Below are 132753 nucleotides of genomic sequence, written 5' to 3'. Positions count from 1 at the left end.
GGAAAAAATACTTTGGCAAGTCAATCATGTGTTCTGGTGAACAGCAGTGTCTTGATTTTTTTTTCCTGCAACAAAATCGAGCCTTGTCCCTGACACCGCTTTATCTTCAATTAATCAGAAAGATGAGAGAGATTAAAGCCCTATTTATAAATTCAAACGAGAGACGGACAGAAAGAGATGCAGGACACAGAGGAAGAACAGACAGAGAGGGAGTGTTTCTTGGAAAGAGCACAGAATCGTCTAAACCCTCTCATTTCTCATGAACACAGTATCCCGTGTCGCTTCTGCGGTACCTGCATACGAAACCCATTAGGGCCTCCTCTGCAGCCGCTGACCTCTCTCTCCCCCCCCCCCCAAACCCGTGAGAAGGAGCGGGCTAGAACCGGCTTGGTTTGGGTGCATGGTACACGACCAGAAGTCTATTTTCTAACCAGACCGTTGGTGGGAACAGAGGCTGCCGTCCAAAATCAGGGTTCCCACAGATCGACCGAGAAACGCAGGGGCCAGGGGGCTAAGAAACCGCGAGAGCTGTGATGCAACCGTTCTCACACTGATGACTAGTGCTGCCTCGCTGACGACAGGGAGCGGCATGTGGAGGGAGAGACGAAGAAAGAAAAGAGAAAGAGGGTTCTCCTCGTTCAGACGGGATCCCAGTGAAGGTATAGTTTCTCATCCACGCTGGGTCTACGGAGACCGCCCTGTGTTACGGCACAACAGGCGGCTCCAAGTTCCCACAGTGGAGCGCCTCTCCGTGGGGGCCATGGACTCCGTTCCCGCTCAGACCCAGAGGATCACTGAAGGCTTGCAAGAGGCACTTGCAGAAAGTCTCACTCACTGTCGGGTTCGATCCAGAGCGCTGCCTCCATAGATTTAAGGTCACCATCGTGTGCGAGACTGAGATTGTCAAGTTATATGAAAACGGCAAACACAGAATTACTCTACATTTAGGATGCAAGATTAAAAGAGCTGAAGCAATTGGTCAGTTAATTGATTTTTAGATTGACAGAAAATTAACTGTTATGATAAGATTATCGGAAAGAACATGAATAAAAAATAAAAATTATATATATATACACATATACACACAAGATGTTTACACTTATTTCCAATGTACTTTTACCTATTTCAATAAATGTCTTTCTGTTTGGCAAATCTGTCCGTTAGCATCAACCAATATCTATTTTGTCCATTTCATCCCACTACTTCTAAAAATTTGTTCAATGAAGACCATTTAGCTCGGACAAAGTTGTTTTTTATTAGAACTATGCGGCAGCGATTCAAAGAATCTTACAAGTGCCCCATTGACACGGTAGCAGTCCTACAGAGAAGGGCCCGAAGAGTGCGGAGGAGTTGAAGGCGACGCTAAACAATCTTCTGCTGAACGGAGTCATCCTTGCCCACTCATCTCGTCAGAGGAAACCAAGACATGTAAATGAGTCAAAACCAGAAGAAGGCCTTAATACATTTATACGCAGAAACCCAACAGACCACAGCATCGTGGACCTGTGGCCCAGTCCATGGTTAGAGGGTATTCTGGGTAAGACCACGGCAGCTAACTTTCATTTAGATGCCCTGACGGCTTGTTGTTGCATAACGACCACAGCTTGCTGTGTCTAACCAATCTGGCCTTAATTTAATGAGTAAGTTAGGGAAAGAAAGAACATTTGATATTTGAGGATAATAGCTTGTAGTGTTTAAGGAATCTTCTTGGCTGAAATAATGAAATTACACGCTTTTCAATGTCTGATTTAGTCATTGCATTTCCACTTTACCAGTGAACCAAAATATGTTTTTCACTAAGAGAGTCAGCCAGATTCCCAGAAACAATGCTAGTCCTTTCCCATACAGATTCATGAGAATTGACAGTCTTTTATTTATTTTTTTCCTGTCCTCTTTTTCTCACAGAGAAAATCAGAGTAACGATCTGTACATGCGAACACTGCTTCCTCTATAAAACAGGAAATTAACACACACACACACACACACACACACACACACAGAGCCATAAACACCACACACTGCAGCTCTCTGCCAGGTTCTCCCCCATCATGTTGGGGTCCTGAGTGGGGGGGGCAAGAAGGCGAGAAGGGGAAACAGAGATCCCTGTGGACCAGGTCTCTGTTCACTTCCTGCTCAAGCAGGGGAACACGCGAAATAGGCGGTTCACATACACACTTTCTATCTTTCTATCTCCCTTCCTTTTTTCCTCCATGTACGCAAGTGGTGAGCAAAATGAGGATGATTGCTCAAGTCTGTTTTGGATCACGTGGGAACGTGAGCGGTCACTAATAGCTGGCATCGTCCTTTCCTTTCTCGTTCCCACTATCTACTCTTGAAGGCAGCACAGTCTGATAAATGCACGGCTTCGATTGTTTGTCCCCAAGTTCTGCGTCTGTCCAACTGACCACCACCTAGACGACTAACAAGCTTGCACCAGTAATGGCTCGCGTGGCTGTAGAGAACCCAGTGAAAACCGCTGAAGCGCCGCAGACCTGCAACTTTGCAAAAAAAAAAAAAGAGACGTGTCTGTCATCATCTTTCTTAAATCACGAAGTCATTCTGTAACAGTCAGTTTCATTGCTGTTGCTATTTTGGCCCTTTGAGCGTACACATTGGCGTCACGGAGATCGAAGCAAAGTCTGAATAAATCAGGCTGCTGCTGACACCCAATGTAGTGTCAGCTATTGTTGTTGTCAGACACGTGAGGTGACTAAAAGCCATCGCTTTAGTGTTTCCATCTCCAGTCTGCACTGTGTGTGTGTGGCGGTATTACACACCCCCGTGTCTGCGGCCCCCCAGGCCTCTGCTAAGCAGTTCCCATGGTTCCACGGTTCCACTATAGCGACTGTGGAGTTCCTCGGGGGACACCACCCACTCACTGGTTTGTTTTCATCCTTAATGGGAGCTCATCTTACACTCTTTACGGTGTGTGTGTGTGTGTGTGTGTGTGTGTGTGTGAAGTAAACAGTTTGTGTGTGTGTGTGGGGGGGGGGGGGGGGTTCTTCTCTGTGCATGCACCTGCACGGACAAAGGTCTATCATCAGGTATGAGTGTGTGTATACGTGTGTGTAGGTGGGTTTACACACATCCATGCAGCGAAATGCCTCGTGTGTGTTGGTCTACAGACACCAGACACCTTGATTTGTCCTCCTTTTGTTTTTGCCCATGAGGCAGAGAGGAAGATGAAGGAAGAAAGGTATCTTTTGAGTGTCTGTAGACGTCTGTTGGGGAGCATTCATATGTAGGAATAATTGCTTTTAAGTGCTGAAATATAACAGCCAAATGGCCCGTGGAACAAAGAGGGCTTGTGGGGTGGATGGAAAATGAAACATTTACATCCAGGGCCTAGTAATGAGGGGGTTTTCCTGAGAGATGACAGCGAGGAGGAGGAAGATCAGAGAGAGAGGTAAAGCAGAGAGAATACATCAGATCAACTACAACGCTGATCCCAGACAAGCTTTTTTTGGGCTGTAAAGATGGCCCCCGGACTGCGACACACTCCGGCCAAAGGATCATGCGCATGCAATACAAAAACTTGATCCTCCCCCGGTTTGAAGCCTGCAGGTGTTTGGGCTTCATGAGAGGCCCAGTGCTGAACCCCAGCAGGGTCTGCAGCAGCAGAGCGAGCCAAGGAGGATTTGGGCTCCGGGACGTCTTGGCGTATTCAGCCACATCATGAAGTGCGGCCTTCTCTGGCAGGCCGCTCGCAGCAGGGCACGGCAGACCCGAACACAAACACAGTCGGTCCAGAAAAACCATCCATCAAACAGGTCCACCAGAGATGCAAAACCCATCAATCTCACTCACCGAGACGGACACAGAAACAGATTATTGAGGACGCCGAAAGGAATTATTCTTTGGTCGACGTTTAGTTGGTAATGTGTGCGACTGCCTCTACATGTGTTATCTAGATAAAGAAGATGTTCATTGCTTATTCACTAAATCAAACAGTCCATTTTTCCTTGTGTTTTCAGAGAAGTGCCATTTTCGCACCACGGTCACCCTATATTTTGCCAAAGAGCAGCCCTGCAGTTTTCTTTTTGTGGTTTTTAGAAATGCCCCCACTTTTCCGGCCCTGCTCCAATTTTCTTTAAATACAACCGTAATTGGTTTGATTTCCTACCTCCGGCCTGGCGGGTAAGGGAGGGGGGGGGGGGGGGGGGGGGGGGGGGGGGTCAGGGGATAACGAGCATTGGTGGGAGGACCAGGCGAAAAGGGGACCGAGCCCACAGCAGGCGATCAGCATGCTTGGGTGGTAATACAGTTTGGACTTCATTGCTAGTGCTGCTATTCCCCCCGTTTAAAGGCTGTTTATGGCCAGACCCTGGAAGCCCATCAGTGGAAAACCGACATAAATCAGCACAGACAAAGCTCACCAGCACACCCAGCCACCCAATATTCAGAAATCTAGCTTCTAATACCCGAATGTGTCTGTTTCATGAGCATAAACGCATCCTAACCCCCCCCCCCCCCCCCCCCAGAGCGCTTCTCCTTTTGTCTCACACGCATCCATCACATCCCTGCCAACAAATCTTGCGACATTATCACAAAGGCATTCCAGCCTCCAAATCAAAACCAGTCTCCGACAAAAAGCCTGTTCTTTGTGATGTCTCTCACGGACAGGCAGACAGAGAGGGGTTTTCTTAGTGCGCCGCTCATCAGGCAGGCGTGAGTAATCAAGAAGGAAACAAGACGTAGCGTCTGCGAGAGGCCGAGCGGGGCCCTACTGATCTGCAGCCAGCTCATTGTTTTGGCCCTTGGATTGTTTCCTGCTTGGTTGGCAGACCTGAGAGCAGCCAGCCAATGAGAAGGGCAGTGTAGATCTGTCCTGGTCCTGGAGCAGCTCTGAGATATTCCTCAGGTGGCACTAATGGGCTACCCTGTAAAATAACTGCCAACAAATGCACAGCTATAAGGATAGAATATATAGATTAAAAAGGTATTATTGCATAATATCAAATTGGATATAGTCTGCCAAGCAAGCAACTGAGATTGAAACCTGCAGATGTTTGGGGGGTGAAACTGGATCCACACATTGAAAAGTCTCAGTCTTGGGTAGAGGAGGTGTTGATTTTTACTGTAGCCGGCGGCAGCACAGAGCGGACCCGTTATGGTGAGTCCAGGGCCAAACACAGCTTGTTAATATAGGATGGGGAGACAGTAGAGGAGTTTGTCTTCTTTACGACGGCTGGAAATAAAAACAGACACACTTCCAACCAAAGCAAGATTCTGGGGTATGTGGGCAGCAGAATACGGACCCAGGAGGCTTCCGTAGCGCCGGTGCAGAGAAAACACAGGGACGCTTCCAAAAATGGCACAAGTGCACGCACATACACACAACGTGATGCCTTCCCGGCAAAGCGACAGTCATCGCGGCGGAAAAATATGGTAAGCGGTGCATTAAAGCCCCGGACTTTGAGGGATTGCAGGGACACAGTAAAGACAGGCAGACCAGAGGGAACACACCACACGATATCCAGAAAGCAGAGTACAAACACACACACACACGGGCCGGTGAAACAGAATCAAACTAATGTGATCATGTGTGAAATACTGTTGGAGAAGCGAGTGTATATGTGCATGTATTTGAGCACATCTGGGCGTATGTGTCAGCCCACGCTCCTATTAGATATGTGCAGCCTCTCTGCATATCAAAAAGCCAGCCATCAAAGCCAACCCGACCCAATAATTACAGGGAGTCGAAAAAACGGCGTAGGCCACAGCGCTGTTCTCCGCAAAAGAGAGGGACCTTGCTCCTAATAAACAACTTTTATAAAAACAAGATGGTTTTAGGGAGCAGAACATAAAACAGCTCAACAACAAACAAAAAGAACTCCCCAAAAGAAGCCAACAGACTCTGCCTTTCATGCCGGTTTAGGCCTGCGGTTCCCATACAACACCAAGCGACGCGCTTGTAACCCCATGGCTATTGAGCCCCCTTTCCCGATATCGAGCCATGTGTCTCTCCTCGTTAAGGGAACCGTACGAACGTTCACAACTCCTGGCACTCCCTCACACGTCTGTCAGTGTGAGACGGGATTTCTTTTTACTAGACACGGGTCCAGGGACGCCACGCGGGTTTACGGGGTGAGTGAGCCGCGGCTTTCACTGCTCAATCGAAAACAAAGTCCCAAAAGACTAAAAACTAATCGGACTCTGGGCTTACCAAAAACAGCGAGGCCAAAAGAAACGCTGGAAGTGACGCCAGTAAACCAGTCTTTCTGGCCTCGTGATCTTCGACTTGTGCGTTCCTGATGAGCTGACAGGCTGGAGTATCACCGAGGTAACACCGACTGTCTTATTAATGCTTAAAGCATTCTGACAGAGCCTTTTGTTACTTACTTAAACCACGCTGCCTGCAACGACCTAATGGAAGTCTAAAAAGCCATTAGGCTTGGGCTTAGCCAACACAAACCACGCACGCAGGCTATGAAGGAGCAGCTGAGGGCAATCAATACATCTCCTCCTCCTTTCCTCCTCAAGTGTTAAAGCGAAATGTCACAGCATCCTCTATGGCTGCTGGCAAGTAAAGGAAACACTTTGGTTCAGATCAGAGAGGAGTAACCAGAGGACGAAGGGCCAGCACCTGCAGCGTGGGCGCACGCGTTCATTAATGTCCATTAATTGCCTCTAGCCCGAGGCTTCGCTGCTCACTCGTTGAGTGTACTCTTAAGTCATGGTTGTGCACTTCAGCTGCTTCTGACAACTGTTTTAAGACATCACAACCAGGACGAAAAGCCAAAGGCGAAACAGAGAGGAGCGTTACTGTCAGCAGGGTCACGTGAGCGTATAGTCTGTTGTCATTTCGCCATGGCGACACGGCAGGGAGGAGCCAGGCGGGGCATTTCTCTTTAACGAGCCTGGCCTCTGCAACGGCTGGCATGAAAAGAAAGCCAGTGAGCTGGAGACGGATGGCAGAACCAAAAAAACTTCAAAAGACCTCCTCTCTTTCCCTCTAGATGTGCCATATAGCTCTGAAAGGGAACCTGCTAGTTCACTTTAGCACAAAGATGGTTCAGGCACACAGTCTCTTACACACACACACACACACACACACACACACACACACACACACACACACACACACACACACACACACACACACACACACACACACACACACACACACACACACACACACACACACACACACACACACACACACACACACACACACACACACACACACACACACACACCTGGGATTATCAGCACACCCAACAGACGTTTCCTGATTCCTTAAAAAAAAAAAGGAACAGCAGTATGGTTCACACATGCAGACACGTAGTGTTACGCGGATGTACAAGCGCACAGACACAGCAATAATCCACCACATACCAGACAGATATGTTCGCCGCGGGCTTTGACACACTAACATAACATAAACTGCGAGGTAAGTCTTCCTCTGTGTGCAGCTAAGGTGGGGGGGGGGGGGTGTGGCTGCTGACAGAGCAAAGTCTTTTATGTCTAATAGTTTTCCCCGTCGCAGACTAAATAAAACAGCCCACTATTGTAGTCTCATAAAGAGAGTAAACAACCTCGACAAAGGCCCCTGTAGGTATGAAATACCTGATGTCACAAGGTGTCTTTCAAGTACACAGCTGACAGGGACTCATAGTAACCCTTTTTGTCTTTAAAAACCCCACTTACTTTAATTTAAGAACCACATCTCTCCTTATCCCTCACGCACACACAAGCGAAACCTCCCTCATGCTTCCTGTGAAAAAGTGCTGAGCATGTATAAAGGAGATAAGAACAAACCCCCTGGAGAATAGTCACTGCCAGCTTTGAGTGTGCCCCCCCCCCCCTATTTTCAGCTCACTGTGGCCGAGCACCCTCTGGTGGCGTCTGTGGTGAACAGCGCTTCTCCTTCTTGATGTTTGTATCCTTGGACCCTCATTGTGCCTCTTTAACCAGCCGACAGGCAGCAGCTAACCGCAGCCCTGCCACAGAGTGTGACTGCAGGACCCAGATGGGGTGAGTGGCAAGCAAGGGGAAGGGGGTGAGACAGCCTTTTTGTGGGCCGCCCCAAGGGGGTACCACCACAGTCCCCTATCTCCCCACCACAGTAGCCACTGAGCTCCGGAGAGAGAGAGAGAGAGAGAGAGAGAGAGAGAGAGAGAGAGAGAGAGAGAGAGAGAGAGAGAGAGAGAGAGAGAGAGAGAGAGAGAAAGCCACCCAACCACATTTTAATGGGGGGTAAAATAAACAACGCGAGCACACAAAACCCACCCTGACTGGTTGACTGCAGGCGCTGGAGCGGGGCAGATAAGCTGGGCGGTTATTTGGTGGTCTGGGAGTTATTGGGGTGGCTGATGCCACAATGAACACCACTATGAACTCCACTCGCCTGGCAACATTGGACCCTTGCAAGGCTCAAATAAGGAGTGACAGTGTTTTGTTGCAGAGGGCACCCAATGGAAGACTGCCTCTTAAGGAGGATACACGCCAAAGGAACGGTCTGTGGAGCTTCCCTTCAATTGAAATGAACCGCCTTTGTAACCGCGGTCAACTTCAAATGAAGGGTCGGCTCCACCAAAACACACGTTTACACATTGTGCGACCTACCTGTGCGCTGCGTGCACCTAGCCATGCAGATCGTGTAGTTTTTGGTTCCCTTTGCCAAGGTTTGGAGATACCCATCTGCGTCTACCCTGACACAAAAGGAAGGGAGAGGAATTTTAAATGTGCTGCTCAAAGAAAAACACAAAAAAAATCTCACCAGCAGTGGAATGCAAGTGTGTTCACTCGAGCACTGAATTTTAGATACTTGTACTTTACTAGAGTACAATTTGATGCGCTGTTATACAGCAAGGTGCCCAAAAGTATATAAACAGTCAAAATTAGCTTTACTTGGATGAACAATAACATCTTAATGCATTATAGCATCAGTAAGAATAAACCAATAATAACAGTTTGACCCTCACAGGGGTCATTTCCTGCATTACGAGCACTTACTTTTAACATTTTTTGTACATTTTGCTGATAGAAATATGTACTTTTAACATTAGAAATGTAGGACTTTTACTTGTGATACAGCAGGCTAGCTGTATGGTGATTTTGCTCATACATTTAAGTAAAATATGACGACTTTCTCCACCACTGCTGTTTACAGCTCTGTGGGTTATCCAGAGTAACAATGGACCCCACAAACACGATTCTTGTCTCCTGCATTGCATCGATGTTAATTTGAGAAAATATAGTTTAAGGTAATTTGGGTGAACTCAACCTTTAAAACACACACGTGGACCATATATTCAAGCCTTCACACCGGAAAAAAATTGCCAAACTATTGAGCTTCACTGCCTTTGAACCCAGTTTGAAAAACATACCAAACACATAAGAATATTCTCGAGTTTCACGCTTTCCTCCAGTGTGCCACTCTGCATCACTTTCAGCATATTGACGTATTTTTTTTCCAGAGTTATCAAGATATATAGGCCCACGTATGCGTAACTTTATGCCTACCGGACAAAACCCCTTGTGTTGCTGCCAAAAAAGACTGAACGGGATGATGGGTTAATGACAGCTTGTGCTGCGACGTGAAGAAGTTTGGCAAGAGAAGCGCACCTTTTCGGAGCGTCGACACAGGCCTCGGCGCTCGCGCTAACAAGTCACAGACGACGGAGTGTTTTGAGAGTCGCGAGCGGACGCCAACATATTTGCTGAAGAAGGGCCAACGTTGCTGAAGACGCGAGGAGCAGATAAAGGGCACGGGAGTCATTGTGGGGGCGGTGAGGCTCGCGGCACTGTAGCAGACATGCTTGAAGTTAGCCAGCAAACACACGCAAAACGACACACCGAGTGGTCTCGTGTCAGACCGGGCAGCCGCTGTGTTTCACTGCCTGGCTCTGATTGGCTCATTAGCTAACGTGCCCACTAATTCACACACTAGTGTGGACACTAACACACACACACACACAGCAGCTATTTATTGAATATTAACGAGCTACTGTGGCGGGCAGCCACGAATGCAATTACAGTGTTGTCATATCAATTGTTTTTTAATCTTTTTGTAGCCCTTTCTCACCAGCAAACATTATGATGTGGAACTAATGACATTAATTACTGGCTGGTTCCATTTCAGTGTGCCAGTATCCTGCCTGCCACTGAGCAGAAAGTGTTGAGAACACCTGAGTGGAATGCAGCCATTATTAATGCAACACTTCATTTACAAGTCACACAAGTGCGCTGTCTTACACTGTGTTTTGACAGCTACAAACTCTTTCAAAGGGCTTCACGGTGGGCCATGAAGCACACGCTTTGGCTTCTGGCTGCTTGACACCACAAAGCTTTTGTTTGCTAATTAACATTTTAATTCGTTGAATGCTGTAGGCCTATAGCTGCAAAATTAACAATGCTTTTGTTGCCATATAATTATTACCACCATGATAGGCAACTCACCACATAATATCAGGGCTTAATGTCACCTTATGGGCATTTGGTTCCAAACCTGGGGGTCGGGGCCCCACAAGGTGTCACAGGATAAATCTGAGGGGTTACAAAAGAATCTTTTCATTTTTACAGCTATGTGTCCTTATCTTTGTGTCTTTCTCGTGAATCGACTAATAACATCATAAAGTCCAATATTTTCAAATAATACTCACTCTTTAAAAAGTACCCTTTGTTAGAGCTGGTCATAATCCGTAGACATATGTGACTGACATTGGGTTTGACTTTGCTTTGTTATAAGGTGTCGCAAAAAGGCTGGTAAGCACTGCCTTATAATTATCTTAGCCTTCAAGAGCTTCTTTTTTATGATGTAATTACCATAATAAAATGTAAGATTTATGTATGTGCACACCTACTGAAAGGTATTGTAGCAGAACCACTATAAAGTCCAGCCTCAGGGCTATTGAGGCTCACATACAGTATTAAACTGATAATATCAGGCCTTGCCCACAGTATAAACTTTGAAAACTGTCAGTGACAATAACATTCATCCTTTCCTTTAATTTAGCTGTAACGATGGAGGTTAGATAACGTGTATGAATGGAATATTATGTGCAAATTAAAAATTAAACGATAGTTCACATCATAAGATATTATTTTCAAACGGAGAGAATCCCGATATACTTGCAGCCATGAATTTTCTACATGTATCCTTGTGTGCCATCGGTCAACAGGGTAAACCTAAACACAACACCATGCAGCCACATCAAATGTTAGGTGCACAGAGTCCATATGCAAAGAAGGGTTTTCAAACATTGTAGCTCCAAAACCCAGATGGGATATCACTGTGTACCCTTGAGCGAGCTACTTTACCAGTGTCAATATTTAGCCAGCTGTATAAATGGGTGTTGTGTAAAACCGGCAAACTGAACTGGCACTGCAGCGAAAGAGTCAATGCCAAATTGAAAAAAAAAGGCTTCACTGAGCATATTGAGCAGCATGAAAATACACAACTGGTTGATGGCAATGAATGTATGTCAAGGGTAAAGAAATTGCGCTCCATGTTTTCTCATCCTAACAAAGAAAAACCCAGGGAAGCAACTGTGACTGTAACCTGCATATGAGTTTAGCTGACTTGTTGGCTCCCTCTCATGGTGTGTAATATAGCCCTGCTCTTTACACACACACACACACACACACACACACACACACACACAAAACATGTTTGAGAAACAATACTCAGCCCCTCCTGGCCTCACCCTCATTACCCAATTACACTAATACACTCACCCTGCTTGTAATGAGTGTGTGGTCTGAATGATAGCCAGCCTTGTTGTCTTCTCTTACCTCACACACAGACACACACACACACAGATCTGTCTGGTTTCTTATGGGTGAATTTTCTTCCCTGTGAATTTCAAGTGGAAACCGTGTCTGCGTGTTCACCAGTAAGGGAGTAGCGAATGTCTGTGGTTGAAATGTGACACTTTAATGATCTGGAGAGCATCCAAAAACTGTACGCCTCCATACTTTTTTTTTTTCTCCCTCTCTCTCTTAAAACTCTTGCAAAACTTGGCTGCAATCGGCCTCGCAGAACAGACTTGTTTGTGTATCAGAACAGTAGGGAACTGGCTGAAAAACACGATGGAGCTGACAGCCAGAGGGCGTCTTCACGGGGAAGGCGGAGCCCACAGCGGGTGGACACCCACGTGGGACATTCCTGGGAGAGGGAGAGAGCTGTAAACAAACATGTTTTGGCCTAGGAGTTCCCAAACCTTTCTGTATTGCTGCATCAGTGATTAGCAAGTAAAGCAAGAAACCTAATAAGGTTTTTTTTTTTTATTCGGATGATACATACCTACATTAATTGTTCAATTGATTTGACCTTTAAAGAGTAAAATAATAGACTTCCTTGTCTTCTGCGGAATACTTGGACCGTGTTTATGCTGAAGGTAAAAAAGGTCCGAATATGGATTGCCCCTGTAAAACTGACAGATCTGTTTAAACGAAATAAAAAAATACATTATAAATTCTGCTTTTTGCCATTTTCATAATTGGTCCTAAAGCTGGTAAAAACCTGATTTGTGACAATGAAATTCATGTAACTTCTATATCAATCAATGCTAAATGTTACATCAATTACACTTGGGTAGGTGCAATATGCCTTTTTTTTCCCCCCACTGAAGACATTTTGACCATGAATAATAAAACAATTGAGGCCTGAAGGGCTACGAGATATGGTTAAAAGTTTTGGAAACAAGGAAGTTGTCAAAGTGTTGTTTTCACGGTCAAGAAAGAACCTTCAAGCTTAACTGTAAAGAAGTTAAAGACTAATAAAAGGCTGCTTATGAGCCACTGGAGTGATAACATACATGATGACTCAGGTCAAAGTAGCCTCGTTTTCACCACTATACGCCTTAAGGTCTTGGCTGTTAGGTCTTTGTTATGGGATAAGAACACTAATCTAAAAACATGGAGGCTGTAAATACCATCGAGGACCAAAGGCAACCCAATCTCTTCAAGTAAAAGACAAGACCGCCAACACAACACAAAAGTCAGAGTGCCAATATGTTTATTTCAATTCAGTCAATATTGTTAAAAAAAGAGCCATGATATATAGCTTGGATATTTTCTTCGTACAACATCACAACTGTTGTAATGAACTGATCTCTGAAAAACCGTCCTGCAAAACATCTGCAGAGAGAAACAAGTAAGGCAAATAGGAGTAAGGTTTATCGAGATTTAAAATCAAAGCAGGCAAGAAAGTAGCCCGTATTCCTCAAGAGTCACATGAAATGTATAAAATTTACACATTGAATTCTGAGCAATCAAAACAAATATTTACAATTCCTTTTTTTTTTTTTTTTTTTAAATCAAATTTGTTTCATAACAAATGTCTGAAAAAAAAAAAATATATATATATATATGGCAAACGGGAGAAAACAGGTTTTGCTTAGTCCGCACTAAAGCACTTCTGGAGCTACAGTATCACAACATAGACTCACTACCACAGACACACTGAAGAGGAAGGTCTTCGTTCTTCACTCCTCTCCTACAGTCCTTTAGGCATAAATAGATTTCGTGTACCCTTTCCTGGTGCCTGACTGCACATGGTGTCCTTCATCCTGTATGCTAAGGAGTGGGGGAAACAGTGAGTGTGTGGTTTCTTTGTTTACATAGCCGGAGTCATCCTATCCACAGTGAGACCAGTATTTTTTTTGGGTCTGTCACGTGTGATCTAAACCACACAACCAAAAGACTTTCCTTCGTGCTTTCAGGAGAGAAGAAAAGAGTCGGCCAGTTTGGCTGTGGCGACGGGACAAAAGGCCACAGACATCTACACAACCTTCAAAATCTGTGCGCTACATACGGTGGGATAGTTCAGATTTGTCCTGAGTCGTTACTTCTGCAGAGGCTACCGGAAACTTCCCTTACAATTCTGCTGAGCTGAGCTACTGGAGACAATGAGGAAATCAGAGCCGGGATAACAGGTAGCTTTAACTGCCGTTACAATTGTTTAGATTTATCTTAAGCAGCTCGACATTGAAATAAAGCATCTCTCGCACGATACGTCGACCAAATCACGTTTGGATCAGCTCCGGCTGAAACCTGCCGAATACTTGAGCCAAAAAAAAACACTGAAGCTTCAACACTGTTTACAATGCCTCTTAATACGCCCAAAGCTCGGTTCTCCATTTAAAGCAATGCTAGAAACGAGCGATTCAACATTAAACAGACAACAGAAGAAAAAAGAAAAATCAACAGCAGCTTGTGACCTTGCCCCCCCTGTGCTTATCAGGGAGTGTGTTTGACGAGGCCCCCCCCGACACTGATACACACTTCTGGCTGCTTCTTCTCCGCCTCACAACATTCAGCGGCAAACAAAAAACAAAAGGAAATAAATGAGGAATAAAGGTGGAACAACGGGGACCTTTTTGCTGAATCAACAAAAAAAAAAAAAAAAGGGTTCATGCATTCTGGGGGTTCGCTCTAGATGAGGAGAGAAGGAAAAGAAGTCCAGAGTTTTTTTTTTCGTTCTCGTGAAAGAGCATATCAGTCTCGGTGGAGGGGAGTGTGGAGAGAGGTGGGGGGGGGGGGGGGGGGGTGACAGGGGTGAGGGATGGAGGGAGGAGCTTATTTGACCAGCCTCTTGGCTACGTCTCCGTAAGCTATCTCGATCTCTTTGTCACTGGGGCAGGTGTTGGTGAACTCCTCGCGCGTGTAGGCGATGTTCAGGTACTTCCAGATGGCCGTCATCTCTTTGGGGATGTCAAAGCCTCTGTACTTCTTGGCCACCACCTGGAGACAAAAGGTATCAGAAGTTAGAGACGCGTCACCGAGTGAGCAACGAGTTCTGTTAGAAACCTCAAGAGCACCAGAGACATAAGACCGGTCGGTCCTTGTGAAGCACCGGGATGCAAAAGAAAAGATGTCAAGAAATTACGCTTCTTTAATAGTTGGAGGAATTCAGAAGACAACCTTGTGAGCAATTAATCACTTAATTCCCCCACAATGATTAATAAAAAAGACAGTTATTTTGTCAAATTAAACTCATTCCCTGGAGCATGTGGGAGTGTAACGACTTGATCGACTGATATCTCACTGACCCTCCTTTGTTTTGCTGCACCTGTTATTTATTATTCTTATCATTTCAGGAAGTTTGGTGACCTCGTGCCCTTTGGAGACCCTGCATAACATGATAAGACGATTCAGCGATGCTTTAAAAACACTCCCTGGCTCACCTTGACTATATGCAGCTTGGGCAGCAGGTTACAGTCAGCCAGGGTCATCTCGTCACCGTCCAGGAACTTGCGGTCGGAGACCTTGACGTCCTCGATGCTGTTGTGGTCGATCTCGTCGGGCAGCGGTGAGCGGAGATACTCGTCCAGCTTCTGCAGCGTCTTCAGGAGGCCGCGCTCCAGAGCTGCAAGGAGACACGAGATATTACAAAAATGATTTTAATTATATACATATATACTGTATGAGTAAATCATCTTTAAGCAGTGTTAAATTATCCAGGCTTTTCCTGAGGCTTCCCACTGCATCATATGCTGTCTGACCACATGGGGGCAGCATTTCATCAAGAGACGAGCCATTGTGTGCATGTACACTGTACATTATAAATGCAGAAAGCACACAAGTCATAGGCACCTACAATGATGCGCTGCTGTAACACATTGTATTCAAAGCTTATTACACACACCACACATTTCAATGGATGGCATTTCATTGCACAGGTGTTACACTTTGTCCTCCTCACCCCATCTCCATCCATCTAGGGATCGTTCATTAAACAATTCATTCTATTGTTGTGAAATATGACATGAATGTGCCAGCAGGTCATGCACCAGCAGACCTGACCTGTTGTGTTGGAGAGCACTTATCATTGAACCATGAGATTCAGCATCAAACTACTGTTGACACAGCCTTGGTTTTCACATCCAGCTCACCGCGGTTCGATATTTTCCCAGGGTGGAGAGCAGACGGCTAAAAACATGATACAGAATCTTGGTATTTTGTGAATACCACTAATGCCACAGAATCTACGAGACAATAGACTGCATATTCCCGTTTGTGACATGAGCCCCTCCCTCTCTTACAGCGGGGTCCGGGATGAGATAGTGAGCGCTAGGCAGGTTAGCTGCTCTGCGGTTTTCCAGAGCGCTCCAGCAGGTGAGACGGGGAGCGCGAGGACAAGAGGAACAAAAGCTCTGTGTTCATGTGTGAGGCCGTAAACCACCAATCAGGGCAGGGCTACCAATGTCGCCTAGCAACCAGAGAGCTCTCCCAACACAACTGGAAGGTTTCTGGATCTATGCTCGTAACCAGTGTACCCAATCAACTGTGTGTGTGTGTGTGTGTGACATACATATACAGGTAACTTACCCTCATTTGCATCTGGTTTGGAGTTCTTAATGAAGGCTGAAAACCTGGCGAAGATGTCCATACCAGTTGTGTTTGACTCTGGGTGCCTTGCACCAAGCTTCATGTACCTGCACACAAGCAAGTAAATACACACACACACATATATATGTATGTATACAGTATATGTATTTATGTGGTGGTCAATGGATAATTCTAGTCCTTTTTCACAGATGAAAATAGCTCTCAGCACATGCAATTACTCCTATTTGAGTAATATTTTCTAAAAACTGCTGTTTTAGGCCAATTATCCAGCTTTTAAAAAAAACATGCAAGTATACATTTGTGACCCATTTTAAGTCAGAAAGATGGCGTGAGGAATCGATACATTTCATGGGATTGTGTGGCAATAACAAAATGATAGAACACAAGCCTTATGCCTTAAGTGAAACATTTAAATCCCATTAAATCCCTATAAGGCCTCTACCGCTCATTACATGCTGACAGAGCATTTAAAATAACAGCGTGCACATGACGGCAGTGTGTCAACGCGTTGCCACGGCGATGAGAAAGCGCTCACTTGGGTGGAGAGAGGACGTCCTCGAGGAACTCCTCGATCTTGTTGACGTCGGTTTTGACCTCGCCGTTGAAGGTGATGAAGGGGGGGTGTGTGCCCGGGGCCAGGTTCTGGAGGTCTGCTGGCTTCCTGGAAGAGAGACATCAAAGCCAACTTAACGCGTGTGGATCTAATAGTAAAAGCAGCGGTCATTCCCATGTATAAAACATACGCACTGTAAATAACACAAGATTCATAAGTGGTCGTGTGTGTGCTCGTGTATCTCGGTGAGTGGGTTCGTGAGTCTCTTTCTCTCTGCGGCCTTGAAACCAGCACATTTTGTACCAGATGTCTCTGGCACACACAAACAAAAACGAGCATGTGTTGAATGAGCAGCGTGAACACAACAGACGCTCAAATCCCTCCAGCACGAAGACAACATAACACACGGCCGTGTCCGTTAGAGACAAACAGATTTGGGGTTAGCCAGCGTGGCTCCTCTTAGATCTCATGCAACCAGCAACAACATGTAATCATAGAGACTTTTCAAAATGGGCCAGGTTTTTGGTTATGACGACGATCCCAACGGTGGCCGAGCTTTGGGAAAAGTCATCCGACGGAACCAAAAAACGGGAAATGACTTTGACTCTTTGGCATGCGGAGGGGAAGTGGGAACCTCACCCGTTGACATCACTCATTGGGCAACAAACTGCCTTGAGGTTCACAGGCTTTCATCGCAGAAACAAATATTAACACGATAGCCTTGAGAAGACGTCATTTCGCCTTATGGCAGCGACATGTGACATTCATGTCCTTCTACAGGAGTAACAACGTGCGCCGTTGTCCTATTTAAATACAACACTAAAAGAGCCATAAATATGGCAAACACACGCCTTCTTTTACACAGACGCTTTATGTTTACTCAAGGTTACGGACACGATACAGCAGGGACAAGACAAAGCCTGGATCACTTGTTCCTCTGGAGAGAAATAAAAAAATAAAGTAGACACGCCGGCTGAACAAAAAGGTTAGTTTGAGGAGTGAAGGGGAACAGACTCTGCTCAGTAGGAGGACATCCCACATTGCTCTTTACAGGATATCAGCCAGCTCTGTTTTATGTTACTCTCTGTTAGGGAAAATCTATATGCAAATACAGCCAAACCTATGCGCTCGTCTTGAACGTGCAGGCATGTATGAAGACCAAATGTCTAGTCAAATGGACACTGCTTTCCTTTTAGCTGTACAAAAGAGGCCCGGTATTTATCAAGTACATCTCCGTTGTGTTTTGCCAGCAACCAGTTGTCTCCGTGTCTCAGAGGAGGAGACGCCCGGCGAGGAACCGGCTGTCACACGGACGAGGCAGGCTTTGGAACAAGATGACAGAAATCTTGAATCTCTGAGTCAAAAAAAGGCACGTGACGAAGACGGACCATATAAAAGCAGACGGCCATCATGACCACGTCTGAAAAACAATCCGGCACTTGCCTGTCCTGCCTTAGCAAGTGGAAAACATTTAGATGAATCACACACACAGACACATAGCATAGGGTTTGGTAAAGAGCCTCCGGTACTGGCATTCGCATGTGGAAGCCAATCTCTAGCGGTCGGAATTACAGAGGATCCGCGTTTTCTGATGCCTGTAGGACGAAAAATAACCCACCAAAATCTAGACAGGAAGTGAGCGGAGAAAGAACCTTAAATAGCCTCTCCAGAGTCAGTATGTTTATTTTCCTCTGATTTGCCCCCGGCCTGAGAAAAGGGTCATGGGAAAACCAAATAAGCAGCGGGGATGAAGCGAGCGTGTCAGAGGTGGGGCTGGATCAAGGCGTTACGGAGCCGCTAAGGCCTTTGAGGAAACGCCCAGATAAAGACCTAGGACGCCATCAAGAAGGAGGAGCCTTTTTTAAAAAGGAAGATAAGGAAGATGAGGACTCACCTCTTGAGGTCCACCGTGGTGACATTGAAGACGACTCCTTTGAGCCACAGGATCATGAAGAGTCTCTGGGAGAAGGGGCAGTTCCCGATGCTCTCGCCATCACTTCCCGCCTTCGGTAAACACACAGACAGAAAGAGGGTTAGAACGGGAGTAGATTAACTATCAGCACTATATTGCAGGCACTGTTCCCGACGACTGGAAGGCACCAGTTTTTATCTGTAATTATTGCAAGCATAAAACACAAGATAGCACACAACGACCTTAAAAAACATCTGCAATAGGTTTCTACCACCGACAATCTTGATAGAAACCTCATCTCTGTTGCACAACCTTTACGGCCCGGGGCGTTTTACCCCGAAGAAGGCCCGTTTCAGACAATGACTCCTTCATACACATTACAGGCTGCCCTCGAAAAGACTCTAAGTAGGAGGTAAAGCATGGAGAGAGTAAACCCTCCTTGTTTTAAATACTTCAGCACACTCCCCCCCCCGCCCCTCCATTAATGTGCAAAACTGTCCCAAGAGTAAGAGGACACCTGTGGAGGGATCAAGACTGCGACCGCCTCTTGTTTCCTCTTTTCGCTAGACTGCACAAACACAAGGTTGAGCAGCTGGGAATGGCATCAATGGCGCGCATCCTCCAAAAACAAAAAAAAAAAAAAAAAGAAGTATTTTGAGGAAGAGATTTCAAACATTGGAAACACAACATGCAAGTTTTCTGATGAAAAAAAAAAAGCAAGAATAGCGGTGATTTCTGTCTCGCTATCGCACTCACAGCAGTTAACAGGGAGGCTACGGGAGGGTGCTGCAAACAGAGATCTCTCCGGTCATCCCAACAACCCTCCATCTCTTCGTAGCGCCCACTCCCGTCTCTCTCCAACTCCCCAAATCATCCCTCACTTTGCTCAACTCACAGCCATGTACGAGCAGCGTGTAGAGGGAGGGAAGAATACGCATTTCATTTATCTCACTAAGCTTTGCACGGTATCTTAATGACATCTGCCTGGCGCAACAATAACGTCCGCTCCAAGAACACCCATTTCATTTTTTAATGAAACCACATAATGGCAAAAAAAAATTGAGAAATCACTGAGACTGAAATCAGTCATTTGCCGCTTTTCATTAACAAATAATACACCTGACGTGCCACAACCTTCATGTTGGACTCGGCACAGAGCTACATGCCTGTCAAGGTGTGCCATTGTCCAGGCCAATGAAGAAGGCACCTTATTCATCTATTCACAAGGACAAGCGTGGAGGTTATTCAAGTATCGGTGCTCTGGTATGCAGCTCTCCATTCAGCGCGTTACCGTAGCAGAGCTTCTGCCAAACGGCTGAACATCATTTTGTTTTTCTGGTCAGTCACTCCTCATTCCCTTCTGCGTCTGTCCTGCAGAGGTGACATGCAAAGCGGGACTATACGAGTAATGCAAAGGAGGAACACAAATCAACTGTGTTTTCACACAGACTTGCAAAGAGCGCTGAATAAAATAAATAAATAAATAAAAGATTCAAATCAGTTTGAGCTGGAGCATTATCTGAACAGAATATATTTGTTTAATATCAGAGATGCAGATTCAATGGTGGACTTTGTGTTCAGTGAGTCCAGCGGCTCCTTGCTGGTGCGGACAGGCTGGCTGCTGTTGTCCTCCGTGTGACGCCCAGTGGGGCGGCTCTGTTTGATCTGCCTTCTGGCTCCCATTGTACCATCCTCTCCCTCTGCCCAACCCCTTCTGAATTCAATATGTGAAAAGCTTGGATTAGATCACTGCCTTTGTTCGGCAAATGAAAGTGCCCCCCCCCCCCCCCCCCCGCCTTTACCTTACATGATTCAATTCTAAAATAAAGCTTCGGCCATGAAGTGTCGGGGGTGTCATGGTTCATGGCCATCACAACACAAGACTGGCATTAGCTGATCCTTAGCAGATCAGATAGACACCAATGGGATGATTACTCCCATTTTTCCCTACAGCGCTGCACCTACAGAGAGCCATTCAGTGCTGGACCGAGGGTGGCGATGCAGCGCAGCGACTGTTCCCATGGCGATAGACAGACGTGTGTGTGTGTGGGGGGGGGATTACCAGCTCACAGGTGAGCTCCCCCTTTCTTTAGGGACAGAAAATTCAAACCACACGACGCCATGTCATTTGAAAATCAAAAGCCGTTCACTGTACTTCAACACAATTGACAGTTCTGCGTCTCAAGTGGCCGAGAAGAAAAGGCCGCAGCAGCAGCTGAGGAAGACATTTCAATCTTTGCTTTCTCTCTCTGCAGCGGTGCGGACTGCGGCTCTCTGCCAAAGACACCGGCGGCAGAGACAGAGAGGGAGGGACGAACAAGCTAGAGAGAGAGCTATTAGAGCAAATAGGAAGGAATCGAGGTATCACAGACGTGAAGGGGAGCAGGAGGTAATGGATGCTTTAAGTGGGAGGAAGCAAAAAGACAGCAAGCTAGTGGCTGCGTGCTTCTTTGGCACGCTGTTCGTTTCTTCCTCCTCCTCCTTCTCTCCCCCTTATCCTGGGCCTCTCGGTGGAGTCAGGGAGGGACGGTGGTGGGGGGACTATTCCAGAAATGTCCTGTTACTCCCACCGAAGAAGAGGGTGCGTTGTTTTAGTTTACGTGATGATGCTGTTGGAGCTGCGTTTCCGCTGCCTAATTAAAGACTCAAGTGAGGAGGCGGTCAGCAATAATTGTGCTGAATAACGTTTCAAAGAAGCACCTTAGACGATGAAAATCAAAACAACATGACATGAAGCCTATGGCCCACAAACGAGTATGAAGGACACTCCTCCAAGGATTGCTCTCCTCCACCCTACTCACACTTTCCAGAGGGCCACTATTACAGTGCGACATTCAACCTTCAGCAACAACACAAAGCCCTTACTGTTTGTACAGTTCTAGGTACGTCATCACCAGTTAGCAAGGGGGGGGAAAAAAACACCCCAATAAAAATAAACACTTAGAATTTCAAGCAGACCCTTATAAGGCAAAGCATGTCAGTTGAAAAAGTTCCCCTTACTCCCTGAGAAGTAAAGCAATAGTTTGATTACAAATACAAGCAGCATTGACGGGAAAACTTTTTTTCTTCTTTTTTTGGTCAAGAATGACTCTCATCTTGCAGACGGTTACACCATCTTTCACAGAGATTTATACAGTGATTTCCTCCAATGTGAAGCGGTTATAATAACGTCTGGGGCACAGAAGCAGCAGCTGACTACTGCCAACAGACTCTCAAGCTTTATTTAGGCTCAATGGAGGGACCGTGAGTCAACAGATGCTTGCTTATGTATTGCCACACACACACACACAGCTGCCCAGTGGAGGGTGTGAGTCATGCTCAAGTCGGATGTTATCTAGGAGGTTGTGTCCAGGACGGCGTGATCCCGCAACGGAACAATGAGACCTCAGTCAGCAAGTGGTGTCTTTAAAAACACTTTTTCTTTTCAAAACACACACACACTGTTTTCACTACCTCTTTATCATTTCCCCTATATCTATGCTCATATAGCCACTGATGCAATGACCAACTTCTCACATATCGGGCGTAAAAGAGACCGTAACTAACTAGCTTGAACATAATGTGACCGTGTACGCACGTGAAGGTATGTGCACTTTTAACAGGCACAAGAAGGCATCCTCTACACAGGTCAAGTCCTATTCAATTTTACGAGCCGGCATCTATAAAAAAGGCAAGAGCTGTTCAACTCAACCTCGACCTCATATTTCTACCGAGATATCTAGTCACAAGTTCCTCCTATATTTATGGAAGACAGAAGTTTCCCTATCTTAGACTGACGATGCGAGACCACGTTGGATCCAGTTCGGGCTGGGCACGGCCCTCCTCCCAGTCTCTGCTCACAGCCTAATTTTAGCAACATGGCTGCCCTGCCTTCCCCTCCCCAACACACTTCATGTTCTAAATTGGGTGGGCTGCTCAGCAAGTTCAAGCCACACTTTGACCGAAAAAGGAATTGGCGATATAACAAGTGCTGCAGCTTTCCTCCTCCTCCTCCTCCTTCTTCTCCTCCTCCTGCTGCTGCTGCTGCTGCTCTGACACGCAGCAGGAATGTCTGTTTGAGAGTGGGCAGCCATGGTAATGTCATGGCAACGCCTCTCCCTGTTTGCTGGACAAGTATACAGTGTGGGGCTGGAGTCAGGACTGTGAATTCCCCGAGCGGGCCGCTTCAGACAGGGTTTCTCTGCCCACGGTGGTCTGAAGACATTCTAAACCTTTTCTCATATGTCCCACTCCAAAAGGCAGGTCAGAGGTCAAGGCCCTACACCTGGAATGATTCGATACGTTGCTCAAGGGCATGTCAGCAGGGTAGAGACTAGAACCCTTACACTGTCTAAGCATACACTGCAGAGGTTTCCAAGGCCACAAACAATATTTTTTAGAGTCAATCTAATGTCTGAACAAACAAGACAAGTGTTCAGAATTTCAGGCTTCAGGAAAATGCAACCAGGCTAAAGATGATCTGTCTGAATAGGGCCGAGTATAGAGCCACATGGCAGATGAATTGGTGAAAAACTAAACTAACTATTCAATCAATTACTCGTTCTTCAAGAATAAATGCCATCCATTCTCTGGCTGCAGGGTTAGCCGTCCTACGTCAGCGACTATCCCAACCTGGAGCTCAAGAACAACCTCCAGTAGGTCACAGAATAAATCCGAGAGGTTCATGAGATCCTTACTGGAATAGAAAAAAGAAGAGAATATTCTGCTGAGGGCTCTTCTCTAATCTGCTTTGTTGTGAGATAATAGTTTTACCTTTTTGGCTCTCAGAAATGTACTGAAATAAGACAATCTGAGAAGTTTAGAGGTCAAAACATGTAATTAAAGGACGTCTGTTTTTCGATAGCTTACTTTGAGGAATACAACTGTGTGTTTCTACAAAAACCTTATTTCACAAAAAGAACCCAACTTCTCAAATATTGATTGTCTAAACACAAGCAGCCTTTCAAGAACATTTCTTAAACGAAATAAAGTCTAAAAACTGGAAAAAAATACTATTTAAGCCAGAAACCACATGATAAAACAATAAGCAAAGAAGAGTATGAATTCAACCAGGCATCTAATGCCACCTAAAATAATATCGGCTGATTTTGACAATCACCAAAAAGGTCTTGAGGTCCCATGACTGAACGACTAGGTCTGGGTCCTGGGGGAGATGAGTGTAGAGGAGTCAGATCCTGCTGGAATATGGAAACGCCATCACATCCTTGGTGTGGCTCTGACTCAGGCTGACATCATTCAGTGGAAACCGCGAGACTTCCCGTCAGACACAGGCCTACTGTGCTGGAGCACAGGAGTGCCGTCTAACAACCGCCGGGGTTCTGTGGAAAGTTGGAGCCTGAAGTCTAAAAAGAGGCTTACTGCTCAACCATGATGTTATAACCACTGATTAGAAGAGATAGGACAAACAGCCAGTTCAGGCTTCTGACGGGTGTTTGGTGAGGAGCGATTCAGAACCAGCATGACGGGAAAACAAACAGACGGCCATGTGGGAGATCAGCATGAACCAACAATCACCCTCGCTCTGACTGTTGTTTCAAGTGTCGAACACAAACAGTGCTGCAACTCGCCACCCACTTATGCACACCCGCTTACACAAAGAACCCCAAACATGTAACTTTACTCTCCTTGTTTTTCCTCACATTTACAAAGGAAATAACACGGAAAACTCGCCTCCACACGTCTATCGTAAAGCATCTAAAACTTCTCTGTACGGGCCCGAAGTAGTTCCATTTTTAACCAAAAGGAATCCTGTAGCAACTCTCGTCTTGACAGCTGTGAACCAGTCCTTTGGCACCGACACAATGCCAGCATGCTGCTACCGCACACGCCAGATATGCATGGCAGCAGAAGCCTGCACAGTGGCCTCACAAAGTGGCCTCATCGGTAATGAGCAGACAGTGCGTCTCTCTCCCTCTCTCTCTCTGGCCACTCGCCGCTTGCGTCCACTCTGACCTGCAATTGAGTTGCCTTTCTGTACCCGCCTGGGACGTACTGAAAGACAATGAGAGCCTGGATGGATATTTGGGAAACTCCACTGTGCACCTTGGAGGACTGATGATGAGTCCGGAAAAGATGGCCCTGTCATCCAATCCTCCACGTTCAGGTGCTCCGCTTTAGGTTTGTATATACTTCAGATGGATCGGCTATGAAGAACACAGCACGGGAAACACAAGCAGACGGGATCATGTTGAGTGTGATTGAGTTACATGTGTAGCGAGCAGGGCAGATTCTCCTCTTTTAAGGGGGTGTCTCACACACACACACACACACACACACACTGACAGTGAAGATGATGTAACAGAGAGGTAGAGTCGGTCAAGGCTCGTTTTTCCTCTGCATCTTGACCTTGTAGGTAATGTATGCAGTGGTAACCTGTGCAGCCCCATTAGTTATCAAGTAAAACACACCAACCCATGAACACACAAGACTCTCTGTTTGGATCAAATCTGCAAAGTCTCGGATCCATGTTGTTGGCCATGTAGGGTGGCCTCACTTCCTGTCCTTGAGCTCATGGGAGAAACGCCTCATTAGCCGCCGGCTTCCTGGTCGGGCAGCACAAACGAGCTCTTCCTCCTCATAACAGGGCGAACTAAGCTTTTCCTGAGGATATACCCGCACAACATGATTTCACACAGCACAGTCTTAATCCAGACACAGCCAAGAACGATCTATTCTACGAACAAGAAGACGAAATGAAACTTCTGAACGTGCCGTCTGAAAAGCTCCTCTTCAAACTGGTGTGATAATGACACGGTGCCGGATTGATCGGGCCTGCGTCCGGAGTCAGTTACAATGAAGGAGCAGTGACGGGCCAGGTGCTGCAGAAGCAAAATCCACAGCGCAGAAACAACAGCTCTACGACAGTAACAAGCCATTAATCTTTGTCCCCTAAACTCATGATGCTGACTGCAGCATTGCTGCATGCTCTGGGAAAAATAAATAAACTGCTCTATTGATTTCCTATTCCTGCAAAAGAAGCGGTTAATCAATTGCCAACAATACCACCGGAGCACAGCAACTGCTGAAAAGGGCGATTGTGTTTCCATAAAAACAGCTCATCACAAGGCAAGACCTCCAATTGTCACATCTGGCGACTGATGGCGCAATGTGACATGAGCAGCTCTTCCCGAGGCCTTTAGGAGAGAGACTTAACACTGTGCGTTGAGCATTCAGTCCTTCTACAGAGTGCAGCCTCTTACTCTGGCGTGGTGCAGGCTTCCGTCTCCCCGGTTCCCATGGAGTTACACAAAACACAGACGGTCTCTTGTGCCATCCAGACTTAAAAAGCACTCCTCCAGCATGTTTACTGGCTCTGCTGCTACCGCTGCCAAGAGCGTAGAAGTCTGGAGGCAGCAGAAGGTTTTTGTGAGAGGGCGGTGTGATCTTGGCACACGACTGTTTCCCTCGACTCATCTATATTCTGTTCGCCGTCAAACAGCCGGCTCATATGCTGGCGGAGAATAACTCGCTACGCAGCTTTGTAAAACTGTAAGGAAAACATAAACAAACTTGTGATGATTTAATGATGAGAATGATGCACATCAACGACCGCCAATCTCCTTCAACATATTGTAGAAGTAACACAAGACAACCAGCAGACCAGGTAGCGCTGTAATCAATAGAGACGGATGGACCTCGCTTTACAAGAGGAACATCTTCCACTATAACAAGAATTCTACATCACTATATGCAGCTGCACCTTTTCATCCGTTTCAGATGTCTTGTATCAGAGTAATGCATTCCCCCCCCAACTATCACAGCACATAAACACATCAGATTCAGGGTCTCATATTACAGCTTCTACCATGTGATGTGTGGAATTGTCGAGCGAAACAGACATGGGTGGATGCTCAGGAAGTCACCCTCTACAGCACACCGGCTACAAAACAATATCTAATCTGACGCACCGTGATGAGGTCAAGGGTTGATCCTCCCTCTTATAAAAAAGGCGTTATATCACGCTCATTTGCAACAGGGCGCAATATAAACTGACGATGGCAAACTCCACGTGCACGCCCTCAAAAGATGAGCACAGTGCAAAGTGTTCCCATAGCGACGACTGCAGCGGTAGACACTACAGGTGGAAAAGTTGCAAGATCATCAAAGTGTCTCTGAACTGGGACAGTCAGCTACTTTTTAATGGGTAAACACCGTGTACAGACACAGCAGGCAACTCGTGTCCTAGAAGCATGATTAGTCAGCATTGATATGTGGCGGTGCCCCAACAGATCTGACACTTGTGTGAGTCTGGAGCACACACACGGTTCGTTATCTGCTCCTCCCAGAGGCCCGGCTCGCAGCAGTGCGCCTATGGCAACCTGCGTGCCCCCGCCATTGTCTCCCATGATCGTGTTTAATGCAGCGCAGTAAGAACAACGGCCTCAATAATAGATGTGGACATGTCAGACGCCGGCACGTGACCATAACTCAAGATACACACAGATACACACACACACAGATACACACACACACACAGATACACACACACACACACACACACACACACACACACACACACACACACACACACACACACACACTAAATGGTGCTGCCGGCCAGTTCGTTTCCATTTGTTCTGCCGCTACACGGCAGGGCCTGCTGCTCAGCCTCATCAATGCCTCACAACAAAGGCTTCTCCTTTAACAACTCAAGTAGGACTGAGGGGATTTTCAGTATTTCTACTGAGAACTTTTAACAGGCCAGAGCTAACGGAGTACCAGCTCATCCATAGCATTTAATAAATGCTTTTTGCCCCAGGGCTACACGCTTCCACCGTCATCATTACTATTGAGTGCTCGCCCTTCTGGTCAGTGACCCCCCCCCCCCACTGCACCATCACCCCCACGCCCTCTCCCAGTCAGGACCCCATAACTCCCTCCCACTCCCCCCTGTCCCCAGCCTCCCCCTTTTTTCTTCCCTCTGCCATTTTCCCGCCCTGCAAAGCAGCAGGCTGAAGAAAGAAAAACAGCCATTCACAGCCCCTCCACCATCCCCACTGCTGAGGCCCAGACCGTTTGATACACACCTACAGTTTTAGGGAAGGCAGGTGTCGTAAAAAAATTATTATTATCTGAAGACAAGTCCATCAAGCTAATCTATCATGTCTAAATGTGGTGAATTGTGCTTCCCAGAAGGAGACACCCACAGTTATAAATATATGACGTTAAATAACAACCAGTGTCAATAACAGCACTGAGGACGCACAGCTGCGACATACAGTAACAATGGCCCACAATACTCTTTCACGCCCTCGCCACACAAGTGTGAAGGAAACTTGGAAAACTGTGCACAGCAACAGCATCACAAAACTAATCTGTCTCAAAAAAAAAAAAAATCTTTGTTGGCAGACTTTGAGTGATGACAAGGTGATCCAACTTAACGTTCAAATGGCTGGTTCGAGTCCACGGAGGGCTGGATGGAAACAATGTTTCTATCATTCTGAGAAGCGTTACATTGTATCAAGCATTAACATGTAGCCGCAGCAAGCGCGCACATGTTACAGTGGCGATTCTGCTCGTATGGTCCACTACTGCTCGGCTTTTGTTAACGAATTTAGCGGCCAGTGTTCAGCGTGGCAGGCTCCTCTCTCCACTCGATGGGAGAGGGAAGCTGCATCCGCCCTGCGCGTGACGCTGCAGGCTCCACATGGCCACAGTGGAAAAATAGATTTATGATTCTAAAACTTTAAATAATAATAACTTAAAGCGTCATAAGATCTTCTTGTAGCGTTTCCATCAAGTGTACAGCAAACCCCGTGAGTGAAACACCAACGTATAGCTAGCTAAAATGGTTTTAGCTCAACAAAAACCTAGTTTGTAAAGAATAGCGAATGGAAGGAATAAAGCATTCATCACCACAACACACTGAAGCTACTCAAAATTAAAATTAAAAAAAAACTTCTCCCGTGCGACTTGTGCCGCGGTCTTACCTTCACGAACAGCTCGATAACGGGCTCGTTATCCGCCTTTACTCCGTTCTGCGGTACCGACAGCGACATTGCGGCTGCTACTTTTTGAAGTTTTGCTAACAAAGATGAGTTTTTTTTCTTCTTGCTACCACGCCCGACTTAGCTCGGTCCTCTTCTCCACCTCTCTTCTTTTTTTCCTTCTCCCCGCACTGAAGCCTAGTCTGCGCTTTTTCTTTCTCCCCAAAGGAGGAACCCCGGTGCTGGAAGCACAACGGACTAATTAATGAAAGCGGACAAGGAGGCAGCGGTGTCTGCCAGAGGAGATTTGTTTCAACGTTGCTGTGTAACTTCAACCAAAGCTCAGCTACAAACACATCGTGTTGAACCGCGACGCTGTGTACGCTGGGTGAGTAGTGATGATAAGGACGGCCGGGAAGAAGCAACGGGATTATTTAAAGCAGTGATGTCATCTGAGGCGCGCACACACACACACAAAAATGTGGGAGGGTCTGAGGAGAGGAGTCGCCTTGGTGGGAGGGAGGAGGACGTGAGGATGGATCAGAGCCACTCAGCGGCTGCAGACACACAGCGCTCCTGCGCACCGTTATATTCTGCTTTTTGTCACGAAATAAAAACATGTTTTTCATTTAAATTATTTCATTATTTGGCAGTCTCAAAACCAGACTTGTTTCGTTATTCTGCTAAATTATTTTTTTGCGCTTCCATTTACTGTTTTTGCAAATAAACTCATGCAGCTCTCCCTCACTTAATTTGCATGCATTTCCCCAAAATATTCCATAGCTATTAATATACAATACATTGTGTTTCGTCCTGTTTTGCTACAATGTTATTTGCTATTTATCATTACAAACTTTCATTGAAGTGAAAGAATACATACATTTAGGTTGGCAACTGGTATGTTCATAATTGGCTATTGTGACAAAGGAAAAGTTTGATTTAGGTGCTATGACCACATTTCAGATCCACTTTTAAATATGCTGCAAGTGTAGCGGTAGGTTTTGAATTTGCGGGTCCGGTGGGTTGTTCATGTCTCATTAGCTAACATCCCCACCCAATAACTGTTTTTCTTCTTCATCTATTTTTCTTCATTTACCCACATTCTGTGTACATTTTTTACAGATCCCATCCCAAAGAGAAATGACAACATCTTAACATTGAGGAAAGCACACGTCCTATAAAAAGGTTTTAATTCTGAAAGGATGACAAGATGACAAGAGCCAGGGGTACTAAATACAAATCATAGAGCAGTCCCACGGAGATTAGCTTGGTGTAAGGGTGTCAACATAAAATTGCATATCAATCCATCTGGAAAATTAAAGCATTCTCTGTCTCACAGATTGTTTTAGTCTTAAAACAAGACAATTTCAAAGTCAGGAAAAACAGCAGGTTAAACGATGCTAAACACCTCTTTTAAGTTACAATATGGGACAACACATTCTGTTACGGCCTCTAACAATGCACACTGCTGTGCAACTGTTTCCACTAATAAAAGGCAATAGTAACAGTATGTTACTGTATGTTGGTTGTTCTCTACACTCCATAAGGTCAGTGGTTCATGCACATCAGAGACAATCACTGCACATGCAATCATTTCTGAATGGAATCTATTGTAGGCTGTGGAAAATATCTGAAACCTGCACAACTCAAACCTCTAAGCTTAAACCGTTTCCCTGCTCACAATTAAAAATGATGGACAACACAAGCTTCTTTACAGTTCAGATAATACACTAACCGATAAATCAAGCTCTTAATGAAACACACTCTTCAGAATGTACCAAACCAGTAAAAAGAAATAAACAAAAACAAAAAAAAAGACTCAAGATTTAACAATTTGTACATTCTAAAGCTGAACCAGGTTGATGACAAACATCAAGAGTGAGTGGAAAATTGAAAAGTGAGAAAGCCCCTTGTTTTCAGGACATCTGTGACGGAGATAACTGGGCCTTCCTCATGGAGCGCAGGGCCTTTTCTCTTAGGTGTTTCTCCAGATCATCCAAGCTGTCATCTACTTCACTGTCTGATTCCTAAATGAAAAACAGCATGAAATACACGCCTATCAACTGGCCAATGCATGGCGATCAACAAAATAACATCCGCTACTCATCCCTGTTGAGCACAAAGCACAAAGGCCTTGGTAGCTAAAAAACGCAGAAACTAGACATCACCTTTCTTGACTCTCCATCCTCCTCCCCCCCGTGGTTTTCATGCCCATCTCCAGTCACAGGGCCGCCACTCTTCTCTTTCTTGTGCTTCTTGTGCTTCTTGTGTTTCTTCTCCTTCTTATGCTTCTTTTCCTTCTTCTTCTTCTTTTTCTTTCCACTGCCGTCAACATCTGAATTCTGCAATGAAACAAAGAAAAAGTTGTTTTTATGGAGACAACATTAAAAATGCTGCTGAATAACTCCACAAACGTCAAAGGAATAAAGTTTCAAGTATTATTGACTAACTACTAACTTCCAAGACTTATTTCTAAGTAAAGTAAGTAGATATTCTCTTATTGTGGTTCAGAATACATTCAAGGACTCTCAGTATTCAAGGTCCTTAAAAGTGTTTAAGAGATGGGATGATGTTGCATATTTAATCTCCAGAGAAAAGTTTACAATGCTTTATGTTTTACAATTCTTGAGGTTATGTTTGATGGAGAATGATGACTAATGTAATCAGAAGAAGACAAGTCTGGCTTGCTGCATGCCTAGCTACATAAATGCAAAGTATCTGCATACTTTCCTTTGCAAATTCATTCAGCAAAGCCAGAATTGAAACTAAGCTAAAGTATCAAACCTTGTTTGGGGATTGACTGCCGGAACCACTGCTGGCTTTTTTGGCTGGTGGTGGAGACCCGCTGGCTGAGCGAGATGGAGAGGGGGAGGCAGATGCGGGGGCTGGACGTTTCAGAGCTGCTGGCTGGGGGGAAACGGATCTGGACCTGGAGGACGCTCTCCTCAAAGGCTGGGGACTTGGAGATGGTCTGCGGAGAGGACAAAAGGGACATTCAAAAGGGCGATGGCACATGTACAAAACAGGTTACACAACTCAAAGATAAAAGGTGCATTATCCTGACATAATCACTATGGAGATGAATGCCATCTGCCTCGCCTACCTCTGGTTGTTGCGTGGCTCCGGGGTGCGGGACACCCTGCGGATGGGTTTGCCACTGTGTGGAGGTGACTGCTGTCTCCGCTGGTTCGATGGAGAGGAAGTGGAGGTTTCAAAACGCCTCGGAGGACTGGTGGAACCCCTAACGGCGCGACCGCGGTTCGCAGGGGACGGGGAGAGGCGGCTGGCAACAGGGGATCGTGTCTCCCTGCTTGGCCTGACAGAAGACAACATGGGGCTCCTCCTGTGTCTGGATGGAGACGAGGAAGGAGGCGTGCGTCTCCTTTGAGCAGGAGGACTTCTGCGCTTGGGCGACCTGGAGACGCGTCGCTTGGCCCCTGGAGAAGAGCGTTTTGGGGGAGAGCTAGACAGCTTCCTCTTCTGTAGAGGCAAGGGTGAGGGGCTGTAGCGCCGCTGGATAGGGGGAGAGTATCGTCTGGGGGATGGAGAGCGACGACGGGGAGGTGGGGAAGGAGACCTGGGAAACACCAAATTTAATTGTCAAATTTTTCAGATATTGATATTAGAAAAGATAGCCGAAGAGATCAAATGAACACGCCTATACCTTCTTCTAGGAGGAGAGGGAGATCTGCGACGTCGTGGGGGAGACGGTGTGCGACGTCTGCGTCCAGGAGATGGAGAACGTCTTTTCCTGAAGTGGGAGAAAAAGAAAACATGAGTACAGTACATGATCAACATTTGATTTCACATACAATCCAATTTTTTCAGACACAAAATTACTGACCTCGGAGAGCCATCTCTGTGTCGCCTCCGTGGGGAGGGTGTGCGGCTGCGCCTCCTCCTGACTTCTCCATTTCTGGCCCCTGGCCCCGCTGTTAGCCTCTTGGGTCCCTCGTCTTCGGATGAGGAGGACCCTGTATGACACAAAACAGAAAGAGGACATTAGCGACCGTTTCGTTATAGCCTCAACTGTCTTCTGTTGGGGGGGGTTGTGTATGGGGGAGGACAGAACGGGGATAAAAACATTTATAACCTGAAGAAGTCTGTCGATTCTGCCTGCGATACTGACGCCGCTGCTGCACCGAATCTGCGGTTGCCCCTTTGTCATTTTTATCCTCCTCTGAAATGTAAAGCATCGAGCGTCTCATCAGTGAAACAGACTGCCATGGAAAAGTCAGATAATATAGAAAAAAAGGATTAATATCCCTGTGGTTTGAGTTTTCATTAGCTTTCTACGTGGCAATTTGACCATAGCTTTCTACTTGTCCCCGAGTATTACGTGTTTAATCATGTTTAATCGTGTTTAATCATGTTTGTATTGATACTCTAAGGGAGATCAAAACACATTAACAAATCACTAATGAGGTACTTCGGCAAAGATTTAACATTCTACACCGCAAAAAATATATTTGCTAGAAAAAAAAAAAAATAAAAATAAAAAAAGTGGTAACAAATTTAAGGTAAATACTCATTTGGGCATGAGGTTGAAATAGGATTATCACACAAGCCCCTGGAAATGTTTTTATTCTGCACAGGTAAAGCAAGCTTCTCCCATGAGCTTAGCAACATTACCTCGTAAGACATTTTCACAATCATTAAAATTGCACAATATGTAATGGGCCATGCTATAAACTCTGAGTATGGTAAAGTAACATCTGTCATTGTGTCCTCTCAAGCTGAAAACCAGAGCCAACAGTCTGGGCAAAGGTCCGTTTTTGACGGTTATCACAACTTGTGAGCCGTAAGGTCACAGGCCTCTGTGGTTCTTAACAGCGGTACTTTAGCGCTTACCTGACTCAGACCCTTCAGACAGTCTGGGCTTGGCATTATCAGACGGAGAATCACCCCTTCCTCCTGGTTTTCGCTTTAAACCTGAAAAACAAGACACCAAGAATTATAAATGCACTTATGATAATCATCCTCTTCACAAGATTTTGAATAGTTAAATCTAATTTCTAAAAGACGGAGGGAGCCGACGCTGTCAGTAAGAGACAAAGACGTCATTATTATATAAGGATCGTACCAGATGGTCTGGCTGGTGATGCAGAGCCTCTGCCCCTCCTGGCCCGTGGAGATGGGGACCGCCTGTCTTTCCCTGCAGGGCTAATGGGGTTGTCGGGATGATGGACCGGTTTTCGGGGTGGTGTGTTAGATATTCTTTTCATTGCTTTTTTAGGCGAGCGAGAGTTGGAAGAGCTGCTGCCAGAGGATGAAGCAGAGCGAGAGCGCCTCCTGCAGGACACAAACACGTGAACAATACAAGATTATTTTTAAAGGGAGAAGCTGTATGGCCCAGATCTACTGTACACAATGTCAGTGGCTAGTAGAATATTAGAAATAGGAAGATGTTACAGAGGAACTTAATGATTGTTCTTTTAACCACAAGGCTGCAGCTACTGACCTGCGGACAGGAGAGCGTCTGTGCCTGTGTCTGGAGTTGGGGGGGCCACGTCTGGGGGGGCTCCTTCGACGAGGAGACATCCTCCTCCTGGGACTCTGTCTTCTACGAGGGGAGTAAGATCTGAAATGTGGTACAGAACGAGAGAAGCTTTGCATTTCTTTTCAATGTTTAAGAACTTGGAAGTCCTTGATTTTACACAGAATTAAAAACATTAAATCTTTGAAGAACCAGAGGACACCAAAATAACTTGATACGTCAGAAATTACCTAGAACGGGAGCGTCGCCTGCGAGTGCGGGAATGAGAACGAGAGCGGTGGTGAGGTCTGTCCCTCCTGCCGTCCTTCTCCCGCTCCCGGGACCTGGGCCGTTCCTCTTTCTTCTGGGTCTTCTCTGGTGAAGCTTCTTTGACTTCAGTCACTGGGTCTGGATTCACCACCTCCACAACCGCGTCACTGCAGGCCAGAGGAACAAGTTCAAATTCAATTCTAGATGTCACTGTCAAGGTTTTTTTTTTTTTTTATCTAAAAGAAAACCACTGTACTATATTACCAGTTTCCATGATAAACTAAAAACAATTATAGATGAAAATTGCTTTTGTGTTTGATCCAGTGCATTACAAAACCCAACCCCACATAATTGACCCTGAATGAAAGGACTAATGTGGAATAAATATGAACCAAGAACATAAATAAATAAACCTCAAATCCAGTAGATTCTAAACTAAAACTACAAACGAATAACTAATGATTTTGAATCCCACACAAAACTGTCATTTTTAAGCAAGGCAATTATTCTACAAACCAGGTGGAAGGAGTGTCCTGGACTACTGGCTCTGGCAGAGCTCTATCTAATGTTTCTGACTCCACAAGCTGCTCCAACGGTTTGGTGGGCAGCTGCATCAGAGGTGGAGGGGGTGAACTGCCGCCAACTGGACTGGCTTTGCGTCTTGGAGAGCGGGAGGCGCTACGCTTCCTTTCACGCTTCACTGGAGACCTTCGCCGGGGTGATGGTGACCTTGTCTTCCGCCTGGACAGAGAAAAAGCAAACAGAATTATATTTTCATGTTCTGTGATATAAACACACAAATCCAACTTCGGTCCACTGATGTCGATATGGAAGACTTTTTCTTTCTTACCTCCTTGGGCTTTTTGACTGTGCCCTCTCTCTGATTTCCTTTTCCTTCTTATCGTCGTCGATCTTCTTCAGAGAAGCTAGCTTCTCCTGTTCAATCTACCGGAAATGTAACAAGGAACAATCACATCACTATCAGTAACAATATACTGCATGTTCTGTCCGGCAATGTTCACATACTGTGATCTAGGGTGTCAAATACTGAGGTCAATGTTATTGTCTGGGTGTATGGTTCATATAGGACACATTATCCACTCTGATTATTACAGAAATACAGACTTATTTACTCGAGTCTTTTCCTGCCTGGGCTACTTGAACCTCGAGCTGTCAGCGACCACAGAGCCATGACCTTCCTACAGCTAACAGACACATTCTGCCAAACTGACCCCAGGGAGAAGCTCACCTGTCTCTGTTTAATTTCCTCCTTCTTCTGTTCCAGGAAAGCAGACGGGATGCCAGCAATGTTCTCCTGGGCACTGAGCAGCAGGGGCCACAGGTCCCTCATGAACTCCCGGGCATTCTTCCCATTCAGGAAGCCCGTCAGGTTGATCTGCATCATCTTGCTATCCGGGTGCTGTAACACACACACGAAGGAGGCAGAGAAAAGACCATACGGCCATTAAAGTAATGGAAGGCACATAATTAAGGGGGGGGTTAGGATCCCAAAAATGGGACTGCCTACCCTCTAGTCCTCACTAAACTGCTGTGACTATGTATTTAACCTTACTCAAAACATGTAAGACACTGATTAGTATACTAAACATACCTGGGTCCAATAATTGAAAGAATAACCTATCAAAACAAATGTGTGATTAATTTGATTTAAATTGTACTCACATACTCAAGCTGAGAATGTGAGCTAGCTGAGGGGAGACGCATCTAGTGATATAAATAACTGCATGCAATACTTCTGTTATACCCATTTCTGATTGTTATTCCCCAGGTATACAATCAAGAACACAACAAATATTGTCATTATTTGATTTGCTCAGTACTATCCCCACTGCTTTACATTTCAGTGTCCCTACCCACCCCTTGTTCTCCGGTCTCCCCACAAGTCTACACTTCAGGAGTTAAACAAAGAGCCACAATACAGAGTGCATTAAAACCCAACACTGCAAGTACAGTTCCGGTGTCTTCAGTGAATCCCGTGGGATCAGTGGGCACGGAGCTCCCTTGGCTTGCTTCCGCCTCCCTACTGCTTGAGACTCAACCACCTTGAGCTTAATGTTATATCATTTATCTAAATTGCAAGAGACGAACAAGCAATAATGAGTACACAGTTACACAAAAAAAAAAGAATAAGTTTTTCTTTTTCAACAGCTGATAGAATTATTGTGAGATACCGTGATCTCAATTCAATTTCCTTTTCTTACCATTATGCAACAGTGCCCTTAAAACTTAGCTTTAACAGCCCAACCCACCCGCCACAAAAGCTATGGCAAGCAAAAGATCAAAAAATATATTTTATGTGCAGTACTGGGGTCACATTTGATAATATTAAATAAATACATGCGGTTTTTTAACATCTTAGGAGAATGGAAGTCATTAACGAAGTCATTACGCATACATACCATACTTGCATTGAAGTATACTATGGGATGGAATCCTAGTAATAGTCTAATAAGGGATAATGTGTGTACATTACTTAGGTCATTTTCCTCCCATTTACCTGTTTTTCTATTTTAAAAAGTAAGCCGGTGCAATGGAATTATGCATAAATAAACAAAATTCTTAAATTAGCCTATGGGATGAAAAACATGCAGAATTTAATATTAAACAATAAAATACACATCAGTGGGGCTCAGCATTACAGCCCTACTGGCAAGAAGGATTTTGTTAAGAATCAAAAACATGACCACTACAGATATTTCAATGGCCTTTCAGTTTAAAGAGTAACTTAACACCAAAAAGAAAAGTACCGTTTATGTTTGAAAATCTCAAATGTGTTGCACGTCTGACGACACGCAACTGAGACGCCGAGTGTTGTCAGAGGTTTAACAGATTTGTTACAGAACAACTCACAAATCGGATGAAAATCTTGTTTTTGTTCTCAACTTTCTACAGTGACCTTGAGTCTGTTGCAAGTGGGACAGAAAACGCTTCTGAGCAAACCCAACAGAGGTGCAGAAGACCTGAAATTGTCAATCTGAGGTGGACATTGAGAGGATCCTTTCCAGCTTGGTGTTAAAATACTCCTACAGTTGCTCTCTAAAGAATGTAGAGGAAGAGATCCGTTACTCTTAACAGCAGTGATCTGGGCAGTTTAATTTTGCACTGCAATTATCCTACATGATTATGGCATTGTTCAGGTGTGTCTTTCACTGACATGATATTGGTGATCCCTGCATATAACTCACCTCAAACCACACACTGCATCATGAAGGAGAGTTGGGCTCAGTGACTTTGGGCTCAGGAGAGAGCTAATTAGGTGTTGGTGCTATACTTCTGATGCAAGGTATAACATCCATATTGGTTCAGGCCTTTTAAATCATAAATCACATCATCATTAGAAGACTGCTGAATATAGGCACTTTGTCACATAACAGCAAAACATAGTTATGTCATTGTTAATGAGTTTACACCAATTGTTACTTTACCCATTGAATTTGACTAGGAGGTGCAATTATTTGCTTATATCCCTTCTTACTAACGAAACAATGCCCTCAAATTTATGACAGTTTTGAAAAACAAAACAGAAACATATTAAAGACATTACCTTATCCTCAAGTTGGTTAAATATAAACTCTATGACGACGTCATCCTCGAACCCCAGAATCTCTGTCACTCGCTGAGTAATCCACGGTTTGATGACTTCCAGGTTCACTTTGGTCATGTCCACCTAAGGGTGAAATGGTTTCATGCAATCAGAAACAAATCACAAACCTGGTCAATAAAATACAATACATTTGTCAAGGCAACAGATTGTTTGGGACTTATACTGGCACAAGCTGAACAACACAATGCATATGTGGGTGATCTTATACCTTCTTGTCCAGACATTCTGCAAACTTCAGCTGCTTCAGTAGTTTCTTCTGCTTGTTGCTGAAACGGTTGTCTTGCTCCGCACTTGTACCCTACAGAAAAGAAAGAAAAAAAATCAACAACCAACTCTTAGATGACTAGTGTGGGTTGACAATCAGACACGCACATAAACCTAACATTATGCTTGAAGCATTTCTCTCACGTGATTCAGTTCAGATGCAAAACAACTTCCTTAGTGTTTGACGAGCGGTAATTTAAACGTGACTGCACTAACATACCGGCGATACAGACATCGAAACCAAAACACTGAGTTAGCAAACATTAAGGTACACTTGCTAACATACGATGTTATGTTAAAAGTCAGAATATTTGATAACGTCAGTTCACGTGGTCGCAGTACCACATCGTCAACGTGAGCCACACATGACATTGATACAAATAAGCTAACGTTAGCTAAGCTAATAGTTAGCATGCTTAATCCTCCAGGCGAAACTAAAAGGCTAATATTAGCCTCGTGGTTACCTTCACCGGCAGCACCGCTGGCATAGACAGAACATCAAATAGTCAAATCGGTGTAGTTATTCGGTACACTTTTTACGCTACATCCATTTATTCTAGCCAACGTTAACGTGGTCGTGACTACCCTCCAGTCACAAACGATGCACCACACGGACGCCATCTTTAGCCAGGGCTAACAAATTAGAAGAAGCTAACGTAAGCTAGCTAGGTTGGCTTGTCTATTTCCTGCAACTGTGTCGACTCCAAATTAATGTGAAAGGGCTATGAGTTGTTGGCCATATATCGTCAAATATGGCTATAGTGGTACAAACATGCATTTAGTAAAGACATGTAAACTCTGGAAATAGCCCAGTAGAAACACGGCTCTTGTCGAGTAACGTTATCAGTTGATAGACGAAGCCCCGACCATAACGTTACCATAACGCCTGGCTCTATGGCCCTCCACCTAAACACAGCATATTAATGCTCTAACAATGAATATATCTCCCTGTTACTTAGCAACAAGACATTAAAGAGTATGAACAAACTTTTCCAAGAACTTACGCGGAAGAATCCCGCGTCCATTATCAGAGAAAATGGATTTAACAGGTGCCGTTGAGAAAGACGTGCGCTGCTCCGGTGAAATTTTTCTGGTTGGAGAGCCGGATGACGGGTGCGCCTCTAGAGAAAGAACCAAGAACTGCATGTACTGTAATGGTAGGAGGGGAGCTGTGTCCACCCAGACCGTGATCCTGACTGGTTTATGAATAAAACAAAACTGTGAAACGTTCTGCTAAATTGTACTTGCTAAATTACCCAATATGCAGAAATAATTCTGCAAATAATTCTGCATATTGGATAACTGTGTATTGTAATATTATCTCACATCATACATTTTTAATTACTAATGCATTACTGGGAGAGCAGCTTTTCAATGTCGCTGATTGAGGTGGCACCAATTTTAAATACTTCAGAAACTGCTGGTAGTTGAATCTATAACAGTGCATCATATTTTATTTGTTGATCATGTGTTTTGGAGTAAAAATCAGAATTTGCAAAGTTACTACTATTTATGCTGGTGAAAACAATACAATAATTCTCCCTGAAATGTGATAAGGACCTCAAAACTGTAGTTACCACCACAATCAATACTATAGTCATCAGCATCACCCTAAATATCAATGTGGCCCAATCAGTAGTAAAGTTCATTTCTAAATGAAGGTCAATAATTCAACTTAATCACTGCTGTTTGGGTAAATAACATTTTTAATCATCAAGGTCTGATTCAAAAGTACACTGCATTTTTTAAACATTGCTTTCCAAAGCAATCTACAGTAAATAAGGCTTCATTTGTTATAGGTGCTCATTCATAACTAAAATCACACAGCTGGCAAAAAAAAAAGGCAAAATAAAGGTTTCTTGTTAGATGCCACAGCAAGGGTATAGTGTGGTTGTATACAGTGTGTGATATTCACTTGATAGACTATATAATGAAAGACTGGCTTTTGAAAACAGCCAGAATATGTGGTGAGTCAATAAATACAGTTGAGAGTTAACTGAGCCAGCCATTCCAGATGATCCTTGAATCAAAGTGTACAACAGATTTGTTACTATAAATGTGTAACTGGTCCATATTGTAATAGACATTTTCATAGACATTGTAACAGACTGTTATGTCCATTGATGCGAGTCACATGACATTCGGAAATCTCTGAAGTCCTTTGTTGTTCCTTCTGAGGCAACATGTGTAAAGCGATGCTTATCCCATGCTAACGATTAAAAACGACAAAGATTAAGGGAAAGTTTGACGGTATATTATTCCCTGAAAAAGACTGAGATGTGTGTGTTTGAGTGCATGTGTGTGACATCTCACTGTCCACTGTATATTGAGATCATCAGACTGTGAATTCCCACTTTACTTTACAAACAGTCCCTGGCTTTTTGCTGTAATGTTCCAGAGTAACGGGGGATACAGGTTGACGACATGTGAAGGTGAAGTGAAAGGAAGTGTATCGCTGGTAAATGCAGGCTGGAGAAGAAGTCAGGGCCAGGGCGCTGGTCAGTCTTTGTGGAGCAGGTTTTCACTAGCTGACTGGCAAACCCTCGTATGTCCTCTTGTCTCGAATGGAGCGCAGCATGTCTGACACCAGCTCCTCAAGCCGGAAGACTGGTGCCCAGCCCCAATCTCTCCTGGCATTGGTGTCGTCAAACCTCACGGGCCAGCTGTCTGCTGCAAAGTGGCATGCAACATAACCACATTACTTCCATCACATCAGCTATGATTGAAGATGGCAATATGAGTCATGTCATTTCAAAATAAGACAAAACTTAAAGTGAAAACTCAAGAAGATGGCAAACCAGTATGATGTATTTAACACACTGAAAACATTGAAAATTTGTATGATCCCGCACAGGTTTTGAGTGTCAGTATGTGCACCACGTCGTACCGATGGTCTGGCGGACAGAGTCGGGATTGTAGGTGACCTTGAGGTGAGGGAGATGCTTGCGGATTTCTTGCGCCACCTCTTCTGGAGTGAAGCTCATGGCGGCGATGTTGTAGGTACGCAGAGACAGCTGGCACTCTGGAGCCTGCATGAACTCTATGGTGGCGCGGTGGCAGTCAGAGATATGCATCATGGGGAGGCGGGTGTCGGGACGCAGGTAGCACTCGTGGTGACCCGTGCTGAGGGCGTCGAGGAAGATTTGAACGGCATAGTCTGCAAAGAAAGAGGTCCGGAGTGCCTTGTTCATAACATCAAGCTGATTGTGCTGAATATATGTGGCATATGCGGATAGAGAAGTGATGCAATACCTGTTGTTCCTCCTCCGGGGGGGGTGCTGACTGATATCACACCTGGGTACCGCAGGCAGCGGAAGTCCAGACCATATTTATGATGGAGATACTAAAGAAAAAGAATATTGAGATGTCCCGAAATTTTACAAACTGATGTATTAGAGTACCGCGTGAATGTGTATGCATATGCATTTTAAGGCCGACACACCTCCCCCATTAGTTCTCCGTGCACTTTGGACACGCCATAGATGGTTCGAGGTCTTTGGACACAGAGGTCAGGGGCCGGGTCACGTGGAGAAGAGGGGCCGAACGCTCCAATGGTGCTGGGGACAAAGATGCGCAGGCAGCTCTCTAGAGCCAAGTCCAGCACATTATGAAGGCCTAGATGGACAGCAGGACATCCGACGAGGAGTTTGAAACATAATAACCCCTAAGAAGGCGGTATACATGTGAATGGTGAGTGTAATCGGCAGACCTGTGATGTTGATCTTGCGTGCCAAAGCCACATTAGCTTCGCCCACAGCACTAAGCAGAGCGCTGTAGTGGACCAGCCAAGTGACACGATAATTTACAATCAGCTCCCGGAGGTGTTTGTAGTCCAACACATCAGCGTACACAAATGGACCTGATGGGGAAAGAGAAGAATATTCGTAAACTGATGATTTAAAGAGCAGGGAAATAAGCTGCACATACTGTTCAGTGTAAATTGGAGAAGAATGAAAAACACAACATATCTGGTGAAAATAACTTGATTTTGAATTGCATACCACTTCTGATAACATGAGGTGGAGGCTTCTTAATGTCTGACAGGATTACATTCTCCGTTCCATACTGTTTCCTAGACGTTGATAGAGATATGATGTATGAAGTTCCAATTTCAAACATGTTCACAAGCTTTGTTGTCTCAGAAAATTTCCACGCATCTCACCTCAGCATCTCTGCCAGTCCCACACCTAACTGCCCAAGACCACCTGCATATAGAGGCACAGTTTAGTATTTCTATTTGTCAAGAGAAAACAAGAAAATGTTTGGAGTTTGGTACGCAAGCGGAGTCAATGTTTTTGGTGCACCACGCTTCAGCTTTTTGTTTGTTCCAAAGCTTTATCCCGGGACAAAAAGCGACAGTGGGCTATTATTCTCCCCTCCAGTCACTCACTGGCTCTTTTATATCACCAGCGCTGTCTGTACGCATCCTATTGTGATGAGTCAAAGTGGGGTCCTGCTGCTGGTGCAAAGTGAAAGCAACTCGATAAATATAAAACAACACTACACTTGTCTAGTATACCACTCATGCCATTGATGCCACTTGCATTTCAAATAAACATAGGATCTGCTTGGAAGTGAGCAACTCTCTCATATCCCTTACTCGGTGCCCTTGAGCGAGGCACTCGACCCCTTCTTGTAACTGCTCTGTGAACGTGAGTACAAAACAGTGGCTGCATGGTGAAAGTGGTAGAAAACAATAGTAGCTTCACAGGTTCAGTGTTTGTGTAGCGGTGGACAAAGTCCATCTTTCTCTCCATCTTTAGCTATCAATAGTTCATTCAAATCATATTACCTGTGATGAGGATACGAGGGTTTTCCTGAATAGGTATGGGGCTGCCGGTCTCCAGGCTGTTCCACCTGCTCATCTGCCTGGGCAAACATCTCAGGCTGCCACCGGGCAAACTTCGCACCCTGCTGAGACAACCTCGGCAAAACAGGCCCAGCGCAGCTGCAGTGGGCATACAGACCCCCGGTTGCATGTCTAGCAGCAGTCCTTAGAAAAATCAAAATGAACTGACATTAAACTTCTACATTTTGTTGATGATCATTGGGGTGTATATATATATATATACACAAGTCGTGTTAAAATAACAGTACAGACAAATAAATTAAACAGGGCACAGATAAAAGGTTTTTACCTGTGTGCTGGAAAAATCAGAAATACCAGACAATCCCAGATTATTGGTCCAGAACCAGCAGGTGCAATTTAGTGAATCCCAAACTTTCCCTCTGATCTAAATTATGAAATAAGAGCCCATAATATACTTTTCGAGGCATGTGTCAGAAATAAAAGATTACCATCCGATTGGTCACCGTCTCAGTTCACCCAGTAACCGCTGGATAAAAAATCAGCAGTAGAAAGTCATGCTGGGCTATGTGGTTCTTTTCCACATTGTGTAATCACCGGGGTTTGTGGCTCTTGACTGAACCTGACTACAGTCTCCAGCTTGCAAAGCTCCGTGTGTGTGCAAACATGCTGACTTGCAGTGCACAGGGATTTGTATTGTGAAGAGTGTTTAGCTGAGCTTAACAGGACTGGGAGGTGTGTCGGTTATATAGCCTCTTTCTATTGATAATATCTGTGAATGAATATTAGAAAATATATTTTTAAGTAAAACATAACATATATTATCATAACATTTTTTAAACAACAGTTTTAAAATGTGGTGTGAGGGCTAAACATCTTCAAATTACATCAAAAATTGAGTTTTGTTTTTCTTCAATTTGTTTTATAAAAGAATACAAAAATGACTGTACATTAAAACACATCAGGTTGTCAAACATTCTGAGATAACATTTCCACAGTCAAAAGGCATTGAGCTTTGGTATTGTCCCTCCTTTGAACGTGTTCTACATGTTCAGGCTGAACATCTTCCCATCTTCATTTACTGAGTGCATCGGCTGAGAGCCAGCTTCCCCCACTCAGTGACCATGTTCCTTATCTCCTCCTGAGCCTCTTCTAGGTGACGAGCCTGCGGGGTCCACCTCAGAAAAAAACCTGAGAATACATAAGACATGTGCTTAAGTCGGCATCAACGCTCGATTAATCAAATCCTAGAATCATCACAGTTAGCAACGCAGTCGGCTTACAACTCTAGATAATGAAACCATTGGGCGGACGTTAGAGGCTGACCGAGCATCTCCGCTGATACTAACCACAGGTCAAAAGCATCTGTCTGTCCGTCCAAAAATGACATCACTTCATCAATTTATCCTATTAGACATTAGTGGGCAATTGCCATAATTAGCACATAAATTGTTAAGCTATGGCCCAAAATGTGTTTGTGCCAAATCTGAAGAAATGTTTCTCCGGGCAAGAGACTCCAGGCAAGACTTCACAAGCACGTATGTACGGATAACCCAGAAACACATCGCCTCAGGCCACGACTGTCGGCATAAAGATGAGATCATGTTTGAAAACGTCAAAGCTCACCTCTCCAAAGCTGTAGGGACTGAGGGTGGACTGAGGGCCAGATCGCTAGCTCGGTGGGCTCATACAGAGGGTTAGAGTAGCAGTCCCTCTCCCTGGCCCTCAACAGGGCCCGGAACAAACAGTGAGTGTTCTTCTTCACTCCCAGAGCACACCTGAGAGGGAAGAGTGAGGTGGAAGGTCACTAGCACCTCGTGAAGATATAGTTTGAAAGAAAGACGGTTGAGTTTGGTCTCAGCCATCCGTTGCCCAAATGCACAGTCGCGCTGAGCCTTAAGACCGACCTCTCCTGATGGCTGTTGCACAGGAAGGTGCCATAGTTAGACACGTAGGCCTCGGTCGCCAGCCTCAGGAGCAGCGCCTCAGAGAAGCCCAGTGCCAGGGGGAACTGACGCCACAGCTGCCACACACAGTCCAGCAGCAGCAGGAAGACCGGGGACTCCTGCTGGAGACGGGCGTGGGAGAACGCAGAGTGGGCACACCGCTGCTGGAATGGGTGTCCTGCCTGGAGGGAGGAACACTTATTCATATAAACATGCATACAGTGCACACTGTTCTGTACTGTGGGTCGTTTTCTGTGTCAATTCCAACTTATCAAATAGGGATCATGTCGGGGCACAGTTGAAATATCATCACTTGCGTTATCGATCAATTTGTACAACTTTGCTACTTCAGTCCTGTCTATTTAACTCTTAAGCACGAAGAACGACTTTCCTTCATATGACTTTTATCTATAATCGATAATTGATGATGAAATGTCAGCCTCAATATCAATTGTTGGTTGGTTATTTGGATGGGCTGTGAAATTAAAAAATATTGTTTCATGGTTCTTGTGTGGATAAAAAAAGAGTGATTTAGATTATATATTTCAGGATGATGATGAGAAAATGAGTTCCCCATAAATGTTGAGAAATACTCCACTATAATGGAGGTACAAGTGTTGGAGAACGGAAACATTTGGAAACAATGGGTCAATGGGTCAATGGGGGCAAACGGTTTTGGTAAATCCATGTCCGCTACGTGCAGTTTTTTTTCTTAAGACATTTCCTGTAAAGACTGTGGCGCAATATCCTTTTTGCAAGAGATGTGAGATTGTGCTTGAAAAACAGAGGACAGCTTTGCCTCAAATCTGTCGATGCAAAAAGTAGTAAAATTCAATGAGCTCCCACTTTGGACTGTTATTTAGAAGGCTTCCTTATGATTAGAATTCTGAACTTAACTGAAAGCAGTAACCTAAAAAAGATCACGAGTAATGCATTCTGTATTTCAAAGATAGTGAATAAAAAATACATACTTCGGGTGAAGTGACTCTGTATCACTGATACTGTGTTCACGAGTCTCAATCTATTTGAGGATTTGCATTTTTTTCTTCACGTTTTCCAATCTTTCAGCACACGCACACACTCACACACAGACACACACACACACACACACACACACACACACACACAATCACCTGTACCCACTCCCTCTCCAGCAGAGCCAGGAAGCCCTCCAGTGTGCGGCAACATGGGTCCATGATGAGCTGAGCCAGAGTGCTGATGAGCAAAGTGGAGTCTGTCCCTTCAGAGCCGTGAACCAGCACAGAATGACCGTCCCTGCACAAAAGCAATAGATACACTACAGTTCAGTCCTGTTCCTCCTTCATGTATGAGAAAAGGCGTATACGCGCACATATTTGTCTTTGCTGGTGCTCCCATTATTTCTTATGCTATCTTCATGTCGAAGAGTGCAAATATAAAAACATGCTTTTGACAAGAGATAAATGCAAAACGACTGTAATCCCACCACACACACACACACACACACACACACACCGTGGGTGTAGTTCCTACCTCTCCACACACTCCGCCAGCAGTCCAGCGGTTGACAGGGCAGTTTGGACGTGAGACAGCCACTTTGAATTATCAAGCTTACTGAGCCAACGGTCCATGTTATGGGACTCGTCCCCGCAGGCCTCCACCAGTTTAATGAGGCTCTCCTGCAGCGCTTTCCCCCTGTAAAGAAGACAATGGGGTGGACAGTTTGACGGGAAAACATCAGTATCATAAAAACGGAGAACCGCATCAACTCCCACGAAGCCAACTTTCACACTCGCCTCTCCATCTGCCTGTGCAGTCTCGTCCAGCCGCTGTAACACAACTTGGACTCACACCCTCCACCAGTCATCCGGGCCTGCAGGGCCTGCTGATTGGAGCGCGTGTCAATAATGAAGCCTTTGTCCGAGCCGTCAATCACGGCCTGGAGGAGGCGCTCGTCATCCTTGCAGCGCTTCCTATTGGCTCCCGTCAGCGGCTGACTACTGCGCATGATAACCTGCAGAGATTCGAATTGTTTAGTTGCATGTGTGAAGTGTGGGCTTGGCTGTAGAGACACATGAAGGCACCTCACCATGCCGTTCTTCCTGTGGTAGTAGCAGAGGACGGGGAAGCGTCCCCCCTGTCTGAATTTGGCCGCCTTCTCCAGCATGTCATCGTCGGTGTTCTTGGGGACGATGACGGCTGGAGGGTAAGAGGGACACACTAAGTAGTCTCTGTTCACATTGCTCAGTCTCCACCTGTCATGCTGCAAACAGGAGAGAGAGAGAGGACCATCAAGGGCGGTCACAGTGACACAGTGACTGTTTGAACTTTAATACGCACGGGGCATGTAACCTGCACATGGCACATTCATGTTCATCACCCTGCTTTTTGTCAAAGGATACTAACGCTACAGGAAACAGCTCTAACATAGGCGGGTCCACCTTCCTCCGCATGTAGAACTTGTTCACTGCTCAATTGTTCACCCTTAAAAAACTAGAGGGCCTATAAACTTAGTGTTTCACTTTTGATTTCGACATTTTTACCAAAAATCGCAAAGTGCAGCATGGGAACAAGGACACCACCCCTATATCTGTACAACAAAAATAAAGCTGCAGCCAGGAGGCAGTTATTTTATCTTAGCATATCGGAGACAGAGGGACACAGCTAGCCTGGCTCTGTCAAAAGACAAACAAAATCTGCCTAACAGAATCCATATATAAACTAAACTGCAAAAATGCCACACTGTTTTTTTCTGGAAGCTTTAGAGGTGCTGACAGGCGGATTTTCTTTTTAACCTTCGGACAGGGCCAGGATAGCTGTTTCCGCGTTTCCAGTCTTAATGCTAAGCTAAGCTAACCGTCTCCTTGCTTTAACTCTGTGTGGAGCATATTTCTCACGATGTCAGATCATTCCTTTTTAAACTCCATTTGACAAACCTCGACCACATAACACAAAGCTCAACTCATGGCAGGAATCAGCTGACGGATGTGAGTCAACATGCAGGCTCCAAAAAGTTCCTTGACCGGGCCTGCCAGATGAAAACTAAAGATATCCTACAAGTTCAGGGAACATTGCGCCAACAATGCTTCCCTGCAGGGTCCACCCATCACCATAGCAACATGCTACTCCCAGAGGAAGACGACACTGTATTAGATACAAATTCAAGCTGTGCGCAGCACATTCTGAAGTTAAGGGAAAACAAATGAAAGCTAAGCGACAGGGATATCCTGAGTCTTGACCCAAGCATTCAGTTTCCATGGTATTTTCCTGTCATGTGGTTGTTGGATCACTGTGGGGATGACTTACCAGTATGTGTGTGTGTTTTAGGTGTTTCATCCCTGCACAGCAGAAACAAGCTCATGAGACACAGGGTTTCATATGTTGCTTACAAGTTCATTCATTTGACTGTAGTGGTTTTCAGGGGACAACAGGCCCCACTGGTCCTGCAGGCTGACATTAGAAGGTCTGTAGAAGAAAGGGTACATCTCCGACACACCGTCTAGACAGGACAGGGTCTATAGAGAAAGTGAAAGAGGGATTTGAATTGACTTGACTTCCAAAGAGAATATTATCAGAAAGCACAGATGAGGGCAACGGCGGAAATAATGAGAAACGTTGTATTCAAAGGAAGGATGTAAGATCCCATAGCAAGAAGGGAAAACACAAATTTCTATATCCATGTATGTTTGAGGGTTTAGTAGGTTTATTAGATTATTTATTATACCTCGATGGAGCGCGCAATGTTGAGACACTGCTCCATGCCCGGGATGTCAAGGTGGAGCACACGCAGATCTTTACACTTGATGGTAATGGTCCCTGAGGATCCAGATATCCTACATACACACACACACACACACACACACACACACACACACACACACACACACACATGAAACAAAACAATACCCCTGTGTCAACTTTCCCCCCTCAACGCCTCCTGTTTTGACTCTAGCAGTGCAGAAAGTTTGACTTGCAGCAGAAAAGGAAGGTGAACTGCTGACCAAAAACACATCGAGTGGTTTCAGCAAGCTCAGAAGAGGCGGTTAGCAGCAAGCAACGCATTATAATCTTGTTAGCACACTTCCTCCTTCAGCACTGTGGGCAATAAGAGCAGCAGAGACATGGCAACACGAATGATGTCCAACCTTTGACTGCGGCCTTCATTACAGAAGGGGCCGGAGTGGGCCAAAAGGTTTTCCACACTGGTTAAAAAGATTTGAGGAATAATGGAATCAGACATCAATTAGACAATTCACTGACAGCTTTGGTGTTCATTAGTTATGTTGATTAGTGTGATTAATTGCTTGTGACTATAATCCCTAGAATAAAAAAGTGCTAGAAAGATCTATAAAGCCTTATTAAATGCTGTAATTAGTATTTTAAAGCAATTGAGTATATTAATGCGGTTCATTGATTTCTGTTGAATCAAATGTCATGTTTTTGGGCAATTTGAAAGCACATTGCCTATTGTTCTCTATTGTTATTCCATGATGCACTGCTCAAGTAAACTACTTGATAAGACGTATGTCGTTGCAATGATCACTCTCCGGTCCTCCTGCCTCACCTTTTCTCAATGGCATCGACGTTCCTGAGAAGCAGCAGAACCTGCCGACCGCTGCCCTCCTCCTCCCTGTCCGAGAAGAGCAGGTGGTGGCCGGTGATGCACAGGGTGCCTCTGCTCGGCGGGTGCAGCGGCTGCCGGAGCACCACGTTCTCCACATTGGCGGTCTTAATGTGCTCAGAAAACTCCATCAGATCCCCGGCCGTCACAAAAAAAGCAAATAAATAAAATAAATAAATAAAATGTTAAAAAAAACCTCCGCTGCTGAAACTTCTCAGTGCACAAGTGGCCACAAGTGCTCGCCTCTCTTGTAAAGAAAACGAAAGCTCCCTCCTCTCCTCTCCTCTCCTCACCTCACTAGTTTGGGTAGCACAGCAGTTGTGCTCTGTTTGCTCGCCGATAAGGAGCCTATAAATAGATTCATTTTTTTTCTGAGCATAGTTTATGCACTTATGTTGCTACACTTTCCCTCACACAGGTGGCCGTGCACGAGACTGCTCTGGAAACAACGATGTGCTGCTTGAGGCGGCAAAAGACGGAAGTTGCCGTTTCCTGAGAAACAGCAGCACCGAGATGTGTCACACATTGCTGTTTAAAAGTTTCTCACACAGTGGGGGGTGGGGGGAGAGAGGCAGCACTGGTGCGCGTGTTGTATAATTAATGACCACTAGATGGCAGAATACTCAAAAGTAAAAAGCTGGTGCTGAATTTGACAAAACATTGAGTTTGGTTTAGTGCAGGGGTGGAAGAACGATTTGAGCCTCAAAAATAGTCAATGACAATGAAATGCACCTACATAGGCTATTACAATCAGCAAAATGTAAAAGTAAAAGCACTCACGTGCAGAACGCCCCATTTCAATGTATTAAAGTTTACGGTATATTATGTTAATGTATTGGTATTTCTGCAAAACTGCATGCAGCATTTCAGTGTTTCTACATTTAACTAGGTTATTTTTTATACTGTTATTTATTTATTTGCATCTTTAGATGCATCATTTAGAAAGTTGATCAGTTTTGTATGTAACATGTTTATCCGCAAAACAACTAACTAAGGCACTTAAATAAATGTAGCCCTTTGAAAAGGTCATTAAAAAGTTTCCCTCTGAAATGTATTGCAATACAGTGGTGGAATGTATACATTTACTAATGCAGCCTACTTACTTAAATATAATTTTGAGGTGCTTCTACTTGACTTTGAGTATTTCCATTTCATGCTTTTTTATACTTCGGCTCCATTATATTTCAAAGGGGAATGTTCTCTTTACCCCATTACATTTATTTGACTAACTACAGTTACTTTGCTGATTGCATATTTTTCATACAAAACACATGGCAGGATTATAGAATAAAAGTCACTGCAATAAATTAAACTACCTAGGAATATAAAGTATTCAGAACCAGCTATAACATTAAAATGCTTCCTACACATAAGACAGTACTGTCATATAGGGTTAAACAATAATACGACACCCGCAGTGGCCATTTGCCTGCAATAATTCAAGATGATAATGTATCATCTTTCAATGGAATAATGAAATCATAAATCAAAAACATCCTGATACACAATGTGTCGTCTAAATGGATAATACCAAGAACATATTTCTCATTTTTTTCAGAAAATCTGATTATTTGCACTAAAGTTCCCAATTAAAGGAGAAAATACTCAGTACTTTTCATTTGTCAAGTATTTATTTCACATAAGAGTATTAAACATGAGGTTATTTCATCTGACCATTTGATTATTGAATGATCGGAAAGCATGCTATATCGCAATGGGAGATTTTCAATGCAGGACGTTTACTTGTAATGGGGCATTTATACATTATTGTAATGTTAATATGAATATACTTCTTCCACCACAGGTCAAGTCATATAAAGTCACTAATACTCGCATCAAGTACCTTATTTACTTTGCACAACAACATTTGTGATTTAAAATGATAAAACAGATACAGCATGTTATCACACTTCTCTCCAAATTCCAAAATAACTGTATTTTCTTGAAATCTAGAGGGTTTTACCTATATTTTGTATTTTCATTCGATAAGTGACAAAGCGACACTCTGTTTTAAGGTCTCAAAGAAGTTTGTGGAAATCTGTCTTCCTAAAAAAAAGAGCCTTTAAATGATCCAGCCTCCCTGGCCTCTGTCTGCGGGATGGGCGGTCACTCCTTCTTATCAGCCTATAAAGGAGGTAAGGAGCTTGTTGCGCTCCAATCGCCCACGCTGCCAATCCAGAAAACGAACTTCACGTGAATTCCCGTTCTCTGAGGACTTCCTTCATCACTGCGCCGATGGATTTCAAAGAGTTAGGAGAAGAGTCCCCCGAGGGCGACGCCAACGATCTGGACAGCGTGAAAGCGCTCACGGAGAAGCTGAAGCTGCAGACCCGCAGACCGTCCTACCTGGAGTGGCAGGAGCGGGTAGAGAGCCGACCGTGGAAGGAAAGTGACAGTCCGGGCTCTGAGGGACAAGTCGCCTCCACGCCCGCAGTCCTGAGAAACGAGAACTCGGAGCTGGTCGTGCGCAACATCTGTGGCTTTGACACTATCGATGATGCCTTGGACTTTCTGAGGAAAGAGCTGGTGAGTGTCTCCTGAGCGTTTTTATTTTACCCAAAGATTTATCATACTGAAAAACAATGATACTCATTTTGCTGCAGCTTTGTCAAACCAAAAGCATTTCTTTCTCAAGTTCCTTATGCATGTTTGTGAAATAGATGTTTATCTCCCTACTCCATTGTCACCTCCTCAGGTGTCAGTGATCTGCTGCATGCATGAATGCCTGACTTAAATTAGGGCAGAGCATGACCTCATGCAGTCCTCACAGCCTAAACAAACAATTAGTGAAACAGGATGATGCATGTTTTCTCACAGTCTCAGGCTGCAGCCCGTATATTCCACATGCCAGTGATTTACACCTTTTGATAAGAAGATAAAAAAAACTATGAGAAGATCCCAAATCCAAATTTTCACATATTTTCTGTGGTATCTCATTGATGCTCTTTCTCACCCCCCCTGCTCCCCCCTCAGAGGGAGATGCAGGTCCAGGACAACCGCCTGGCCCGCCAGCTGATCCGTCTGCGTGGGGAGATCCACCGGCTGAAAGTGGAGCAGACGTGCGACCGCCACAAGGAGATGCTGGACAATGCCACGTACGAGCTGGAGGAGTGCGGCGAGGAGTCGGACCTGCTATGCGACATCCCCATGAAGGCCGCCTTCGCTCTGTCCATGCCGCTCAAACACCTGGGCCTCACCAAGATGAACATCAACTCCAGACGTTTCTCACTGTGTTAAAAAAAAAAATCCCTTGTTCAGGCCTGTTTCCTCCTCGGGAGCTGTCGATAGTGTGAATAGAGTGACTGCTGACTATTGGTGCCCTGGGTGAAAACGAAAATGATTTTGCACCTTGACTTGACATGCATGAGGAGGCCTCAGTGTGCAGACCTGTAAGGGCACACGCCCTTACTGTTATACAGGCACACCCTCCTGCTGGACGGAGCCCAGGCTGCTCTGTTGTTGACTGTTCTTTGTACAGTCATGTTAATCAGAGTGGACGGATGAAGGCTAGACTTAGATGCAAAGGTATATATAGAGTTACGGCATTATATCTTATACCCAATGATTTTGTATTGTGTGAAGAAAGTTTCACTTGTGCCAAAGAAGTGAGAAACAGTTATGGGGAGAGCGGTACTGTTTTGCAGAAGAATAATTCATCGACGAAGAAGCTCACTTCAGAAAAGAAGACAGTGTAGAGGGAGCTTCATGGTCGCAGTGCAGGTCACTTTAAGTCAGTGGTTCCCAAAACTAGGGGTCGGGGCCCAAACAAAGGGTCGCGAGATTTATCTGAGAGGTTGTGAGGCGATTAACCACAAAAAAAGATTTTCCACAGTCTTTTTCCTTTTTTAAATTACTGAATAGTTACATCTCGCCCACCCTCTGGTTGAACTGGGTACATCCAGTGATGAGGGGATGGAAGTTGTTTTATTTTAGGACGTCACAATGCAAAAAAAAGGTTGGGAACAACTCCTTCACGTCACTAATACATTTATTTGTGGAGTGAAAAAGTACAACACGTCTGGTCCGATAAAGAACATGTTCAGCAACACTTTAAAGTAAATGGAGTCCTTTGATAGAGCAACATATTCCAGCTGTTGAAGCCTTCATCAGGGCTCTGTCCCTCCCGCTATCCTCAAAGGAAGTGGGATGTCACACTCCAGCATTTTGAACCCTCTTCTTCACAAACCAAATATATCTCAATATCCTCAGCACCGCAGCGCACCCAGGAGGCTATGCCTCACGAAATTTTGTTTTCCATTACCGCGTCCAGATGCTGCAGAGCACGGTTTACAAACTATATATGGCTGGACAGTGACCAAGTTGTAGCTCGGGCAATTTAGGGCAAGTTAAGTGGTTTGTTTTATAGCTTTATATTATTTGTAACAGCAAGTATGAATGAGTAATTAGATGTTTTTGTTTAATAACATGAGACATTGGTTTTAACTGTTTTAAATGTAAAAAAACAAACTATAAGCGTTATTGTTAAATCATGCTACTGTAATATGAATGTATATATGACAAATGAGAATAAAGACAAATGCCTTAAAACTCTAATGTTTTCTTGCACATCCAGCACGATATTAAAGAGACTTTTCTCTGTCTCTGTCACTTTAAATTCAGTTTTATTAGAATTTAAAATGTTGGTTATTACATTGTTAGAACTTTGGGCTAATTCTGTGCACGTGTTTATGCACAATCTACTATCATATCCAGGCTAAATGTCACCACATGCTCCATCAGATCCATGCTCGGTCGTAACGCCGTCCTGCACAATAGTCTCTTCTTTCCTGCCACGAGACATTCACGACCTGGTGTGATATCCAAACATAAGAATGTGGTCCCGGAGGGATTTTGCAGAAACCACAGACATTGTTGCACATAATTGGCTCCTGTGTTGATCCTAATGTGGCATACGTCAGGACATAAAATGTCCTCATGTGTGACGTTGGACCTCGATAGTGGAAATTAATATCATATGGAAAATGCACAGGGGCCGAGGTATTGTACCTTGAGGCCTCGAATCTCCAGTGAATGCTTTGAAAGTTAAGCTCTGCAGACTTGTGCTTCTCGTGCCACTCAGCTCTGCCCAGATAGTTTCACTTGAACTTTTCCACCATATCATACCACTTGTCATCGCATGAGCAGAAGCTGGTATTGGAGTGTTTGTTTTGAATCTAAAGAAACTTATAAATACATACTGTTTGAATTGGTTGAAGGCTGTTTTAAAGTGTACATGAGTAAGCATTATAGCAGCACAACTGAAGCAGCACTCGCTCACACGAAAGAGGCCAACACCTGCAAGCGCAAAGCGGGTCGGTAGGAGGTTTGGAAAACTTTCTGCGTATTGATAGCATCTTGATTCGATTGCGTAACATAATCTGATTTCCAACCACATTTAGGAATACCCTTAAAGGCTCACGAGGCCTGCCAAAAGCAGATCTCCAAAGATGGTGAGGTTCTTTTATCTTTCCTTCATCCCCTCAGAGACAGATATAATACAATGGATGCTGGGTTGTTTAAATCAGCTCAGTAAAATATACTCTGAAACATACATCACTATCAAAAAGCCCCCCCAAAAAAGTGAAACTATACCTCCTAGATTTACGCTCTTTGTTATGTGCTTTAACGGAAAAAAAGCGTGCGCTCAGGTGGTTTCATCAAGTGAGACTTCATCTCCTCTGTGGCAGTCTTCTAAGCACACATGTCTGTGCACTTCCTGTAATGTTTGGACTGACTTCCTGTCAGTGCATGCTCTGTAGCAGCAGCCGTTCACCACAAGAGAAGAGACGCGAGGTGCCTGTAAGGTAGGAAACGCACCAGCGCACGCTGTAAGCATTCTGAGAGACCACTATTCACGTCGCCTCTCGGGGCTAAATGTGACCATAATGTGGCCTTATTTGAACTTTTGGTTAAAATGATGATGTGTAGGAGGGTCATCCACTGATTGACACTTGTTTGGTTATTCCTCTGTGAGTGAGATATTTGTGACTCATTTTATCTATTAACTTTACATAACTTGGCCATGAAAACCAAGGTCAAAGTCTATTTTTAAATGGTCCGCTGACCACAAAAAGAACAGATAGAAACCACATGTGTGATTGACAGAAATAGCCTTGTTGTCTTCATATTAAACCCGAGGCCTGAAACCTCTACAGAGGAAACACGCCTGTCCCAAATAACCAGATTTAAAATTTGTTTGGCATAACTGTAAATGATATAAATGATGATTAATTATAAAACTGCTAAGATGAGTGTGAAGCTGAAATCTTATCAAATACTCCTCAACCTTTGTGCTCCTCACGTTAAAGGTCACTGACGCACAGATGTTACGCACAAAAGTCAAAAATATAGATACACACCTCACTTACAGCCCTACCATAGCCTTCTTTTTTTTAAACTGTATTGGAAACATCTCTGGGAGAAGTGCTGTCCTGACCCCTTTACTACCATGGAGCCCATAACGTTCCCCCTGCTCACACACAGCTGCAAGGTGAAGCACCTGTTACAAGCCTACAGAGCAACCCTCAAACTTTCAACGACAGGAAACTCTGCGAGTCGCTCTCCTCCACTCCTCCTAAGTGTGTGTTTGCGCGTGTACAGACTCACATCAGCACGTCTAGCTAAGAGTTAGTTATAATAAGAGAAGCGGACGATGACATCTTCACACCGGGGCTCCAGCACTTATTGCTAAATAGCTATTTTACAAAAAAGATAACTATTCAATAAAGAATATCTCTATGGCGGCTCGGGAAATCTGATATTGGACGCTTGAAGAGACATTTCATATTTCAAGAGGTAAGTTTCAAACGTGTGAGTCTATCAGCAATACATATGTTTAGAATATAAAGGATGAAAAGACTCTGACTCAGGTAAATCCTTTCCCTAGAATTATCATATGTGTAATATAGAATATGCTAAATAAATCAGAAGGTTTGCTTAGAGTTGAGAAAATCTATTGACTTTTATATAATATATGAAAATTGATGTATAGAGAAGAATAATGTCCACAATCAGAATGAGCTAAAATCCATATTTTGTTGTTTAATGATTTTAACATAAAGGCAAATTGCAAAACATATTCAGATGCTGGTGTTCATTTTCTCTGTTGATAAAAATCTGTTTTACAAAAAAGACCACATAACAGCAATAAGTTTCTTTCTCATTGTAATAAAAATATGCATCTGTATCTTATTAATACATTTTAAAAAATCAAATATAAACTTCAGGTATGTATGTGTTTTTAAATTCAGCTGTAACTTTATGAGAGATAAAGGTATAGGTGATGATGAACATACGTGAAGCACAAAAACTAATTTGAGTGTGAGATGTCAAAATTGGACCGAAAAAGGTTCAACGCAAAGAAAATCCATATAAATTAATATTTTTTTTAATGTGTAAATTTAGCTTCTTATGGCGTTTCCCCATTTTTGCTGAAAAAGTGCAGTTTATTAGCCCACAAGCCTCACTGACAAAGCCAGAATGTCTTCGGTCATCGACATACCCATAATACTTTGCAAACAATAACAGTTATCAGTATTTGTTTGGAAAAGGCCATCAGCTGCAGATCATAGAGAGAAGAGGGTAGCCCCTCAATGGAAAATGCTGACTTTGTTTGTGTGACTCCCTGAGTGCTGGCCAGTAGGCGTAGCAGTACTGATAATAGATTTTTTTTTTAAAACCTCTTCATACCCTGGTGGATTACAGTGATTTCGTTCCTCGGGGTCTCAGTACAGTGATGGATTGTTATTGTTATTGCTGGGTCAGGCCTCTCCAGATTTTTCTCACAGCTCTGAGCCTTTGGGACAAGCGGCTGCTGCGATTAGCCCACTGACCCTGCTCTTACAGTGGCCCAAAGGGAGCCAAGTGAGCTTGAGAAAGCCCATTTGTGCAGTGCACCAGTGTAAAACACAACACAGCACACGTGTTGTTGGATTATACAAGATTAGTGCTTTTAGAATTTTATAAAGCCTACTGTTCAAGTCTGAAGTAGAACTGGAACATGTAACGCCTGCGATTTGAAATGCTGTAGGTGATAGTAACAATGTAGCTGTGGCACACAGCTCTGGGTGTGATTTCAGTACTGGTGTGAGCAGGTTCCTATGTGGTGTCAATTTAGTGCCTAAAATGGAACATTTTAAAAGTGTTAAGCTTTTAGTTTCCAGCCTGATTCACCGCTGAGCCTCCATTTTGAGGCGAGGCCCTCGGTCACATCCGATTAAGGCAGTTTTTCGGAAGCGAAAACATTTGTGTCTTCTGTTAGTTTCATCCACAATTTTAGTTGTTTTTTTCTGTTTTTGTTGTTGTTGTTGTCTTCCTAACAGTATTTGATGTCTGCAATTCCAAATGCAGAGCATGATGCCTGAAAACTGTTGATAAACAGAACAAAATACCGCCATTAGAGAATTTATTTCCATTCAAATATGAGTAGGCCGAATCATTATCTTAGGAACATGTTGATGCCCGTCTTAATCTCTCAAATTGCAGAAAAGATGGGATGTAGCTGCAGTTCGGACTATTCGGACGGAGACTGGATAGAGAACCTGGATGAAGTCTGTGAACAATGCAACTGTCCCATACCTCCCCAGTCATGCAATCCAGTAAGTGTCCATGTACGTTTCGCGTGTGGCCCAGGCTTGTGTCAGTGCATCGCACATTGTAAGGTATGAGTGAATGAGTGTCTGTGTTTGAGTGAGCTTCGCATGAATGGGTTTTTGGTTACAGCATGGTTCAATGTGATTGACCACTTGGAGGTCATCCACATAAGTTTACTGCTGTACAAGCGAGAAGGCGTGAACACATGTGCTCCCACAATTCATTTCATGCTGTGTAAATTATGAAACCGTTACCCGGAGAAAATAAAAAAAACAATGTATTATTGCATGTTTGAGTCCAGCAACGTTTTATAACTCGCGAGGGAAGTTCTCTTTTGTGCGTGTGATTAAATGGGGGAGTAATTATTCCCTCAGTGGTTCGTTTCCTCCGTGTGAGTTAGATGTCCCATTAGATTAGAAATAAAGGAGAAAGCCACCTGCGTGTGCTACAATAGCTCGAGACATTTTGTCTGGGAGAAAAAACGAAACTGTTACCGATGACATTTTACTGTGAGTGTGACATGAGATAGTGCCTTGTTTCACCGCATGAATCCTCTATTGTTCTTTGGAAAGCTCATCTTAAGTTGCGAGTCTAATCTTGCTGTTCCCTCACCAGTACACAGACCAGCTGATTCCATACCCATCACAGCATTCACCTCCTACATCTCCATTACCAGGTAACAAGATACAGTCTGTCTTTCTGTGTGTTTCAGTATCTTAGTAAAGTAAAGAGGTAGCAAAATGTGGGAAAAAACAGAATGGCAGTGTTAGGTTAACGAAGTAAACATATATTACAAGTAAATACTAAGTGTGTGCGTTATAGTGGGATTGAATACATATGTGAATTATATTTAAATATATTGTAAATACATTATATGCTTTTTTTTCTTACTGGGTAATCTTCTCTTTTCATTTTTTTCCACAACAATTTGAATTGTTTACCTCATTGTATGATATATTTATGGATTAAATTACACTTCTAACTATCAGAAAGCCAATTTAGCCACAATGATATGTGGTATATATATATATACATACACATTGTATATGTACAGAAATGTACCACTATCTCCATTCATTGACATTGAGCCTTTAGCGGCAGCCATTTGTCAAAATATCAGAATCAAGGGGATTCAAACACCCAGCACACAACAACACAGCTTTTATTTATTATAACAGTTACATTTGTGAGTAATTACTATCCCCTATATATAAAATGTATTTTTTGTTTGACAAAAACGTACGATATTCCTCTTGCAGACAACCTTGTGGTGGCCATATACAGTTATGAACCCAACCATGATGGTGACCTGGGCTTTGAGAAGGGAGACAAGCTCAAGATCATCAACAAGTAAGTTGCTGATTGACATATAGTCGGTTTAGAGCTTAATGGAAAGACTTCTAACAGTTTTTCAGCCCATAGTTCATAATGCAGAAGGCACGTGTCATGTATTCAACTTTCTGACCGGGGATATTTCCTGTCTCTCTCTGCTGTTCACTATTTAATAAAGGCAAAAATCTCAAAAACATCATGGATTGAAAAGAGTAAACCTATGTAGAGCATATATACCTACCATTGAGGCCAAAAAGGTCATAACCTCAGTAATATGTCTGGAAATTTAAGATGACACATATAACACATGTTTTCTATCTTGTAGATTAAATCTATTCATTTTTTGGGCCAAACAATCCTAAATATATTAAAATAAATGAATTGTATATACCTGGAATTAGACCATAATGTAGGCAGACACAATTTACAAACTTTGTAATCAAACACTTGATAAAACATGACTTTTTTTTAATACTCCTTTTGCCTGGAAGATTACTTTGAAAATATGATCATTTTGATTCCAGGGAGAACTTTCCCTCCGATGAATGTCAAAGCTATATATAATGTGGTGAATATTGTATGTTACTTGTAGTGAGCATCTGTTCTGGGCCTTCTGCTGATTTGTAAGACAAGACATCTGCGGTTCATTTCATGCAGTGATCATGCATTCTGAAGGTGTACTTATTCATCCCAAAAAAGTCTATGCGTAAGCTCCCTCATTGCTGTTTCTTGTCTCTTTTGACATCCAGGGACGATCCAGAATGGTATTTGGCAGAGTCTCTCACCACCGGCCAGCGGGGCCACATCCCGCACAACTTTGTTGCAATGACCACGGTGGAGACTGAACCGTACGTCACACAGGAAACATAATGATACTGCTCTCAACGCCATGTCACTCAGCCTTCAAAGTCTCGTACCGTGCATGCTGTGTCCCTGGGGGTGTGGGAAGTGGTTAGCTCAAAGTGTGAAGCATATTGTGTGTTTTGTGCTGCAGGTGGTTCTTTAAGAACATTTCTAGAAATGAAGCCATGAGGCTCCTCCTCTCTCCTGGGAACACGCTGGGCTCCTTCCTGATTCGAGAGAGCGAGACAACCCAAGGTGAACCTTTTTCTCATCATGGCATTGACTCATATGCAGTCAAAATGATATCAATATAATTGTTTTACAAGTGAGACAATGCACAAAATGACATCCTCTGTGTCACTCAGTCTTGTTATTAATGGCAGTGTTTATAAAATACCACCCATTTCCCAGAAACACCCTTCCTGCTTTCTAACTTGCTTCTGTTCAATTCGTTTTGCTTTTCTCTCTCATTCCACTATTTGTGTTGGAAATGCGGCAAAAACACTGGAATGCTAAGATGTGCCCTACATAGATACCCATTTACACCAATAACTGAATATATCAAAATGTGACACATAAGCCCTCCAAACCGAAGTTCAAAGCTAACTTGCTTTGTGATTTTCAGATATATCAGGCGAAATAATCTCACATGCTTCCTATTTGTTCCAGGGTCATTCTCCCTGTCAATCAGGGACTTGGACCACAACACTGGGGAAGGAGTCAAGCACTACAGAATTCGCAACATGGACAACGGCGGCTTCTACATCACAGCCAAGATCTCCTTCATCTCGCTGAAGGAGCTCGTCCAGCATCACTCACGTGCGTGCAGCCCGTTGAGAGGACTAATCGAGATCACTGTCGGGTCTTCATCGGAACAATATTTAACCTGTGTCCTCTCTCTTTCTCTCTGTCGTCCAGGCGAAGCAGACGGGTTGTGCACAAAGCTGATGAAGCCGTGTCAGTCGAGGGCACCGCAGAAGCCCTGGTGGCAGGATGAGTGGGAGATTCCCCGCGAGTCCTTGAAGCTGGAGCGCAGGCTCGGAGCAGGACAGTTTGGAGAAGTCTGGATGGGTAAGTGACAGGGAGGACAATGTGGGGACGTGATTGACTTTCAGTTCAATCATGTGTTATTTTTCCATTTTGTGCACAGGAGTTTGCATCATTTTTCACCGACACGTCACATGTACAAAGCCCAGTTGCTCAATGGAGCTGTGGGACTGCTAAAGATTTCAGCCAGGGTTTTTCTGCAGCGTGTGCAGAACAGTTTCCTCAACACAGTCATAATTGTAGGCTTGTATGAGCTGGTATAACTGGAGAATGATTAGAGGTTTTATCCCCGTTATATGCAACATCACTCAAACTACATAAATATGAATTTCCAAAGAGCTCACGGATTGGAGGAATGATCTCTGAACAAGAAGGCAACATGTTTTGATCCCGAGGATATCAGTTGAAATAACCTGTGACACAACCCCCTTATTATTCAATTGGACGGGTACTTCCCTTCTATTTTCCATCCGCATTTGCCAGCGCAATTCCACATGCCAAACAACTACTGTACTAGAGATAAAAATTACCAACCATGCAACGTTTCCTCATTTCACAGCCACTTTCTATTTACAGTATCTTCCTGCATGGCGTCTGGCATTGTATTTGTTTTTCTATCCTCATCCAAACACTGGTTCAAGGACATGCTTGAGTAATGACACTGTCGCTTGCTATGAGGTGTTTATTCTTGTTAATTGTCATGAAAATACGGAGGAATGTTTTGAATGGTGAATGCAATCTGTTCCCATTGCTACGCTTCATGCACGGTGAGAGATGCTCACCGTGTTACATGACTGAAGATGGAACTGGTTGGCTGCGGGTTTGATTGGCATGTGTGTTAGTGAACCAGATCTGGAATGAGATCCTGTTTGCGCGAGAGTCATGTGGAGCTGTTGTCTGTTTAGCACTTAATCACAAGTCATGACATAACCACTGTGTTTATGAACCCTACAAGCTGAGATGAAAGCATTCTTAGTTTACTTTACGTTTAACACAGTGTAGTCATTCATGCTGACAAGGTTTTTTCCTGCCGTGCTAACAGCCTGACTTTGGTTATCTCCTAACTTTTGTTCAAGCACATCGTGAGGTGGACATTTTTGTTTTGAAGTGAAATTGCTCAACAACTATTGGGTGGATTAACACAAATATTCATGGTCCCAAGAAGATGAATCCCAATACCTTAAGGCATCCTCTGACTCTTAGTCTAGCCCCATCATCAAATAAAAATTCCAACCACTCAATACTTTGCTTGATGAACAAATTCTTGCAAAACTAATGACATTACAATCAGCCCCTGCAGTACTTTTAGTGGTAATTAGCAAAAGTTAGCACGCTGATGGCCTAAACTAAAATGGTGATCATGGTAAACCTTATACCTGCTTAACATCAGGACGTTAGCACCGTTTGTCCAGCCTCACAGAGCTGCTGGCATAGCTGTAGACTCTAAGTCTCTTTTCTTGATCCATGTCTTTCAATATCCTGCTGATGACTAAATGTATATGTACAGGTCTCTACAACAATACCAGGACTGTGGCAATTAAGAACCTGAAGATGGGAACAATGTCGGTGGAAGCCTTCCTGGCAGAGGCCAACATGATGAAGAACTTGCAGCATCCACGCCTCGTCCGCCTCTTCGCCGTTGTTACCCAGGAGCCAATCTTTATTGTCACGGAGTACATGGAAAATGGTGGGTGGAAATACTGTATACGTGTCACAGCCTGAGGCATTTTGCTAATAACGCCAACCGTCACGAGGGAATTCCAAATATCACTGAAAACTTGGTCCCAGGGTAATTTTGTGAAATGAATGCTCATTTGAAGCTAAATTAAAAAGAAATCCTTCTGTCATCATATCAACTCCTCTCAGTTCCGTTTAGTCATCTGGAATATGTCTAAACCTGCCTGAAACGATTATTTCCATAATCTAACTAACTAAAGGCGGTGTCATCAAGGTAAGGTCGGCGCCTCGAGCAAAGACACAGAAAGTATTTTATAGACAGTGGTGAATAGTAGACGTTCAGGACCAAACATGTTGATCTGGTATCGTACTACGGTTGCCAGAGCACATCCTCGAACCAAAGACATGGGCTGCCCTATGTGTTTCAACCCTTTCACGAGTCATCGTGTTTTCATACGTGTGCTCCACTTCAGCGACTCTGTTGAATGTATATTTGTGTTTGATAGCGCACGATCATCAACCGCGATTGGACATGAATGCAGCAGTGAGAGCAAACCTAAATAAGGGAGCAAAGTCATGAGCCTTGCCTCCCAAAGCATGCCGCTCTGCTGAAGTGGTCTGCCCCTCTGATAGGCTATTTTCAGCTTCTCCTCACGACGCTCCTATTTTTGCCGCTCTTTGCTGAAATGTTTCAAAGCAAACATGAACTTTCACTTCTTTTCCGGGCCCCCCTCCAGACAGGTTACTGGTGTTTACTCACTGAGGGGAAGTCTCCCCTGGCTGAGTCTAAGTCGAGGGGGTGTCAAGGAGAGGGTGATTCACCAGCTTATTGTTCACCCAGACCCCTTGATGATACTTGGCTACTTCCCAGAGTCTGTATTACGTGCATCCACAGACACTCACAAGCACATGCACGCATGTACACAAATATTCCAACACTGTAACCTTAACAAACTTAGTTTGTTCAGCATCGTGCCACTGGATCTTTCCCTGCCTTCTTACAAAGCAAACTACGTGTGAAAGTACTGCGACTCACAAACACAAGTAATACAATGGGGTCATGGTAACAGCTGCAAACAACTTTCCATACTACACGCTTTCTGCCCTGCAATAGTTTATTATGCCCACATGCTGCATACATATAGAAGTGATCCACCATCTGTTTCACTTTGACCTCGAAAGTGTTTGTAATTATTTTTCCCTGGGAGGAACAATAACAAAATGCATAGAGAGATGCCGTCACAAGCAAAGCAACAGCCTTACAGTTGTATTGAATGGAGTGCCTTTGTATGGTCTTGTATGAGTGGCCTGTAAACCACCAGCAGTGGCTCTACATGAGGCTGCCTCTTTGTCCGCTGTCCACTTGTGGACAGGACACAATTGTCGCCTCTGTTGTCAAGAGAAAAGGAGGGCTCGGAGTGCCCGTCTTTTCAGTTTGTCCTTTATTTTTTTATTATTATCGGAGGCAACAAAGATGGAAAATAACAGGTGTGTCATCCCAACTTCCCTTTGTGACCTTGACAAAGAGCGTTCCTCTGGCTCTCAGACTTCAAAAGCATGTCTTCCGGACTTAAGCAGAAGAGCAAAGGCCTCCTCTTTCCTGGCACAGTCATTCCTCTTATTTCCTTTGGTTTGACTTGGTTGGCTGGCGTGCAGAGGTATTGTTCTCTGCTAATCAAACTCAACACAAAGTCTGCTGTTAGAAGCTATGTATCAACTTGACAGATGCTCCGTCTACTTCCTCACAATGTTATGTTCCCCGATTTGAAGTGCTATTTCTGGTCCAACTGTCTATTTGTGTCTGTGGGGAATCATGATGTTTTTTGGACCCAAGGAAAATATCATCAGTCTTCTGGACAAAGCATGACTTAACTTTTGTTTTCCAATTAATATTAAAACTTGTTGCTTAATCATCTGTACATAGCGCCTTCAAATACAGTACAATAAACAGGCATACACATTTGTAATATCAAGGATATACTGGTGGTGATAGTTCATAATTTGCAGAAATAGGTTGCTAGAGTCAACTACTATGTTGTTTTTACAGGTAGCCTGGTGGATTACCTGAAAACAACGGAGGGAGGCAGTGTGCCCATGAACACTCTGATAGACATGGCGGCTCAGGCAAGACATCTCTTTTTTTTACTATCAATGTTTGTGTGCTCTTATCTCCATACTCCATTTACCAGATTCCCTTTCATCCCTTCCTATTCTCTCAGCGTGATCCTCATAGATGTAAAACTGGCCATTGTTGTGATGAGGCTTACATACAACACTAATCTTGTAATAACGACAGAGCTGGACGAGTGTATGAGCAGAGGTGCATGTGTATTGTGATGAACTTCGGTTTAGACATGTTGGCGCAAATAAAACTGTGTTACGATCAAACAGCCTGAATAGGAGACAAATTCACCCCAAAAAATTCTGTCACACGATTATGTACTCACGGTGCCGACTCAGTTCAAATTATAAAAATGAGGGCATGGTGACAAAACCAGATACTGAATGTACATTATGCGGATTTTCTGCAAAATTTCTCTCAATTTGTAATTTCTCTTTCATCAACATACAGTAAGATGCTCCGTCACAGCTCTGCCGAAGTGACAACCATTGTGAACTGTCACCCATATGAAAGTTAATGTTGTGAATATAAAGCCTGACAAAGGCCTGACATCTTGTCAGTCAAGCCAGATGTTTGGACATGCAGGTCGGACTGCAAGTTAAAGGGGTAGTTCAACATTTTGGCAAATACACTTTTTCTTGCTTGAGTTAGTTGGGAGTTAGGTGACAGTTAGCTTAGCTTAGCACAAAGACTGGATACAGGGAGAAAGGTAGCAAATTCCACCTACCACCTAAAGCTCACTACTTAACATATAATACCTGGGTAGTTTAGTGAGCTTTAATTGCTTGTCGGTTTATTTTTACCCTCGGCTTTACCCCCCTGTTCCCAATCTTTTTGCTGAGCTAACTATCTAAAAATATGAGAATATCAGTCCTCTTATAGCTCTATAAGCATTATTGTGCCCACATCTTCCTCTCGAAATGTTACATGCCAGGAAAGGAACTTTGACTTAGGCCTACATGTATTGTGAGTGTGGGAATGGAAAATACAACCACAGGAAGACAGACTGAAATATCAAAGTCTAACAAGACAAGAGAGTCTTCAGCCGGAGTAGACAATTTCTCTGACGCCTCAGAGCTTGGCGCAGAGAGGTAGGCGTATACACAGAGCTTTGTGGTGAACATGTTTTACCGAAAGATTCTTTCAAGCTAATCCTCATGTACAGATAGCGTTTGCGGTTAAAGCGCTAAGCAAGTAACTCGAACGTCATCAAGTGATTGATGACCTTGGACACTGTCCACATCCTGCAAAAAACAAATGTGTGTAATCATTGGCGCTTGAGGTTTTACTCAAATGTACTTTACTTATAGCAGAGTAAAGCTATATCTAATTCAATGAATGCAAAGTAATGCTTTAAAGTTTCAGATTGAGTCATACCACAATCAAACGGAGAGTAAAGAGGCGTTGAGTTGCCTGAGAGTGGAGTCATGACGACAGTCGACGTTTATGAAATACTCAGACATACGTAGGCCTACATCTCACGTTTCTGACAAGACCCCCAGGGGCCATTCCCACCTATGTGATAGATTCTTGTGTCTGAAATATACACCGCTGACCCAGAAAAACGTAGAGAGTTAGATATATAAACAAACAAAAACACACACGCAGACATAAAAGACACAGATGCGTATCAACTGTGGGTTGTGAGTTCTGTAGAAATCTTTAGATCTCTCACACACCAAATGCTTATTGCATTAGGTGAAGTATCAAATTCCCTCTGAGGTCTGCCAATGTAGAAATGACTAGTATTTGTTTGAGTCAGAAACCCACAGTCACTGGAATAATCAGCCAGTCTGCAGTAGGCTGAGGTAAAGGCAGGACTGCAGATTTTCATATCAGGAAGTAGAGCAGGCGCAGCTGTGTACCTGGGTGGAGTACGGAGGTAAAGGGTGTAAGGAAAGGAACCGACATGGGGAAGTGGTAAACTCCCTGGTTTGGGAGTTCACCAAACCAGTTCAACTGTCCAACACACATGAATATTGCACAATATGAAAACATACACAGGTCCCTTCACGCTGAACACGCGGTCATAGGGCTTGTCTAATGATGTGCTGCCCCCTGCAGGTGGCTGATGGCATGGCGTTTATCGAGGAGAATAATTACATTCATCGAGACCTGAGAGCAGCCAATATTCTGGTGTCTAATGAACTCATCTGTAAGGTTGCTGACTTTGGACTGGCAAGGCTGATCGAGGACAATGAATACACAGCAAGAGAGGGTAACGAGACCTTGTTGAAATCCCTTACTTCACATCTTCTTTTGAGCCCGTTGAACCTCATTTTCAGGCTATATAATGTGTCTTTTAAGTATTATTTGTTTTATTATAAGACTTTAGTTTGAGTGCATTTGACATGGGAAGTAATCACTTTAAATGTAATCACAAGGTGTTCATGCTTGTTTTGAAAAATAAAGTTTCTTCGTGTGTTAGGTGCAAAGTTCCCCATCAAATGGACCGCCCCAGAGGCTATAAACTATGGCACCTTCTCCATAAAATCGGATGTGTGGTCATTTGGGATCCTCCTGACAGAAATAGTGACATACGGACGCATACCTTACCCTGGTAAATACTCATGCACTGTACTCGTACCTGTCCATCACAGTATCATTTTATAAAATCATCAAATTACAATTCTAGCATAGATTATATAACTGCTGAAAACAGCAGCATATCCATAATCTCCTACATTTCACCTGTTGTTCAGGTATGTCCAACCCAGAGGTAATCCAGAACCTGGAGCGGGGCTACAGAATGCCGAAGCCGGAAAACTGTTCAGATGGACTTCATGACGTCATGAGTCTGTGCTGGAGGGAAAACCCAGAGGACAGGCCCACCTTCGAGTACCTGAGGAGCGTTCTGGAGGATTTCTTCACTGCCACAGAGAGGCAGTACCAGGAATAGCCCTGATTGGGCGACAGAAAGACATACAGACTTACAATAAATGTACACAAACTAAACAGGCGAAGCCTGTGAAAATGGATGCTGGGATTTTGTTTTGTTTGTTTTTGAAGAGTACATGCCTTTATATTGATATGGTAGAAACTGAGATTCCAAATAAGATTACTTTGTTTCTGCACCAAACTTATTTTGAAGTGGCCTTTTAGATACAATATCATGGGGAACTGTGAACCTTGGAAACTCCTGTAACAGCTGGATCACTGCAGAGCCAAGAAGAGAAAGGAGAGCGATCACCATGCAGCCCGAACTGCCTGATGTCGCTGAATAAGTAGCTGCTCTGCCAGTGCTCATTATTAAGATGTAAATACCGTCAAAGTGCTTCATCTGTGTTTTAACTCTGCAGTTTGATAAATGTTGCTGATATGTTTCATAACATACAAAAATGCTCAGATGATTTGTTATGTAAATGTATTAAATTCAATCATACTGAATTCTGGACAGTTTTGATCCTGTGTGCTGATGGCAACATTTTCCTCCAGATATACCAATAAATATCGGTAAGCCCCTCAAAATATGTATTTGTAATCATGCATGTAGTCTTTCAATGATATTGAGCAGCAGTGATGAAATGTTACCAGGTGCAGTTGCTCAGCACAGAACTGTAGTTATGTAAAATTTTCAAGTACATGTTCTGTTCATCAGTACTGCCATATTTTTACTTCTCCATTCCACCTTATACTTTTGAGATACAAACTTATCAGATAAGACGCATTGCTGTATAGATTAAACAAACACAAGAAGGCATATATAAAGTAGGCTAAAAATAATAGCTCCTCCTGGACCAGCTGCATCCATCAGTTATAATAATCTGAAAATATTACAAAAATGAATGTAATACTACAGGAGCCATTCTGCTGCATAATGAGAAACGGTACTACTTTAAGTAAATTTTACTACTTCTGCACTTGTAATGGAGTTTTTACATTGTGGCACTGCTACTTTTAATAAGGAGAAGGGGGTTTGGAAAGTATTTTTTCCACAAGCCCACCACTGCTGAGCAGGTAGTGCAAACTGTTAAATAGAGTCAAAGAACTTCAGCACGAGTAACCGCGCACAGGGAGGGGAGCACTCTGTCGCCCCCTGTTGAAAGCAGCTGACATTACCTCCCATTGATTGGACCGTGATACAAACTATCCGCCTCTCGTCGCTGTTGTCTCCTGCAGTGTGTGCGGTGAAAGCCAGCCAAAAAGCACTAAAATGGCGCTTACTTCCCAAGGAACAAAGAAAAAAGTTTGCTACTACTATGATGGTGAGTACTCGTGTGCTTAAACTGTAGCAAGCGGCCGCGCGGATGATTGAAATGCACCACTTCGCGCCAACAAAGGTTGCCGTTTATTCCACCTCTCGCTAACCAGGCACGTTAGCTAACCGAGCTAGCTTGAGTAGCAGGCGGCTTTCATCATCTCCGTCTACCAGCGTCGCTAAACCCACACGGAGTGTTAATGCCCCGGTAGTATTTGCTCGGGTTCCCCGAATGCACGGGTTTCCCTCGAAATGTATTCCCAATCCGTTTACATACCGGATGGTAGTTTTTGAGCTGGATTAGTTAAGGTCACTAGCTAAAGAGCTAACAATGGGGGATATCAGTACTTCATTGTCGCCGCAATTAACGCTAACGCCAAGCTCGCATTAAAATGGCTCATCTCGCTGCCTTCAAAATGCGAGGGAGTTCGTCGCAGGATTAATGTTTTAGTCGACATTAATCGATGCTTGCAACAAAGCGCCACCGTGAAAGTGTAGCTGGGCACTTTGTGTAGTTTCGTGGAAGCAATTTGACTCTCGTGTTTAGGAGTTAGGATCTTTAGCGACGTGCATGATGGTATTGTCGGACACCATCACGACCCATTCAGGGTCTGAACAGGAAGTTATCATGTTCAGTGTTAACCGTCTACTTCACGTATACATTTGTTCAACTTTTGCATGTGAAATAAACAAATAATTCAGCGTGGTGTGTTTTTGTTTTTTCCCTAGGTGATGTTGGAAATTATTACTATGGCCAGGGGCACCCCATGAAGCCCCACCGAATCCGCATGACACACAACCTGTTGCTCAACTATGGCCTCTACAGAAAGATGGAGATATATGTATGTTGTATTACAGTAACGGCGCTTCTCAGTCACATTTCTGGACCTCACTGGCTCGTCTCTTTGTGCCCCAGGAACTGACTTGTCCTCTTGTGTTTCAGCGTCCACACAAAGCCAGCGGAGAAGAGATGACCAAGTATCACAGCGACGACTACATCAAGTTCCTGCGTTCAATTCGACCGGACAACATGTCGGAGTACAGCAAACAAATGCAGAGATGTAAGTTTGGTCGGAGGTGGAGTTTGCTTTCGTAGAAAGTCGTTTTCGTGTTCATTAAACTAACTGTTTGTCTGCTTCTGCAGTTAATGTGGGAGAGGACTGTCCCGTGTTTGATGGTTTATTTGAGTTCTGCCAGCTCTCAGGAGGGGGCTCCGTTGGTAAGTCTCTTTTTAAATACTGCTCAAACGGTGACATGCTGTCCCAGTAATCTGGTCAATTCAGCACGAGCAGGCTGCTAATTCTTCTCTGTGCTCCAGCCGGTGCGGTGAAGTTGAACAAGCAGCAGACAGACATCGCTATCAACTGGGCCGGAGGCCTGCATCACGCCAAGAAGTCTGAGGCCTCAGGGTTTTGCTACGTCAACGACATCGTACTCGCTATTCTGGAGTTACTGAAGTGAGTACAAAAGCCCCTATCATACCACTCAAGTACAGCTTTGTTTTGCACAAGTGGGTGATCAAACAAAATATCTGTTTTGGGAACTGATGATGAGTTTATGGTCCAGCCGTTCTGCTAAACGGGCACATTTGTTTTCAGACAATGTTAAATATATAATTTTGAATACTTTCAAAGGCGGCAAAAAGTTTTTCTCATCGGCTAGATCAAAAGTTTTAGGACTCAAGTGAACCTTTTTCCATCTTTCCAGATACCACCAGAGAGTTCTGTACATAGATATTGACATCCATCATGGAGATGGTGTGGAGGAGGCCTTCTACACCACAGACCGTGTCATGACTGTGTCCTTCCACAAGTATGGGGAGTACTTCCCCGGCACGGGTGACCTGAGGGTGAGCCTGGACATAATTTAACAGACCATTCATGTTGTCATCGTAGTCATACGGTGAGTTGACATTTGCCTTGGTTCTCTGCAGGACATTGGTGCTGGTAAGGGTAAATACTACGCTGTGAATTACCCACTGAGGGATGGGATTGACGATGAGTCGTATGAAGCCATATTCAAACCCGTAAGTAACCAAAGACTTGTTGATTGTGGCGTTTTAATAGTTGGTGGACAGCAGCAATTTGAGAGAGCGGATGTTGTTGTTTGTGTAGATCATGGCCAAGGTGATGGAGATGTACCAGCCCAGCGCAGTGGTTCTGCAGTGTGGAGCTGATTCTCTGTCAGGAGACAGGCTCGGCTGCTTTAACCTCACCATTAAAGGTTATTTGAAACATCTCTCTCCTGATGACACTTAAAGCAAAGTGGTCTGCAGCTATCTGGATCTTGATTTAACTGAGAAACTAAACATTATCTTCCCATGCTGTGCTCAGGCCATGCCAAGTGTGTGGAGTACATGAAGAGTTTCAACCTGCCACTGCTAATGCTGGGCGGAGGGGGCTACACCATCCGTAATGTGGCACGCTGCTGGACATACGAGACTGCTGTGGCCCTTGATACCTCCATCCCCAACGGTGAGTCTTTTATGCCCATGCTGCACTGAGATCAGTTTGTCATTTAAGTGGCATTAGTTGCCCTGCAGGTGAAAATAGTCTTAAACATTTTTTTGTAGCCTCATACAAACGGTAAAATAACTTCATATTTATTAACTTGACTCAACTTGACAGAGCTCCCATACAACGACTACTTTGAGTACTTCGGACCAGACTTCAAGCTGCACATCAGCCCCTCCAACATGACCAATCAGAACACCAATGACTACCTGGAGAAGATCAAGTGAGTGCATCAAACTGCCGGTTATGAATGGCAATTGTTTTTTTTAAACTTGAGTTGTGAAAAAGAAAAGTTGAGAACGTGGCTACATCATAGGTAACGGTTTGCGTCTCGGGTTGTTTAGTGGTCTGTGCGTTGAACCTGCTGTCTGTCCTCTAGGCAGCGCTTGTTTGAGAACTTGCGCATGCTGCCCCACGCCCCGGGAGTCCAAATGCAGGCCATCCCCGAGGACGCTGTGCAGGAGGACAGTGGTGATGAGGAGGAGGAGGACCCCAACAAACGCATCTCCAGTAAGAACCTCTCGCATAGTCCTAAAGTTTCAATTACAATGAATCTAGCAGTTAACCAGTTGAAACGGTAGCGTTCCATGTTCTGATTCGACCCTTCCCCGCTGTCAATGTTCAGTCCGTGCTCATGACAAGAGGATAGCCTGTGAGGAGGAGTTCTCCGACTCAGAGGATGAAGGCGAAGGAGGCCGCAGAAACGCAACCAGCTTCAAGAAAGCCAAGCGAGCCAAAACCGAAGGCGAGAAAGAGGGAGAAGAAAAGGAGAAGAAAGGTGAAGAGGAAACAAAAGGTATCTATCAATTTTCTTACATTTTCACTCTCCCCTCTTCATCTCATTTTGTTATTTAAAGAGTTATGTACATCCTATGAGTTAACATTTTAAGTCAGATCATCCTATAATATTATTACTACTATGAATTTGTTTTTCTTTTATAGAAGTAAAAGAAGAAGAGAAGGTGCCAGAGGAGGAGAAGATGGACACCTCAAAGTGAGAAAGCGGTGCATTGACCATGTTGTTCAGGAAGTGGCTTACTGGGTATGTTGATCGTGTCCTTTCTCTGGGTCCTTTCAGGCCAAAAGAGGAGTCCAAGACACCCTGACGTCCTCAGCAGCCATTGATGCCAAGGCAACGGCTCAGAACGCATCTTAAAGCGAGATTGTTTTGAATAAAACATCTTTCCAGGCTGCTGCTGTCGAAGTCCGTGAAGAACTATATCTTTGTAATGAGACCCCACCCCCTCAGAATGGGATGGGGGATCCAAATGTTTTCTAGGACACCTTTTCAACCGTACCTGTTTATGGACTGAGGTCAAACTGAGTATTGTTTTTTGTATGCTTTCTCATTTTTTATTAATCTTTTTATTCTATGACTTTTGCTTTTCCCTTGTGATGTAACTCTGTAAAAATGGCTTAGTACATGTATGCTTTTATATATCTGATGGATTTAATTTATTTAAATCATAGATATTTTTGGCTACTCTGTTATGTCTTACAGTCCCACTTGTGTCATGTGTCTTTAAAAAAAAATGCAGTTGAAGCATGTTTATACAATAGATCCTTTTCTGTAATACATTTGTGTCTCTGCTAAGGTCACCAAGAGGGGTTAAGAGGGTTGTGTATACCTGAATAGCTTTTTTTACATGGCACAAGGCAAGTGAAATTACAGTTCTATATTTTAGGTCGTAATTTAGTACGTGTCCTTTTAAACATTGACATCTTCATCTTTTTCGGACTCCTGCCACAAAATATAGAAATTGTTTGGGTCCTGTCACATTAATTGCTGGTGTCAGGCTTAGATTCCACTTAAATTTGGACTTAAATATCCAGAGTACAGAATTAATTTGTTGTATATATTTGTATTCTCAAAAGTGTCATTTAAATCTGACAGACCCCAGTGTGCATTGAACACTTTTTTACACCAATAAAAACTGCCCTGAAAAGTTACGTAGTTTTGTTTTAACATTTTTCTAAATAATATTGTTTATAAAGTGTTACGTCTGATAAAATGATTGACTGCTACATTTAATGTCTTTCAAATTCAAGATACAGGTGACAGTGCTCTATTTATTTTCAACACAATACCCAATACATACAAACAATATCTCGTATTTTAAAACCAAACCAACGGCAGTATTTTATCAGAGAAATAAAATGCCATTGCTGACTTCAAGTTGAACAAATGTCTTTCTTCTTCAGACATTTAATCTGTAACAGACACTCCCAATACAAAACCTTCAGATGTTTCATGTCATCCAGTGAGGACAAGCAGTTTGCAACCTATCATTAGGTTTAGCTGCTTCAGAGCCATGCACTCTGCTCCACTGCAGTGTCGTCCAGCAGTTCATCCTGCTCTGCAGGCTCAGTTCCAGCATCGCTCTCTGGATCCCGTTCTGGAGGCGATGGCGGCGTTTCAACAGCTCCCAGGCCACGCGCCTGAAACTAACATGAATTCCATTTAAGAGAAGCTACCTCGCATAAATCAATAGTATCAGAAAAGGTAACAAGAAAATCACATTCAACAAGAATGAAACGACTTCTTGAATACAGACACCGTTTGCAATTTTCATATTTTACACTGATTGATTCAACATGTTTAAGGTTAAACATCTGACCACAAAGCAGCCAGTTTATAGGGCTGGTCAAACATCAGTCCAGACAACATTGTGAAGTGTTTCTCAGACCGAAAAGTAAAGTTAATTTATATAATGTTATTACAATGGTCTTAGAACATAACCATTAGTGCATGAGTACATTTTATTTTCTATATGCATTAGTGAGGTTCAGGGGTTGATAAATACAATGATAACATCAACTGAGTACTGATGTGTGCTTTTTTCCAGTTAACTTCAAGCCAACCCTCAACCACAGATCAAACCATGTGATCATGCGCCGAGGGACACGGTTCCCATGCTACTCGGCTTAGGTTTGCCTTGTCAGCAGGTCTGGACCACTGGCTTCCATTTGTATTCAATTAAATGACAGTCACAGTGCCATTTGTGGGTATAATGTAAGTTTACTGTTAGAACTGTGACTTGATTAAATGTTTTTTTTAACTAAGCCTTGTAAAAATAGTTGGTATGATGCAATAAATGAATGTAAGCGTTACTTAATAGTATAATAGGCTATTTTGTTTCTTGTTTCAAAGACATTCAGGTGTAACCCCAAACAGTACAGTATGCAGAATAAAAATGTCACAGTCAGGCAGGAAAGTGCTGATATCTTTTGTAAATATATGCACTTCTCCTTTAGTAAATCAAGTTTACAATACAGTATTTGTCCCTTGCACTGTATGGATTTTTCAGTTCTGTTTTGAATGTTTTTAAAATTCACGGTTTCAACTGAATGTTTCACATCCCTGCCCCATTGAGATGACGTAGCATCTGCCTGTGACAAATAATGGAGGTCTCGGGTCTTTCTAGCACTGTCAACAGAGTCAGTGATCTGACAGCAACTTACTCTCCTGCCCCGGGTCGGCCGCCTCCTGCACGGACAGAGGTAGAGGAATGAAGTACAGGCAGCAAAGCAGCGGAAGGAAAACACCATTTCCACCAGCGATATCAAGATGAGAGGCACCCACAGAATGATTGTGGTGCCCTGGTTGACAAAAAAAAAAAAAAAAAAAAGGATGACGGCACAGGTCTCTGATCAATAAACACTTCTCTTTCTTTTTGCAGCAATTCAAGTCAATATAAAAACTGCTGATGGACAAATATTTATATTCAACTTACATAGATCCGGGTGGGGTCGAAGGGGCATTCGTACGTGATGCTGGAAGAGCCGTGATCCTCGCCAGAAAACGTGCAGTGTGTTAGCAGGCCCCGTCCTTTGTTAATGATGGCTTTCACCATTGATACTGACAAGCCCAGGGTGGAGGCGACCGACAAGAGACCTGCCAGGAAGCTGAAGACCAGAAGGACCCACTGCTGCAAAGACGACACAACATGAGTACGTTAGTTACACTAGTTACACACTGGATCTAGTGTGTAAAAGACACTTTTCCTCACAACAAATAACATGCTTTTTTCAATGTCAAGTAGATGTAAAAGGGAAGCTCTAGGAACATGGAGTAGAAATCCCAGCCAGTCCACAATCTGAGGACGGACATCCAATATTTGAATGAATTTCATATCTGCATGTATCCAAATAGGTATCATCTTCTGTATGTTTACTCACTCAAAAACAGAGGGCAGGTTCTAACAAGAGACAGCAAATGACAGATGTGAGTGCTGAATGGAGAAGGGAGAAGCTGTGCCAAAGAGAGGGGGAGCAGTATTTACCAGGATCCTGTTCCTCTTGTTTTTGGACAGGACGATGGCAGTTATTCCACCAATAATTCCCTAACGGGCACAAGAAGTCCAGCAAAAAAAACAGACAGATCATTCATCACAGATACAGATGATACAATATTACTAAAATAACTATTTTAAACCAATACCCGCTATTAGATATCAATTTGCTTTTAAGTTCTTCTTGCACAGTGTGTTTTTCGCACCACTTACCACCAGGCCTGCTACAATAGCAATGACATTAGAGATGGCGTACACCATGGTCCGGGCCAGAGAGTGCACATTGATGTGCCTAAGCACAGCCCCGTGCACCAGCGCTCCAAGAAGGAAATTAACATGGCCCACCAGCACCAGCCCCAGCCCCATCTTCATCAGGGCTTTGTTGTCCTTGAGGTTGGCACAGCATACCCCTAGAGGAAGCAGAAATATGTTATTTCAACTTCATAATCTGAATTTAGTTGTGAGCAACAAGTGTACGACAGTGCATATGATCACACTGAAGCATTTGACTGCAATCAAATATTAGAGTATGTAAATACCAGCTGTGTTGTTGACAGGAACACAGTATTGTGTGCGAGCTTGTGGTTTCAGCAGAGCAAAAAAATAAATAAAAATAAATAAAAATAAAAAGAAGCGGGCCAGCGGTTAGTACACCATGACAACACTTTTAACACTTCCAATCATCCCCAACCCCTGCAGAGATGGCTGAAGATCTCACCCCCTGCAATGCTGCAGCTATGGCGACAAATTCAGAGACGGGGTCTTTTTTTCCCCCTTCCTCTGAGGAAAGGTGAAGCAGCACTCACCTATAACCCACTCCTGAACCACACAGGACAAAGCTACGGGTTGGGTATTTTAAACATCCACACCCACCACATTGAACTGGCCTGACGGGTCAGGGAAGAAACTCATATCTGCTACTGGTCTGTCTCATTCAAACCGTATGCTGGGTGCTGTAGAAAAAAAGTCACTGTGTTTTGGTCATAATATTGTTAGTCTAATGTTTGCTGCCGTTCAAGTGCACATATTGTTACTGTAATGTACATACCTTAACAGAAACATTGATAGAATTTAAACCTTCATGTAGTGACTGTATCAAACCTAATGTATCCTTCATTCCAATATATTATATTCTCCGATAATTACACTACTATCCTGCTTCATGCCGGACACTTTATTTAGGTTCTAGAGCAACGATAGGAAGTACACTGTGGGACCCATGCTATACTACTCCAACAACAGCCCGCAATTAGGAATTCTAAGCAAGCCTACGCAATGGTTGCCCACAAAGTTTCAATTTTATTAAGGTGAAACTCCCCCCACAAAAACTAGCAGGCCACTACATGTGAGGCTCATTGACTCAATTAGTTGAAGATGTTTTCATTGATTCAAATGAACAGAAAAAATAAGATATCACATTGCGTTCGGTCATCTAAACACCAGAAACAAACCTTTGTTCACTAGGTCTCAGGTAAGGACCGCGCAGACCACGCCTAAAGAAACTTTCGCACGCAACACATATTCTGTCACTTCAGTGAAACACAGGTGAGAGTCAACTTACCTAAATTCCCCATGGTGGATTTCATGTCAACCTTGGATCATATTAGTGTACAAGTTGTATCGAAGTCATGTCTGACAGCTGTTGTGACAATACGTTTTTGGTCCGTCGTTGTTTTTTCCACTGCCGCTCACCTGCACACACACTGGCGCTAACTTCCGCCTACCTGCGCGGAGGCTCCGCCCCGAAGCACGTTCACTCTCCAAGGAGAGGGGAAAAGTTATGTATCTGATTAAAAAACACATGCAACTCTGTCCATTCTTGAAAGGACATTTTTAAAATCATAAGATAAGGCCTCTATTATAAGGATTACTATTGTTACTATTAAGCTACCCAGAAGTACAAACAGTAATTCAAACCAGCTCCAACTTTAGGCAACATTAACCTGATATTCACATTAATGCCACACTATTTACAATCTAGTAATGTATTCTGAGCTGAGCCATTCTATGATTAGCCTACTTTTAATTTAGGCACTTTAAATGTATTTTGATGTTAATACTTTTGTACTTTTACTTACATTTTTGAATGCGGGACAGAGTATCTTTACACTGTGGTATTGCTACTTTTATTATAAACAAATTCAGTACTTCTTCCACCACTGTGCTACCTGTCCGTAGAGTTAAGCTTGATCATCTAGTTCTTTGAGTCCACGGAATGTGTAAATGTTACCTGGTCCACACATACATAGAATTATATTAAAAAAGAAATGTATTATGTGCTCAATTTTATTCTATGGGATTATTGTATCAGCACACGACCATAAAATGTCAGAAAGTCATACCAAAGATGCTAAATTGGAGTTTTTTCTTCTTCAAGTAAATACCGCTGCTAAGATGGGGAAGACTAGACTATTTAATACAATTGATCTTATCGGTCAGGGCTCAACAAAGACCCTGGTTATCTGAAATATTTGCAGTCAGCAATAACATGAACAAAATACACATTTTCCATATTTTTAGTTTTTCTTAATAACAGCTTGTAAATGTTTCCCGCCTCACATTTAATCACACAAATAGGATTTTTAAAAAGCATTGCGAAAGCAGCATACTTGGCTGCCAGCCTCGTTAGCTGGATTGCCAGCACCTGCCCCCCTGCTACTGCACCTTATTAATGACACACCTGGGCTAGGAGGGTGATCCGAGTGATTGGCCCACTTTGAATTTTGCAATAGGGACGATGGAGCTGTTACTGTGCCTTCTTTTGGGACACCATATTGCTGCTCAGTCAGTAATAAAAAAGCAGGATGCCACATTTTTCCACGATGTTCCTGGATTTTTTGACAGATTCGTGCCTTTTCCCTTTGAAAGAAATTTTGATTTCACCCCACCTGACAGCTCGTGGGAGACTTTGATCCCTGACTTGCATGTGCTTGCTGAATTACCTCCCATACCCATTGTTCCCAGAGTTGAAGTGTTTTGTGATGAATCAAAGCTAACTCTGCTGGTTGACAAGAGCTCCAACGGCCTCTCACTGACTGGAGAGGAGATGCAGTTCGGTGATGGCTGCTTTAGCAACAGAGAGCTACCGAACCAATTTGTCTTCACTTACAGTTTCGATGAGTGTGGCACTACACCAGTGGTGAGTTGATCACTTTCTTTACTATAGTTATTTATTTTCACAGCTTCGTAAAGCAGTCTTGACGCTCTCTTACAGATGCAGAATGGTTTGGTGATGTTTACCAACTCTCTCTACTTGAATCTCAAAATACCGCCCACCACCTGGTTGGAAACTCGTCCCACGGTGCACATCTCTTGCATCCCAAAAAGGTGCATTCACTGAGTTACCATATCACTTGTAAGTGCCCACAGACAACTATACTGAAGGGGAATGCATGTCTTTTCAGGCCATATCCAAACTTCTTTGACTCAACGGCATTTCCTGAGAATGGCGAGACCTTTAACATCCAAGCCATGAACCGTGAGTAATATGATTTTATGAGCATGCGTTTTTTTAGGTTGACTTGTTTCATTTGTATTCACGAATGTTCGACTGCGAATGTTTTGTTGTTCCTGCAGCATCCTGGACCAGCACTGCAGACTCTAATATTTACAAAAGAGGACAGGTTGTCAACCTCCAGGTTTCTGCCAAAACCAGGCCAGAGCAGCAGCTTTTCATCCAGTCCTGTTTTGTCTCTGCGTCTCCTGAGCCTCAGACTAGGCGTAGGCACGCAGTCATAATGAATAAAGGGTAAGCAGCCAGTCAGCTGAATTATTTGTGACGTTGGTCCGTGAGCTAATTACCTGTGATACCTTTGCTCTCTGCCAGGTGCACAGCCGGATTGGGTTCCCGTCATGCCGTTGCACTATTTGTGGCCTCCGACAGAGTGGATGTGGTTCATTTTGTTCTCGACACATCTTATCTCTTTTCTGAGGTGAATTTTGATCACTTTTTTTTTTTTTTTTTTTTCTGACATGTTCTTCTGTGTTAACTGTATGACCTTGTGGTCTCTCTCTCTCTTCTTAAGCTGTACATCCACTGTAGTGTTGTTATCTCAGACCAGGGTATCAACTTTGGTTCTAAATCCTGCAACTACAACATGATCCAGTCAAGGTATTTCTACATGCATCACATGTATTTTGTGACTTTTTCATGACTGAATGAGATTCATTTTTTCTTCCCCTCTCTTTCAGATGGGAGGACCTTAGTGGAAATGCAGAAGTGTGCGAGTGCTGTACGTCAAAGTGTAAAGGTCTGTCGGTCAAGAACCTTCCTGAAGGTCAGTGCTTTGTTTTTGGTCAAAAGGTGCAACACTAAATGGACTTGGTCTGTTTCTGGTCTCTTAGTCAACAGTGACTGACCTAGCGTGTCGTTTCAGGTGCCAAGGCTATCGTCAGCACTGGCCCCTTCATCATTATGGACAAACCTATTGTGACGCTTCTCTCTGAACCGCAGGAAACCTCCAGTGCTCCTGTTGCAGACCGCATGGCGTCTGATCGTGCAATGACTGAGGACACAATTATTTCTGATCACTCTGAATTACAACCCCCTCAGGGTGTGGTTGTTGTGAGTCCGGACCCAGTTGCCAGACTGACCCTTTGGCTACCTGGACAGGTGCAAGATACTGAACATGGCGAGAAGATCCGTTCTGAGTCTGAAGACAACTTGAAATTTAAGTTGCAGGCAAGTGACACCATGTCAAATGAGCTTCAACCTTCAACCGCAGATCAGGAGCCTCTTCTGCATACGCCCACAAACTTAGTCATACATCAAAGTTCAAATGAACTAGGAAGTGATGGTCATATGTGGGATTTGAATTCTCTTACACTGATTGATGGATGGGCAGCTTTTTCAGAGGAATCTCAAAGAAAAAGGCGTTTTGGAAGATCTGGTATGTCTGACATTCAACAAGATGTGGACATCCCGCTGACGACTCGCATGAATGCAAATGTCCTAAACCAGAAGGATTGTAACAAAATGAGAGGGAAGCTGGCAGTGATGCCCCAAGAAGAAACAAATGATGCCCAACCAATAGTTCGCTCCAAAATCCAGTTCTCCAAAGGCCCGGATGGATCGGAGACACTGAGTTATGAGGAAGAAGCCCTGGGACAACAAGAGGGTAAAGGTGTGATCAGAAGACTTTGGCTGGATGGGATTCAAAGAAAACTGGAGCCCAGAAGGAGAGGGCTGCACTCAACTTTCCTGGATTTTTTGAGGTAACTAATTGTGTAATGTCAGTATGTTCTATGCTTGTGGCTTTGACTAATTTGTATGTCTCTTATCCTCAGGGGGATGGACAAAGCAGAATAACTGCATCTTAATAAGAATATTCTGTAATGTAACTCAAATAAATGCATGTATTAAGAAATAAAAGGACTGCATGTATTTCCAATTTTTGTCTTTTGAATGTCTACAAAAAAAAAAAACCGACAGCAGGGCGTGTGTTTGAGAGCCTTTTGTATTTCCACCCAGATGTCGCTGTGGGGCGCTGGGCTCTGCAGTTAGGACGCTACAGTGCGCGCTCTCCCTTTTTACAACGCATGCTCAGTCGTGCTTTTTTTTTTTTTTTTTTTTCTATCCCATGTGTGACCCTGGTCACTATTTCCTCCGCACTGACACTCTATAAAGTGCCCACGAGTTTCCCAACGCAGTCTCTTTCCCTGGCCACAAAACAACTGTGGGTGTCTAACTCACCGTTCTTGAAAAAAAACTTAAAATAATATAAAAAATATAAAAGCAACAAAATCTTAATAAAAAGAACATTTACTTAAAGAAAAATAAACGTTTACTTAAAAAAAAAAAAAAAAAAAAAAAAGCAAAATATTAATTTAAAAAAATACTAGAAACAGGAGGTCTCGGGCTTTACCCGAAGTTGGCGTCTACCAAAGGAAGAGTTACTTCAGAAAAGATCATTTATATCGTGATTTTTTTTTTTTGTTTTTTTTGTTTTTTTTGTTTTTTTTCAGGTTTGACCTTTTTTCTCATTAAGCTGGACCACAGAGCCAGCTGTCTCATTAGTTGGGAGAATTGAAGCGCAGTTTCGGACTCGGAATACAGCTCATACCGGCTTTTTTTTTTTTCTGGCGTTTTTTGAGCGAAGCCTGGAACTCATTTCTATTGTGAACCCCGAGATATGAACGCAGAAACCGGGAGTTATCCGATGGCTTCCCTCTACGTTGGCGACCTGCACCCCGATATCACGGAGGCTATGCTGTATGAGAAATTCAGCCCAGCCGGACCGGTGCTCTCCATTCGGGTATGCCGTGACATGATCACCCGGCGATCCCTCGGATACGCTTATGTGAACTTCTCTCAACCCGCTGACGGTAAGAAAAGAAACCTGGCAAGTGATCACCGTGCAGTTTGAGCATATTGGCTGCTTGCAGCATGCGGGGATGTAAGGCGCAGAAAGCGTGCATCCTTCACATATCGACAATGTCACCGTATGCTTTCAATGTCAGGCTTGAAACGGTCTGCGTAACCAAATGCAAAATCCGGGACACACTGGCGATGAATAAAAAGCACAGGACTTTAACTGAACTAAAAGATATTTATACAGTCAAAGTAAGACGAGCGGTTCCCCAGTTGGACTCATTTTGACCCATATAAGCATGCCCCAGTTATATACTCCTCACGCCTGCTATAACTGCATGTCACTGCCAGAGTTAAAGCCCTCACACACATGCATATTGAACACTCATCTCATGCCCATCATTTGGAAATAAAGTCTTTGCAGACCTCACTTATTCCCAAAATGACATTTCTCCTATTTAAAGGGCCACGGAATAAAACTAATTCCCAATGCACTCACTGACCGCAATAGAAGGGACAAGCACAGCTGAACAATAACTCCCCTGCACTGACAGCTTTATTATGTCTTGTGTATTGTCTGCATTAATATCAAAGACTTGATCCTATGTCTGGGTTTAATCCCAGCTTCACTCTTTTTAACTTGTTAGGAATTATCTGAGTCACACGGTTGGTTTACCTGTAACATCTTAACCACCTAAAATGTGTGTCAGTTGTTAATCCACTGGAATGCCATCAAAGCATTGAGCAACAGTAGCAGGTGTTGTGGTTGGCTTTGGAGGCCCCGCGATACTGTTTACATTGCGTGGACTTCTTTTCCTCTTATGTCAACGTCAAGCACCTGTGACAATTTGTCTCTGTGAGTTGGTCACCGAAAGCTGGAGTAAAGGCAGGTTACAACTAGCTCAAACCAAGGGAGTAGGTGTCACTCACTTGAATAAATGCAAGGAGGGCCACAAGTGAGAAGATATGTCATTGGAAGTGTAGACATGGGGGGGGGGGGGGGGGGGTTTGGGGATTTAAATGGAGCCTTATGTGCCTGTGGGGCAATAGCTTGCTACCAGTAATTATAACTGGTCAGTACATCTGATGTAATGCAGAGTTAAACGGCAATCCAGGTTGTTTGCAAACCTCCGTTGGATTTCTTCATGTCTCGGCTGTATGTGTAATCACTCACAAGACCTAGTGTTGCTCATCTGAACATTCTTGTTGAGTGTCTCTTCCCCATCAATGGTAGAGATTGCGCGACTCACACTCCATGCCAGCACATACCTCCCAGGACCCCTCTCTAAATATAGAACATCTTTCTGAGCGGCCCAAAATCTGCCTGGCCGTAATGCTTTTAAGCTCTTAACATGACAGAAATGGTTAATAACGACGAGTAATTCAACGCCATCAACATTTTACCGAATGGCTTCACTTAAGATATTGATCATGCATTACATAGATCACTTTGGCCTTTTTGAAACTACGATGTCCACTCTGAACCTTCCAGAAGACCACATGTTTGACAGCGGTCACACACCTTCTCTGAGCACACGAGCTGTAAAGTACAATTGCAAGCCAAACTGCTGATGCCAGCAGACGCAAGGCAGCTCCGTTTTGTTTACCAGACACTTTTAGCTGGAAAGCCTGGCCTGTGTGTGTCTGTTACTGTGGAGTGACTGAACAAAAGGATGTTTTGGCATGTGTGCCCACATGAGAGCCTATATGAGAGTTAGAGCAGCTGAGAGAGAAATAGTATACAATGAACCTTGGTGATTACATTTGGTTCAAATAAGACATAATGATTTGATCAAATGAAACATATCGCAGGTTAATACCACATTTTAAGCCCATTTTGTTATCTGAGGGCCCTCTGCACTGCTACTGCCACTGGCCTAGGTGGGACGTGGCCCAGCAGCATGTGGCGAGTTAGAGAAGGGGGACATGTGCTCTCAGCTTGCCCACTGCAGCTGTCCCTCACACTTCTCCCAGCTGCTCATCTGCCACATGGTCTACTGTAGTATCTTAACCATATTACATGGGCCTTGTTAATGGGCTGGCACCAGGGATTCTCCATTTTAGCTCACACTGCACAGGAGGACAATAGGACTAAGACTAATACACATATACATAATCACCATATAGATTCATGTTATTTCCCTGGGGATGTTATTTAGGCAATGCTGTGTTTGTGGTTTAAAGGGACTTCTGCAGCACCACAATGCCTGATTCGTGTCCATGATAGATGGAAGCATGTTATGTGGTATACAAGTGACTGATATGTTTTCAGACTCATGGCTCCATACAAACGACCAGCCATGACCTTTCCCTCTCTCTGTCCCCCCTCCCTCCAGCTGAGAGAGCCCTGGACACCATGAACTTTGATGTGGTGAAAGGGAAGCCAATCAGAATCATGTGGTCCCAAAGAGACCCTTCCCTCAGGAAGTCTGGAGTGGGCAACGTGTTCATCAAGAACCTTGACAAGTCCATTGACAACAAAGCCCTGTACGACACCTTCTCTGCCTTTGGCAACATCCTCTCCTGCAAGGTATAACTGGCATAAATGTGACTGAGGTGCATAAAAGAAAGGGCGGTTTCTTTTTATGCTGTATATATTCCCACATTTGTGGAAAACTGTTCCTCACCGATTTCTCACAATTTGTGCTTAAATTAGACTACAAGTTTGAATAATATTCTTATTCTCATGTAAACTCATACACCATCTCTCCAGCAATGCTTCTACATTTTGGGAAACACATGTATTCGCTTTCTTGCAGAAAGTTAGCTTAGAAGAACGATACCACTCTGACAGTTTGAATATGAAGCTACAGCTAGCAGCTGGTTAGCTTAGCTTGGACGGGACACTGGGGAAACAGCTAGGCTGGCTCTACACAAAGGTGACAAAATACTCCTACTCTAAAGCTCACTAATGAACTTCAAAGCTGAAGTGTAAAACTGGCAAGTAACCCTTTTAAAACTTTGTTTTTTATATGGATTAAACAAACACGATTAAACATGTTTATTTGTACAGAGCCAAGCTTGCTGTTTCCCACTGTTTATGGTCTTTATGCTAAGCTAGGCTAACTGGCTGCAGCTTCAAATATAGTGGAGAGATTTGAGAGTGGTATTGATCTTCTCATCTCACCCTCAGCAAGAAAGCGAACAAGCATGTTTCCCAAAATCTTGAACTATTGCTTTAAAGTTAAACAACTGCCTGCGACCATCATGATGCCTCTCTTCTGGATGAACTTTTACCCAAATGTCTTCCTCTACTCCAGGTGGTGTGTGATGAAAATGGCTCCAAGGGCTACGCTTTTGTCCACTTTGAGACCCAGGATGCTGCTGATCGTGCCATTGAGAAGATGAATGGCATGCTCCTGAATGACCGCAAGGTGTGAGTGTCCGGCCATCTAGGATCTGGGGTCAAAGGGGCGTTCATTGTCGATAGTATATTAAAGAATTTAGTTTGAACTTTAAATTGATTGCAACAGTACTTCAAAGTTATGATGACGTTCAAAGTCCAGCTGCAGAGGGTGCAGTACTTATTGAGCTTATGGTGAAAATAGCGCAGTAATAGCTTATATATGTTTTTTGTGTATAAACCTGACTCGTTTGTTCTACACGTATTGAATGAAGTGACTTTTGGTGTCCTTTTTCAGTTGGTGAGTTTGTGTGTGAATAATCTGACTAATAAACTCATCTCTCACTACCGCCAGTATGAAGATAACCTCTGATCTGATAGATAACACACTAAAAGCTCTTACACCTCATTTGTCCACTCGCTGGTCACCCGTCTTGGAGTGTTTGCTTGTATGTATGTGTGTGTGTGTGTGTGTATGACCACGCTTGTGTGTTTTTAGTGATGGATCGAATGCAGGAATGCAATACTGGATGGCGGAAGGGGAGAGGTCGTCATAGCAAGGTATATAAGATCATTTGGTCCTCCTCAGCTTTACTTTGTACTGTGAGACTCTGTTCCTCCATCCCTCTCCATCCACCTCATCACGTTTTGGACCAAGAATTAAGATGGTTCTCACTGTGATGTCTAGCATGCCGACAGTTCTGCCTGCCTCTGGTGATATTAACCGCAGTTGGATGTCTTTTTGATTGTTTGAACCAGGAATGAAGAGTGACATGATGAAATAGCTGTGAATTTGTTTTGTGGATGTTGTCCCTTACGCTCTCTTTTACTTATCATGCTTGCGTGGTCAGGTCGTCATCTCCCGGATCAAGTCTTTTTAGATCGGAAAAAGGATCCTAGTTTGTTTCTCATTTCTCTCAGGAATGTTTTACAAGAGTGTGCTTTGCTGCTCTTCCTCCATCCTCAGGTTTGTGGGACGTTTCAAATCTCGCAAGGAACGGGAGGCTGAACTCGGTGCCAAAGCCAAGGAGTTTACCAATGTCTACATTAAGAACTTTGGAGATGAGATGAACGATGACCAGCTGAAGGAGCTTTTTGACAGATATGGTAAAGTGGGACTAGATGAATGGGTATTACTCCAAACTTTTATGTGGTCTAGTTCTGCTTTCTTACATCCACTCATCTGACCTTTAACCTCTGCAGGTAAAACACTCAGCGTGAGGGTGATGATTGACCCGGCCGGTAAATCCAGAGGCTTTGGATTCGTTAGTTACGAGAATCATGAGGACGCTAACAAGGTACTTTGGCCCCATGGAAATGCACCAAGTCTTTATTGGTATTTACCTCAGGTAATTATGATCTCGTCCAAAGGCTGTGGAGGACATGAATGGCACCGACCTCAACGGCAAGACTGTGTTTGTGGGCCGGGCTCAGAAGAAGATGGAGCGGCAGGCGGAGCTGAAGAGAAGGTTTGAGCTGCTGAAACAAGAGCGGATCAGTCGTTATCAGGTCTGTAGAAATTAAGAGCTCAATGAATCAAATCAATCTTCAAATATAGCCGGTCACTGCCAAAGAAGCTGCTATGAATGAATCATGATTGTCCGTCTTTGGTTTCAGGGTGTTAATCTTTACATTAAGAACCTGGATGACACCATAGATGATGAGAAACTGCGCAAGGAGTTCACTCCGTTCGGGTCTATAACAAGTGCTAAGGTGACAAACAGATGTTGCAATGCATCGCCACTAGAGAAGTGATAATGCATCTCTGCAATATCAATATAACAACAGTGTTGTGTAAAACAACGATATTGTGAGTTTGACATTAACCAGACGCAATCTGTCTCTCTATTAGGTGATGCTAGAGGAGGGTCGCTCCAAGGGCTTCGGCTTTGTCTGCTTCTCCTCCCCCGAAGAGGCCACCAAGGCCGTGACTGAGATGAACGGACGCATCGTTGGCTCCAAACCCCTCTACGTGGCTCTCGCTCAGCGCAAAGAGGAGCGCAAAGCCCACCTCACCAACCAGTACATGCAACGTATTGCTGGCATGAGGGCCATGCCGGCTAATGCCGTCGTCAACCAGTTCCAGCCCACCAGTGGCTACTTCATGCCAGCTGTGCCTCAGGTGTGAGAATCAAAGTCTGTGTGTTAAAATAACTGCTCCTATTGACAAGCCATCAGATAACTATCAGCTGACTCTACAGTTCCCCTTTTCTCTACGGAGCTTTTCAGTCGTTCATTTTGTTTTTAATGCTTGCAACTTTACTTTTTTTGGTTCAGTCTCCATTTCCTTTAATGCTATTTCCTACAGGAGTTTGTGAAGAACAAAAACAGAGCTACAAGGAAAGGGAATGATGGACTTACATGTGCCTGTTAATACAGGTTAAAAATAAGTTAACATACTTACTTGGCATACTATTTAAAGTTTGTTAAAATAATACCAAGTTTTTGTAGTGTATTTGCCAGGGGTCACCAGGCAAAGTTTTGATACTTTTGTTTAATTTTTATTTAAATATAAATGCAGCAGATTTAAAAAAAATAGACTGTAACAGTAGCTTATGATAGTAATGCCATGAAATCATAAATTTCACATACTTGTACCCACCAGGCCCAGAATAGGACTACATACTATGCACCCAATCAGCTGGCCCAAATGCGACCCAACCCCCGCTGGCAGCAGCAAGGCGGCAGAGGTCAAGGTGAGCACATGGCATTAGATGGAGGGCATCTATCTTTCCTATTATTTTTCCAGTTACCTAACATAATTGTACTGCAATGTAGCTATTTAAAACATTTCAATGCTGTTGAGTTTTGTATTGCGCCTCATTGTTTTTGGCTCTACTTCTGTCACTCCCAGGTGGTTACCAAGGGATACCCAACTCGCTGCGTCAGCCAGGACCCCGTGCCAACCTGAGACACATGAGTCCTGGTGGCGGCACACAGGGCCCCCGAGGTGCGTTCACCAATAACAATTGATTGACTCTGACGTTATTAACACTACGTATACAGAAGAGGTTGTCACACCACTGAATCTTCCTCTCTGCTCCTAGCCTCCGGCCAGGCCATGGCTCCCCGTCCCTCCATGGGAGCCCCCGGCCCCCGGGCCATGCCTCCTTACAAATATGCCACTGGTGTCCGTAACCCCAACCCCCAGGGGGTGCAACCTATTGCCTTACAGCAGGTATGAGCGAGAGACCAATCACATCATCTACTGTTCCTATCATATCCAGCACCCAGCTCAATAAATCATTTTTTCCCTATGATATTTATTTGTCCTTTCTAGGCTCAGCCAGCCGTGCACGTTCAGGGCCAGGAGCCTCTCACGGCCTCCATGCTGGCTGCTGCGCCCCCTCAGGAGCAGAAACAGATGCTTGGTAAGAATCCCATGACGTAATAAAGGAACTGTAATGATTATCCGTTTTTATTAGGTCGATTCATTCTCAATTTTTCCAAATAGGTGAGCGTCTTTTCCCGCTGATTCAGTCCATGCATGCCAACCTGGCTGGAAAGATCACCGGCATGCTGCTGGAGATTGACAACTCTGAACTGCTGCACATGCTGGAATCCCATGAGTCTCTGCGCTCAAAGGTACTTGGTTAGCTCTGTCTTTGCAATAACGTCACGCTATTAGCCATATACATGTGTCATTGTTCATGTTTGATGTTATGTTACAAGGTGGAAGAAGCCGTCGCAGTGCTACAAGCCCACCAGGCAAAGAAAGATGCCACTCAAAAAGTGGGCAGCATAGCCACTACTGTTGCTGCTGCCACATCCTGAAGACTGCGTGCTGTATTGAATTGGTACGATAAAACATAATCGGTCAAGCTATTCATATATAATTTAAGTTTTGTGGTAGTAATGAAATGTCATTGTGTTGTTTCAGGGCACAGAAAAATGAGCAGAGGTGCAGAGAGACACACTACACTGACTCCTCTGAAGAATCAGCAAAAAGGAAGAAAGAAAAAGGAAAATATAATTTAAAAAATATACTAAAATAATATAAAATATCACAGTTCATAATTTTCTAGTTCTGTAAAACTTTTAAACTGCATACCAAAAGCTATGATGCAAATCGTTCTTGAATGAAGGTCCTTCATTTTGTGGCAAAGGAGAGAAACCGTTCTTCTAAAGTAAATATGAGCCTTCTTCTTTTTCTTTGCTTGAAAGTTTAATGTTTGATTTGAAATGATGGACTCTTCCATCCTATCATGATAGCATGGGTGTGTGGTATTCTCAATAAAAGGATGATATATCAAGGTTCCCACTGTTGTGTTACTTTAATGTTTACATATAACTCACTGTATTCAGTTTAAAGTGTGTATCTGACACGCACACTTACCTGTCAGTAATGCACAGAGAAGGCCAAAAGCCAGCACATTTTTTTATGCTGAGCATCATATGCTTGTCTGGGCTACATTGGTATCATTTAGGGTGTTCCCTCTTCATATAGAGGCTTGATACAAGCAACTTAAAGGGAAAGGAAAACATACAATTTATTTTTACTAGAAGGGGAAAGTTTTTCCTTTTTCCAAATTATCAGTTAGATATATTGTCACTAAGGTTTTGTATATAAACCTCATGGTCAAAATAATAATTCATTACCATGAAATCACAACAAAGGGTGGCAAGCAAGCTCTGAACAAACACTTTTACATGGTTTGATATTAAGCCCTAAGAATGATAGATGCATACAATTTTGTAAATAAGAATAATTTAATGTTACAATGAAAATGAAAATGTTGTATAGGTATCACCTTTATGATCAAAGTGTCATCTTCAAGCTCTCTGTTTTCTAACATATATTCGTAAGACTTTTTGAACGCTTTTCTAAAAGTCATCCATTCCTCTTGTGATTATTCTCTAAGTCTGTGTGACAAGACAGCGTTTATTTTAAAATCCACTACAGAAATGTGATCCCGCTGATCCTTTAATATGATGAAATCTAAATAAAAGATGTAAAAATGAGCAATTGGAGCGATGACAGCTTTATCCAACAGGTGGTGCTCGAGGGCCCCTGATCACCGGGAGGCGGGCTTTAGCCTCGCTGCACCAATGACAAGCTGCTGGGGTCGAAGTTGAAGGGTTACATCCAATATGGCGGCTAACAAACGAGTGCTGTATGTCGGTAAGTTAATGTTACTTTTCTTAAAAATACGTCTAAATGACATTGATCCAGTAAACTAAGCTAACGTGTTGAGGACATTACATATTAAATAATTATATGAGACACAACCAAATGTGTATAAAGTGCAGATAATATGAAGAAAACTCGCGTCACTTTAAAACATGGCAACGTCGCTGATTTTAAACTTCGCACAGTTTCCTCGACCCCGTGACTAAAGTGCGTCATCTCAAATGTGCAATAAATAAACCCAAAGAAACGAGCACATGCAAGTTGTGGCCTCACGACTCCAATGGTTCTTCTTGTTTCTTGAACGTCGCACGTAAACCTGCACCGTTATCCCCTCTCCTGAATAGTCATACAAACATATCGTCTCTTAGGAATAATAACTTCCTGTTCATCAGCTCAGTGTCGGTTCGTTGTGTTTCTGTCAGGTGGCCTGGCGGAGGAGGTGGATGAGAAGGTGTTGCATGCAGCTTTTATTCCGTTTGGAGACATCACAGACATCCAGATACCGTTAGACTATGAAACGGGTAAGATCACGAGCGTTGCCGTTAACTGTGATGGAAGCTCCACTGTTTCTATAGAACATGAAGTCACAGTGGGTAAGATGAATATTAGGCTGTAATAATGTGTCTTGTGTTCTGTTTTCAGAAAAGCACAGAGGATTTGCATTCATTGAGTTTGAATTGGGCGAGGTACGTGAAGTGCACACTAGTGGCTCCAATATTGTGATGTTGACCCATTAAAAACAATACTCTGTATGGAAATCTCCATGAATTTAAAATGGATTACTTTAACCTGAATATGATCATAGTCATGCAAAAATAATGCATGTTTTTTCATTTTTGAGAGAGATGTTGAACATGTACCTGAACTGAGCTACAACGCTATCTGAGTTTCAACACACAGTCATCCATCTGCTCGCTTGTGGAATCTACTTTAATGTACAGTAATAAAACACATCAAGTGCACTTAGTTTAAACCATATTAGCAACACAAGAGAAAGATTGTGTTGTGATGTTAAATCTATCCCCAGCTATTAATATGGCTGTTCTCTAGCATGTGAAGAGGAATTGAGTACGGCATCCTGAATACATTGTTTCCTTGGATTGCTGTCTTCTTTAGATAAAGGTGTTTGGTAGTCTGACTGGTGGATTCCATGTAAAACAGAGTTGGTGATTGAAATACAGTGCTGGGCTTTAATGGTCAATATATCTGAGCTCTTAACCTATTTATGACTGTTGTCTTCTGTAGGACTCTGCAGCGGCTATTGATAACATGGTAAGTGGATCATATTGCTGCACGTTCACGTCGGTGAAGTTGTATTTCTGTTTCTGGGACCTAGCTGTTGTGAATTTACCCGAAAGGTCCATAATGAGCTTTCTGCTTTAATGTTTATTTTCTTTCTCTCTGCTAGAATGAGTCTGAGCTTTTTGGACGGACTATCCGGGTCAACACGGCCAAGCCCATGAGAATCAAAGAAGGTTCTTCTCGACCAGGTGAGTAATGAAAACCTGTTTTTATAGAGGCCGTAAGTTTAAGTGATTTTAAATCTGTGTTTACGATTTGAACTCTGCTCCTCCGTCAGTGTGGTCGGACGATGACTGGCTGAAGAAGTTCTCAGGGAAGACCGCAGAGGAGGCTGATGCGGAGGCAGCGGGCGCAGAAACAACCACCACTGCAACACAGGAGGTGAGATGGCTTTCTCTCTAAACTCTGCCTCTGACTCCTAGCTGCGTTAAGTCGGTGACATAAGTATGATATGTTTTTGCAGGCTGAGCCTCCGGCTAAAAAGGGCCGAGTTAATCCTCAGGTCTACATGGACATTAAGATTGGAAATAAGCCAGCCGGGAGACTACGCTTCCTCCTTCGGGCTGACATCGTTCCCATGACTGCAGGTGTGTATGTTGTAGGGCTTTGTCAAATAAACAAAATATCCGTGGGCAAATAGTAACAGCAGCATCTTTTCTTAAATCCCATAAAGAGAATTTCCGCTGCCTGTGCACGCATGAGAAGGGCTTTGGCTTCAAGGGAAGCTGCTTTCATCGCATCATCCCTCAGTTCATGTGCCAAGGAGGTGACTTCACCAACCACAATGGCACCGGCGGCAAGTCCATCTATGGCCGGAAGTTTGATGATGAGAACTTTGTCCTCAAACACACGGAGCCAGGTGAGGAGTTCAGTGTGGAGCTCTTGTAGTGCGTGTTGGTGGTCATCACGGTTTACGTTTACCAGCGGGTCCTGTGGGTAACTGGCCAAACCGTGTCTCTCTTGTGCTCACAGGGCAGCTCTCCATGGCCAACTCTGGGGCAAACACTAACGGCTCTCAGTTCTTCATCACCACTGACAAAACAGACTGGCTGGATGGCAAACACGTGGTGTTCGGAGATCTGGTGGAGGGGATGGATGTTGTCCGTGCAATGGAGGTAAAGGTGGAAAGGGTTCACTGCTGCAATCACAGTTTTCTATTTGTAAAGTGAAAGAGTTATTTCAGTGGTAATGAAAGTTTAAAATCACTCACAGCAAAAAGGGCTTTCAGTAACAAACCTTAAATATTACCCAATGTGTTCTTTAAATGTAAACATCACTTTTTTTAACAGTTTGTCAATTAACAAAATTAACAAACTGTTGAAATTAGTAGAATAATCTGTTGGTCTACCAAATGCAATACATATTTAGGGATGATGTGAGGTTTATCCTGATTTGTTTTTTTTAATCTAATTTTGGGGCTTTCCAATTTGCAAAATACACATACAAGTAAAAGGAGGAAGAAAATCAGCAAAAACCCACCCACCCAAAAGAAGAGGCCAGAATATATAAAGCTTAGTAAAAAGCTTTTTTTGGTATGTATGTATGTACATACATACCAAAAAAAGCTGCATAGGCAAAACCCACTAATGCAACAAAATGTCCAGAAGAGTATTCAGTCACCAATAGGGACCGGCAATAAATGAAGATAGAAACACATAGTGTGTGTTAGTTGTACTGTAGATAGTTGGAGCAAGTGTTTCAATGTTTCTCAGGACACAGACCTGCATATTAATGCTCTTGTTAGACACCCTGCCCCCTAACATAATCCACAAATCAGTTAGACAAGTATCTTATCTCTAAAAATTAATAATTGTATCATTGAGCCATTTTTTTACAACAAGTAGGAGATGAAGATTTCAAGTTCATCTTGTTTAAGTTTCAGAAATAGAAAAATAATATTATTGATCATACTGTTGACAAATGTTATCTAGATTATGATTGTACCGTTAAATGTTGAACTCAAACATCCATCTGGGCTTAATATAAAATTGATCTTCTTGTTCATATTGTAATATGAGCATGCAGTTTAAGACCATCAGGCTACATTTTTGGCAAGAAATTGGTGTATCTTTTAAATGTGTTTTTTTTTCCTGCAGGCTGAGGGAAATAAGGAAGGCAAGCCGAAGCAGAAGGTCATCATCTCTGACTGTGGGGAGTTTGTGTGACGGAACAAGACATGTGTTCTTGTTTGTATATGTGTCAATGGGGGCCGTGTATGTCTGAGAGCACGAGTGTGTTCATGGTCTTTTGTACTTTGAGGTCACATGCCATGTAAATATTTCAATAAACATCGGGGTTTTTTTTATAAAGAAGCCACAGCTTGATGCCTTTTGCTTTGTACAAATGAAATGTTGCATTGATCTGCTGATTGTTGGTTTAACCCTTTTTATAGCTGCAGAGCTACAGCACATTATTATTATTATTTTCAAGTTTAACTTGTTTTTAAATTCAGTAAAAATCTAAGTCAATATTGTCAAAGGCTTTGTGATTAATTAATTAATTAATCATAAAACCATTTATTTTCATACATAAAATCTGAGTTGGTTCCAAATTAGAGATGCACCATGCAAATGATGCATGGTAAAATATATCTATGTAATGGGTTATTTATTGTACATTATGAACAAACTTCTATAAGTTGAATAAATATAAACAAAACAAACATCGCCCTTTCTCCTCACCTTATTGGACAAACAAGTATTCGGTGCGGTGGAGCTGCCACACCTGAGCAGGTTGAGTGGAGAGAAGACGTCGCAGGAAAACAACTCCTCCCCCTCCACTCCCGTCCTGTTGAGCAATGTACTGAGATTCTCATCGGTGGAGTTCATCCAGCAAAGCTGCTCCTCCGCTCCGACAGGGAATCTGATCGGCAGCGTTTAAACTGTAAGTATTCAAATCTATATGTAAAGCACCGAGTCCGACAGTACTTGTTGGGATTTACCCGATTTAGGAAGTTTTAGACGTGGATATTGGGGATACGCGCAATCGCGCACGGAATGAGAAAACTTAAATGCGTTTGCCGTAGTCGTTGGAAGTGAATGTCTGAGTAAGATTTGACTGACTACACAGCGATGAATTAAAACGGTTCTTATTTTATAAGAAAGTCTCTTGTCTAATAAAAGTTTTGATGCCCTTTTATGGGCTCATTTTCCTCGTATTTCTTATAATTTTTTGACGTCAAAGATACGTAACCACATGAATTTACATGTTAATGATCCGGTTATACCGAACTTTTTGTTGTTGTCACAGCCTTCGTCTACATCTGAGATCTATATGACTGTTTTCTTTTGGCCTCAGGCTGGTAGATACCTGAGTTTTGTCTGTGCCGTTTCAACTGTTAAAGAGCTTCCTCTGTCTTCCATCAGCAGGAAGAGAAGACGGGCTGTGAACAAACCTCGTCATGAACTGGGCATTCCTCCAGGGCCTCCTCAGTGGGGTGAACAAGTACTCCACAGCCTTCGGGCGAGTTTGGCTCTCCATCGTTTTCCTCTTTAGGGTCATGGTGTTTGTGGTTGCGGCGGAGAAGGTATGGGGCGACGAACAGAAAGACTTCAAATGCAACACAGCTCAGCCCGGGTGCCACAACGTCTGCTATGACCACTTCTTCCCCGTCTCCCACGTCCGGCTGTGGGCCCTGCAGCTCATCTTCGTCACCTGCCCCTCTCTCCTGGTGGTGATGCATGTAGCCTACAGGGATGACAGGGAACGGAAACACCGGCTCAAGTATGGCGAGAACTGCCACCACCTCTACAAGAACACGGGCAAGAAGCGCGGGGGCCTGTGGTGGACCTACGTCCTCACTTTGTTCTTCAAAATCGCTGTGGACGCCACCTTCGTCTACCTCGTCTACCACATCTACGAGGGGTATGACTTCCCCTCGCTCATCAAGTGTGAACAGAAGCCCTGTCCCAACAAGGTGGACTGCTTCATCGCTCGGCCCACTGAGAAACGAATCTTCACCATCTTTATGGTGGTCACCAGCCTGGCCTGCATCCTCCTCTCTATTTTTGAAATCGTCTACCTGATTGGGAAACGCTGCCGTGAATGCTTCACCGCGCCCCACAAGTCTCGCCACGTCATGACCAACGCGATGTCCAGTGGATCGACCCTGATGGAGTCCAACACTCTAAAGTTGCCGGGCAAAGCCCCCCCTGATACGCCTGCTCCTTCATACAGCGTCGCCGTATGTTGAGATCCTGAGAATAAAGGCAGAGACTTAATGAAAAACAGTGTCGTGGTAAAGGAAATATGCCTCTCCTCCCTCCACCGGCACTTCCTTAAGAGACTTGTCAGCAGACATTTGAGTGCTCAGAGACCGAACTACAATAGAGATAGTTCTTTACTGTTACTGTGTCCACGTGTCAAAGAATTATAAATTCTGGACCTCAGGACGTATGTGTCATTGATCTGGAATGTGCTCACTGTGGTGGGGTTTGGGTCAAAGTATTTACAGAGTTTCTTTTTCTTTTTTTCCGACAGCCCTTTAAATTAGGCCTTGAGAGCAATTACATGAGTCACTCCATAGTTTGGAGATGGTTTTACAAATGCATGAGGTTTTGTGTGTAAGATTTTCCTTCTGCTCAGTGCCCAATCCCGAAATGTTTAGTTCAAGCCGTACAGCGTCATTTCCCCTTCACTCACCCCTTCGTGTCTGACTCTTTGTGAATACTGCCCTTAATTTATCAAGAGGTTTGAAAGATTGTGCTGTCCTGTATGTTATTGTGCTGACCTGTTTTAAACTGATTCCTGTACACAGGCAGAAGAGAGCAATGAAGTCCAAATGCAGAGCTGTAAACCGTTAATGACATCAGAAGGTTCATATTTCACAGCACTGAGGTGCAGTGCGGCTGCATAGTTGTTAATAATATTTTACATTAAAGATAATAATTTTCATTATTTGAAAATGTGCTTTTTCCCCTTCCGTAACATCAAGGAAGTCAATTTAGAGAGGTCCATACTGCATTAACACCCAACGTGTCTTAGCATAGGAAACATACTAAAGAGCAACGTAAACCAGCCAAATGATTTGTTGATTCTGCAAGTTCTGTGGTTTGACAAACATCGCAGGTTTTTCTTTATTCTCCCACTTTTGTTCCATGAAGCCCTCCCTTCCCTTTAGGCACACAGATTGCTCTATCGCAAGGAGCAGCGCCCTCATTGTTTAGGTAGATTGGTACGTTGAGGAAGGCAGAGGAGGAGTCTCCCACCCCTCAGTTTGAATCATCCGTGCTAACGGGCGTGGACCCACCCAGTGCAGGAATTTGTCGGTCCGGGCAGCCTCTGAATAGATCTTTCCAGTATTTACATTGCTACATGCGATAGGAGCGACGTATAGTGAGAGTTGAAACACATGTTTTCTTACTCTCTCCTTGTGGTGTTGTGCCAGTCAGATATTATCAGTTTGCTCTGCTGGGGTTTCATGACGTCTAACGCTGAAACTTGTCCTGCCACCTCATACCTAGGAGAACAAATACAGTTTGCGCTGCTCAGAGCAATAAAGAATGATATTTAAACAGCAAAGTGTGTTTCCACAAACAATGAAAGGATAATCTGCAGGCACCGGTGTTAACAGTTTTCATTGGAACTGTTGTCTATTTCAGTAGACGGTAGTTCGGATGAACTCTATTAACGAGAGAGGTCTGTGGCTTATCATGGTAACTAGGGGACTGATTTGGGTGAAGACAAGCTGCTGCTGGAATGTTGTTTTCCACTTCCTCTGTATCGGGGTGGCACCAGAGATGGCACAGATGGATCCACGTGAAGGAAGTGGAAGTTTTTATTTTGTGGGTGATTTGAGACTCAAAAGAACTTAATCGTCAACCCACCCATACACAAGTACACAGTAGGGATGGAAAATGCATTCTCTGGGACCAATGCTATACAATTACCTGGGTGAAGTGATTAAGTCTGAGTCAAGCATCACTTTTATATTAGGATCTTTACTCTCAAGTGTTACAACAAATATATTAACGTGTAAGAAGCTCTGAAAGTAAAAGCAAGCTTCAGTATGCACATTTCTCTTTGTCCTTATTCTGTTTGTCCAGCCTGACTGGGTGTTTCTATAATGAGCCGACATTCACTCCCACTACAAGATCCTCCCAACTTTTCTCGGGTAGTATTTCTGTTCTGGTTCTCTGTGCGCTGGTACATGTCCCTCTTTCACATTGCCAGCAGTGAGAAGTCATGTGTTTATCCTGTTGTGTGTTAGTCTGTCCTGTTGAGACTCGCTGGTGGCAGAGGTTTAGTCACGGTGTGCATTCCTCCAGGTGTGTCCCGCCAGACTGCCTGGACCAGTTCTTCATCTGGAGCCAAGACGCAACCGCTCTTTCCCCTCCCCCATCTCAAGTTCAGTTATGGTCTGCTGAACTGTTCCTAATGCTGCGAGCACAGATGTGTTCCCGTGCCCGAGCTTTATGCCACAGATGAACTTTCCTGAAAAGAGAGACTTGATACTTCTAACAATATCCCGAGACTTTTAGCTCATGGCTGCAAGACTTCGAGGTGAAGTGATTCATTTAGAGAAGCCAGAGCAACCATAACATCCTCTTCATTGTGTAACTTTTTACTCTTGGCATTATGAATTCAGCCGTTTACAGATGGAAATATGAGAAACAACCTTCTTCTAAATTTCATTACTTTTGGGTAGCCATGTTTTAGCCTGGCACCAGATACCTGCATTTCTGTCCACATCTCAGTTTCACATCCACATTTTAACAAAGTGAAATAAGACAAATTCAGCTTGATTGTCAGGTTACCTAAGTGTAACAGCTCTTATATAACAACCATGTAAATTACATGTATTAACTTCTGTTGTCGGAAACATTTTTTTGGCGAGCCCTTTCTTATCTATCGAGAAATATTGGGCTTGGTTGTTGTGAGCCGTTGCTATTAGTGAGCCTGAAATAAACAGCTCACTGAGACATTGTATGTGTTTCGACTGAACAATACAAATAACTCTGACTTGACTTAAGACCGGTGATACATGAGCAAGTTTGTGTAATGTAAACACAGGATTCAATAGCTCTGAAGGCAGGCACCGGTCTGCAAGAACTGGCAAGCCCTTGCACAGCTATGGCATGCTGATCTTTGATATTCGTGACAGTGTCTGAGGACTTGAATTCATCTGCAAACACTACTAATAGGGACATGGGTGTTCCCTACAGAACAGAAACACATTAAGGCAGTTTGATTGGGAAATCCTATCTGTAAAGGGCAAGAAACATAGGTTTGATCGTGAAAGTGAGTGGATGGTGAAGTGGGGACAAAAGCTCATGATCTGACAATGAGGATGAGCTCAAAAGGCTCATGAATTGTGACAGTGTTACCTGAGAAGAGCTTGGCCTTAAAAAGAATGAAGGAAACACAGTACGCCTTTTTGGCTCCGCCGTGGGTGTTAAAAGAATGAAATGAGAGAAAGAGGAACAGGGAAATGTTGAACAAAAGAACTCTGTAAGATATGAACTGACACTCTTCGCTTCATCTCCACCTCACCTTTTTTTTCAAGAACCTACTCCCCCTTTAGACAATCCTAGAAAGAATGTTGCCTTACCACTTGTCATGCTTTTGGAAACTTGCAACAAGACGAAGGTGAGGAGACGCACAACAACAATCAAATGCATTCACCAGGGTGTGTCTGCCTGGTACGTATCACGAAACACTCAGAAACACGTTGGGACAGGGAGACAACACTTCCCGACATGCACTAATAAAACAATGGACCCAAATCTGTAGTCTCAAAACTGTCCACTGTGCTAATCTGGGACCTGAACCACATATGTGTGGGATCAAATCACCAAGGCCCTCATTGGTTTATCTGGCTCCAAACTTATTGTCCATGTGTAGGCCTATCTCCAAACCTACCCAAAGATACCCAGAGATGGTTTCTGTGTTACCTGAATATATTTGATTTGCCACCTAACGCTGGGGTGTGTGGGTGTGTGTGTGAGAGAGAGAGAGAGAGAGAGAGAGAGAGAGAGAGAGAGAGAGAGAGAGAGAGAGAGAGAGAGAGAGAGAGAGAGAACGAACATCTGGGGCAGCTCCAGTCTGTCTTCTTTAACCCCACCCACAGGCGCATTTCTCAACACTGCGCTCGTCTACCTGGTGAAAGGACCAAATTCGACGTTAGAGCGGCAAGATATCCCCCTGATCCCCCATCGCTTGTCTTTAAACTAATAATGGACTAATGCTTCTTTTGGTAAGTGAACAACTCGCTGTAATTAACTTTTGGTGTGTCTGCGATGAGTTGAGGAAGTTCGCGATTCAGCCAAATGGAAAGGAGTTGATTTGGATTTGTTGGCTTTTTTTTACGGCAGTCTATGAAACGATAAATAATCCCTGGTGTTTGTCGAAGGGCCTTATGTCGGTTAAGAGCCAAAAATAAATAAATATGTCTGAATAACCACGCAGCCTGTGCGTAAAAGTCTGTTTTTTAAAACCCCTACATATTTAAATGGCGTAAGTGTGTTTTTATGTTAACACACACACAACAGAAGCTGATAGCGTTTACTTTGTTTCCTAAATTAATATCTGTATCCAAGTTGTTTTCTGTCGTACTGCTTTCTAAAATATACATGAACTCCGGTTGTGTTAATAACGTTGGTCCAACTTGTTTCCTTAAGGAACGGTTTGGCTCGAGGCCTCCTCCTAACTCTGTGCTATTGTCATCAGTGGTTGTTTCTGGCAAGGTTGTGGGAGATGTTTTTATTTTTTATTTTTGCATTAAATCAGCTTTGGAAGATACATGTGTGGTTTAAAAAGTCAGAATGAGAAGTTATTTGTTATTGAAGTGAGACACCACTAACAGAGTGAAAGCAGAATACTCAGCAGACAATGAAAGCCTGTTCACCCATTTTTCAATCTGTCTCGTCCAGGTTTGAAGATAAACTACTACTAGCAAGAGAGGAATTCCTCAGAAGAGGGTTCTGACTGCCAGCCAAGGACATGGACTGGAAGACCTTCCAAGCCCTCCTCAGTGGGGTGAACAAATACTCCACGGCGTTTGGGCGGATATGGCTGTCTGTGGTGTTTGTATTCCGGGTGATGGTGTACGTGGTGGCAGCGGAGCGAGTGTGGGGCGATGAGCAGAAGGACTTTGACTGCAACACCAAGCAGCCCGGCTGCGCCAACGTCTGTTACGACTACTTCTTCCCCATCTCCCACATCCGCCTGTGGGCCCTGCAGCTCATCTTCGTCACCTGCCCGTCCTTCATGGTGGTCATGCACGTGGCGTACCGCGACGACCGTGAGCGCAAGCACACGGCAAAGCACGGAGACACCAACAAGCTGTACAGCAACACGGGCAGGAAGCACGGCGGCTTGTGGTGGACCTATCTGATCAGCCTCTTCGTAAAGACAGGCATCGAGGTCGCCTTCCTCTACATTCTCCACCACATCTACGACAGCTTCTACCTGCCAAGGTTGGTCAAGTGCCACATGGCGCCCTGCCCCAACCTGGTGGACTGTTACATCGGCCACCCTACTGAGAAGAAGGTCTTCACCTACTTCATGGTTGGAGCTTCAGGCCTCTGCATCGTCCTCAACATCTGCGAGATCGTTTATCTCGTCTCCAAGCGCTTTGTACGTATGGCGAACAAGATGGGTAAGCGCAGTCGCAACACAGCCGTGCCTCAGGACGATTACAACAAGGACCCCTTCAGCAACAGCAATGTGTCCTTGCTGAAGCGGGACCTGAAAGATCAGCCTCCATCCTTTAGGACCGCAATGAAGCCTTCACACAGGCTATCTGGACTCAAACTGGAAGGTAAGATACGGGGCTCTGCTCCTAATCTGTCCAGTTCTAAGTGAACGGAAGTCAGATTGCAGCACTCACCAGTGCTTGGGCTAGAACCCAATCACAAACATCAGACTCAGAACAATGAGCCAAAAGCTTCCATGTGTGTCAGACCCTGGAAGTTGAGTTATCAGTACTGGATTCATCCTGTGGGCCCCTGTGTCCACATCTAAGACTCTTTTTGAGCGCATGAACTTTGGTTTCCAAGTCAACATCCACAATATTTACAAGTCAGCTAGAGCCAAAAATGATTTGTAAAGGACACGATGGCTTTCTTCTTTGAATACGATAACGGTCTGTGTGCCTTTTCAACGTCACCCCTTCACCCATATTACCTGAGCTTTCTGTCTTTCTTGTGATTAGAGTTTTGACACCGGAAGGGGAGGAAATGAGACACTCAGCATCACGCAAGGAGGGCAGGACACACCTGGCAGAGGTATTCATGGCTGAGTAATACTTGAAGGTGTGCAAACTGGCCAATTTTATTTTTTCTCAGAACTCCTATATCATTAGTAGATTTCTACATCATCTAAAGCCTCAGCAGACATATGCTTGGTTTATGGTGCACAGTCATGCTGTACATAGACTGCCTGTGTTTTGACTTGCTTGTACACAAACCCGCCTCATCCAAGACCACTGTTGATTTAAATAAGACAAAAGGAATGCTGCTGTTGAATTCTGTGTTGGTAGTGCTGGAGCGCAGAGGAGAGGAGGTGGGATGAAGTTTGGACAAACCGATGGCTCATTGAACTATAACTCATTTTTGTGATACTAACTGTCCACTGTGGACATCAGGTGGAAATGTATTTTATGGCTCTTGTTGTTAATGTAATTTCTTACAAAACTAAATATATTAAATTTATTGAATGTGTGTTGCTGTTTGGTGTTCATTTTATTTCTGGAATATAGTTTCTATTTATATGTGGGAGGGACAAGTTAAGGACCTGAATCTTTCCATTGCTTCTGACTCATAACTTCTTACACCAACGATCACCAGGATTGCATGCCAATAAATATTTACCCATTAGAATTCACTGTGAGTCACCATGACATGCTATTTTACCGTTTGTGGTGCCTAATGATGTTTTAAAGGGTTGTGAAGAATCTCAGTCTGCCTGTCAGACGTGTCAGTCAGGTTTTAACAAGGTGCGGCGAAGAAAAGTTTGTTTATTCTGAATCATTTCCGCAACAAACTGCAAAAACACTACGGAGGTTGTAAAGTTTGAGCTCCTTATATGGTCAAAGATGGCTTCAAATAAACTTTGTAAGCAACATTTGTAAAAAGAGGTTACGCATCCAACTATGTTTCCGAGCCTGTATATTCATAACAATGCTGCCAACTTTAGATCAAGGACACATTTGATTTATAAAATATTATTTATTTTTAAAATTCACAATCTCGTCAGATATGTACATGTTTAATTTGAAGAGAGGCAATTTAAAATAAATACACAGCCAGTACAATGCCCAAGTTCACAACGGGCTGTTTATCCATCGCTAAGATATTAAATGTTGCTGGTTAATTTATAAATATAAACAAAGTCTGTGATTTACCCACTGCCCAGAAAGGAATGTAAGCACACTGTTAAAGAAACAGGTTAAGGCACAGTTTCCAATAAGTATCATCTGTACGATTAGACCGACTTTACATAAGGCACTGTTCCAGCTATCATGGAGTGAATATTTAATCAGATACTTTATTCAAACAGTGGGAGGGTTCAGTACCATCTAAATGTTATAAACTAAAATTAGAATAGGGAGAACTGAACATACAGAGGAGGATGGCTCCGGGTTACATGGTTGTGTTGCAGTGCACAGTGTGTGAAAAAGAGTTTGACTTTTGTCTACAGCTTGCAGGTAGCCTGCGCCACTTTGGAGCTGGTCTTTCTGTTCAGGGTGCGACAGATGAAAGCTCCAGCGTCCATCAGCTTTGAGAGGTCCACTCCCTGAGGTGAGGGCAGAGAGTCAAAGGGTCAAACCTGGGGGAGCTCACATCGTACACAATAATCACAACTGCAATCTAAATCACGATGGGGTGGACTGGAACATTTGGCAAAGCTTGTGCATTTAATTCACGAAAGAGCAGTCATAAGAAAAATAATATATTAAACTAAACACAAAAGCAAGAGCAGCGTCTTTAATCTATACTATAAATGGACTAAAACATAGGGGGGGAGGCTAAAGAGGAACATAAAGTGTGACTTCTTACTGTTTGAATCCCAAGTCCATGCAGCATGTAGACTACATCTTCAGTAGCAACATTTCCAGATGCCCCATTGGCGTAGGGACAGCCGCCCAGCCCCGCTACTGACGAGTCTACCACACTGATTCCCATCTGCAAAACACAGAAAAATAATTTGCACATTGTATCGCACTAACTACATCATTCAATGATATTTTTTTTAAATAGCATTACAGGACCAGGTCTGACCTGTAAGGCTATGAGGATGTTGGCCAGGGCCTGGCCGTAGGTGTCGTGGCAGTGCACGGCCAAGGCATTAACTGGCACCTCTCTGCTCACCGCCTCCAGCATTTTAATCATGCTACCTGGAGTCCCCACTCCAATAGTGTCACCCAGAGAGATCTCATAGCAGCCCATGGAGTACAGACGCTTAGCTACCTGCAAGATAGAGTCAAAGCTTGACCCGGCTGCATGAACAGTGCTTCTGTTGTGTTCATGCTATTTGTCAAAGGACGATCAATAGATGTCTGACATTCAATGTAGTGTACACATGTATCAAGTGAGAACTCACATGTGCAACTCTTTCAGGTGCCACCACGCCTTCATACGGACATCCAAGAACACATGACACATAACTGCGGTGACAAAAAACAGGGATGAAATTCATGCAAAAGCCGCACTCTATATTTCCAATGGTTTAGAAATGTGTTGAGCCTACCCTCTAACTGGCACACCAGCCTCTTTAGCTGTTGTCATAATCTCGTCAAAGCGCTGTAAACTCTCGTCCACTGAGCAGTTTATGTTCTTCTTACTGAACAGCTCAGATGCAGCACCAAATATGGCTACCTCTGAGGCTCCTGCCTTCACCTGTCGTTAAGTAAGAGCAAGAAGAGGGCATTTTACATGAAGCATTTAGACACATCACCTGCAGTGTAAGATTTATGCTATGTCAGTGTAAGAAACTCACAGCAGCCTGGAAACCCTTGAGGTTGGGGGTGAGGACCGGGTAAGACACTCCAGGTTTCCTATCGATCCCTTTCATCACCTCCACCTGGTCTGCCATCTGACATTTGGACGCAGACGACAGAAAACCAATTAGTGCTGGAGAAAACAAGCCACGTCCATGCAGTTTGTACACCACCCTACGTGGGGGCAGGTCAGCACTATCGCCATGAATGGCTCTGGGAGAACAAACTCACCTGTGGAACCCATTTCGGCGATACAAAGCTGGTGGCCTCAATGACTGACAGCCCTGATGCTGACAACATGTCAATCAAATGAATTTTAGTCTCCGTTGGAACGATAGTCTGTGAGTGGAAGCAGTGAAGACACAAGAAGAGGAACACTTGAAAACCACTGACACAAATGCACGACTGACATTCCTTCATCCGGGTTACACCACGCATGAGCTCCGCACCTGCTCCACATCAGTAAAGCTATTAATGCTATTTCCTAGCTAATAGCTGCTGTGCAACGTTAATGATTAACTAATCAAAATCACATAAGGTTACCTTTTCATTCTGAAGACCATCTCTGGGTCCCACCTCCACTATTTTCACCTTCTCTGGAAGACCTCGACCTGCTCTGACGCCAGCCTACACACACACACACACACACACACACACACACACACACACACACACACACACACACACACACACACACACACACACAAGACATTTAATACAGGTGTAACATAGCAACAGCTACTTAGGTTACCAACTATGTTAGCTTGACCGCAGAGGAGGCTAACAGGTAGCGGACACGCATCGCCGTCCAGGCCGCTGGCTCGTCGTGCACAGTGGAAGCTGCTGGAAGATAAACGCGAAAAGGAAACTCACTGCGTTGACCTTTGCCGCTGAGCTGAACGCCACATACTGCTGACCCATTGCTGGACCTAAAGCATTTCTGTTGACAAGTCTCATCACCGCCGCCATGATGGTCCAGCCTACAGCCTCTGACGTCAGTTCTTCCTCGACAGGAGAGGTACGGACACCTCACAGATGACAACAGCCCCGCAGCGCCATCTATGGGCCGGGAATGTGAATTGAAAGAATAACAATTTTGTGTATCCGTTTATTCACCCAGTGGTATTAAATGTAACTAATAGAAAAATAAATCGCCATTAAACTTCATTTCTTCTGTATTTAATCTTCTTTAATTTATGTTCAAATATGCAGGTGAGGCATTCACCCCACCCATGTCCTCCAACCTGAATACCGGCTTCTTCCCCCACTGCAGGCTCAACCGCTAAGGACTCCTTTGTCTCCCTGTCCATCAAAGCCCTAAATGACAAGCTAGCCAGAGCCTAACCCCTATAACGCTGATTGTTGTCTTAACTGTACACATGTACTTTCTATGATGATTCTATGTTGATGAGGCTGCTCTACTCTTACTGTACATATTATGTACACTATTACGATGACTACAGGTGTGTTGTACGATGGGCAGTGTGCAATTTATTTTAAGTCTGTGTATTTACTGTATGTAATGTATGCACTATGTTATTTTTGTAGTTTTGAGACTTGATACAATCACTCAAAGGACTTCAACTGTGGATGTTGTCACTTAGAACTAGAGCCATCCTTGCGATACATCACAACATTCTCCACTCATGTGGGACTGGGACGTTACAAATGACAAAACTTTGGCATCTCCTTTACTGTAGAAGTCTTCCAAAATGCCATTCAACAAGCCATTGATTGCAGGAGTTATCAACCTAAGTGATGACATTTTGGTGGCAGAACAAGATCTGCCCCTGATCAAGCTCTTAGGGAATAACTTCAGCGACTGAAGGAGAATAACCTGACTCTCAACAAGGTCAAGTGGTCATACGCACAAACCACTGGATTTCTTCGGGTATATAGTCGGATATACTTTATAGTATATCGAAAAAAGTCATAAAATAGAAGAATATGTCTAAAAAAGCCATACTATAATATGTCGAAAATAAATTGGAAAAATGTCCTCATATAGCATATTGAAAAAAGAACTGAAAAAGTCATAGTGTAGCATGTTGAAAAAGTTATAAAAAGGCATGCTATAGTATGTCGGAATTAAGTCATACAAAAGTCATAGTATAGCATGTCGAAAAAAGTCATAAAAAAAACTTATAGTAAGTCACAAAACGTTGTAAAAATGTCCTCGTATAGCATGTTAATAAAAGTCGTGAAAAAATCAAAGTATATAGTATGTCGAAAATAATCCTAACAATTCATAATATAGCATGTCAAAAAAAAGTCCTTATTATAGTATGTTGGAAAAAAGTCATAAAATAGTCATAGCAGAACATGTTATAATAAAATCATACTATATCATCTCAAAAAAGTCATAAAAAAGTCATACTGGAGGATGTCAAAAAAAAATCATAAAAGTCTGTATAGTATGTCAAAACAAGTCATAAAAAGTCATAGTATAGTATGTCGAAAAAAGCCAAAGTATAGCATGTTGAAAAAAAGTCATAAAAATCATACTAGAGCATGTCGAAAAAGGTCATGGTGTAGTATGTCGAAAAGAGTCATCGAAAAATCATAGTACAGTATGTCAAAAAAATTGTAAAAATGTCCTTGTATAGCATGTTGAAAAAAGTCACAAAAAAGCCATCGTTATAGCAAGTTGAAAAAAGTATAGTATGTCGAAAAAAAGTCATAAAAATGTCTTAGTGTAGCAAGTAAAAAAAAGCATTAAAAGGTCATAATTTAGCACGCCAAAGTTTTTTAATTAAAAAGTCATAGTATGGCATGCTGAAAAATTCATAATATAGTATTTCGAAAAAGTAATAAAATACACTTACTATAACATTTCGAAAAAAAGTCATAAAAGTCACAGTATAGCATGTTGAAAAAAGTCATAGTATAGTATGTTAAAAAACATTAAAGGGCATACTATAGCATGTCGATAATAGTCATAAAAAGTAAAAAAGAATTGAAAAAATTCCTAGTATTGTAAATCGAAAAATTCACAAAAAAAGTGTCGTAAAAGGTCAGATCATAGTAGGACGAAAATAGTCCATTAAAAGTCCAATGCAGCATGTCTTAAAAAGATTATAGTATATTATGTAGCAATAAGTCAGAAAAAGTTATAGTCCTATGTATGTCGAAAATATTCAATAAAAAGTCATAGTATTTATTAAAAATGTATAGCATAGAATGTCTTTGTAGTCTCAAAAAAGGTCTTAAATTGTGATGTCATTGAATGTAGTTACATAAATTACAATTACATAAAATCACAGCGTAGAAACAATGTTATCGTAGCATTCTGAAAACACAATCTGCATTTTATTTGTGTATTTCACTTTTTCTCCTTAAAAATACTTGTCCTGAGTATAATTTCGTTTTATAACATTCAATTGTACTTCCCTTTACGCAACAATGGGGTGAAATGACGCACAAACAGAAATTTATAAAATATCTTTAATGTGTCAAAAAGTAACAAAACAAACAAACAAATAAATTATAATTGGTTTTGTATCATAGTGCATATCATAATCAAACATAATCATAAAAACTGCATTTGTGTAAAATTGGGAAAAATCCGCTCTTGACTTTCCTTACAGCGAGTAGGGAAATAGCATTAGAGTCATTATTCTGTCCTTGTCACTTCGTTTTTACTCAAATGCCTGCTTTTATCAAAGTAGAGCGTCCCAAAACGTAGCAGAGTGCTCTTCCATGCATATGGAAAAACACATCTTTGAAAGAGTATCATTTAACCATAATACAATCAAAGGAAACACAGCTTTGGATACTGCATATCTTTATGAAGCTTAGCAAAAGGCATTCCACTTTGTCACAAAGGTCAACATCTCATTTAAAGTAAAGATTAACCAGTTGCATTTAAATAAGCGACAACTAACATATATCAAGTGTGTGTATTTACATTAGTGGATCACATATTTTTTGCATAAATTCTCTTGCATGGCTTAAGCACACACACACACACACACACACACACACACACACACACACACATACACATACAAAGGTTATTATTCCTGCATGCTCTCTGCACACACACTTTGGTTCCATTTCACTGCAGCTCCTCATCACTGTCGTCCACTTGCTGGATGATGAGGTCGGCCCCCGAGTCTTCAGCCAGGTCGTCGTCGTCTTCATCGGCCACCATCCAGCTCCTCTTGCTGTCCCCCTCCTCTTCCCCGTCCACCCCCAATAAGAGGGCCGGCTCCTCACTGGCACTATCTAGACTGTCCATGGGGATGTCATCACAATCCACTTCCTGGATGCATGCAGTGCACATGCGGTAGCGTCGTGTGCCCTCACACACCACATGCCCAGTCTCGTCCGTCACTTGACACTTACACTTCCTACACACCAGCTTCCTGGCTTGATGAATCTGTGGCGAAAGAAGAAACACAACTTGTTACATTAAAAAGTGTTCCCGTTTGTGTTTCTGTAGCTGTATAACAACAAAGGGGTTGTTGAAAACACTGATACACCTTAGAAAACAATAGATCTTTTGTTTTTGTACGCTATGGCGCAGCCTGGAGTGTAAGTTGTATCCCAAATTCTATGTTTCTGAAGCTGTTACAACACAAATGAAGGACATTCACCTCCTGGTTGTATATAAACATACCGTCTCAAAATGGCTACGAAGATGCTCCAGGCGTGTAAAGCGTTTATTGCAGGCCTGACAGGGGTACGGCCTCTCTCCCGTGTGGCAGCGCAAGTGACGCTTCAGGTCTGCCTTCCTTTTCACCGTGTGTGTGCAAAAGGGACATTTGAAACGCATAATGGGGTTGGAGTCTGCAAAAGAGGAAGAGAAACTGTTTAGAACTACGGCTTTCTGTTTATTCCTTGGCTATGGAGAGAACTGGCTTCTTTTGAAGGGTACTCATGCTACTCTGCTGATATTATTCCGTTCCTCACTTCTCTTGAAAACTATGTAGTCATGAAAAAATAGTAATACAGTATTTATTGAAAAAAGCATGATAAATAAGGTCATAAAAAATCTAAATATAGTATGTCTAAACAAAGACTTAAAAATACATAGCATTTTTAAAAAGTCATGAAAAAGTCGTAATGTAGTATGTCAAAAAAATCAATAAAAATGTCATGGTAGAAAAAGTAAAAAATATTAGCATGCCAAAAAAGTAATAAAAAGTCATAGTGTAGCATGTCAAAATAATCATATTATAGTATATCAAAAAAAGTCACAGTATGTCAAATAATGTCATGAAAAAGTCACATTATAGCATGTCAAAAAGAATCATACAAATTAAAAAAATTTAGCATGTCGGAAAAGGTCACAGTATAGTATGTTGAAAAAAATCTAAAAAGTCATGCCGAATAAAAGTCATAGTATTGTATGTAGAAAGAAATGCATAAAACAGTCATATGTCGAAAAATGGATTAAAAAGCTATTGTATGGCATGTAAAAAAGGCAAATTATTCATAGTACAGTATGTCGCAAAAGTAATTAAAAAGTCAGAGTATATTATGTTCAATAAATTCATAATATGTTGAAAAAAAGTCTGTATAAATCATAAATCATCAAAAGAAATCATAGTATTATATGTCGTAAAATGATGTGAATGTATGTGAAAAAAGTCATAGTATAGTAATAGTCATAAAAAGTAAAAAAGTAGAGTATGAGTAGTATATTAAAAAAGCCATAGTATAGTTTGTCGAAAGAAGTCATAAAAAGGTCATGGTATAGAGACTTTATCTGTTATTGAAACCATTTCTTTTAGTTCTATTCTTGTGTTTACAGCATTGTTGGGCAGTGAACTACCGTCTTAACATTCTGATCATATTGGACTCTTAGATCGTTTCTTTTTTGTGCCTTCATTTCGGCTTTGAATGGGTACGTTTGCTCAAAAGATGTGTGCTTTGTCCGGTAGTGGTGCTTCGCATTGCCTTTTAATAATCGCCACGGTCACTGAACAGAAGAGACATACTGGTTTTAAACTGTCCGTGGGAAGAATGAACATATAAGAGTCTGTCCACTGTTGGTTAAAGACTCTGCTCTCACTGTCCACATTTCTGTTCTTGGAGCACGCCATGAGAAATAACTTCTCCAACTCAGACTTAGTCATAGTGAAGTATGTCACAAAATAAGACATACTATAGTTTGTCATTAAAAAGTCATAAAAACGTCATATTATATAGTATGCTATTAAAAATCCTAGTGTAGCATGTTTGCTGTACTTAGGGCTGCTGATTGGGGAGTAATCAGTTGCTCTGGACACACCTGGGCCCGGTGTAGCCCATGAATAAAATCCTGAGCAGGAGAAGTCATTTCACTCCATAACTTTGTTGTTGCTTCAGGTTTCTTTTCTTTGTTTTTACAGCACAACACCCATGCAGCACATTTTCAGGCATGCATTTTCTACACTACTGACTTCACAGATTCCTCTCATTCATTTATTTGACTCGTATACGCTTTTTGTAATAAAACAACCAAGTATAACCGCGTGTCGCTCATTTTTGTCACATTTTTAGAGCTCGGCTGTGACACGAGATGCAAATGTCATAATATAATATGTCACAAAAAGTCATAGTGTAGCATGTCATCAAAATTCATAAAAATGTCATTATACAGTTTTTCTTAACAAGTCATAAAAAGTCATAGCATTGTATGTCACAAAATCTCATGAAAATATTATAGTATAGTTCGTCATGAAAACTAAATTACAACACACAGTGCAGCACGTCATAAAAAGTCATGAATAGTGTCACAAGTCATATCATATGAGAGTATGTCGTAAACAAATCATAAAAAGTAATAATATAGGATGTTATAATAAAATGTATTGAATAATATGTCACAAATAGCCATAGACATGCTGTAGTATAGCATGTCAAAAGAATAAAATGGTAGCATGTCACAGAGCATGTCATTAAAAAACGTCAAGGAATAGTACACAAATAGTCAGACATGTACCATGAATAAAAAATGACATATTATAGCATGTCATAAAAAAGTAATTTAAACTATGTCACAAAAGTAATTTAAACGTCAGTATAGCATGTCATGAAAAAGTCATAGTACAGTGTGTCACAAAAAGTAATAAAAACAGTGCATGTCATTACAAAATCACATGTCAAAAAAGTCACAGTATGCTGCGTCCCAAAACGTCACAGTATGTCACATAGACATAAAAACATCTTACAATGTTATAAAATGTCATAGTATAGTATGTCACACTAAAGTCATAGTAAAGTATGTCACAAAAGGTAAGAAAATGTCATAGTATAGTATGTCACAAATAAATCATAAATCATAGTATAGCATGTCATAAAGAAGTCAGAGTATGTCACAAAAAGTTGTAAAAATGTCACAAATTAGTATGTACCAAAAAGCCACAAAAAACGTCATATAGCTTATCATAAAAAAGTCATGAAAAAAGTATAGCATGTCATAAAAAAATATAGTGATAGTGTAGCATGACACAAAAAGTCAAGAAAACGTCATCTTATACCTTTTCATGAAAAAAGTTATAGTAGAGTATGTAAATAAAATCACAAAAGTAAAGTATGCCATAAAAAAGTCATAAAAAGTAATTTCATGGCATTTCATAAAAATGACATACTGTAATAAAGTATGTCACAAAGAGTAACAGTGAATTATGTCATGAAAAAAATCATATAAATGTCATAGTATAGCAAGTTATAAAAGAGTCATAGTATAGCATGTCGAAAAAAGTCATAGTTAAGTTTGTCACAAAAAGCCATCAAAACATCATAGGATGCCAGGAAAAGTCATGGTATGCCATGTCGTGAAAATGTCATATCAAAGTCAGTCAAAAAAGTCATAAACACGTCATAGTATAGTTTTTAATAAAAAAGTTATAAAAAGTCATAGTATGGTATGTCACAAAAAGTCTAACGTAATAGTATCGTATGTCATAAAAAAGTAATTAAGTCGTATTATAGCATGTCAATAAAAAGTCATAAACACGATATAGTATAGTTTGTCATAAAAATTACATAAAAAGTACAGCATTTCATAATAACGTCATAGTAAGGGAGGTCAAAAAATGTCTAATCTAATCATAAAAAGTCATTAAAAGTAATAAAATAAAAATGTACAGTATTGTCTGACATGAAAATTCCTAGTATGTCACATAAAAAGTCATTAATAGTCATAGAACAGCTTGTCACAAAAAGTCATGAAAAAGGCCTAGGATAGCATGTGAGAAAAAGTCATAAAAAAGTCAAAAACAAGCGGCGATGCTCAAAGTCGGCGTATAAGATACAATCTGGCCAAAAAAATTTCATTTAAAATTTTTTTAATTTAACTGACCAAGCTGTTAGCCCGCATATCAGCGGCTGAGTTGTGGAGAGGTACAGTAGTGCCGGTACTGGTAGTTCCATCAGCGGAAAGCCAAGCACACCATCCAAAACTATAAAAGTGAGCAAACTGTTTCCCCACACTGTGTCTCCAGGGGCCGAGTAGCGACTGGGGGTCGGCGATGCACTCAGCTATTTTATAACTAACAGCCTCTACCGGCCAGGGGGCTGGTTAAGTGTAGTGAGTGAGGAGTCGGTAGGCAGTCGATGGCAGTATAAAACAGGCAATAAAAAGGTGTTTTGAGAAAGTGTGAGTTGCTGCAACCACAAGAGGTCCTTGAGCATGTAGCCATATCTGGCCACTGCAGCAGAATGCGAGATTAGCCGTGGACAGACACAGAGGTGCACACTCACTCACAGACACAGGCAAGCCATCCTATGATTCTCCTGGCGTAGATAAAAATTCACAGTACAGTTCGTCATCAAAAAGCTATAAAATGTCACAATGTAGTACGTCATAAAAAAGTCGCCCTTTAATTTTCTCACATACAACTCACCTCTATTAAAGTGTCCAATAACACCCAAAATAGGTGGTAGAGTAGCATACAGCTCCTCTGCCTTTTCAGCCTTTTGAGTCCTCGCCTCCTCGATGTCTAAGTCTTCAGGTTGGTTGGAGCGATTGGATGCTCTCCTCTTGGTTCCCCCTTTACCTCGCCGGCGCTCTGATCCAGGCAAGGTGTACAAAGGGTCCTGGGGGTCCTGCAGGTCGTCTGCCTCTGCATTGAGATCATCAGCAGGGCTGCTTGGGCTAGTCTTTAGGGCTGAGGAAGATGACTCTTGGTCTGGGTCCTTCCCCATGAAGCCACACTGGGATCGTGAGTTGTCCCTGGTCCAGAGCGCTGGTGGTGGGCTGACAGAGCTGGGGCCTTGCTGCTGCTGCTGCTGCTGCTGCTGCTGCTCGGAGGTCTCGTCTACTACTCCACTGTTAAAACTGCAGGTCTCGGACAAGCTGATGCAGCGGTCACTGTCTTCATCTTTCACGCTGATGTCCAAGGAGGATTTGATGAAGTTCTTGCAGTAGTTGATGACATTGTTCATCTGCAGGTAGCTGGCTGCAGACATCACCTCAATTACATTGTGACTCGAGAGGTCGAGTTGGCCGGAGTAGATGAAATCCAGGATGACGACGAAGGTCTCCGGGCTGAAGGTGTCGAAGGTGGCGTTGACAGAGTCAGACAGCCCGTCGGGCCCCTGAGACAGCAGCATGCGGAAGTAGCCGCTGCTGGCGAACAGGACGTTGCGGTGGGCCCTGAAGAGCTGGCCCTCCACCAGCACACTGCAGTCACAGAAAAGCTCCTGGCGGCGCTGCTGGTTGAGCTGCTTCAGCAGGCTGCTTTGGTGAGCCACCGTGATGTCAGCAGTGTTGAACCACCTCTGAGGCTGCCTGCAAGGAGACAACATGATAGCACTCACACTGGTTGGGCATGCAGCATAGACCGACTTGTTCTGCAAGAAAATAACAGAACAAAGAGGCCTTGTAGACACTCATTACTGAAATTGAGAGACTTGCATTTGATCCTGAATTAACAAGCGATGACTTTATGTGTATGAGCCTACATGCATACATAATGCTTAATTTCAATTTTACATATCAAGGATGAAAACATGCCCTCGTGGAGTGTGAGTGTGACATCTGACCTTATCATCAGCTTACCTTGGAACACGGTTATGCTACAGACCCCAAATATTAAAAGCAGGTCACATAAACACACCAGTGACACCCCATTGATGTTGCTGTCAATTCTCCCCCGTCTTTGTTTCTGCCCTGGACTATCTCCAGCCCCGCAGACCAATCCGCCCACCAATCCGCCCACCAGGCTTTCAATCTGCCCCGTGATTGGCTGGACGAGCAATCAATCACAATCGTCTTCTAATGGGCTACACCCGACTCCAGTCAGGGAGCATCGGGTGGCAAAACCCTGTAATCATCTCTGAGGGAAGCCAGAGCGCGCATGAAATCTCTGATGCTACAAACACAACAGACTCACGGGAAGTGAAAATAAAAGCAGTGTGGTCGGGCATGGCATCCCAAGAGACACAAATTGCCGCAACCTCATATGCAGAATAGTTATTTTTCCTATAGTAACCTATTTAGCCATCCTCGCGCAGCCTATACTCTGAATTACACGCATTCATTATTAATTATGCGATGCTGGCTGACAGGATCCACAGCGCCCGATAACCCACGGCGCAACGCCCGCAAGACTCCACAGTGCTCCTAGCGTCACGCAAAAAACAAGACTAGTATCCTAATCAAGCTATTCTCCCATAATTCCGGCGTCGGTCGACCTACAAAACGACATGAGAGTGCTGCAGTCCTGCGAGAGAAAAGCGGGCAGCGACGCACCAGAGCAGCCCAGTCTGTCCTGGAGCGACGCCCACTTCAGGCTCCAGCCAGCACACAATAGAAAAACAGACACAAACCTCCAGCAACTGAGCATGCTGAGCTGATAAAATGAATATATTCACATAGGATATCATAATAAGCACAAGACGCGCTAAAAACGCCCGTTTTCCTTCTCAAGACCACCCCCTTCTCTCCTCGCCGGAGGTCCGGAGCGCAGCGAGCAGCGAGGAGGATTTGCCTGCTGCCCAAACCCAGCGACTCTTTCCCAGGCGTGAGGTGTCGGTAGGACCCGCTTACGCCCCACGCCGTGATACCCCCTGACAAAATCCATCGATACTCACTGGTGACTTGATTCACCCGGCGCCCGATAGAGTCTACTCGCCCCCAAGTCGGCCACCATTTCCATTTTTTTTTTTTAATTTCTTTTGCGTTTTTTTTTTTTCTCGTCCAGGGTCCACAGTCAGGCACTTCCTGCTCAGCCCTAAAGACCGAAACCCGGTTAGAGCGACTGAAGCACTGTGCTGACGTGGGTGTTTATTAACTGGGTGCCCGAGGGTTCAAGGAGCCATTTAAAGCCCTAGTGCCCCGTTCAAATGCAGTGTACTGTGAACAGAATATTAATATTGGACACCGAATACCCCAGCTCTGTAAAATTATGCAATGCTACAGTAGTTCTGTAGTTTTTTTTATGTGATACTCAAACCCTTCAATGACAATATCATATTGTTAGATTTGTTTTATCTGCCTTGGCATGACTATGATTATGTTCCTGTGTTGCTCAAAAGTGACTTTTCAGTAACCACATCATATCCTCAGGTGAGTGCATATTCTACTGGAATATTGTTATGGCTTTGTGTCACTGAAGAATTTGTATTTCATCAATGTAGTCAGCACTTTAACAGTCAATTTCCCATAATTGCTATCATTTGAAACAGCCCGGTTTCATAATGGAGTGGAATTGAAGGCTTCAGTTTCCTCAGTAAGAAAATTTATTTATTCTTTCTCCTATATATAGCCCACAGATCAATACATCAATAGAGAAAATATCCAGTTATTAATTACAACACAGATAAATCAGAGACATGTTTATTCTAGTGTAAACAGTAAATAAGAACCATTATTGTAGAACAAAGAGAAAATTAAACATGACGAAACACACAGCATTTCGTCTAATTATGGTGTTTATATGTTGTGCAAAAATGAGGATGCTGATGGTTGGCTTTGTCCCGGTGATTTGGAAGATGATTAACAACAACAAACGGCAGGAGTTGCATCAAGAGGCGGTGCCATTGGAAAATCCAGTGGGATTCGTGGACTGCCAGCGCCACAGGTCCTCACCTATACGAGTATGAAATATAACATCAGGATATTATCTCATCTTAAGATAGTCTATAAAATGCATGTAGGTTTTTACAGTGCGTTTGTCCTTACACATTCTTTCCAGGTCAAATTGGGCCTTCCAGCCCAGCTCCTTCTCCGCTAGACGAGGGTCAGCGTAGCAGGATGCTATGTCTCCTCCCCGACGTGGGGCGATTTTGTATGCGATCTATGGAGAGGACGCATTCATTTTAAGCTTAATTGACAAAAAGGAAGGTGCCATTCTTTAACTCCCGGGATAACATGATGGAGTGTGGTCACGGCTACAAGTCACTCAGAAGACACAATGCAACCGCTGACCCTGAAGACAATTCACTTTGGAGAGAAAAGAGCTCTTCTGTCACTCACCTCTCTCCCGGATGCCTTCTCCATGGCTTTCACCATCTGGAGCACAGAGTAGCCTGTACCCGTTCCCAGGTTGTAAACCTACAGACACAACAATGCACACACATGCCAGCACTGCCGTGAATACCTCAATCATGCTTTCACGGCCGTGCACAATGAACCAGAAAATGACTGGAAATGCGTTTTATTTTCTGTTCTTCTCAGATTATCAAATCTACCTGGCAGCCACCGTTGTCCTCCAGCTTCTTCAGAGCTGCTATGTGTCCTTTTGCCAGATCTACGACGTGGATATAATCTCGCACACCTGCCAAGAGAAAGAAAACCTTGAGCTCTCCCCCTCTCAAAAAAAAAAAAAAAAAGAATATTTCAAAACCAGAATTAAATCTGTGCACTGCAGTTAAAGGTCTTTTCCCCAAATACCTGTCCCATCAAGTGTGTCATAATCGTTCCCAAATACGCTGAGGTACTTTCTCCTCCCAATGGCAACCTATGGGGGAGATAAATCAAGCAAACAATGTGAAATCATCCATTGCATGCTCTGCTCTGGCAGTGTATTTGGCAGAGAGTTCATGTACCTGGGAAACATATGGCAGCAGGTTGTTGGGGATACCCTGAGGGTCCTCTCCTATCTGGCCAGAGCAATGAGCTCCAATTGGGTTGAAATAACGCAGCAGCACTGCATTCCAGTCCTGCTGACACAGAGGCCATAATTAGACACCGTATACATACGCGAGTGTGCGTCTGCGAGTGCCTTTCTGCCCCCTGACCAGTACCTTCTTGGCTTTACATTGGTCGGTGATCATCTCCTCAATGAAGTACTTGGTCTTGCCGTAGGGGTTGGTGCAGCCGCCCACGGGGTGCTGCTCGTCGATGGGGAGGTGCTGAGGGTCTCCGTACACCGTGGCTGAGCTGCTGAAGACCAGATTGTGCACCCTGTGAGCCTGCATCACCTGGGACGCATGCAAACAAACACGGCACACACACATCCAGTCAGCAGTCTAAAGCGCACATGCACCTTAGGAGTAGGATTAAACGCAGAGTTCTGCGTGTACGGTGAGCTCCACAACCGTTATGAAGGGTGCAGGGCTAGGATTAGCTGACAAAATGAACACACGCTGCCATGCACTCAGAGAGAAAAACTCAAGTGCAAATAAAGATCAGTTCAAAAATGAAGAGCGAAGTGCCGATTTTAATGGAAAAAAAGTGCAAACTGACCTCAAGCAGGTTCATGGAGGCAGTGAGGTTGACTCTGTAGTAGCGTAATGGCTGCTCCACTGACTCCCCAACAGCCTTCAGTCCAGCAAAGTGCATCACCGCACTGAAAGAATGCTGCAACACGGATATATATATTTAGGCATGTGTGATGGGTTTTACTAATGTGAAAGAACGCTTTTTTTTTTTTATAGCAAATGTGCCCATGCAGTATGGTAGCATTGTCACGTTACCTATTTTTAATGCTACCTGAGCATGTATGGTGGCCAGCAGGGACATTCTTTGGTATATATAAAAACAAAAAAGCAGTCTATATAAGCTAAGCGTGGAATTGTGTGCAGTTTATTTTCACATTTGGAGAAATCAGATTTTGGGGCTCCAACTAACAATTATTTTCATGATCCATCAATCTGACAAATATTTGCTTGATTAATCGATTTACCAATTGGTCTGCAAAATGTGAAAAAAAAATTGTATAAAATGCCCAACAATCCAAACCCAAAAGATATTTCAACTTATCCACGACAAAGAAAAGCAATAACTTCCTTACGTTTGAGAAAAGCATTTTGGCATTTAGTTCTTTGCTTATTATCAAAAGAGTTGCAGGTGATTTTTTTTTTTTTATTGATTGACGAAGCAATTAAACAGGTAATTGCTCCAGCGCTAACACGATTAATAAATCCACTGTAATAACTTTCTGACCTTTTTGAAGAGTTTTTCCAAGCCAGCTTGGTCCAAAAGATCTAGTTCATGAAACTCAATGCTGGTGTCCAGGAGCTTCTCTATCCTCCGTATGCTCTCTGGCACATCCCCCTCTCCTCCATCCACAACAGGATGTAGCACGTACACAATCGCACACACACACACACACACACACACACACAAAGCAACATCAGATACAAGTATCATTGCACCAAACAAACCTACTTGGAACTGCCAAGTTAATGATGACGTACAAAGTTATTCAGCAGCCTGTGTTTCCAGTAAGGGAGCTTACCTCTGACAGCGTTGCTGAAGTTATCTACCACGACTGGCTGGTAACCTGCTTCAATGAGCTCCAGCACGCAGTGACTCCCAATGTAGCCTCCTCCACCTGTGACCAGCACCTTCCCTGCCATTCTGTCACCTGGCAAAAACACAACACACAACCGAGTACATGTACAGTCGACCGTCCATTGAAAACCCTGTTGTCGTTATTCCAGTCGGCACACTGTGGTACCTAATTTTAGAAGGAGCAGAATGACTTGTGCACACTCTCTACACCACACCCGAAAAGTTTACTAGACCCACTTTGACAGATATGTGACCCACCTATATTGTCCCACGCCGGCCAGTTCAAGCCTGAGCCTGTCTAACCACATAAAACAATGATGGTGCCTGCAAGATGATACGTCAGTACATACTACTGTTCATTGTTGGGAGCTATTCTTATCTTTTGAGAGGGCACACCTTTCAAGTGACTCTAAACAAGCTGCAACTTGTATTTTTATTACTCATCCTGTTCAAAAAAAAAATCTTAACACTCTAATTTTCCTCACTACATAATTATATTCTGCCATACTATACCATGAAAACAGATATATGAATAATGTATGTCTGTATGTTTAGCCTATCAATATCAAACGATAACATTTGTTTTTAATATCAATGTCAATATCAGTATGTCACCGTGTAGCCTAACAGTTAACCCACCGCATCTTTGCCAATTACGGTCAAGACTGAAGAAGTTACATTAAGTCTAAGCCAGTGAGCAAAGGTACAACTTCCCTGACAACCGGTCAGAAATGAGACCACATTTAAAGGAATGACTGAGAATGTCAGTGGACAGACTTACTGAATTTCCCGGTAAAAGTGTGCGTTCTCGTCCCCGGCAGAGTCACGAGATGAAACTGGTCAGGAGAAGCATGTGAAGTGTGTGTGTGAGGACAGAACGAAGGTTTATCTGTCAGTTCATTTAGTGGACCCTCTCTCCTTCAGACGTCTCTTTACTTCCTGTGAGACGTGGAACAGAGTCACGTTCCTGATTGCGCTCAGCTTCCGGTGCATTTTTCTTTCAAAATAAAGCATACGCGTGTCTAAATTCGCACCACAGAACAGTGGTTTCACTTTAGCTTGAACCGTGACCTCTCAAATGATTGGTACATGAGATAACACCGTGTCGGATAACCACGGTCACCGTTAAACTTGTGTTATTATTGGCATAAAATGGCGTTTATTTTGAAGACTATAACGGATTCACATTATGCCTTCTCCGTACCTTCATGGTATTTAAAGTCTCCGCCGTGGAAAGTGAGCTTTTCACGTGACGTGACGTCAGAGACACCGCTAATAAAGCCACGCCTCCGACCATTCATGATTTACACAGGGAAGTAATTGTGCTCAGCCACCAACTCTGTGTGTACAATCTGATTCATACCGGATGGCAAAGGAAAAGTGCCACGTTGCTAAACAAATAATATCCAAGACATTCACCCACAGTAAAGCTTTATGCAAGTGCAGATTATTTTAATTACAGATACCTTTACTTTTTAAATATGTACATGTGTGCATTTAGTCAGGTTCATTCAGACAGTTTGCACATGCGCATAAGCAAATGGCAATAAGGGCCAGTTGTATCGGAAGTGTAATCCTTTTTTTGATAAATCTAATTAAATTAGATTGAGGGAAATGATCAGAACATGTCAATACAACATGCATCATATTATTAATTCCTTATTCTGAGCACCTGAAGACCAAGCTTCAAAAGTGTCCTGACCGGCCCCATGTTATTCTACCGACGCACTACTCAAGGTGAGCACAAACACTTCCTTCCTAATTCTGTGAACAATAACCCCTTGCCTAAATGTACTTATTATTTAAAAAAAGATTCAATTAAATGATTTCCTTCCTTTCCCACACTCCATATTTTTCATTTATAGCCAGAGAGGCACCAACCTCCCCAATGCAAACAGCTTGTGTCACTTCATTATGAAATCATCACATAATGTTTCCAAACGCAGGAATTTCACAATCCCCCACTAGATAGAGAGCTGGTGAAATCGAGTTTTATATTAACTTCAGATCCTTGTATGCTAAATAATGCATGTAGAATATATATTGTGATTATTATGTTCATATAGACAGCTGTCGTTTAAGTTAGTATGAAGTTCTGATTCAACAGGATTTGTTTTTAGATCCTGTGCCATTTCTGCAGCCTGTTTGCCCGTCATGCACTGCCCAGAGACAATGGCACATGAAGAAAGGCAGCAGAACTGGGAGGAAATAAAAATGAGACGAGTCGGATACTCACTGCAAATGCTTTCTCTTTGTTAGAAAGGACTTGGAGCTGATGAAGAAATCTCAAGGGGGTAAACAAAATGTCAAAAATACTTCAGCAGGGGTACACGGTAATAATTACGAAAACTAATCCAACCATTCAGAAGAGGACAGAGGAGGGGAGCCAGAAGAAACATTTAAAACTCAGAGGAGGAACAACTTGACTGTTTGACTGTCAGAGACCAGCACAGGCAACCAAGACTGCCATCACTCTCTTGCACATTTGGTTCAGTTTGCAACGATTTTACAGTTTAATTTTGGGTAAATTGTGCCAGGGCAACACAACCCTTAAGCTCACTGAACTAGCGTCCTGCCACTCTGCTTACTTTACCCTTTTCTTATGTTATCAGTGCAGGATTGTTATTATTTTCAAGATTTTAGTGCATGTGAATAGTTTTCTTGAGAGGGAACTTTAGGGGTCCCAGTTTTGAACTTCGAGGTGCTCCTTTTGTTCTACTGCAGCGCCCCGTAAACACCGAAGCCCCAGAAACCTCTTCAACTACACGGGGGACGACATCGATTGTGGGGTCTCAGCCTATACCCTCCTCCAAACCAGGGCTGGAGGAAGACAGGGAGTGACAACTTCCTGTCAGGAGATGAACCTCACATTTCTGTCCAGGTTTGATATGAGCTTCAGTTACTATGCAACATTGAAAGTTTGATTTGAAGTGCTTCGATTGAACTGTGTCCTGTGGGTCTGTCATTCTCAGTTCCAGAGGGCCTTTGTCCCAGTTTGCTTAACAGATAAAGATGCTTTTGATTAAAGGGACATTCCGCTGATTTAACACATTAAATTCAGTTAAATCAGTACTACTCAGCCTGTTAACATACTTGTATAAGTACTTTATACATATTGTGTATAGCGTACAGTAGCTTAGGCTATACACTGCGAGCGCAAAGGCTCGCATAGTAAGGCTTGAAGGCAAATCCAGGCAGTTCTTGAGATTTTGGGTAAGTTGTTTTAGTTAATTTAACTGTACTATAACTGTACTATTAATTATTAGGTAGCGTACAGTTCATAGTTTGTGTTAAGCTAACGTTACCACTCATTTAGTGGTTAGCAACAATAATAAAAAACATGCTCTGTGTGATCAGGGCCTTGGTCTGCCTCTGCTGCTCTGATTTTCGACCATTCTGTTTTTAATGTGTCTTTTTCGTGAGAAACATTAAAAATCCAGCTGGTGGATGTTTTTTCTATTTTCCAAAGGTGAGACGACAATCACACAGTAACTCACAACATGATCACAACAAAGAGTGCATTGGATTCACAATGGAACGGCTTCTGACACGTGATACAATGTGTGTATATATCATGTATCAGGAAAAAGTCCAATGCATACATTTAATATCTTTAGATAGATTTAAATAATCTCCTGTGATTTAATACTGTCGTTTTTTTAGAGGTGGTCCCCAGCGCTACACTGTCTCTACCTGGCTTCAGATACAGGGCCTCCAAGTCTCTGACGCAGGGGTCTACTCTTGCATCCCCCACAATGCCTTGGGAGAAATGTCTGCATCAGCACAGTTCACAGTGTTAAGACAGGGTGAGTGTGTGAGCATAATTCTGTGGACTGTTCACTCTAGTCAACGGTGAATTATATTTTTGTGCCACAGCACCTCTTTAGAACACGCAAACTCTTTTTTTAAATGAATTCACTTATTTTGAAAGATGCTGTATATTCATCCTCAAAATGTTTGTTATCTTCACCACTGCTGTCCAGTGGTGAAGATGATGAAAGGCCATGCTGAGGAGGAACAAGGGCACTTTGATCACCTAGAGGAGGGCGGTGGTGATGGACAGATGGCATCTGGAGATTACCTGGGATTAATTTAAATCTGTTTCATATGATTAGACTACAGGATCTACCGTAAAGGATCAGCAAACATATTCTACATTAAAGGGCACGATGTTTGTCGGTCACATCTCAATGTAAATTATGATTAAACATCTCACTGCTTTTGTTCATCTTCTTACTGTACCATGGCACACAAAATAAATCATTCTTGTTAATTGCTGTGTAGAGTTTGCTAAATTTGTATAATTGTAATAAAACCGAATAGGAACAACAACCCCTTGAACACTGGCACACTTGAGAGACTGTTGACTCATCTTCAACATAATTGATACAAATTGCAAACAGATACAAGTCAGCCCGAGTGCAGCCTCTTTCACTTCCTGCTTTCACCCATCACCCAGAAAACACAGAGTACAGCATACTCTTTAAATAAGAGAAAAGAAAGAGATGGATGGAGTGAGAGAGGGCGCGACAATCCGCAGGGTCTCCATCCGATTCCCTTCTTCTCTCTCCACCTGAGTGCCAGTTAATCCTCCCCTCATCCCCCGACTCCCAGCTGGATACAGCAGCTCCTTCTGAATGGCAAGCTGCATTAACGCCGAGGAACTTTCCCCTGCTGTCTGTTAGTCAAAGCTGATTGGAGATTACAGGCCTGCGGCGAAAACACAGCCCTCCATCTCAAATCACTTTCCGCCCCTTTCTCTCCTTTATCTCCTCATTTCTTTATCTTCTAAATCCCAACTCTCCTCCTTTTCAATGTCATCAACTTTCTCTTGCCACTACATTTTTGCCTCTATTCAGTGCTCTTCTTTTGACAGCTGAATGACAAGAGGGATGAAGAGGAGGAAGCGGGGGAGAGAAAAGAAGAAAAAAATAACAACCTTCCCCTCCTGAGTGGAGCCAGAATGATGTCATGGGGGCATTTGTCCTCCTGGTGTGGAGGCTTCCCTTCCCCTGCTAATTACCTTGTACAAACTCGAATCTGATATGGCGGATATGAGGCCCAAATACAATTATTGTGGGCTAACAAAGAGATATTGAGATTCAGGGAATGAGGGGGAGACTGCAAGTGAGATAGTAGGAAAGGCACACGCATGGCCATGCACGCACTCACACATACAGGAACCGCATGCACGCACGCACACACGCTCGCATATACCCACCCACCCAAACGCGCACTCACACAAAGCACAACCACTTGTCCTTCCCCTCCATTCCCTCAGATAGGCTAATGTTATTACTGGGGTAATTATCCTCATTAGTGCCAGCAGCTGTAGAGAGCACATTGCTTGCTGTTCAAACTCCACCCCAAACCTTTCCGTCTTCACATCCCTCTTTGTATTCACTAGATCTCATTTGGAGACTTTGCCTCCATCCTTTGCTTGCTTGGTGGAGACAGTTGTAAAAATAGAGCCCCATCAAACATCTAATAAGCCAGAGTTGCCCCTATTATCTAACTTCTTAGAGTCCATTTTGTGGATGAGGGTTACTAATGTGTTCTGGCCTGCAGCACTGCACCACAGAGACACATTAGAGGGATGAGCAGTGTGCAAAAGAAGGAAATGAATTAGAAAATGGCTCAAGCGAGCAATATTCATACAATATTTTATAATCTGCAAGAAAATGATACCAACAGATATTGTTGTTCTAATGAAAATTACAACTATTAGGTTTGTTTTCCATCATTTGCACCTTCCAGGTTTCTGGAACAGTCAAACACAAGATGGCACTGTTTAGTCAAATAACCACTTTACTGCTCTCCAGTGGCTGCTTGGACAGCTAGATCTATTTACATCTAATCGGCTTCATGCTCTTTTTATTTACATCACTCCAAAAAATTTAAAAAAATAAACTTTCACAAAAGAATATTAGCTGTCACTGTCCTTCATCCTCTGGATGCAATGGCACTCCCCCATGGGGATGGCTATGAAGAGTTGAGAAGAAGTGTTTGCATAACTAAAGGTATCGCCTGTTTACTTGTGTGATGTTTATATCAAAGCACCCTGAAAATGATTCCCTTCATGCTTTTTAACTTTATGGTCCCTCTGCATCTTTATACACAAATTATGATCAACAGCTGAAACAGGCGGCTTTACGCACAGCATCCCCCCCCCCCCCCCCCCCCCCCCCCCCCCCCCCCCCCCCCCCCCCGGCTCTGTGAGATTGCCTTTTGTTTTATTGCCAGGCGCTGGTGCGGACAGTAGGTAACCTGTATACCACTAAGCCCCGCATCAGGCGCTAAATGTCATGCATAGCCTGTTTTTATTGGCTGATATGGCCTGTTGTACCCTTCTCCCTTTTCCTGGAAGCCATTGTTATAGAGCTGGTTGTTAATGCGGCTGACCAGATGGGCTCCTTCTCCCCGCAGCTCTGGCTGAGGGTGTTTACCATGCACTGGGCTGTGGATAACAGGTGAGGCTGCTGCTGGCTTTTCAACCAATAGGAGGGCAGCAGATGTCCGGACCTCTGCCTGTAAACCTTTATTTGGCATTTGGGGCCTGACAGGAGTGGGCTTGATAATAACACAATAATCAAAGTGAATTGTGGTTTATATGTTGGGCTTTTTTTTTAGCTTACACAAGGCTATTATGTGAGATGGTCATGCAAGCGATCGCAATAAGTCCATACACGTAACCACTGCCATCAAACCTCCCTCTGCCCAATTTACTGAATCCCTTTTATAAGAAACTTCAGTAGTAGAGTATCCAATATCCAATTTGTGTATCCAATACTTCAGATGCCCAGCTATTTAATTTTCCCCTTCTTAAAATTCAGGCATCATTTCCAAAGATGTTCTCTCGTCCCTTGTGTGACAAAATGTTACCAGCATTAGCTGGGCAAACAGGGAAAATTCCTTTCCTTTTCCAATGCAGGCCATCTTGAATTACTGCAATTATAATGGCAACAACAAAGGTAAGGCCAGGCCTGGGATGGTGGAGAGGAGTAGTCTGAATCAATCTGCCTTAATGGATGACCTGTGTCTAGCATGCATGTATGGATTAGTTTTGCTGGAGCACCTGTCCCTGTTCTGTCAACAGCAGATCAGGTTACTGGCTACACATTCACCTGGCTGACACAACTTCCTGTGATTGACAATACGCCGGGCTTTGTTCACTGCTGCTCGCACAATATTAATGCTGCATGTAAAACTATGAAACAGGTGATTTAAAAAATACTTTGGATGTATGTGTAAATTATGCAGGAAATATGTTTTTTAATTTTATTTAAATAAACACCAGATAAAGCCCTCATTACATATAAAACAAATAAAAACAATTCCACCCAACGTCTATCTTCTAATTTCAAGATCTGGCTCTAACGAGGCCTCTCAGGGTTATTATGGCGTTAAGCTGCCAGAGCGGCCCACTGGAGCGAGGCTGTGGCTGGACTTAACATCCTTCCAAGGACAGCTTGAATCTGGTCTGAACTGGGAGATGACGCTCAGTCAAGAAGGGGAAGAATACTCTCTCTGAACTTTGCTCCTGAGGACTGACATCCAAAGATTATGTGATTAAGTATGAGCCAATTTCTCTGATTTAATGTTTATTATGCATATCTTGTGATATTTAGAAGAGAACTGGGAAATTGGAGCAGCTGACAGGAGATCAAGCACATCTTCTTCACACTAAGTTCTTTATTCTCCTTATCAGCGCAGATATCTCTTTTGAGTTTCTCGGAGTACAATATGGGGAAATTCCCCTTGGATTCATGGTGGTGTCATTCAGAGATAAAAACGAAGGAAGCTGACGTTTCAAAGCATTCAGCCAGCTCCACGGTACACTCATGTGTAACCATTAACTGATGTTCAAACAAACGTCAGCCAGCCTGTACCTCCGAGAGGTTAACCTTTAATGCGAGGCTCATTAATATTTGAGCCAGGAGTCCGGAGGAAATCTCTACATATTTCATCCAGCTTGCATAAAGCCCCCTCTGGATGGCCTTCCACTCCTGGGGCGGCTTCTGGTGCGGCCTTGCTGCTGCTCTGTGCTATTCACTGTCATCTCCATTATCTCCCTGATGACGAAACGATTAGCTAGCAACCGTTACTCTAACCACAAAGCTGGAAGGGTGATGGATGGGCAAAGTGATAGACTCAGGCGGTTGGTTGGGGGGCTTTGTCCTGGATCACTGATACCTTCTATCTTGTGATCCATGCAACCCCCATTGCCTCCATCCAACTCCCAGATCCTACCCAGTTACCCCCACCAGCTGCCTCTGACCCCTCATCATAGCCCTGCCGCTGCTTGCCATGTGCTGGGAGTCAAAGGGTTCCCACCTATCGCTCATCAAAATGGAACCCCACCATCTCCTGCCCCGCGCACTAAATCACAATCAATCGCCGGGCAGACAAAGATGGATTGGGACATCCGCGACCTTGTACCTTTCAGCGAGCCACCCGCCCTCCAAAGGGCGGCTGTCACTGACAAATAATAGAGGGGATTGGAGGAGGAGTGAGCAGGTCAAGTCTGCCTCCCCTGGAAGGAAGTTATCACAAAGCAATGGAGGGAAATTCTTTTCTCTTTAGGAAACAATATCTAACAGCATGTCTGACAGAAGGACGTGTGGTGGAGAAAGATTTGCTTTGATGCAAAAAAGAAAAATTTTAATCTAGATAAATGTGGAGCACAGTTTTGAGTGATTTGGAGAATATATTCTCATGAGGATAAATGATTGGGGAATATAAATGTGGTCTACCCCATAAATCAAACCTGTTCTAAAAAGGTTCAATGATAGATTTGTACAGGAAATACAGCCTTTTATGTTTATTGGCTAACCTATGAGAGGGCATAGCTACACAGCTGTGTCTAGGCAGTGTGTGATGATTCAATTTTGGCTAATCCAAGGTGATAGCATGCTTTTTTTAAATTTAGACATATCTCTTGCACTTCAACCGTCTCTATAGCATGACCATTTCAATATAAGATACACAAATTAATCAGACTATGCCTAACGTGTCAACTAGTCTTTCTAACAAACTAACCCTTGGGTAAACTTATAATCATCGCCTAAAAAGGTTATTTTGCGTTAACTTAATTTGAATAAACTAGTTGGGTCACCAAGCAGCATAATATGGAAAGTGTAGTCATGTTTATTTTATTTCAAGTAAGTCTCCTGGATAATGTTATAACTAGCTACCGTTAGCCAGGGAAGCCAATGAATGGATGCTATGTGGTAGGCTATCCCTCATTTCACTAAAAGCTAGATGTATTATGTTATTCAACGTTATTCAAATTGGTTGAATTTGGAACTGCTTAAAAAACTGCAACAAATGAAATTGTAGAGTAATTAATACAATGAACCCTATAATGAACTAACTAACCCTGTAAAATGGTTGCACCGTTAAGAGATGCTGTACCAAGTTGTGTATAGGACCAAGAACTTTCACTATAGAGTCACTTATATATCTGTGCCGTTTAAACTCACATACATGTGAATACATGCCTTCTGATTGTATTTATATATGTACTAGCAATACGCTGCCTCCCACAGCCTGTCTCACTTTTTTCTCCACTCTCAAAATAATACAATCTTGACATTCTGCCTCACATCACGTGTGCTTGAAGAGCTGCCGTCTAGTGCTTCCTGATTTACTTCACAGCAGACCGAGTGATTGCATCATTCACATGAGCATTGACAACAAATATCATTCAGACATGTAAAAGTCTCCACAATGCCATAACAGTGAAAGATCTTATTCTGTATTTACTGCCAAGGGCTCAAGGAGGATCATTCACATGTAGATGTATCCTTCTGGAAGTGCCTCAGCTATACAATTTCCATTTAGATAAGGTGTATACACAAATAAAGAAAGGACATCGGGTTCTTCATTTGATTAACTAATCATAGTCTTTGTAATTCCACTCGGAGACCTTGAAGGGCAGTGTCGGGCTGTGCACCCTGATTAGCCTATGCATGATTGCTGTATGCTGCTGCGGCACAAATCAGTTCAAGTAACTCAACTCCATACACTACGCAGTGGCTGTGATTAAACAGGCGATTAAGACGTTGAGAATTTCTGGCTGTTTAATCCCTTTCCCCGTTGTCTATAGCCACAGTATAGTCCCTGATCAACAATAACTGAACGCCACAAGAATTGGAGTGAGAGGTGATTAAAGAGTCTTTACAGCTCCCTGGAGTGTGGATGCAGGTTGTTTGTGATTAGCTCGAATTTAGAGGTACATTCTGTTCTTATTGCCTCTTGCCGGAGCAGGGAATTCATTATCTGATTCTTAAGCTGAGGGGGGGGGGGGGGGGGGGGCGGGGAGAGACACACGCACAGCCCCAGGACTCGTGTAATATCTTTAAGTGAGACCGGAATAATCCATGTTTGTGGAACAAAACATACCACAAGCGAGGAAGCTTCTGGTTCGCGGCATGTTGACAAACCCAACAAAACACTCTTCAACCTCACGACTCAAGGCTCAAAGTGCCTTAACCCTCTTCCCACTTCCCTGCTAGCCCTCTTCATGATGTGCAGTGGTGTCTGTGTATCATCTGAAGGCTGTATAGAAACTCTACAGCCCCTCTCCATGACTGATCTCTTTTGATAGAGCTCATTATGCAAACTGCTCCCAACTCCCACCGCATAATTAGTGCTTAATTAATTTGAGTGAAATCTTTCATCTGTCTGTGTCCGGCCAGCTCCTTCCTTCCATTTACAACATGATATTAATTTCAGAGGGGGGAATGGCAGCCCAGCTGATGAAAAGGCTGATATAATTAATCAAGTACTGTATCTTTTTCCTTCATTTTTTGCAGGAATAATAATAAGTGTGATGAGCAGAGTCTGATTAACCCTATTATGCTCCCTAATTAGGGTGATCATTTAATAATCAAAGAAGCAGCACAATTAAAAGAGAATGCAAATCATGGCATCTAATGACGAGAGTGCCAATTCTGGGAATTATTTGTTTGGAAAATGCGGCATTCCAAAGTCAAAGGCCAAAAAAATGTTATTCTCTTAATGTAGACATGTTGAGGATGTACTTACATAACTTGAGCCCCACATTTCTTTGTGAATCTCTACAGGCGACAGCAGGAAGCAGGAAGAAATATGTATTTATAATATACACAAAATGTAACACCATGTTAGTCACAAGCTAATTCTCTCTTACTCTTACGTGAAAGTAAACTCTTGACAATTATCCAAAAGTTTGACATTTGGCTTACTGGCCTTTTAGCCGCAACTTGGATGAACTAAACGATACACACCACTCTTGTGTCTGTATGGTAAATATGTAACTGGAGCCAGCAGCCAGTTAGCTTTGCTTAGCATACAGACTGGAAGCAGGGGAATGCTGCTAGCCTGACTCCGCCCCAAAGGTAACACAATCTACCTATCAGCACTTCTAAAACTCACAAGCATTTATATTTGGATTGTTTCATCTGTCCAACCCTCATCTCATGTAGAAACAAGTTGTTGTTTTGCTGTGTTATATTTCAGAATAGTTCTTGACCGGGTGAAGTAACTGGAGATTCTCTTCATAAAACCACAATGTGACGTTTTTCCACTTTGTTGACATACAGTGTTGATCAGTGAGCTTTAGAGGTGCTGGTGTGCTTTACCTTTGGCCAGAGCCAGGCACTGTCTCCGGTCTTTGTGCTCAGCTAAGCTACGTGGCTAACGTACAGATATGAAAGCGGTAGTGGTTGTCTTATACAACTCTTAGCAATAAAGTAAAATAAGACATTTTCCCAAAAGGATAACTATTGTTTTTATTTTCAAAATAAAAAAGTCATTAGTAATTAAGTGACAATTAAGCAAAAAAAGGCTCAACATCATGTTAAAACACACTTATTTCAAGGGCACGCTGCCACTCATCCGAGAGTAAGAATGGCAGAATCTCATCACTCAGGCACTTAAAGCCACTCACATGGCACAAACAAAAGTTCAGGACCATGGACAGCGACCCGTCTTCACACACACTCAGTAGACCAACTTCCACAGTAGAGCTGGTGTTTAAAAATATAACGCTGTGAATATTAATTCAGAAAACAAGGCCGTTATGTATTTAACAGAGATTTCTGCATGAATCCAATGCATCTTATAATAATAAGTGAGATAAGCTGACTAATCGTTTAAGGCGATGAGAAAGATGACCACTGTGTAGCTCCATATGTCAATAGATAAAGGATACGGCCCATTAGGCTCGCCAGAGTCCATCTTTCATGCTCCTATGATACAGCTGCTGTCTACACTTTCATCAAGATAATGGCGACCTCATATATGGAGTCTATGAGCAATGGCCCTGATTTCATTTTTCTTACGTTGGAGTCATTATCAACATCATTGTAATCTTCAGGGAGCCTGTGAGCAACAGAGGATGGACCATTTTTTGTTGTCTACATGTGTAAGAAATGCACCGACTGCTCGTGCCAAGCCAAGTGCATGTCAGTAAAATCCTTTATATGCTGGCTTCTCTTGCTACAGTGTGAGTGTGTGTGTGTGTGTGTGCCTCCTCCACTTCTTTGTATGTGAGGTGTGTGCGCTTCTCTCTCTCTCTCTCTCTCTCTGTGTGTGTGTGTCTACATGAATGTCCCTCAATTTACTCCTCTTCACCCCCATAGTGCAGCTGTGCCTCAGAGGACTCTTGTGAAATAATTGAATGAGCCGGGGCAGGGGGAAACCTGTGGCAGCGAATGTGGTGCCCGCTGGTCTTATTATCTGTAATACGGCAGCCGCTCTGCCTGCACTTTCTCA

At 43.2% G+C, this 132753-nt stretch overlaps 16 protein-coding genes across 28 annotated transcripts; 8 read left to right on the top strand and 8 right to left on the bottom strand.

Moving 5' to 3' along the window:
• Positions 1-12947: 12947 nt before the first annotated feature.
• Positions 12948-29710, bottom strand: clic4 (chloride intracellular channel 4). The gene is made up of 6 exons (XM_076108711.1): positions 28694-29710; positions 18747-18856; positions 16835-16960; positions 16279-16385; positions 15135-15316; positions 12948-14691 (listed from the first exon to the last, which is right to left on the bottom strand). The coding sequence occupies exons 1-6, from the start codon at positions 28760-28762 to the stop codon at positions 14527-14529; spliced, it is 759 nt and encodes a 252-aa protein (XP_075964826.1). The 5' UTR covers positions 28763-29710; the 3' UTR covers positions 12948-14526.
• A 142-nt stretch (positions 29711-29852) lies between these two features.
• srrm1 (serine/arginine repetitive matrix 1) lies at positions 29853-39466 on the bottom strand. Of its 5 annotated transcripts, none has more exons than XM_076108705.1 (17): positions 39330-39466; positions 38270-38359; positions 38002-38124; positions 35686-35856; positions 35287-35381; positions 34953-35177; positions 34418-34603; positions 34152-34271; positions 33774-33982; positions 33542-33622; positions 32784-32870; positions 32535-32664; positions 32355-32441; positions 31794-32267; positions 31475-31661; positions 30859-31032; positions 29853-30717 (listed from the first exon to the last, which is right to left on the bottom strand). In XM_076108705.1, the coding sequence occupies exons 1-17, from the start codon at positions 39348-39350 to the stop codon at positions 30607-30609; spliced, it is 2571 nt and encodes an 856-aa protein (XP_075964820.1). In that variant the 5' UTR covers positions 39351-39466; the 3' UTR covers positions 29853-30606. The 5 variants fall into 5 exon arrangements, with proteins under 5 accessions (XP_075964820.1, XP_075964822.1, XP_075964821.1 ...); XM_076108707.1 differs by having other exon boundaries at positions 29853-30710; XM_076108706.1 differs by lacking the exon at positions 32784-32870.
• A 547-nt stretch (positions 39467-40013) lies between these two features.
• Positions 40014-43900, bottom strand: tdh2 (L-threonine dehydrogenase 2). The gene is made up of 8 exons (XM_076108228.1): positions 43118-43900; positions 42488-42530; positions 42327-42397; positions 42035-42184; positions 41768-41940; positions 41578-41668; positions 41213-41482; positions 40014-40995 (listed from the first exon to the last, which is right to left on the bottom strand). The coding sequence occupies exons 1-8, from the start codon at positions 43302-43304 to the stop codon at positions 40850-40852; spliced, it is 1131 nt and encodes a 376-aa protein (XP_075964343.1). The 5' UTR covers positions 43305-43900; the 3' UTR covers positions 40014-40849.
• A 148-nt stretch (positions 43901-44048) lies between these two features.
• LOC142968380 (myotubularin-related protein 9-like) lies at positions 44049-50143 on the bottom strand. 2 transcript variants are annotated; one of them, XM_076108226.1, is made up of 11 exons: positions 49622-50143; positions 49203-49259; positions 48782-48890; positions 48447-48572; positions 47147-47320; positions 46854-47071; positions 46591-46752; positions 46212-46353; positions 45040-45260; positions 44759-44910; positions 44049-44323 (listed from the first exon to the last, which is right to left on the bottom strand). In XM_076108226.1, the coding sequence occupies exons 1-11, from the start codon at positions 49807-49809 to the stop codon at positions 44211-44213; spliced, it is 1662 nt and encodes a 553-aa protein (XP_075964341.1). In that variant the 5' UTR covers positions 49810-50143; the 3' UTR covers positions 44049-44210. The 2 variants fall into 2 exon arrangements, with proteins under 2 accessions (XP_075964341.1, XP_075964342.1); XM_076108227.1 differs by lacking the exon at positions 49203-49259 and having other exon boundaries at positions 49622-50142.
• Positions 50144-51823: 1680 nt separating this feature from the next.
• On the top strand, positions 51824-53826 carry fam167b (family with sequence similarity 167 member B). The gene is made up of 2 exons (XM_076108006.1): positions 51824-52204; positions 52652-53826. The coding sequence occupies exons 1-2, from the start codon at positions 51914-51916 to the stop codon at positions 52913-52915; spliced, it is 555 nt and encodes a 184-aa protein (XP_075964121.1). The 5' UTR covers positions 51824-51913; the 3' UTR covers positions 52916-53826.
• A 1592-nt stretch (positions 53827-55418) lies between these two features.
• Positions 55419-68678, top strand: lck (LCK proto-oncogene, Src family tyrosine kinase). 5 transcript variants are annotated; one of them, XM_076108365.1, is made up of 13 exons: positions 56455-56473; positions 58163-58275; positions 58886-58946; positions 59530-59620; positions 60352-60450; positions 60597-60700; positions 61115-61264; positions 61364-61516; positions 63000-63179; positions 65217-65293; positions 67356-67509; positions 67720-67851; positions 67994-68678. In XM_076108365.1, the coding sequence occupies exons 2-13, from the start codon at positions 58168-58170 to the stop codon at positions 68188-68190; spliced, it is 1506 nt and encodes a 501-aa protein (XP_075964480.1). In that variant the 5' UTR covers positions 56455-56473; positions 58163-58167; the 3' UTR covers positions 68191-68678. The 5 variants fall into 5 exon arrangements, with proteins under 5 accessions (XP_075964476.1, XP_075964477.1, XP_075964480.1 ...); XM_076108361.1 differs by lacking the exon at positions 56455-56473 and adding an exon at positions 55419-55482 and having other exon boundaries at positions 61115-61516; XM_076108362.1 differs by having other exon boundaries at positions 55501-56473; positions 61115-61516.
• A 693-nt stretch (positions 68679-69371) lies between these two features.
• LOC142968400 (histone deacetylase 1) lies at positions 69372-73952 on the top strand. Its single transcript, XM_076108255.1, has 14 exons — positions 69372-69496; positions 70219-70331; positions 70433-70550; positions 70634-70708; positions 70808-70946; positions 71197-71338; positions 71423-71515; positions 71604-71712; positions 71823-71963; positions 72117-72225; positions 72382-72512; positions 72628-72798; positions 72945-72996; positions 73081-73952. The coding sequence occupies exons 1-14, from the start codon at positions 69445-69447 to the stop codon at positions 73106-73108; spliced, it is 1473 nt and encodes a 490-aa protein (XP_075964370.1). The 5' UTR covers positions 69372-69444; the 3' UTR covers positions 73109-73952.
• A 354-nt stretch (positions 73953-74306) lies between these two features.
• Positions 74307-76726, bottom strand: tmem54a (transmembrane protein 54a; the record flags this gene model as incomplete). The annotated part of the gene is made up of 5 exons (XM_076108126.1): positions 74307-74441; positions 75204-75602; positions 75737-75931; positions 76286-76345; positions 76508-76726. Coding segments are annotated over 5 exons (1008 nt in total), but the record flags the coding sequence as incomplete, so codon positions are not given.
• Positions 76727-79441: 2715 nt separating this feature from the next.
• On the top strand, positions 79442-81860 carry zpcx (zona pellucida protein C). Its single transcript, XM_076108125.1, has 4 exons — positions 79442-80014; positions 80351-80405; positions 80486-80571; positions 80671-81860. The coding sequence occupies exons 1-4, from the start codon at positions 79837-79839 to the stop codon at positions 81510-81512; spliced, it is 1161 nt and encodes a 386-aa protein (XP_075964240.1). The 5' UTR covers positions 79442-79836; the 3' UTR covers positions 81513-81860.
• A 378-nt stretch (positions 81861-82238) lies between these two features.
• pabpc4 (poly(A) binding protein, cytoplasmic 4 (inducible form)) lies at positions 82239-90204 on the top strand. Its single transcript, XM_076107930.1, has 15 exons — positions 82239-82618; positions 84941-85134; positions 85865-85980; positions 86915-87054; positions 87151-87245; positions 87319-87456; positions 87565-87660; positions 87800-88069; positions 88553-88643; positions 88802-88897; positions 88995-89125; positions 89228-89318; positions 89402-89532; positions 89620-89744; positions 89828-90204. The coding sequence occupies exons 1-14, from the start codon at positions 82426-82428 to the stop codon at positions 89719-89721; spliced, it is 1884 nt and encodes a 627-aa protein (XP_075964045.1). The 5' UTR covers positions 82239-82425; the 3' UTR covers positions 89722-89744; positions 89828-90204.
• Positions 90205-90983: 779 nt separating this feature from the next.
• On the top strand, positions 90984-94704 carry ppie (peptidylprolyl isomerase E (cyclophilin E)). The gene is made up of 10 exons (XM_076108175.1): positions 90984-91069; positions 91501-91599; positions 91721-91764; positions 92324-92350; positions 92487-92568; positions 92658-92761; positions 92844-92967; positions 93054-93239; positions 93353-93495; positions 94477-94704. Exons 1-10 carry the CDS (start codon positions 91039-91041, stop codon positions 94543-94545), a joined length of 909 nt encoding a protein of 302 aa, XP_075964290.1. The 5' UTR covers positions 90984-91038; the 3' UTR covers positions 94546-94704.
• A 148-nt stretch (positions 94705-94852) lies between these two features.
• Positions 94853-97276, top strand: gjb10 (gap junction protein beta 10). Of its 2 annotated transcripts, none has more exons than XM_076108177.1 (2): positions 94853-95263; positions 95749-97276. In XM_076108177.1, the coding sequence occupies exon 2, from the start codon at positions 95781-95783 to the stop codon at positions 96570-96572; it is 792 nt and encodes a 263-aa protein (XP_075964292.1). In that variant the 5' UTR covers positions 94853-95263; positions 95749-95780; the 3' UTR covers positions 96573-97276. The 2 variants fall into 2 exon arrangements, with proteins under 2 accessions (XP_075964292.1, XP_075964291.1); XM_076108176.1 differs by having other exon boundaries at positions 95746-97276.
• Positions 97277-101025: 3749 nt separating this feature from the next.
• Positions 101026-102184, top strand: gjb3 (gap junction protein beta 3). The gene has a single exon (XM_076108124.1). It carries the CDS (start codon positions 101321-101323, stop codon positions 102182-102184), a length of 864 nt encoding a protein of 287 aa, XP_075964239.1. The 5' UTR covers positions 101026-101320.
• A 1344-nt stretch (positions 102185-103528) lies between these two features.
• Positions 103529-106322, bottom strand: hmgcl (3-hydroxy-3-methylglutaryl-CoA lyase). Its single transcript, XM_076108067.1, has 9 exons — positions 106194-106322; positions 105864-105947; positions 105552-105659; positions 105320-105415; positions 105071-105219; positions 104924-104987; positions 104602-104790; positions 104380-104505; positions 103529-104116 (listed from the first exon to the last, which is right to left on the bottom strand). Exons 1-9 carry the CDS (start codon positions 106287-106289, stop codon positions 104015-104017), a joined length of 1014 nt encoding a protein of 337 aa, XP_075964182.1. The 5' UTR covers positions 106290-106322; the 3' UTR covers positions 103529-104014.
• A 2424-nt stretch (positions 106323-108746) lies between these two features.
• Positions 108747-116860, bottom strand: zbtb8a (zinc finger and BTB domain containing 8A). Of its 2 annotated transcripts, none has more exons than XM_076108063.1 (4): positions 116349-116860; positions 114158-115106; positions 109942-110111; positions 108747-109701 (listed from the first exon to the last, which is right to left on the bottom strand). In XM_076108063.1, exons 2-4 carry the CDS (start codon positions 115059-115061, stop codon positions 109378-109380), a joined length of 1398 nt encoding a protein of 465 aa, XP_075964178.1. In that variant the 5' UTR covers positions 115062-115106; positions 116349-116860; the 3' UTR covers positions 108747-109377. The 2 variants fall into 2 exon arrangements, with proteins under 2 accessions (XP_075964178.1, XP_075964177.1); XM_076108062.1 differs by having other exon boundaries at positions 114158-115044.
• Positions 116861-117077: 217 nt separating this feature from the next.
• On the bottom strand, positions 117078-120935 carry gale (UDP-galactose-4-epimerase). Of its 2 annotated transcripts, none has more exons than XM_076108064.1 (11): positions 120776-120935; positions 119939-120067; positions 119644-119759; positions 118945-119058; positions 118503-118679; positions 118305-118418; positions 118150-118216; positions 117948-118033; positions 117733-117810; positions 117439-117553; positions 117078-117345 (listed from the first exon to the last, which is right to left on the bottom strand). In XM_076108064.1, exons 2-11 carry the CDS (start codon positions 120057-120059, stop codon positions 117281-117283), a joined length of 1053 nt encoding a protein of 350 aa, XP_075964179.1. In that variant the 5' UTR covers positions 120060-120067; positions 120776-120935; the 3' UTR covers positions 117078-117280. The 2 variants fall into 2 exon arrangements, with proteins under 2 accessions (XP_075964179.1, XP_075964181.1); XM_076108066.1 differs by having other exon boundaries at positions 119644-119756.
• Positions 120936-132753: the final 11818 nt, after the last annotated feature.

The sequence above is a fragment of the Anarhichas minor genome, unplaced genomic scaffold (genome assembly GCF_050575085.1).
Source record: "Anarhichas minor isolate MPS153535 unplaced genomic scaffold, ASM5057508v1 ptg000040l, whole genome shotgun sequence".
NCBI lineage: Eukaryota > Metazoa > Chordata > Actinopteri > Perciformes > Anarhichadidae > Anarhichas > Anarhichas minor.
This window is presented reverse-complemented; position numbering and strand designations above follow the sequence as displayed.

Coding starts and splice junctions, on each gene's coding strand:
- gjb3 (XM_076108124.1), top strand. CDS start 101,321: ATGGACTGGAAGACCTTCCAAGCCCTCCTCAGTGGGGTGAACAAATAC.
- pabpc4 (XM_076107930.1), top strand. CDS start 82,426: ATGAACGCAGAAACCGGGAGTTATCCGATGGCTTCCCTCTACGTTGGC. Junction 82,619..84,940: donor CTTCTCTCAACCCGCTGACG/GTAAGAAAAGAA, acceptor CCCTCCCTCCAG/CTGAGAGAGCCCTGGACACC. Junction 87,246..87,318: donor ATCATGAGGACGCTAACAAG/GTACTTTGGCCC, acceptor TCTCGTCCAAAG/GCTGTGGAGGACATGAATGG.
- LOC142968400 (XM_076108255.1), top strand. CDS start 69,445: ATGGCGCTTACTTCCCAAGGAACAAAGAAAAAAGTTTGCTACTACTAT. Junction 69,497..70,218: donor AGTTTGCTACTACTATGATG/GTGAGTACTCGT, acceptor TTTTTTCCCTAG/GTGATGTTGGAAATTATTAC. Junction 72,799..72,944: donor AGGTGAAGAGGAAACAAAAG/GTATCTATCAAT, acceptor TTTCTTTTATAG/AAGTAAAAGAAGAAGAGAAG.
- fam167b (XM_076108006.1), top strand. CDS start 51,914: ATGGATTTCAAAGAGTTAGGAGAAGAGTCCCCCGAGGGCGACGCCAAC. Junction 52,205..52,651: donor ACTTTCTGAGGAAAGAGCTG/GTGAGTGTCTCC, acceptor CTCCCCCCTCAG/AGGGAGATGCAGGTCCAGGA.
- gjb10 (XM_076108177.1), top strand. CDS start 95,781: ATGAACTGGGCATTCCTCCAGGGCCTCCTCAGTGGGGTGAACAAGTAC.
- zbtb8a (XM_076108062.1), bottom strand. CDS start 116,413: ATGGAAATGGTGGCCGACTTGGGGGCGAGTAGACTCTATCGGGCGCCG. Junction 115,045..116,348: donor CCGGGTGAATCAAGTCACCA/GTGAGTATCGAT, acceptor GTCTCCTTGCAG/GCAGCCTCAGAGGTGGTTCA. Junction 110,112..114,157: donor TATTGGACACTTTAATAGAG/GTGAGTTGTATG, acceptor CCTCTTTTGCAG/ACTCCAACCCCATTATGCGT.
- lck (XM_076108360.1), top strand. CDS start 58,099: ATGAGTAGGCCGAATCATTATCTTAGGAACATGTTGATGCCCGTCTTA. Junction 58,947..59,529: donor TCCTACATCTCCATTACCAG/GTAACAAGATAC, acceptor TTCCTCTTGCAG/ACAACCTTGTGGTGGCCATA. Junction 63,180..65,216: donor CACGGAGTACATGGAAAATG/GTGGGTGGAAAT, acceptor TTGTTTTTACAG/GTAGCCTGGTGGATTACCTG.
- ppie (XM_076108175.1), top strand. CDS start 91,039: ATGGCGGCTAACAAACGAGTGCTGTATGTCG. Junction 91,070..91,500: donor CAAACGAGTGCTGTATGTCG/GTAAGTTAATGT, acceptor TGTTTCTGTCAG/GTGGCCTGGCGGAGGAGGTG. Junction 93,496..94,476: donor ATGTTGTCCGTGCAATGGAG/GTAAAGGTGGAA, acceptor TTTTTCCTGCAG/GCTGAGGGAAATAAGGAAGG.
- hmgcl (XM_076108067.1), bottom strand. CDS start 106,289: ATGGCGGCGGTGATGAGACTTGTCAACAGAAATGCTTTAGGTCCAGCA. Junction 105,948..106,193: donor CAGCGGCAAAGGTCAACGCA/GTGAGTTTCCTT, acceptor GTGTGTGTGTAG/GCTGGCGTCAGAGCAGGTCG. Junction 104,506..104,601: donor ACATCCTCATAGCCTTACAG/GTCAGACCTGGT, acceptor TGTGTTTTGCAG/ATGGGAATCAGTGTGGTAGA.
- tdh2 (XM_076108228.1), bottom strand. CDS start 43,304: ATGCAACCGGGGGTCTGTATGCCCACTGCAGCTGCGCTGGGCCTGTTT. Junction 41,669..41,767: donor ACGGAGAACTAATGGGGGAG/GTGTGTCGGCCT, acceptor CTTTTTCTTTAG/TATCTCCATCATAAATATGG. Junction 40,996..41,212: donor CTCTGTCCGCCAGACCATCG/GTACGACGTGGT, acceptor GCCACTTTGCAG/CAGACAGCTGGCCCGTGAGG.
- zpcx (XM_076108125.1), top strand. CDS start 79,837: ATGTTCGACTGCGAATGTTTTGTTGTTCCTGCAGCATCCTGGACCAGC. Junction 80,406..80,485: donor TACAACATGATCCAGTCAAG/GTATTTCTACAT, acceptor CCTCTCTTTCAG/ATGGGAGGACCTTAGTGGAA. Junction 80,572..80,670: donor GGTCAAGAACCTTCCTGAAG/GTCAGTGCTTTG, acceptor GTGTCGTTTCAG/GTGCCAAGGCTATCGTCAGC.
- LOC142968380 (XM_076108226.1), bottom strand. CDS start 49,809: ATGGAGTTTTCTGAGCACATTAAGACCGCCAATGTGGAGAACGTGGTG. Junction 48,573..48,781: donor ACATTGCGCGCTCCATCGAG/GTATAATAAATA, acceptor CTTTCTCTATAG/ACCCTGTCCTGTCTAGACGG. Junction 47,072..47,146: donor ACCACAGGAAGAACGGCATG/GTGAGGTGCCTT, acceptor GAATCTCTGCAG/GTTATCATGCGCAGTAGTCA.
- clic4 (XM_076108711.1), bottom strand. CDS start 28,762: ATGTCGCTGTCGGTACCGCAGAACGGAGTAAAGGCGGATAACGAGCCC. Junction 18,857..28,693: donor TTATCGAGCTGTTCGTGAAG/GTAAGACCGCGG, acceptor TGTTTACCGAAG/GCGGGAAGTGATGGCGAGAG. Junction 16,386..16,834: donor GACGTCCTCTCTCCACCCAA/GTGAGCGCTTTC, acceptor GCTTGTGTGCAG/GTACATGAAGCTTGGTGCAA.
- srrm1 (XM_076108705.1), bottom strand. CDS start 39,350: ATGGACGCGGGATTCTTCCGC. Junction 38,125..38,269: donor CAGAATGTCTGGACAAGAAG/GTATAAGATCAC, acceptor TTTCACCCTTAG/GTGGACATGACCAAAGTGAA. Junction 32,268..32,354: donor CCCTCTCCTCCTAGAAGAAG/GTATAGGCGTGT, acceptor GGTGTTTCCCAG/GTCTCCTTCCCCACCTCCCC.
- gale (XM_076108064.1), bottom strand. CDS start 120,059: ATGGCAGGGAAGGTGCTGGTCACAGGTGGAGGAGGCTACATTGGGAGT. Junction 118,217..118,304: donor TGCTGCCATATGTTTCCCAG/GTACATGAACTC, acceptor TCTCCCCCATAG/GTTGCCATTGGGAGGAGAAA. Junction 118,034..118,149: donor TGACACACTTGATGGGACAG/GTATTTGGGGAA, acceptor TTCTCTTGGCAG/GTGTGCGAGATTATATCCAC.